General features: G+C 42.6%; 3 protein-coding genes across 8 annotated transcripts in view; 2 read left to right on the forward strand and 1 right to left on the reverse strand.

Annotated features, from left to right (window-relative positions):
• Positions 1 to 16,027, reverse strand: part of sspo (SCO-spondin) — a 95,846-nt gene extending 79,819 nt beyond the window's left edge. Inside the window, exons 1-17 of the mRNA XM_030079977.1 lie at positions 15,975 to 16,027; positions 15,226 to 15,435; positions 13,812 to 13,894; positions 12,799 to 12,969; positions 11,839 to 12,062; positions 11,037 to 11,139; positions 10,690 to 10,848; positions 10,377 to 10,462; positions 9,434 to 9,559; positions 7,533 to 7,689; positions 6,406 to 6,658; positions 4,647 to 4,788; positions 4,312 to 4,459; positions 3,848 to 4,020; positions 3,466 to 3,684; positions 3,079 to 3,244; positions 1,585 to 1,858 (exon numbers count right to left, since the gene is read on the reverse strand). Coding sequence (XP_029935837.1) covers positions 1,585 to 1,858; positions 3,079 to 3,244; positions 3,466 to 3,684; positions 3,848 to 4,020; positions 4,312 to 4,459; positions 4,647 to 4,788; positions 6,406 to 6,658; positions 7,533 to 7,689; positions 9,434 to 9,559; positions 10,377 to 10,462; positions 10,690 to 10,848; positions 11,037 to 11,139; positions 11,839 to 12,062; positions 12,799 to 12,969; positions 13,812 to 13,894; positions 15,226 to 15,435; positions 15,975 to 16,027 — 2,747 coding nt within the window. The remainder of the gene's footprint in view (positions 1 to 1,584; positions 1,859 to 3,078; positions 3,245 to 3,465; positions 3,685 to 3,847; positions 4,021 to 4,311; positions 4,460 to 4,646; positions 4,789 to 6,405; positions 6,659 to 7,532; positions 7,690 to 9,433; positions 9,560 to 10,376; positions 10,463 to 10,689; positions 10,849 to 11,036; positions 11,140 to 11,838; positions 12,063 to 12,798; positions 12,970 to 13,811; positions 13,895 to 15,225; positions 15,436 to 15,974) is intronic.
• A 4,434-nt stretch (positions 16,028 to 20,461) lies between these two features.
• Positions 20,462 to 24,933, forward strand: aoc1 (amine oxidase copper containing 1). Its single transcript, XM_030079979.1, has 4 exons — positions 20,462 to 21,998; positions 22,864 to 23,152; positions 23,633 to 23,765; positions 24,664 to 24,933. Exons 1-4 carry the CDS (start codon positions 20,462 to 20,464, stop codon positions 24,931 to 24,933), a joined length of 2,229 nt encoding a protein of 742 aa, XP_029935839.1.
• Positions 24,934 to 39,110: 14,177 nt separating this feature from the next.
• On the forward strand, positions 39,111 to 109,726 carry slc12a7b (solute carrier family 12 member 7b). 6 transcript variants are annotated; one of them, XM_030079854.1, is made up of 26 exons: positions 39,111 to 39,454; positions 77,574 to 77,668; positions 78,637 to 78,768; positions 80,982 to 81,128; positions 85,139 to 85,193; positions 85,280 to 85,410; positions 86,585 to 86,826; positions 87,231 to 87,442; positions 90,410 to 90,577; positions 91,871 to 91,969; positions 92,474 to 92,531; positions 93,136 to 93,310; positions 93,495 to 93,613; positions 93,777 to 93,875; positions 95,378 to 95,497; positions 96,016 to 96,120; positions 97,166 to 97,334; positions 98,018 to 98,213; positions 98,487 to 98,656; positions 99,272 to 99,403; positions 99,977 to 100,084; positions 100,526 to 100,642; positions 103,828 to 104,003; positions 105,008 to 105,022; positions 106,194 to 106,327; positions 106,451 to 109,726. In XM_030079854.1, the coding sequence occupies exons 1-26, from the start codon at positions 39,244 to 39,246 to the stop codon at positions 106,540 to 106,542; spliced, it is 3,477 nt and encodes a 1,158-aa protein (XP_029935714.1). In that variant the 5' UTR covers positions 39,111 to 39,243; the 3' UTR covers positions 106,543 to 109,726. The 6 variants fall into 6 exon arrangements, with proteins under 6 accessions (XP_029935714.1, XP_029935715.1, XP_029935717.1 ...); XM_030079856.1 differs by lacking the exon at positions 39,111 to 39,454 and adding an exon at positions 53,284 to 53,740; XM_030079860.1 differs by lacking the exon at positions 39,111 to 39,454 and adding an exon at positions 66,415 to 66,702.
• The last annotated feature ends 34,453 nt before the right edge of the window (positions 109,727 to 144,179 follow it).

The raw sequence follows: 144,179 nt of genomic DNA on the forward strand, positions 1-144,179 counted from the left end.
ACACACACACAGACACACACACACACATTAATCAACTACTGCTACTACCACAGTATGACTCAAAGCAGTAATCGACCGACCCGCCTGGAAAGTAATGACTGCTGCTGTAATGCGGTGAAGAGACGCAATGAAATCAACCTATCCTGTAGCACGAGGGAGCAGGAACATAGAGTGATTTCATCAGAGCTCTTTCACCACCAGGGACTCACTGACTGGGGTCATCCAGAATTTGGAGGCTTGATCATGCAAATGAGCATACATGGAAAGATTTTGGAAAACTAGTGCTACAACTGAAGTTCGCATAGAAAAACAGTATAGAAAATGCCCCACCAATACTAAATCAGCAATGCAATCAGCAAACATAAAGTAAAAGATGTCAACTGACACGACACAGGTATTGTGACTGGCATATCTCTTGAAAGAAAAAGAACAGATTTCTTCTTTAATCACAGCATTTGGAAAGCCCTGCTCTCTGTAACCAGGCACAAGCTGTGTTTATGAACCAAACCGACTGATAGTGTATGGCAGACAGGTTGTGATGAACAGGATATAATATGGAGACAGCACTCTTTCTAATTTTGATTTTGGTGTTTTTTGTAAAGATGCATCACCACATTGACCTTGAGTTGAAATAAGAAAACAGAAGTTATTCTTTTTTGGGAGATTATATCTACAACAAAATTGTAGAAGAAGACTTTTTTCCAAAATGGGAACTAAACTGAACAGATTCATTCCCCTCCTGGGACTACAGCTCATTCAAACACACCAAAGCTATACTCATATGTAGGAGAGCACCAGTTTAAGAAACTGCACCAACATTATATTGAAGTTACATCAAAGGCGTGTTCCTCCGACAAAGGAGAAAACTTGCTGACTCAGTCTGATTCGTTATCGTTGCCTCCACATGATAAAGCAGCCATAAAGGAGAAAGAGTTGTTTTATGACATCGTATAAAAATGTCATCACGTTACCAGGTCATGAGTGCTTGTGGTAATCTCTACAATCTCTTTGTCTTCCTGCCTACAGATATTGCATATCTGCTGCCCCAAGTGCCAAAGTACCACCCCTCTACAAATATGTTACATTGTCCATTTGTGAAATATTTCAAGGAGTGCAATAGTTTCATGAAGAGTTAAATGAAGTACTGAACAACACTTCAGAGACTATGTGAAGATGAGCTAGCCTAACCATTAAGAAGTTTTATTTATGCTTGTGTTCATGGCTTCCTCATAGAGACAGGTACTACACAGAGATCGAAGGTCTTCTAAATAAATGAATAAAGTCTGAATTGCATGGTGATAAAGATATGTTAAAACTAAACAACAATGAAATTAATTGCCTAAAACCACATCAAGAGACAGTCCCATTATTGGACTGGGAGAGCTTGACTCCCTTTACCACAAACACATCCATCAACAGACATCTGTGCCTCAGCATGACAATGAACACCTGCCTACTCACTCTGGATAAATGTGTCAACTTAAACTTTCAAAAAATGAAGAGTGTGTTGAAGAACAAAGCTTAACAGTCTTGGCAGGGTGTGCCTACTCTAAACAAAGACATAGAGAAATCCCAGGCACATACCAGGTGTTGCAGTTGTTTTGAATGATAGCAGCAGGCTGATACATCTTGTCTCCTTGCACACATGGGCACATATTGATGGGCACACACTGGCCTTGGTGGTCCTGCACTAGTCCTGGAGGGCACTGGCAACCTGGGACACAATTCCTAATGCTCCCTTCACCACCAACACCATCATCATCATCGTTGCAGCTCCAGCCCTGTCGCAGGTCTGCACACGAGCCTCCACATGCCCGGCCACACTCCTGGTACACCTGACCCCCTGAACATTGGACCGCTGGGGAGAAAGAGGAGGCAAAGAGGAGGACAGGGTTTAAAAATGGCAAAGCAGTAACCTACTTTTCTTAAAAGTCACAAAAAAAAATCTGTACACAGAAACAGATGGCTGCATCAACTCTCAGCCACAACAGCTCTCAGAAATGACCGGGTTCACACTCAAATGTGTGCAGCTTGCTACAACCAGTCTTCTCCAACTTTTAGGCCTCTTTACCTTGTAAGACTACTGTCCCTTTAGATGAAAGACTATAATTCTTATTTTATAACCAGGTAGTCTTGCGTCACTGCATCTGAGAGTGACTACTTTAATCTTCAGGCATCTCAAAGCACTGAAAAACTGCAAAAGGTTGGATTCTTACTTAATTGTGCATTTGCTACTGTACAGTTTGACTTTAATACAGCTTTATTTTGACCTTGGACTGAAATATGAGGATATACTGCTTGGAGCTGAGTATTTATGAACTGGACGACATCCACTGTGTCATCAAAGTTTTTATGGCAATTTTTTTTCACAAAATATGTTTCAGGGATTAATATAAAGTTGTATTTCAAAGCCAAAAGCCACAGTATATTTCAGTCCAAGATCAAAATAAAGCTGTATTAAATCCAAATGGTCCATAAATGTACTACAGAAGGAAATGCACAATTAAGAAATTCATATCCTTGAATTAGTAATTTGTGCCCTTGAGTCACTAATTTGAAGTCAAAAGTTACTAATTTGAGGGCACTAATTATTAAAATATACTCCTTAGGGTCTAGGAGTGCTCTATAGTTATGAAGGGCAATCTCAAAACAAACAAACAAAAAAATCCCCACAGGGATCATCAAATCTGGTCTAGTCTAGTCTACTCTGGCCCAATCAAATCTAATCCATTGCAGTCTAATCTAACTGAACTCTAATTCAATTCAGTTCAATTCGATCCAATTCAGTCTAGTCTCTAGTCTAGTCTAATCTAATCGAATTTATTGTGGACAATAAACAAGGCAGCCATAAATATGTCATCCCCCACAAAACGGCCCATTCACAGCCTCCCCAGATTTTAACTGGCCCAATTAAAATCTGTCTAAAGGTGCCTGAAATCAAAGAAAAAAAATGAACAGACGAACAGAGGGTGATTGATGTGTAGTCCACCCTGAAAACTGCTGCACCTTGATCAACTCCAGGAAGAGTGGCTGCCATCTATCCTAACAACCCACTGAGCCAACAGCCTCCTCACTTACGGCAGAAGGTGTGGTTGTGCCAGGGGACGGTGACGCCCTCCTGGGCACAGTGTCGGGCGTAGGCGGTGAGGACGGTGCAGTGGCAGGTTTTCTGCGGGGCACAGCCACAAACCTCGGACAGACAGAGACGCAGGTAGGGCTCCCTCTCCACCACATCATGACATGCCTAAAAAAAATATATATATATGAAGGAGAGAGGAGAAGGAGACTATGAGTGTTTGTGTGTGTGTGTGAGAAAGAGAAAGGGAGACTTTGATGATGATTAATAATGCTTAATGGGCTCCGATGGTGTCTAAACACAGCAAATAAGCAAATAAACTGATGAATGAATGGACTGTGCAATTGATCATACATGAACACACACTTTTTCCATCACCCATCACACACCTGGAAGACTGGGCTGTGTATGATGGAGCACACGCTGTCTGCGTAGTGTCTGCGTTGGGTGTACGTGGTGCAGGGGTCAGGCGGGGCTCCTCGGGGCAGGACACAGCGCTCTGTAGTGAACTTGGCTGCGAAGGATGACACGCTGTTCTCCACGTCTCCCTCTGGTGTGGTGAAGTCATCATGCTGGGTCCAGGTCAGTGTGCCACACAGACCACGCACCTTGAACGCACAAGCACACAAATATGATGCCGCCAACTGCATAGACCGCTTGGTTTGGTTCAGTTGAGCACTCAAAATGGCATTGTAGCCAAACTTGGTTCAGTATAGCTGCAGACTCAAAACGGTGCCAGTCTAAGGATCATATACAAGGCGGGAGGGTCACCTTGCTCGTGAAGCCAGGTTGCAAGGTGATGAGGGCCAAGGGTCCATCTAGGTGCCACAGCAGCTGGGCCCCAAACGCCTGGATAAGGAGGAAGGAAGACGAGGCCTTACGCACAACCAGATCCCCTGTCACCACGGGCAACACCTCCCTCTGGCCGTTCAGTGTCACAATGCCTGGGAGTAGTAGTATCAGTGGTATCAAATTTAGGCAACCAAAAGTTAGTGAAAAGCATCAAAATGTAGGATTCATACAATGGAATGGACATTTTTCTATCAGTTATGTTTGCAATCAAAGCAAGCTGTGTTTGGTGAAGTTATTGGCTTAAGAGTATGTACAGTAATTGTGATTTGTCCTTGACCTCAGTCACTTTCAGACTATAAAATGGTAACAGGCAAACAGGGAGTGAATGCAGCTGGCTGTGGGAGGCTGGCTGTACCTGTGCAGTCATACTGAAGATGACTTACCAGTGTCAGTGATGGTGACTGTGGTGCGGAGCGCTGTGACTGACATCTCCCTTAGACAGTCCAGTCCTCCTCCTCCTCCTCCTCCTCCTCCCACTGTCATACACTCACCAGAGCGCACTCTAACCACAAGCTTCCTGTCAACAAAGTCCTGAGCACATGCACAACGTGTATCACAGGGGCACATTCAGTATCACACACAAGTAAAAATGCACGGATACAAAAACACATCTTGCAGTGCATAAAATGATTTCTCAGCATAGCCTACTTCACATGTATGGCAATAAAATCTGTATGTGTGTGTGTGTGTGTGTGTGTTGCATGTCTATGCACCTCACCTCTACAGCAGTGAAGGAACAGTCTCCTCCCTGTAGTGAATACCTCTTCTTGTCAAAGGTGGTGATCTGTAGCGCTCCCATTAGGCTGCACTGGGCAGCACACCTCTCCCTTGTACACTGCCACTGACCTGCTCTACACACACTAGGCAGGTGGGGGGTTAAAAAACAGAAGAAGGATGATGAGAGACCAAGGAGGAAATGGAATAGAGGGATGGACAGAAGAACAGAGAGGGAAGGAGACAGAGGCCTGTAGCAGAAACTACGGATATCATAGTTTGCGTACTGTTTCGGTACATTGTATGATTCCACACACACTCTACCAACTGGGAAAATCTTTCTGCAGTCTTCCTGTTACTGTAACAAAATTGCCTCAAGGCTGCAGACATGCATCACGTAACATTTATTCACACGATGGGCAGAAGTGAGCACTCACACTGTATTATGAATACTTTTGTCAAGGGCAGAGCGTCGGCTTCACTCCACAGACTGTCTTGACACTCTGTAAGCTGACTGACCTTCTTGCAAGAATAAAACTTACACAAAGACCTTGGTCTCAACCTTTATTTAATAAATCAATAATTTCCACAGCAAGGCCCAATCCCAGTGTCCCCCCGAAGGCCTAAGCCCTGAACCCTCACAGACTTACCTGATGTCACCTGGTGAGTGTCTGAGTGTGAGAGGCTGCAAGGGCTCCCAATGGTAGAAACAGGAATGGGACAGCACATTATGACATATCACGTTAAACTGATGGGGAAATGATTGATGAATAAACTAGGTGTGTAATATATGTAGGATATGCTTGCCTTTCTCTGATATCATGTATTTTTTATGTAAAAACCTTAAATTCTTGTTAATGTAGTGTTTCTTTGTTAATTTAGGCAGACATGAAAACTTCCATGCTTGTTTAGCACTCTTCTATCTTCCTATCTTCTTTTTCTGCAGGAATGCAGAAAGTGTGCAAGTGTAAGGGCTCAAAATGTGAGTCTGTGGACATTGGGATTGGGCCAGAGAGAGAGAAAGGAGAGCCAGGTAGGAAGGGCAGGATTGCAGAAACATTAGCAGCACACAATACTTTATGCGTACTTACATGTGTGCACAATACACACAACACTAACCTCATACAAACACACAGCAGTATGGAATTATAGTCATACAAACGTTTCTTGATGGCAGAGTTGATCGAGAGGCAGAATTAATCTCATTTCTTGTGTCAAACCTTATAAGGCAGTGATGATGACAAAAATCTGTCAAAGTAACATTAAACTGGACTGAAAACCCAGGGAAAGCCTAGGTTTGCTACTTGGCCTAACTGACCTTTAAAATTCAATTTAGTAGCCTATAGCAATCTGTGTAGGCAAGCTAGTTCACCGTCAAAAATGATGAATGCCATGGTCATGAAAGCAAGAAAAAAGCCATTTATTTTTTTTTTAAATTTATGCTTTGATTTGTATTCGAGTTGTTTCTTTGGCATTTAAGTTACCGCAGATAACCTGCACACCAAAACTGTGATTTGTTTTTTTGCTCCACCCACTGAGATATAACTAAGCCATTAAAATGATTTCTGCGTCTAGAGCAGCTCTTTCTCGGAAAAATGTTTCTATTACTAAAACTTCAGCCATGCTCATGTATTCAGTCTCCCACACACACAAAAATGATTTCTGCCTCCAGAGCAGCTCTTTCTCAGAAAAAAATGTTTGCATGATTAAAACTTCAGCCATGCTCATGTATTCAGTCTCCCACACACACACTGCCCACTCACCATGTGTTGCACCTCTGCTGGATTGTGTCACCTGACTGGTAGGTGCGTCTGCGATGGAAACAAGGACAATCATCCCTTTTTAGACAGAGTCCCTGGTGATGGTAGAGGCCGGGCGGACACTCACATCCCCCAACACACTCCTCCCTGCACTGACCCAAGGCTGCCGCAGGCCCAGGGGGGTGAGGAGACGTGCAGCTGGGGGGACATGAGGACACACAGTCCGAAAATACCTGACCTCTGGGACAGACACGACCTGGGAAGGGTTGAGAAAGGGAAAAGGTGGTGTAAAGAAGTTAGAGGAAGAAGGAAGGAGAGGGTTATGCTGCATTCCCATTGTGGTAGTGTGCAGTGGGCTCAACACCAAATGTTTGTCGCTTCCACTAAGAGATTAATGGTAAACTGCTTCAGTGCTGGTATAAACCACAGCCTTACAAAGATGGAGATAAAAGTTCAATTTTGCCAACTTTCTTTAACTGGATGTTGAGGACAAATAAGATGTGGCAAATTCTAGCAAAATGAAGAAATAAAGAGGTAAACAAGCAAGAGCTTTCTTCTTCTCTTGGTTTGATGGGCTGTTCCTCATTAGCTTCCAATTCATTTACTGAAAATTATATTTAATAATTACTTCACAACATGACACATTTTGCAAAGAAACAAGAAACTGAAAATGAGCAGTCACACAGCATTAATTAATGGACTGATTTATATTGTGTCTGTATTTATATATTGCTGTATCATATTGACACCAGGAAGGCAGTATATAATACATTTTAACATACTGTTTTTTGCAACAGCTCATATGAGATGTTTGTTTTTAAGTGCCACGATATGAACACAGCATGAGGAAGAAAGTAAAGAGGAAAAGTGGAGCAGATCTTTGCATAAGTGCATATTATTATTTTACATCAAGTGTTGCAGGGGCGAGAGCAAGCCATTACTACTTCATAACTTACAGCTTGATAGAACTTTTTGTTGAAGCAGCACGACTAAGTAAAGGATGTAAAGAGAAGCTTTTTTTAAAAAAAAGATAAAGACATGTAACAAAGGTCATGAGCCTGATTCACAATGACATCACAGCCCATCACCCTACTGAGTCACCAGGATGCCGAAAGGTGACATTTCTTTACCACAGAGGGTGGCCGTCCTCCAGATGATTATGACGTGTTGCTGGGCACACTCTCGGGCGTAGCTGGCCAAGGTGTCACACACTGCCCCCTCCCTCTCTCTGGGACCCAAGCTACAGTACAGGTACAGACAGGTGTCTATGTAGGCTGCCGGGTCCACCTGCACAACAGAACATCAACAAACCTGAGTCAAACATCATCAAGTGTGTTATTATGAATGCAGCCATGCTGGGCCTGCTGATGGCGTCAACAAAATTGCAAATTTTCATCCTCTCACCAATGTCAACGTTGCTACAAAATTTCATGACAATGCACAGAAAACTTAACAAGTTGGCCTATTAGTGATGCTCGAGAGATCGCCATAGGTCATAGGATCGCCACAAATAAGTAGGTTTCACCTTCTGCGCAACAAGCATGTTTTTGCCAAATTTCATGGCAACTGATGAAATTGATTTTGAGATATGCCTCTCTAGAACTAACTGCTGACGGACTGACCAACACGGTGATGTATAGGTGTCGTATTTGGTGTAAAGTTCTTGGAGTAGTTGGAAGGGGTTTGCCTCAGAGGACAACATAGAGTCAGTGCCACAAGTGTATATCAGTCTTGCCTCAACACTATCCTGATGCAATACACCCCACTGATATTGTTTATATATACTGCAACCCATAAAAGTTCATCAGTTCTTCCTTGAGTTTTGGTGTATTTTGTGAATTTGCTCAGAAGATATATGGCATTTCATGAAAACCCACAATCATCACACACACCCACATTTGGTCAGTTGATATGAAAAGTTATTCAGTTCTTCTTTACTCCATAACCACCCATTACACAAAGTTTTGTGCAAATCCATGCAAAACAAAGTTATTTGGTGACGTATTGAGATTTAAAATCAGTGAAAGTCACTGTCAGCTGTGTATCAGTTGTGTGTTATATGTAGACAGTTCTGGTACAGAACAGTGGTATTTAGGCTTACTGGTTATGAGAAACAGCAATCAACACATGTTTTGCTGCTGGATTTAATTTAAGGATACACATCTGAATTTAAGGAGACATAAGGATACAGGAGGTTGTCTATGTAGGCCACTATGTAGGTATTACCTTAAAAGGGGAAAAAAAGACATATAATATGATAATAGTCTCAGCAATAATTAACGACTACATCATAGCACCAATAATTGGTTACAAGTTTAGTGATAGACTATAGATACAGTCAGGTACAGTCATATCTCGAATTATTACTTATTAACCAGAATTTTATTACACCATTCATTTATTCCAGGGTGTGATCTTGCCTTAGAGATTTGAAAAGAATACACAGGAAATACTAATGTAGCTTAGATCAACACATAATCACGTAAATAAAAGATTCTCAGTGGAACTCCTTCCACTGAAACTCAGCTGTTGTTTAGTCTTGTCCTTACAGTCATTACAGGTTATTTACTCTTAGAGAAATTCACAGGGGTTTTACAGAGCTGACTCATAACAATGTACTAAAAATGGAGACCTGTTTTTTGTTTTGTTTTGTTTTGTTTTGTTTTGTTTTTTTCTTTTAGCAGCTTTTGATTGCAGTCAGCAGTGAGAATGGCTTTCCAAAAACTGCCTCCTCCACCACTTGGATGCTGGTGGAAACATTATTGTTTCCATGAGCACCCAGTACCCATTGTTATTGTTTTTAAGGGTAAATTCCTGTGATAAATATCAAATATTACATTATACACTGTTTTGATGATAACTATAATATAACCAGTCAGTGATTTGCGGTTAGGGCAATGCCTTGTGGGATACTTCCATTTGCACTATTATAAGTATAAATTCAAACTAAACTGGATGTTCTGGGAAAGAGAGGGATCAAGTGAAAAATATTGATGTCATGTGAATATGATGAGTATGAGAGGTGTCTGACCCGGAGGTGGCAATGTGTGAAGGGGCTCTCCAGCAGTCGGTGACACACAGACTCTGCCTGCCTGCGCAGAGCGACGTCCCCTGACACATCACAGCTGTGACCGAGCTCCGCCGCATCACTGCAGCCCTGAGGGAAACAACACAGAGAAACTCAAGTACCCAAGATGCCTCAGTGCAGTCCGCCATGCATTTGAAATACAACAGAACCTGAACAGTGAAGTCACACCAGCTGGAAATACATGCATCTTATGTGACTAGAGAAACATCAGGGACCACTGTTGTTGCCTTGCATGTTTGTTTGGCTGCAGCTGAGTTTTTGGGTAACATCAGTTTCCTACTACATAGCAGACCGGTGCTATGGTCCAACCAGTGTTTTTCTGAGTACCACATGCTGAAAGACACTGTAAATTTAAATGGATTTCCATGGACTGTCAGCCTATCAGTGTTGTTGAAGACATCACATTATATCAGAAAATTCATTATAATAACACCCTTGAAGAGCAACAGTTGTTTCCAAAATGCACAACAATGGAAGTGTAAGCAAGCAAGTAATTTTATACAATTTAAATGTGTGATTAATCATGATTAGTCTGTGACACTGTGATTCATGTAATTTAAAAAATTAATCACTTGACAGACATAGTTTTTAATTATGAGTCAATACAAACAGTAAGTGTGTGTGTGTATGTGTGTGGTTCTTATGTGCGTCATGTTATTTCTAGCTGTATCACCTAGGCAGATCAGAGTGAGACAAAGCAGATTGCCCCAACAGGTTCCTGTCATACTACTGGCACTGTGGCATTATAGTCAGGTGACATCGACAATCATATGGCTGCCATCAGTGTGAACGCAGAGGGCACCAACATCAAGTGTCTCATGTAGAAAAACAAAAGTGATAATTAAGAAATTAAGAAATTATTAAGAAATCCCATTCAGCGCAGTACCTCATTCTGCTGGTCAGGAACTCTCCATGAATTGCCAAAGCTGGCAGCGTACTGTGACACAGCTCCACTTATTGTAGTGAAATCATCTGTGGATGAACAAATAGGTAGGAATAAATAGGTTAATGCTGTATGGTGACAGTTTGTGTAAACAAACTCAGCACAGCACTTAAACTCAGTTGTGGACTAACATAAGGGTTAGCCAAATTATCCTGTAACTCAGGAGAAGATGCACAATAAATAAGCCCTTGTCCTAATATCAAATAAACCAGAGATACTGCGACTGTGCATGTGTGTGTTTGTGTGTTTTCCTTACCATCTGCATTATTGTTGTAGACTCCACAGAGCCCCCTGGTGACTGCCAGGTGTTCAGCGGTCACTGTCAGGTATACTGTGTTGGCCAGGTCAAACTTCACTCTCACCCCCAGGCTGCTCTCCACAAACACAAAGTCGCCCAGCCAGTGGACACTCACTCCTGAGGAAAGTGAGCAAGGACTCAGTGAGCGCTGGTTGTCTGCACTGTACTTATGCAAAGTAGGTCTAGATAAAAATGTCCCATATAGTTATTTCATCACTTTACCCACTGATGAATTGATTAAGCCATAAGATTGATGATGTGCGGTAAAATGCAACTTTTTGATTGTAAACAAGGGTGCAAATTACCATTTTGGAAGAGTGGCTCTCCATGTGGGACAGGGAGGCTGTTCAGCGTTAAGTTCCTGTGATGAATTGAAACCAGGTCTAGACCCAGCATTATCCTCAGAGCCTGAAATGGCAGGAACATTGCAAGTTAAACATGCATGTACATGTGAACACAAGACAAAAACAACAAATTATTAACAGATATTTCTAGGGCTGCTTTGCTGCCAACTGCCTATTTAATGCATAAAAACAAACTGTACGCAACCCTACTGTCCATATTTGCTTTCATTTGAGGCTGTGTTTTTTCCTCAATATTTCTATTCTAAGAAATTACTACTGTGATCACACTGTGGGCAAAAAAAAAAAAAAAAAAAAAAAAAAAAAAAGTCACGCTGGCTGCTATCACAAGATGTTGGTCAACTGCAGCAGCCAATTACAAAACCCAAAAGCCTGCAGATGTATTTTCAATGCCAGTTCTGAAAGACACTATGTTAATCCACTGGCACAATGAAACTAACCTGTCAGACAACACTGTGTGACTGTTCATTTTCAGTAAGTCATTTCAGATTGTGTAATAGGTCACTATTTTTGGAAACGAATATGATTGTCACTGCAAATGAATAGGAAGGAGAGCAAAAAATCAGAAATGAGTTTTAGAATGTCAGGCTTTTCATTAAATTAATGTTTGGGAGGGCACTGCTACCCGCATGCAGCCAACATGTCTCAGCTCTGGGGGAGCACAGCAATATGGCACAAATTATACCACATGGCCAAAAGCTGTTTGAAAGCTGTAATTTTCAGGTTGTTTAATTTTTTTTTTTACCTTACTGCAGTCTCCTCTTCCATCACACACCGTACTGATATAGACTGCCCAGGTCCCATCAGTGGATGAGGCCAGCAGGTAAGTGCAGCTGCCCTGGAAGTGGAAGTGCTTCCTGTCAAAAGTGCGATAGTGGGTCCCACCCCAGGTCATGCAGGTGGCTGAACCCTGAGGGTCCCTGATGCTGCCCAGCAGGCCACCACGGACCAGCGGGGATGACTGGGAGTCTGGAGACAAGGACAAGAGGAGTTAGTGCAGGTCACTTAGGGCCCTCAGTAGGATGCTCCTATGTGAAATGCATGCAGGTAGCAAATATCCCATCCACTAAAAGGGACAAGTAGGACTTAATAGGGGATCAAAGACAAATAGGCAATGAGATCAAATAAATAAATATACTCTCTAAACTGAATAGTATAAACAGTTCTCAGCATTAAGCTTTCTATGGAAAGTCCCAGAGCAATGTTAATTCCAGCACCAAAAGCCAAACACCAAGTCCAGGCCACCTGCTTTGAACATTTTGGGCTGTGACAAATTCTCTGGAAAGGCAAAGTCCTTATGTGGCCATGAAGGTCTTTTGTTATTGCTTATGTTACTTTCAATATGTGTGAATGCTAGAGGCATAGCTTGTGGTTTGAACCCACTTGTTTAAATGAAGTATGTTATTCTTTGGATGATTGAGATGCCAGTTTGAGAACTTTTCCCCAGTAAAATTAAATTTTGAAATGCAAAGGTATTTCTTTGATTGTATTATATTACATATAAAAAAAAATATGTGAATTTACTTTGGTTTATTTTACTTTTCATAGAGTGTCAAGGTTTCCTGGTGATTGACTCAGAACTGATCTTTCCAAGAAAACAACCAATATCCTACAGTTTCATCAAAATTCACCAAAATTCACAAAATACTGTCTGTACAAAACGCCAAAAAGTGTGATTTGAGTGTATGTGAGTGTGTTCTCGCACCAGGCAGCAGAGTGTAGGTACAAGACAGGCAGGTCTGGTCGGAGGCGTTCCTCCAGCTCAGACCCCAAAGGCTACTGCAACACTGCTCCATAGGCATCAGGGAGGAGTTATGGACTCCAGGGAACTCCTCACAACTCCACGTAGAGTAACAGTGACCACGCACACCAACACCTGGATGGGATGAGCAAAGCATGGAGAGAGTAAATTAGGAGAAGAAATTAGAGAGGTGGACAGAGTGAAAAAGAGAAATATTATTAAATATGAGTATTAAATATGAGAAAAAACAGGTAAAGAAATCAACAATAGCTGATGAGGAAGGAAACTGAAGTAATGTCAGTGTCATGTTACAAACAAGGTTTAATTCAGACCTGAATGGTGACTTTTCAAAAAAAAAATTAATGACAAATCACTGTTTTTATTGGATTGGGGTTCTTTAAAGAGACAGTGGCTTCAGTTAAAGGGATACCTCACCCATAAAGCATAACTTTTGTATCAAGTTCTCACCATGTGCTGCCTTCAGTCTCTGACAAAGAACGTTTTAATTGTAAGCCTTCATGGTAAACTTATATTCCAAAAATCCTAGCCATCTCTGGTCCAAAGGAAAAAATTGAGTCTGGAATGTTACAATATTACAGCAGCAAAATCCTCTGTGTACAGACCAAACAAGGGCGTGCTCCCTTTTGCTCTAGACACACACAGATTTGAGTAAGAACATGTGTGATAGCAAAGACTTGTATTATGCAGATTTTTAAAAGGAAAAGTTTATGCCCGGTCCACACATGAGAGGATTTTTTCCTTTTCCTTTCCATTATTCTTTTGGATTAGAGATGGCTGGTGTTTTTGTAATTTAAGCTTACCATGACGGTTTTTGACAAAAACCTTCTTCATCAGGGATTGAGGGCACCACACGATGATTACTTACAGCTGGACAGATTTCAAGTTTTTTCTCCTCAGTATATAAAACTCTTAAAAGTTTTTTCATCACCTGATAAACCTCGCTGGTATTTCCTTACCCTGTGAGCAGCGAGGTCCTCCCCAGCCCTCACAGCAGCCCCTCACTGTCTTATTCACCTTCTGGCTCTCCATCTCTGGGGGTCTAGGATACACAGACAAATTGAGTGAAAACACATTTTATCCTCATATTCAACATTTCACAGGGTCATTCTTTCACATTCACACAAAAGTTATTTACCGTACAAATCAATTTACAACCATACAATCATGACATGTCAATCAGGTTTAGATAATTATGTAAACAACTATACATCACTATTAAACACTGTTTGTTTGACGATTGTGTCCCACCACCTCTGCCACATGTCATTCACTGAACTATAATAAATGCCATTTGGTGGGGATATTTTTTAGCCCAACCTTGATCTGCAAATCAGAGTGATCTAACTTCTTCTTTTCCCTTTGATTACTCTCTTACTGTAAAAATATGACTACTTTGGACATAAGAGAAGAACACATGCTGCACATCTCCATCATCCTTCCTTGGGAAATGGGATTTCCCAAGGAAGGATGAACAAGCTGGCACACGTAAGCCAAGTCTCTTTTTTCAAGATGTCAGCTGTCACCGCTGTCTTGCAGTCCAGAAGCTAGGCAGTATTGAGGAAAAAGCTCTACCACACACCACTGCAACAATATTCAGCCTTTAGAATTTCAGTACGGCTCTAATACACCCCCGCTTCCTCGCCACTGTGGAGCTTTCTAAGTACCTCAGCGACCTCTGCCAAGGAAATGGGCTCACACCCTCCTGGAATCGTTTAGCCTACTGCCTTTGCCACATGGTTTCAAACTTGTTCAAAGTAAAAAAAAAATTGGTCCTCTCCTCATTTTCATTTCATTCATTTCATCTATCCACAGTATATGTAGGTACAGCCAAGCTCAGACTTCATTTTGAATCTTACATATGGTCATAAGGTTTGGGTGGTGACTGAAAGAATTAGTGGAGAGTGGATACAAGCAGAGGAGCTCACAAAGGATCACAGTGTCAAGTTGCTGTTTCACCACAATGAGAGGAGCTAACTGAGGAGGTTCAGGCATCAGGTATGGATGGCCTCTGGGAAACTTCCTTTTGGAGGTAACAAGCATAGTGAACTGGGAGGGGACACTGGGGCAGACAAGCTTGAGGGAATACAATTCCCACCTTAATGATTCTTAACAGGCTGGGTATGCCTCTTATCAATCAGCCAAGTGGGATGTGTCTAGATCCTGTGGTCTACAAGATGCACCCACACAAAGCGGAATGAGAAAATGGAAAATACATAACATAGCACATTGAGCCAGCCAAGTACTTGAAAAACTCTGTCTTCAAGCCCTCAGATAATTTGTTATTATTTGTATCATTTTACATCATTTTATATCATTTTATATCACTTGAAACAGTTCAACAGATCAACACTTAATGAATTGTTCACTTACTTGTACAAAAAGCAGGATGCCCTGGGACCCTGTTGTTTGTAGTAGAGTGCAATGCCATCATCGCCCCCATGCTTGGCACGCATCCTCTCTACGTCCAGCCTCCAGCCCTGCGTGTTATACTGGTACACCTCAGAACAGCTCACTTCAAGCTGCAGACGGGGGGACAGGACGCGTTCCACTCTCTCCTCCACCGTGTGTTCACACCAGTGTCTGAAGCAAAAAGAAATTTAAGTTCCTCTATTTTGCTTCAAGTTAAAGTTCAAGTTTACTGTCATGCACTGAGGTGCCCCCATCAAGATCCTCAAGATACAATACATACCATGACAACAGCTAACACAATAAAGGAGGTCACAAAATTATCAGTGAACAAATTTTAATCTCATTAAACAAAGTTATCTCACCGCAGTACATTAAAGGAAAAGTAGGTACTAGTTGCATAATTTAAAGCGGGATTCAATTACATGAGAAGTTCCTTTGTTAAAAAAAAAAAAAAAAAAATCAAAGTACAACTGCAAATCAAGAATCAGTGGGCGTAGTTTTGTGATTCTGAAGCTGAGAAGTTTAATAAATGTTTTACTGCTACTTGGACCGGGGACATCCTGTTAAGCTCAGCAGTCTGCAGTTTACATGCGGTCATAACATTTCGTGTCCGCATCCAGATGATAACTTTTGTTGCATCTTATCTCCATCTCCTGTACTGTCTAAAAATGCCATTAAATGATGTTTTGGCCAGTCTATTGTATACACACCCCATTCCCGTCACCATCCGCAGTCCAAGCAGAGACAGCAGTAGTACTTCCATGGTCTTCTCTCGCTATTTAGGATTTAAATTCCTGAAAGACAGTTCAAATCTAACTTTACCTATCATCAGTATCATCAGTTTCTTATCGATTATATCCTATAGATAGATATAAATTGCTACAGTGTGTAAAATGTATAGATTAATTACAATTAATTTACTTTAATTGGCAGCTGATTTGAAAAAATCCTCAGTAGTGATAACAACTGCAACACTACATACTGGCGAGAATCTTACGGTATGTGGATTTACACAACCAATCAGAATACTGATAAATGTGTTGCCACATTAAGTCTTCTGTACAAAAGTAATTACTAAACTGATCGTTATCAAATGCCGTAGTTTCACTCAATTTTGCCCCTGCAATTAAAAAAACAAACAAAAAAAAACACTTACCTTTTAAGTGCTTTCAGGAAGAAAAAAGACTTATTGCTCAATCTGTCAAATATGGCAGAATGTTTTTGTTTAATCTCCTTTTCCTTACTATTTTTGCTTTTTGTTCTGTCCGGTCGGTCATGATATAGTCCTCAGTGAAGTGATATCTTGCCTTATGGGGGGACAGGTGCCCATAATGGAAGGTTTTATACATGGGCGGTGACTGCTGGGAGGTACAGTACCATCTGAGGCCACTGCTATTGGATAGAATTGCCAAGGTAACAGCTGGGAAGACAAGCATTGGGCACCGGACCTGTGACAGACACATCCTCTGACCTTGCCCCATCAAACAGTACAGGACACTGTAGGTGAGGAAACCTCTAGGGGGCTGGAGGACAGTGAGTAAGTGTGTGTCTATGCACGTTTGGGGGATGGGGTGAGGGGTGAGGGGGTCCTTACCCACAGAGCCTGACCCACAGGATAAAGAGATGTTTGTCAGAGCCTAATCCTATAAAGAGAGGCGTTTCGGGAAGGATAGCAGGGGCGTTTATTCAATGAAGTGTGTCAATAGACATGGGGACCAAAGTCTTAAGGACTGATGAATATCCAAAGTCTGACCTCATCGCCCTGAAGCAAGGAGGCTCAAACACAGCTGTCCCTACAGTGCGCCTTGGCCCGAGAAGGACGGAGATGCCACTGTCCTGGGTTGGAAGGGTTTACTTTCACGGTTTGAGCAAAATCCTGTGTCATCATGTGGACTTTGTGACTCACAGTAGCATCTACAGAGCCACTTTGTATCTTAATAGGAATAGCAAAAAGTTGAATCACTCAGGGAGAGAGAGGAGGGAGAGAAACACAGGGGCCAAAGAGTGTAGGAAAAAAAAATGTACTGGTGATGAAGTTTTACCATAAAAAAGGTAAAGAGTTAGCTTTGAACAGGACACAAAGCTGCAGTAAATTTCTCCCCTCAGCTTGTATTTACAGCATGAATATTTTCAATGGGGTATTTGTGGGCATTTGGGAACTTGCTGCACAGTCCAAGTACATCTGCATGAAGGGTTTGTTATAGATTCCCTAAATGAAACACTGGTTGTGGTAAAAAGCTAAAAAACTAAATACAAATGTCTGTATAAAAATGTGTAATGTCAAAGCATAGTTTCAAATGAAACAAAATTTTACCTTGAATTCTGTCTGAACATACATTAGGATGAGAAAAATGACACTAATACTGACAGCTATTGCATTTATTTTCTTATTTTGGAATTAACAAGTTTATAAAGAAAACATACATGATACATAATTTTAAAAAAGCACATTCATCTACATTTTGAACCCAGAAGATAGCTTAAGAAAGCAATAACTATAACTGTACCTATGACTATAACTATCCCTTGTAGCCCACTATATAGAGACAAATAAAAACAAAAAGGCTTATCAGCAAACAGAGGGCAAGACTGTATGTCTACTGATGACTACTTAAATGCACGGCCTCTTTCTTGAATGAAGCTTTGGTTTTACACTTTTTAGTTCACAGTGGGAGTTTGTTCCACAGAATAATATCGGAGAAGTAAAAGTAACTTCAAGCCAGAGTAGGCCTACTATACACTTTGGAGATTTGACAAGACACTGAACTTGCATTGGTACTGTAGGAGTAGTAGTAGTAGTAGTAATAATAATAATAACAATAACAATAATAATAATAATAATAATAATAATGATAATAATATCAGAGTGGAGGTGGTCAGTGGCTGAGCTTCATCTGATCAACTTTGTGCTCACCTGGCAAGTACTCAGCATCCAAAGGCAGAATAAGATACAGTATTTAATAAACAATACTAGTGGCCAAATGATATGGGTTTTTCAATGGGTAGTGGAGCCGATGGCCAATATAAATTATAATGTCAATTTCATGCTTTGTTTTTTTGTTTGGTTGGTTGGTTGGTTGGTTTTTTTTTGGCATCTGATAAGAATTAATAACAAATGAGAACTTAAATGGACATTTATTTTAAGTAATTGTTTGCCTTGTCTTTCTTTGCTTAAGTACATCTGCACTCTGACAGCAATGCACTTATTTTAAATTTTAAAAAATCAGCTATATATTTTTTCCACGGGTAATCAAAAAACTAAACTTTGTAAAACAAACAAACAAACAGAAATCATGTATGAGTAAAAAACAAAAAAATGTACACTTAACAACAGAATTTATCAGCAGATAAGAGAGGGCATGCTCCACAGCAGCCACACTAACAAAGATACCTGCAGTTATGTCTGCAGACTTTTTTGTTAATCAGATATCGGCACAATTATTCAGCTGACTACCAGCTGTCTACCTTTAAACAATACACTATAAAACTTATAATATACATGTAAATTGACAGCATTTCACTTTAAACTTAACACCAGAATTGCCCACAATGTATATTCAGTAACAATGCAGTGGTGGCATGCAGCATGAAGGAATGAAGAGATAAGAAATATGTTACAAAAAATGCACATAAGAAAGTAATGGCATGAAGCAAGAGCTGCAAGCTACTTCATTCAACACCTCAAGTGCTGACACACCTTTAGGTAACATGTAAATTGAACTTGTGTACTGCAGCTTGTGTGATATCAAAATTAAAGGAAATTAAAGGCTGAAGTTCATTCTTGCAACAATACATTTATTGCAAGTTGTGAAACATCAATCAAAATTTGCTGTCCCTAAAACATTATTATAGAAGACAAAAAGTAATCATATTATTACACACACTCAAACCTGGCAGGTGCCCAGCACAGTGTTCTGCTGCTAGTCAGTGAATTGCTCTTCTAAAGTAATTGGAGGTTACGTGCCATGACGAAGAGCATCTTGGTAGTATTTCCTAACTCACTCATTCAATTTCACTGCCCTTAATCTTGAATCCATTACAGTCTGAACCAGCAATCTGGCTTGTGGTTGCAACCCTGCTTTTTAAACCTTTAGAATAACCACACCCCACTTAACATTTGTCCTGTGGTTAATACCTACTCATCCAAATTTTTGAAAATCATATACAGAAGTTTGATTCCAAAATCATTTACACTGCCTGCCAAGGGAGATAATATCAGCTTTCAGCTGCAGTTAAAATCAAAATCAAATTGGAAGAAATTAGATTTCTGCATGAAATAGATATTCATCATCCATATCTTACAAATTCTCTGTATAGCTGATCATTTGTATTGAAAAGGTACCATGTTACAATATGAACTGACAGGCTTTTGCTTCATTCACTGCCAAGAAACGATTCTTGACCTACTCCATGAATTACAGCACTAAACTTTTCAAGAGTTTCCAAATCACTTGCACTACTTACACTGCAACATCCCCTGTGAATTATCTACTATATACAAAGAAATTGCTATTTCATCATATTTATGACCCACTGTTGACCAATCACCGTCCACCTCTGCAAAGTAGGAGGTTAAATAAAGCAGTAGCGCATTGTTTCCTCATTCCATACACTTTTATTCCATCGTTGAGGCAGGAGTAGTGTACAGCCCTGGGTTGGAGCTGTACTGGACAAAGCAACGTTGTTTGACAAAGGGCTCGAAACAGGAGGACACTTAAGTTCTTGAAGTGCATACCACAGGTACAGTAGCTTGGTCTTTTTCTTGGTTGTTGAAAAATCGAAGTATTTCTTAGTGAATTAAGGTACTATCTGAAAGTATGAGGAGAAGTGTGTGTCTGAGAGTCTGTGGAGAAGTAAGACAGCTTCTCATATTAAAAACAAACCGGGTAGAGCTGCAGTTGAGCTGAAACGGATATAGCGCACAATATTTTGATTCCTTGGTTTATGAAAGGAAGGCGAATCTGTGTAACAGACAGAGCTCTTCTTTCTGCAACTCTACTAGTGAGAAGAGTTGAGCAAAGATTTCATGGTTGCTGAATAGAGGATTAGGTTTCTTGTCAATAATGAAAAATCACTCGTGAATTCAAATTCTTGCAAGTACAGTGTGGCCTGTGCATGGAGTTTTTCTTTTTCTTTACACAGCATTAAATTCATGCTGGTTTTATTTTTTTATTGTTGTGTTGTAGCAAACTCAGCCATGAGGCTTCTCTATCCTCTGCTACTTGCCGTCCTGGCAAGTTCTGTTGTGTCTGGAAGACGAGACTGGGCTCATCATGGTGCCCCCATGTTTGCGGACCTCACAGTTCGTGAGATGAAAGCAGTCCGGGCCTACTTTCATGGTCTTCCACAACTAGGACTGACTGATGCTCGCAGCAAGACCCTGAAGAAGAATAGCATCCTACTGATAGAACTCCACCTGCCGAGGAAGCATGAAGCCCTGAGGGCCCTCGACCGTGGACAGGCCAAACCTCAACGCCAAGCCCGTGTGGTGGTCCAGTTTGGGAACCAGACCAAGCCCAACATCACTGAGTACATCGTCAGTCCTCTGCCATCCCCCACATCTCACGAAATCAAGACCTTCAAGGGGAATAGGCCGATCCAATTTGACTCGCGGCCTATCACCGCTACAGAGTATGTTCACATTGTTGCAATCCTTGAGAAGATCTCAACCAAGGCTCAGAAGATCCTGTTTGAGACTACAGGAGGATTTTCCTTCACAAACTGCACCAACCGCTGCCTGACATTCTCAGACATAGCCCCCCGTGGAGTAGGTCCAGGTGAAAGAAGAAGCTGGATAATGCTGCAGAAATTTGTGGAGGGCTATTTCATTCACCCAGTGGGATTTGAGGTACTGATCAACCACCAAGATCTCGATCCAGAAAAGTGGACTGTTGAGAAAGTCTGGTATAACGGCCAGTACTTTGACAGTGTGGAGGAACTGGTGGCAAAATACGAGGCTGGAGATGTGGAGAAGGCCAAGTTACCTGAGCACGACGATGATGACCTCTACTCTACCTACATTCCCCGGGGTCACAGCAACACTCCCTCAGACATCCACGGGCCGAAGCTTGTGGAGCCTCAGGGACCTCGCTATCACATTGATCACAACTTTATTGAATACGCCGGATGGTCGTTTGCCTACCGGGTGCGTTCATCTGCTGGGCTTCAAATCTTTGACCTTCGTTTCAATGGAGAACGGATTGCATATGAAATCAGCCTCCAAGAAGCTATTGCCATCTATTCAGGTGATACACCTGCCGCCATGCAGACCAAATACATCGATGCTGGCTGGGCAATGGGCACCTCAACCTTTGAACTAGCACCTGGGATTGATTGCCCAGAGATCGCCACCTTTGTAGACCTCTACCACTACTACGACACAGACAAACCTGTGCGCTACAAAAATGCACTTTGCATTTTTGAGATGACAACAGGGATGGCTCTTAGAAGGCATTTTAACTCAGACTTTGAGGGAGGATACAACTTTTACGGGGGGCTGGAGAACACTGTGCTCGTGGTGAGGACAACCTCGACAGTTTACAACTATGACTACATCTGGGATTTTCACTTCTACCAGAATGGGGTGATGGAATCAAAGGTCAGCGCCACTGGATACATCCACGCTACTTTCTTTACACCTAATGGCCTACACTATGGAACTAAGGTGTATAACTATGTGCTTGGCAACCTCCACACACACCTCATCCACTATAAAGTGGACCTGGATATTGCTGGTGAGTAGTCCTATGCACCCATCTGGATGCTATTCCAATGGAGTGATCAGTAATCATTCAATTGCTGTACTTCATTAATTCATTCAATTAATGTACTACTTCTATTGACTGATTACATCTGGTACTAAAAAAAGCAATACACATAACATGCTATTATGTTTCAGTGGAAACCAAATCACATATATTATTTTTTAAACTATCAAAGCTAAAAGAGGCTAAAGGTGCAAGCTAAAATGTCTAAACAAAACAACTTGTTTACTTGTTCGAGTTAAAATTACATGTAAAGCCATATTTTGACTGTTTGTTATCAATGAAGGTTTAGATAAGATGGCTCTCTGGACTTTGGCCCATTATAACAGAGACAATGTTGGCCCATCAGAGCGTATTGTTGAAACTATATGCCTGAGGGAATTACACTGCCCTGTGAAAACTACGCCTTATCACGGTCTTGTAAAACTTGTCATGTCTGAGCAATAACCCTAACCTTGGAATGATACGAGAGGTAAAATAATAATAATAATAATAATAATAATAATAATAAAAGAATTAGAGTGCATTGGTAAGGGCTGGATCAAGTCACTTTCAGTTCCTTCAAAATCATCATTTTAAATTGAAAATGAGATCTACCAATGCATTTTATAGACTGGTTGTACAGTAAGGTTTTTTTTTTTTTTTTTTTTTTTTTTTTTTTTCTGGCAAACTGGTTGAATTTTAGGGAAACTGACCTCATCCCTGTTGGAAAAATTAAAGGTTATGGAAATTATATACTTTGCACTCAAGTAAATGTGCATTATCTCTTTATACCAACTGCTTAAAACTTGACATCCAGCTTCTGCTTAATACACTTGTCTTTACTGTGTCTCAGGTCGAGAGAACAGCTTTGAGTCGATGGATCTGAAATTTGTAAACTTCACCAACCCCTGGAGCCCAAAGAATACAATCGTCCAATCAAAGCTCCACAGGACACAACACAAGACAGAGCGCTCTGCTGCCTTCCGCTTTGGCAAAAAGTTCCCCCGCTATGTGCACTTTTACAACGCAAATGAGAAAAATAAGTGGGGCCATGAGAAGGGCTACCGTATCCAGTTCAACTCCCATGCTTACAGCGTGCTGCCAAGAGGCTGGAGAGAGGAAAATGGCATCAGCTGGTCCAGGTAATGAAACACTTTCTCTCATAATTGGACCACAAAACATATTTGACATATGATATACTGTATAAAATAAAGGGTAGGAGTGCATACAATATTAAACCCTCAGAAAGGATATAAAAGCAATGTCTTGCCCAGATAAAACTTATGGATGTCTCAGTTTTATGTATGCATAACACAATACAGAATACATCCGACAAATTAAACAACAGAGATCAGATTACTCCTTTGCTTGTTAATTTGCTCAAGGAAATCTGCAGTCTTTTGACCCCTTTCAAGATCACTACATTAATAATCTAAAATGAAATAAAGTCTGATACAAGAAGAAGTGAAAGCAAAACAACAAAGAACAAAGGCCCACAATCACACTGAGCAACAAAGTGATTCTAATTTACCCATTATCCTTTGTTCTGTGGCAGTGGATGTTTCATAACTCATACAGACTGACTGATTGATTTATTTCTGTAATGGACTGTCTCTTTGCAGGTACCCCCTGGCTGTGACACGGCATAAAGACAGTGAGCAGACCAGCAGTAGCATTTACACTCAGAATGACCCCTGGGAACCCGTGGTGTCCTTCGAGGATTACATTCGCAACAATGAAGATATCGTCAACCAGGTACAGCCTTTTTAATTGTCTAATACACAGACACTTGGGCATGTTGCCATGTGCAGACATCTACACTTAAATTCTGGGTCTCCAACAGTCAACAAAGCAAAACGTCCTCAAGCCAAGAGGGGTATTTTAGTTTACCAGGTTTCAGGCATGGACAAGAATTTTTCTGTACAGTGTACATTTAAACTAACCAAAAATATTATGAAAGTTTAAACTTTCAGTCAAAGACACTGTGTTTTACATACTGGAGAAATAGTCCACTTTTGCATAGAATGCTTGTGGAAGTCAGAAAAGGCTAAAAAGACTAAAAAACCCTCCTCTGGGAAAAAAAACAAGCAAAAAACAAACCTCATTCTAAACTGTTTTCCAACTGTTTCACATCATTAGTCAAATTTAGGATTGATTTTTAGGCCCCTTGACTTTATTGGTACTGGTAATAAATAAATGTATGAGTTTATGATAAATCAGACTTGACTACTAAAAAAGTGTGGAGTAGTGCCATAAACACAGCTCATTGGATGTGACACAATCACAATCACATTGTTTTTGCCAAACAAGATCCACAAACTTCACTGGTACTGGACAAATTCACTCAAAGTAGATTTGTACAATATTTTTGCTTCAGATTCTGACACAACAGACCTTTTGTTTTCCTTCCTTTTGTTATTTCAAATAAATTCCCAGGGAACTGTTTTGTATGCTAGAGAAGAGGGTGATGTGGTTGAGAGTAATTATGTCATTTGATTTAGTGTGCACTTCTCAAAAGACTCTATGCTTCAGTTGTGGTTGCCTGGCTGACACTAGGTAACGCACATATTTGCACCTAGCATGAGTAGATAGCACAACCTGCTAAGTGCCTAATGTAAAAATGCTAATGTAATGTTTGCTTTCCTGTGCGTAGGACCTGGTAGCCTGGGTGACAGTAGGGTTCCTGCATGTGCCTCACTCGGAAGATATCCCAAACACCGCAACACCTGGCAACTCAGTGGGCTTCTTCCTGCGACCGTTCAATTTCTTTAATGAGGACCCTTCACTGGCATCCAAAAGCACCGTTATCGTCCGACCAGGCAAGGATGGCAAGCCCAAGGTTCAGAGATGGACGCCGGAGGTCGTGGGTCACTGTGTGACAGACAAGCCCTTTTTCTTCAATGGCACTTATGCAGGGGTCTAGGGAGGGTTTAATCTTTGCTCCATTTAAGAAAATGGGACAGAGAGGATCTTTGTGATCTTTTCTGGCTTTTCTGGTATATAACAAATAACTACAGCAAATCATTTGCAGTAAAAAGAAGGTAGAATGTGCTCATAAGTTGCAGGACATTATAAATCATCAACAAATTTAAACAGAAGTCCAGTGATGAAGATTGGTGTTAATTTCAAACCATCAGCATGGTAAAAGATTTGCTATAAGTTATGTCTAACAGTTTGGACGTGGCAGCATTTTCATACCAAACATTTTGAGGAGAATCCATCCACAAGAACTGACCTCATTCGTCGTTTCTGGGAAGGAGAAAATATGTTTCTGTGAAGTGACCACACATACGGTATTTCACCTATAAAATACATTTATTGTGCCATTTAGGACCATCTTAAATATTAATGTAAGCTAAAAACCCATCCATGACCTGCACTGCACTGATCTGAACTCCATGCATGCTCTTTGTTGGAGTCTTGTTTGCCCTGACTGCTGTTCCAGTAACTGTTCTGAATGTGAGACGAGGCCAGTTCAGTTGGTTTAGGCATTGTGTCCCACAGCAATGACTGATTGTAAAGAAAAAAATCAGGTATCATTCTTGAATCACGCCTGATGATTTAGCACTTGAATTCAACTGGCCTTTAAAGTGTATCTTACTGTAAACTCAGTTTTATTCTGATGTTTAGACCCTTTATCACATAAAATATAACAGATGATGTAATGATGTGACACTTTTGATTTTTCTCTTTTTACTCAAAATAGATTATTTGGGTTGTCCTTGCCACATGTAACCAGACCAGGGGAGGGGTGGGGACTCACACAACATGTAACAAGTCTGGTGTGGGGTAGGAGAACAACTTACCTAATCCCATGTTGGGTCTCCATGGCTGAGGTTTAGCTGCAACAAGCATCCAGGATGCAGGATGCAGTGTATCCGCCCCACTAGTGATAAACTCCTGGCTCTCAGCATGCTCTGCTTGCCCTCTTGGCGGGAATGTTTTTGCTGGGAAGACAACAGGCCTTACTAAGCAAACAGCCTGATTCCGGATCTTTCCCTGCAAACAATCCAGGATACCACCTAACTGCACCGTTGTCCTTGGCAACCTAACATCACGTAAAAGGCCAACATGACACTGTGTAGAGTGTAATGAATACCAACAGTGCATGTCACTGTATAACATGTACACAATCCTAGCATAACACTGTCACTTCAGTTTTTCACAATATACAGTTTAATTACGGTTTGAAGAAAGTTATGTTTGAGGTGATTTGTTTGTCTTGTATGTTGTTGATGGTTTTGATTGAAACTTTGCTGTATTAAACAATGCTTAATAAACCTAGGTCTTGTGAACCACACTGTGTAAACTGTGCCTCATTGGAGGGAAGAAAGGTGGATTTTGGAGTGACGAAGGTGATTCGTGTGAAGGGCAAATAATCACTGTTTTGAAAGTGGGTAAAAGGAATTTGGCCAACAACTGCCGTCAGGAATTTCACAATCTGAAACCCTTTTAAAAAAAAAAAAATGTGTGCTGACTTTTTAACAGAGTTTATGGTAAAAAGAGGGACAGTATGTGAGCTATGCAGGCATGAGAGAATGGATTGCCTTTACAGGATGGGACAAAAACAATGCGAATCCACTGTGCATGAGTAACTAGCATTCCTATAGCTGTTCCCATGGCAATGGTGGACCCAGCGTCATCAGACACAAACCATAAGAAAGTATTGAGCATAACACAGAGCTTATCTATTTTGAGTTTGAACGCTGTGCAAAACATTTCCAAAGCTAATTACAGTAAGACGTTTTATTTCACTCACTCTTCAATGTCCTAAAACCCCTTACCTTATTTATTGACACTTACAGTCTCTCACTAACTCTCTGAGATGTCTGACGTGGGTAAAAACATACAGTATACTTCCACAAATAGCCAAGACTGGTGAAAAGTATCATGCTGACATTTTTGGTCAAACAATAGAAGAATACAAGCTAACACTAAAATTAATCAAAAATGATTTTACAAGACAGCAAATCATACATACACAATGGATGGAAAAAATGCAGCTGCACAATTGTAATATAGGGCCTATTTGTCACAAGTGCTCACCACTGAGAAGAAACCTGTCAAAAGACACTTGCAAATTAAGAAAATCACAGTGACAAGTGACTGGTTAATGCTTTTACATACAGAATATGTTGAATATGCTGCTGCTGTGTGTAGTTTACAGTAAATTGCCTGAAGTGTATTAGACGGCAGTTAGTTGTTGCCACCATCTAGTGGTTCATTGGTTCAGCCAAAAATATATCTAAATATTCAAGGCACCTCTATGGACAAATGGATAATTATTTTGATGACTAAATGTTAACTGAATAATAAAACCAGCCAACATGTTTCTGTCTACATGCCTTCATCAAGGCAGGGGTCCTTTAATATTAAAATTGCTCAGTTTTTTGTGCTTCCTCATCAACCTTACAACATCAGCCTAGGCAGGAACAGCTGTTTTAGTCTCTGTGGTTAATGACAAAGGTTATCACAAACTAAATATGTGTTGTGTTGTTTCACTCCATTTTTCCCAGTTAGTAAGGTGAATGCAAGTATCTTAACATGCAAATACTTGCCAGGTAATGCATTTATGACCTTGTCTGATTTCATGACTTATTAATGACATCATTAGCATCTGCAAATGGTTAAGTTTCATATATCATGGTAATCATGGGTCATTAGGAAACTCAAGTGGCTCTTGTTTTGAACTTGCAGCATTAAAGGCTCCTCCAGTGACCTCATCAGTTTATCTCAGAAGGTGATATGGGATTATTTCCACCAATCACAATAAATCTCACATGTGCATCAAGGTAATCAGGGCCTGAATTATTTGTGCCTGCTGTCTGGAATTAGTTGTTATTCCCCTTTCATCTGGTAAACCAATGGGATTCCAGTACAATACCGCCCTCTAGTGTCTGATAATGTCTGTGTGGTCACAAACCAAAGCAGCACAACTGAAGTTTCCTAAAAGTGTTCAGTCCCTCTTTTCTGTTTGTGGCAGTGTGCTAGGAGGCGGGCCAGGGTTGAGTAGCCAACTATGTAAGCTTCTCCCAAGTAGATATTTTCATGGTAAATAAATAACCTTCATACCCAAAGGTTTAATGCACAGTTTTATCTATTGAAGCCAGATTATGATTAAAAATGTTATTACATTTTACATTTACATTTCATTCCTAACAAATGAAACTGAGGAGGAGGGAATAGTTTGGGTTAGTTTGTTATCAAACAAATTACACTTTGTTATGAAAGAGCAGAAAAATCTCTCATTATTGCAAATAGTAAAATGCTCCACTTGGAGCAAGAGTCAAGATGTTTAGTGTCATCTGGTTATACAAATATAGTTGTGTCAACTGCCTCAGCTGAGAGGCTTCTTTACAAAGGGGGGGTGGGAGGGTTGTCACTGACAAGGGCCCTGAAAAAGTTATTACAACATCAGTTTTATCAATATTAAATCATTACTTTTCATCATTCATACAATATTTTATTTATAATGCACTAATAAAACTAATGCTTTCTTTTTCTTTCCTTGTTTTTGGCAAAAACTAAAACTTAAGCAAACAGAAATCTGCCTTCCAACAGTGAAAAGAAAGACAGGAGAGAGAGAGAAGAAAGGTGGATGTAGTCTCTGAGTGGTGGAAATTAATTTGTTAGTTTTTTTTTTTTTTTTTTTTTTTTGCTTCCCCAACATTAGTCACTTTACTCAATATCATAACAGAAAGTGTTCACATTTCACTCGTCTTTTAGCCAACATTTGATCAATACAGACAAACGTTTAGCAAGCTATTCTTACTGAATCAGTTGGAATCAGTTGGGCTTGGTGCCAGGCCCAACAGATGCAGCTTTAAGCTCAGCAGCATTGTCTCCTCATCTCCTTACTCCTTAGCTCTCATGTACTTAGCTTTTCACAGCGCCCATAATCCCTGGCAGCACCCGTGCTGTGGGTTGCAGGGAGAACAGGCTGTTGCGTGGGTATGACAGGTCCTTATTGACCGTCAGGGACTCCCTGAAGTGCCAGTGGGTGTACAGCTCCTGCAGGCTGTTCAGCTCACACCTGGTGATGTGCTGGGCCATCACTGGGTGCACCACCCTCCCCAGCACCTTGCGGCCCATGCTGGTGCAGTTGCCATACCAGGTGGTGAAGCAGCCTGCAAGAAGGCTCTTCATGGTGCCCTGGTAGGAGTCCCTGAGGATGTCGGTCCTGCAGCCAAATTTATTTGGGTGCCTGAGGCCGCACAGACCACTGGGCCTTTTTTAACCCCATTGGTGGTGTGGCTAGCCCAGGTCAGGTCCTTGTGAATGTTTACAGTGTTTAATGCTTGCTTACATAAGTGTTTATATAAACTGTTTATACAAAATTTATTGTTCAAATTTGAAAATGTCAGTGTTATATTAGTGCACTGATTAAGCTTGGTGACACAGTAAGTCCTCCTTTTACCAGCTGACTGAACGCTTTCATTGAAATGCCGCGGTTCATAAGGTCTGGTCACACACACACCCTGTGACAGTTGTGACCTGAGCTTTACGGTCTAGAAAGCATTTCACTGATGCAGCCTGAGATGGAAAAGGACAGTTAACAACTTCTCCCGGGAGGAAAAAGATTTTGCCTCGCCATTCCAAAAACTTAACACACAACCAAACTGAACAAGCCTCCTTTTCTTCTTCCCTCTTTGATTTTTCTTTTTCATTCCCTCACTATTTCTGTCCATATGACTTTGCTCTCATAATTCAAAACATTAATAGAAGTTTCCTCTGCATTCATTTAAGCCTTTGTGTGAATCTATCAGTGTGATTCGTGTATGGAAGTGTTACATTCATTTGAATGATCTGATATCTGAATAACACATCCTGCTAAACAATATCAGATAATGAATCAGAAAATGAAGTGTTGCCTCTGCCATCTAATAGACTCATGACAATAAACACATTTGCACTGAGGGAATATATTATTATATTTGATACAGATGCCAGTGCAGATGCAATGGCTGAAATACAATAAATCTCCAAATGATTAACCTTAAAAACACATTTTATGCACTTTAGGGAGCAATTTTAAACATTGCTGACCCATTAAGACTCAGACCGGTGGCCAGGAATTCATGTCATTCACAATCCCCGTCACTTAACTGTACCCACATTTATCAAACAGGAGTGCAGATATGAGATAAGTTTAGCCTATCACAACGCAATTAATAACACTGCCAAGGGGACTCAACCAGAAAGTGTGCGTGCATATGCGTGTGTGTCTATGTGTGTATGCCCATGTGTGTGTCGGTAGCTGGACGGGTGCTCGGTGGTGTGTGTCTCTAATGGTATGCCAACCATCCCATCCCTCTTTGTCCACTTCTCAAAATAACCCCCCACCCCAGCAGCAGCTGAGACAAAGCTTCAGACAGCCAGACCCCACTGAACGGAAAGAGAGAAAGAAGGAGGGATAGAGAGAGAGACAGTGAGAGAGACAGAGATTACATGTGTGCCTGTGTGTGTGTGTGTGTGTGTGTGTTTATGAGAGGGGTGAGTGAGTTAGGAGAGAGAGTTGAATCAAAGAACACATCCCCAGGGAGGATATTAGGTGGTCCCACATCATCTGCTACCAGGATATTCAGTAGGCCGACTCACTTGCATGTTAAACTTGAACGTGCCAAATGAGGCACATAGCCACACTGAGGCCATTTTTCACATTGCAGGGCCACACCAGCCTTTACTTTGCATGTTAGTGGAGAAAGAGGATAAGCAACACTTTCTCCTCCCTTCGTCACTCACTGTATAGAGTGCGTACAACATAATACCAAGGCTAAGCCGCAGCAGCCTGGATTCAAATCTGCATGTCATCCCCTCTCTTCCTGTCTTTCTCCACTGTGGCTGTCAAATAAAGCAAAAACAGCCCAAAAATTACCTAAAAAATACTACATATAGATACTACATATAGATAGATAGATAGATAGATAGATAGAGGTCTACATATAGACATATTTATAGGTCTGTGTGTGTGTGTGTGTGTGTGTGTGTGTGTGTGTGTGTGTGTGTACAGTATGAATGTATGAATGTATGTATGCATTTTCAAGGTACCCTTGAGCAAGGCGTTTAACCCCCAGCTGCTCCAGTGGAGTTGCTCAGTGGCCAACAGAGGCAGACTGTGGTTGTACTGGGCAGCTCCCAGCTGTGACTGTGAGGCACTGTGTGAATGTGAAGCATGGCGGTGCTGGAAAATAGCAAGCATAGACAGCTGACTTTCTCTGGATGAATAAAGGTTACAATTTACCAGTAACATTTCAGTTTGATGACATTTCCTATTTACTGTATGTATATAGTATGAATCTGGCATGAATGTCCATATAAAATACCAATACATAAAACATTTTGAATTTGGCACATTTTCATATGACTAATATATAATACAAGTACATGTGTTCTTCCCACTTTTTTAGTCGTCACCTGCCACTGTCATATATTTATGTTTAGCAGGTATACGTGCACATTTATCATCATAGGAGGACTATATACCATGTTCATGTATACGCATGTATACGCATATAACACCATATCCAGAGGGGTTTCTTGTTGCCTGCTGATGGAACATATATGACATTTTTTCTCTGCTTTACAGTATCTTCACATGTTTTCCATATGGGCAGACGATGTAAAAATGCCCTGTCACTGAAATAGGTATCTGCTGGTGTCATGACTGTAAACAGGCCAGTGGTGAGGCATTAGTCGTCAGGCAGAAGCAGCTGTAGCATGTATCCGGTCATTCCTGGCAGGCGGCTAGTGTTGACGGGGGGTGCAGGGTGGGGGCACAGGGACAAGAGGGCAACTGGAGGGCAGGGGTTGGGGTGAATTTGGAAACATGGAGAAGGTCTGAGCCCTGTTGCGTAATTCCAAACCCTAGCACTCCCATTACAGCTCAGCAAATGGTTGTATAGATCCATTTTCATTTCCAGCTCTCTCTCTCTGCCCCTTTAAGCCTCAGGGTCATTTCTGCACCATTATAGCTTTATCGGAAGATATGTGAGTCATACCTGGGTAACATAATAATCAGTCTGGTAAATTTTTCCATGACCAAAATATCGTTCGTTCATTCATTCATTTAGTTAATTAAAGGACAGTTCACATTACTAAACACTTCTATAAATATGCCAGAATCAGCCAAACTGGGTTAAAATTTCTTAAAACAGATTAAAATACCCTTAGAATAGACATTTTTTTCTTTGCATGGATATAGTATAGGTGTCCTGTTTTGCCTTTTTGCCAATGTAATTGCAGACACTGTAGTTCAGTGGTTATTTCTCCTAGATGAGGTATATGTATATGGAGGACAGTGAGAATGTACAGTAAATAGAGGGTTGAGTAGGAAATCCCATCAAATGTCCACCCAAACCACATATTTTTAAGTCACCGATGAATAAAATCTAATTAACTACTTTAATTTTTGTAAAGCAGGTCTGTCATGATGCAGAAATGTCACCTTTTATACCTTTGGCCCCTTGGCCGTCTCTGACTACAGACTCATCCAGCTGTGAAGTGTGTGCACACATTGTACAGACAGTTGCTCTCTCACACAATGTGGCTTTTGACACAAGTCCAGGTGTAAAGGGTACAGCCTCTCTGTCTCTGTCTCTCTCTCTCTCTCTGCCTGTCTCCATCTCTGTCTCTCTCTCACATACACACACACACACTACTCCCTTATGAATTGTGCAGCCCAGGGGATCTCGTTACAACAGCGTCCCATCTGCACTCCTGGCCTGTACAATAGACACAAACAAGTCCCCTTCACATCCCCTACCTCCTCCATAATAACTACCTCAGTTCTCTCAGCTTCACCGACACAGTCATCTCCCCTGGGTGAGTTTTTCCACACAACATCTTTATATTCATGCTTATTGCTGGCTTACTCATGATGATGCTATACATTACACAATAAAAGTCACAATTCTGCAGTCCCAGACTATTTTTGTTAATACAGTATTTTTTCCTCTACACAGCGGAATGTGGAAGTCACTCATCCCTTTGTCATATAGAAAAAAAGCTAAAAATAAACAGGTTTTCTACATCAAAGGGGATTTCCTCAAAGCATGTGATCCTTATACTGAGGTAATAACATGAAAAATCGACAAAATAAGAGTTGTACGATTTTCACCCAACAGCAGTGATTCCATTCTATCATATTACATTATATTACATTAAAAAATAATACCACTCCAGACAGTTTTTGTTAAGGATGTACAGGGACTTTTGTAGATTATCCAAAGTTTCCATTTTTGCCCTGACTGATAAGAAACCAATGCAGCAAGCACTAAGCTGCAGTGCAACATAATTTCTTAGTGTTAAAGAGACTAATGGATTGTGGGAGTCGAATCAAATGAAGTACAAATGTAAAATGTGTTTATAATATAAAAAGGTAAATATGGTTATAACTACAATTTGCTGCATCATATTGAAATTCTGACATTAGTTTGCTCAGAGTGTTGCAAGATATTTCATTTTTAAAATTCAGAAAAGCACTCGTTTGATGGTAATTTGGCTTTCTAGAGTTAAACTATGGGGGAGGACCCAAAACGGGTCATGGGTCTGTTTGTGTGTATATTTAAAACAAGAGTAGTATATTTAAATGAGTCTGGATCAGGGCTGAAGTCATAGCTGATGAGGTCAGTATACAACTAAGTAGGCGGGCAGATTACTGAGAGGGAAGCTGGTACACTTATTTCAATGGCTATTTGGCAGAGAGGTGGATGTAGTGTAAATTGCTAGGAAAACAGGTGGGTATACCCTCCACTGCACCACTGGTTTGGATCCCAAAAAAGCTTTTCCTATGTGAGATCTGGGTTGAAAAACAGCACACATAATGAATGTGCTCATCAGATCATTTTTGTTGCTAGATTTTTACTCATCATCTTCTCTTAAATCTATATATATACAGTACAGGCCAAAAGTTTGGACACACCTTCTCATTCAATGCGTTTTCTTTATTTTCATGACTATTTACATTGTAGATTCTCACTGAAGGCATCAAAACTATGAATGAACACATGTGGAGTTATGTACTTAACAAAAAAAGGTGGAATAACTGAAAACATGTTTTATATTCTAGTTTCTTCAAAATAGCCACCCTTTGCTCTGATTACTGCTTTGCACACTCTTGGCATTCTCTCGATGAGCTTCAAGAGGTAGTCACCTGAAATGGTTTTCACTTCACAGGTGTGCCTTATCAAGGTTAATTAGTGGAATTTCTTGCTTTATCAATGGGGTTGGGACCATCAGTTGTGTTGTGCAGAAGTCAGGTTACTACACAGCTGACAGCCCTATTGGACAACTGTTAAAATTCATATTATGGCAAGAACCAATCAGCTAACTAAAGAAAAACAAGTGGCCATCATTACTTTAAGAAATGAAGGTCAGTCAGTCTGGAAAATTGCAAAAACTTTAAATGTGTTCCCAAGTGGAGTCGCAAAAACCATCAAGTGCTACAATGAAACTGGCACACATGAGGACCGACCCAGGAAAGGAAGACCAAGAGTCACCTCTGCTTCTGAGGGCAAGTTCATCCGAGTCACCAGCCTCAGAAATCGCAAGTTAACAGCAGCTCAGATCAGAGACCAGATAAATGCCACACAGAGTTCTAGCAGCAGACCCATCTCTAGAACAACTGATAAGAGGAGACTGTGCGAATCAGGCCTTCATGGTCAAATAGCTGCTAGGAAACCACTGCTAAGGAGAGGCAACAAGCAGAAGAGATTTGTTTGGGCCAAGAAACACAAGGAATGGACATTAGACCAGTGGAAATCTGTGCTTTGGTCTGATGAGTCCAAATTTGAGATCTTTGGTTCCAACCACCGTGTCTTTGTGAGACGCAGAAAAGGTGAACGGATGGATTCTACATGCCTGGTTCCCACTGTGAAGCATGGAGGAGGAGGTGTGATGGTGTGGGGGTGTTTTGCTGGTGACACTGTTGGGGATTTATTCAAAATTGAAGGCACACTGAACCAGCATGGCTACCACAGCATCCTGCAGCGACATGCCATCCCATCCGGTTTGCGTTTAGTTGGACCATCATTTATTTTTCAACAGGACAATGACCCCAAACACACCTCCAGGCTGTGTAAGGGCTATTTGACCAAGAAGGAGAGTGATGGAGTGCTGCGGCAGATTACCTGGACTCCACAGTCACCGGACCTGAACCCAATGGTTTGGGGTGAGCTGGACCGCAGAGTGAAGGCAAAGGGGCCAACAAGTGCTGAACACCTCTGGGAACTCCTTCAAGACTGTTGGAAAACCATTTCAGGTGACTACCTCTTGAAGCTCATCGAGAGAATGCCAAGAGTGTGCAAAGCAGTAATCAGAGCAAAGGGTGGCTATTTTGAAGAAACTAGAATATAAAACATGTTTTCAGTTATTTCACCTTTTTTTGTTAAGTACATAACTCCACATGTGTTCATTCATAGTTTTGATTCCTTCAGTTAGAATCTACAATGTAAATAGTCATGAAAATAAAGAAAACGCATTGAATGAGAAGGTGTGTCCAAACTTTTGGCCTGTACTGTATATATATATATATATATATATATATATATATATATATATATGTATATATAAGATATCCTTTAATTACAAAGTGGTGTGTAGCCCTCTTCTAAATAGCTTTAGATGTGGTAATTGCTTTTTTGAGCCTTAGCCCCGCCTTCCCATGATGTCCATGTGCTGTATGCTCCTATATCCGTTATCTGAGGTTTATTCAGATCCAGGATGTGCCGGTGATGTCCCACCACTGACTGCCGTGACTGGATGCACACAATGACACAGCAACAGGGGACCCATTTTAGAATAAAAAACGCCTTTCATGCTGTAACGCTGACCCACATACAGTTCATGCACGCATCACTGGCTCCAGTAATTTCACTAACACGGCTGAAGCAGTCTGTAGAAGGGCATCCCTTTGTACAGTTAATGGCTGTGATTGCCAGCAGGGAGAAAACTCAACTGGGCAGCAGTCAGTATAACTGCTTGCCTGGGTCCAGCTTTAGAAATACTTAAGAAAGCAATAACATGTTTAGTGATACTCATATGTCTTGTTTGTAGTACACATTAGGTTATAAATTGACTTTGTCAAGTTTTTCTGAATTCACTTCAGTTTAAGGTATAGTGAGAATAGATGCACACTGAGGAAATAAAAATTATGCAATTGGAGTGATGCAAAGGCAGAAACTTGGTGTAAATGCACGACTCTGTGATACATTGGGCACTGGATGTTATTTTCACACGACAATGAATACAAGAAGGCATTCACACTCAGCCATTTGACTGTCCCTCTCTCTCCCTCTCTTGCTGGTGAAAACAGAAAGCCAGGTGAAGAGAGCCAAATGCATCACACTCCAGTGCACTGACAACCACTCCCCCTTGATAATTGACCGGTCGGCAGTGTGTTAAGTTCCCTCTCAGAGGAGAATCTCTATGACAACACGAACACAGTAATTAAAGAGTCAGAGGAAAGGATGAGAGCCAGACTGACTGAACTGCTTGTCCTTTCTCCTAATCTAGAGTCTAGACTGATCATGGAGGAAATTAGAGTCAAGTGCTGGCCATCCAACTGTGGCCAAGTGTGAAAATGAAAGTGAATGAAAAATATACAAAGTCAACAATGCATAGCCTGGGTATCCTTTTCCTTTTCTTATCAAGACAGTTTTTGATCAAGGATTTGTTCGCATCACAAAGGAGAGATGCAGCTGCCATCATGAAGTCTTTCCTTACACTTTAACTTAACCAGCAAGCATTTTAATGCAATAATAAGACTCGTTGCTATTTTGGACTAATCTATGAGGGACAGTCAGTGTCTGTTTGCCTTTTTAACACATACACTCCATAAACTAACAATTAAAGCTAACTTGACCTGTCCATCACACTAAGTCAAGTCTCACATTTACTTACTGCAAGAGATCAAATTCACTGCAAAGCTAAAGCAACAATGCTTATAAATAAATATTACAGTGAGACCACAAATACATCTCACATTTTCCACTATGACTGCCACACGGTTTAATGTAAATTCCTCAAATTGGGTGCAAATGAAGATGGTGCAAAGATGAAGGCTGACATTTGCCTCGTTTAACACATGCAGCTGTGGTTGCAATGTAGAGGGCACATCTGTTCACACCCAGCTTAAACTAGTAATCTGCGTCTTATTATGTCCAGCCAAGCAGTCATTCTGAACTGAGGTGATAAGGATAGCCGAGGGTGAGTATAGCAACATATAAGTGCTGGATTATAAGTTACTTTGTCAGCCCTGTTATTTCAGACCCACACCCTGCATGAGCTGCTACTGCACCCACCTTCATACATTCACCGAGTTTGTTTGAAAAGGGCAAGTACACAAAGAGACTCACACACACACACACACACATATACACACACACACACACACACCACATTGTACAGCATAGACCCTCTTTTTTAATTATGGCTTTATAAAGAACCCCCTCCCCTCCTTCCCACTGGTCATCCAACTGGCGTGCCAGCTGTCTATTTTAGACGTCTGAATAACTCTTCAAGCAATTAATGTCTGAGTGGTCTGCTGGAGTCCATCCAGAATATTCTGTCTAAGGAGATCTGGATCCTTGAAAAGTAAATGGCAGACTCAGACTATTTGACATGCACAAGTGGAGATGCTTGAATAGTAAATGACTAGGACCTAAGTCTATGTGACGGGGCTTATACACAAGTGTGAGCAGGGCAGAGTAGCCTGGCTTAGATCTTAATATTAGTCATGGTGCAAAAAAAAAAAGACAGTGAGTGCAGATAGTGAAACTCAAAGGAGAAGAAGGAAACAAAATTTAGTTTTGAAAAACATCAGCTGTGCAGTGGAGGCTATACTCACTGTAAAATGTATATGATGAAAATTCAGAGAACCCTTCATATCATAGTGTGAACTGATTTTAGTTTAGATTGGTGGCCTCAGGATTATCAACCACATCAACACATAGTTTATCATTTCTTTATCTACCACTATATCACAGCCAAATACGTCATATGATTTTTGATCTATTTATTTGTTGGTTTGTTTGTTGGTTTGTTTCAGCCATGGAACTAGGAAAAACAGAAATTTCATTCCAAATGCCACAGTATGTTTGTGAGGTCAAGGAATTATTTTGTTGTGGTAGGAACGATGTAGCAGCAAGTTGTTCCACAGTATGTTGTTCAAAAAGTGTTTGAGGAGGAAAAACACCTAAATTTCTGCCCCTTGGCCACGAGGGTCTGACTATACTGAAAACTGACTGGAAACATGCGAGGCTGTTCCATTCCGAGTTATTAAGGAACCACTTAATCCCAGCAGCAGCCTACCAAAGTTATTATGGTGAGATGCTGTAAAGGCAAATGATTAAACTACCACTTTGAATTAAAATTATTACTCCGGCTCTGTGGCAGGCTATTGATACTGGAGGATGTAAAGAGTGAGTGTTAATTATCGCATCTTTTTATGTTCATTAAACAGGCTGGTAAGAAGTTCAGTGTGAGATGCCACTACATGTGGTCCCAAGCTTTGTCTTTCTTACGCACTCATGCACACACACACACACACACACGCACACACACACACACACAGGGGGAAATAGAGAGAGCACATGCTGTAATTGCATTGTGTTGCCATCCATCAAACATTTCAAAAATAATTTAAAATAGAAAGTATTCTCTTTGGCTCCATCTTAGGCCTACCCTATCCGCACAAACTGGGGAAAAAATGACATGTTGGCATGTGCAGGTTATGTTTACAGAATTTCAAAATTTATTTGGTCAATAATGTCTTTGCATAATTTTTTAAAGATATATATCAATGGATTAATTAAGTGTATTCAGTGTATTTTGTGTATTCTTGGTGTATTTTAGTGTTGTTGTTGTTGTTGTTGTTGTTGTTTACAATAAGAGCAAATGTTCATATACTAGAAAATTTGGGCTATGAATGATAACACTGAATGGATTGGGGCGTCTTACTAAGTTCATGCAAATAAATAAAACCGGCTCAGTTCACAATTAACTACTCCACCCTGATTTGTCTACGGTACGGACTGACAGCGCTCCCCAACTCTCTAATCCAATGAGCGAAGAGCGAGGGCGGGCGCGTGTGCAGTGTAATCAGTCCTCGGATCAACGCGCGAGAGTGTGTACGTTGTCATGTGCGCTCCCCTACACCGACTGTAAACCACAGCGGTGAAAGGTTTTACTTTTTCCTCCAGAAAGAGCACGGCAAGCGGGGAGAAGAGCGAGTGATATGAGCGAAAGGTTTGTGGTTGTCCCGGTTGACCAGGGAGGTGGGGTCGTCGGGGATGAGGAGCACTCGGACGCGGTTGTCGTTGAAGCCGCACCGCACACCGGTGGCAGCGAGGGGGTCGGGCCGGGGAGCGACTTGGTACCCGAGAGCCAGCAGGACCCCAACGCCGTGGTGCCTATCCTGGAGTACAGCAGGGAGCCCAACAGATATGGTAAGGCAGCTGTCCGCTTCTTCAAAACCCGTGGCCCACTTCTTATCATGTATCTTCCAGAGGATTATCCATGGCATTTCACTTGGGCTCTGTTTATGGTCGAGCAGTTAACGTTATGTAATGATGCCGGGGTGTCAATTTGCCAAACACGAAGCTATGGCAAACTTTCTGCACATATCACCAAAACTGAAAAATTATTATTTAGCAGTGCGGCTGACTTACCACTGACAAGATCTTATTGTTTGGTCAGGTTGCTAAATTATCAGACGTTGGTCACCAAACTATCAGTTTAGAGGGAACTTTTGACTCAGTCCCTGTGCAAATTAACGACTGTTACAAACGAAGGGTTAGCTTAATCCCTTTTCAAATTTCCGGTTACAGTTAATGTTGTTTAAGGACAGTAAAGGAAAACAGTTAAGTTAGGTCTTGATTGCTTCCCTGATGTGGGTCTTTACATATGGCTTATAAAGAAGCTTATCAACACTTATGTTTTATCTTTCCTCTAAATAAAAAGAATACAGCAAAGATAAAAAATTTGGCAAAGTCCACACTTTGCCATGCCCAATAGAAGCCCACTGAATGAAGGAGTGGTCCGTAATGAACTCCATGTACTTTTCCTGTGCAGCCTTGAAAGCATCTCACCATTAACTCCTCTATTCCCAAAGGGAATGTAAGTTTTGCTGTGATGTTCTCATATTGAGTAAAGCCATTCTTTGCAGGCAGTGCCATATAAAGTCTCTCAAACTGAAAAACCATGTGGCGGCAGTCTTTTTTCCCTATGCAGTGTTTAACCTCTTGGTTACAAACATAGATTCAATGTGCTACTATAGCAACAGGTTGAGGGGGAGAAGGTGCTAGAATAAATGCAAGGCACATTGGCCAGACAAGCATGTCAATTTACATTGTACTGAATGGCCTTGTGCATGAACCATCTGTTCCAACAATCTGTCCATTGTGTATTGATTGGTGATGGTGAGAACACAGATTTTCTCAAACTGGTTGGCAGCCACAATGGGCCACAGGTGGAAATTTCCTATGGGACCTGTTGTTGCAACTGGATTATAATTTTCCCAAAGATTTCATCAGGACCACAACAGCAGGTAAATGACAGGAAGACAGTCACTAGAAATAAATAGTTGTGTGTCCCCGAGGTGTGGTAAACTGTGAAAATTTGAAAAAAACAAACTGCTGATTGCTTATTGATTATGATACTGGGTGAGTAATGAGCCGGTTGCTGGCCCAGCCAAAGCCCTTGATAGCAATTTTGTATACTGAGGTGCATCAGCTGATGTGGAGTACCTGTCCCATTCATTAGCTATACCTTTGCCTCGCTATAGTCTTAGAACGCCAGTGTGTCATGCTTTGATTTTAGATTTGCTTTGATTTCTGACATTCATGGCTTTTGATAATGCATTTTGGTAGCATGGGAAATTCTCAGATACGAATGCCCTATTTTATTTTTCAAAGTAGACTTTTCCTTTAAAAATTAAAACATCTCAGTTTGGGCATGCTAAACCTCCAGCAGCCATGATTGTCCCAGTTCTTCTCTCCATTGTTTCCTAATGTCAGTCAGTGGGGTGGAAGGTGTGTGTAATTGGTAGTTAACTCAACTTGGAGCTACAGAGCCTTGAAAACACTCTTCCACATGATTTCCTCAGCTGATTTTATAAGTGCAGGTTGGTACTTGTCTGTTCAGTTTTAGTGCTTTGAGTGTTTTTTTTTTTTTTATTTTTTTTTTTTTATTTTAAGTTGAATGAAGTTACCTAGAGGCAGATGAATGTGTGCATGTGGGTGTGCATGCCCATGTGCACGGGGGGCGTGTGCGCAGCCTTGGGGCTTGTCATGGTTTTGCCCATGTATTTGTCTCTGCTTGATACTTGATATATTGTGTGTGAGCTTTCATCGGCAAACATTTTAATCCCCTAAGTATTTGTTACATGACTCCAAAGAATATACAGTTTATCCCTTCCATGGTGAGTCACACTACTGGCCAGGCCATCATGAAAGAGCATGCCGTTTTCAAACGATTACAGTTATGGCTGCTTTACTGTACTGATAGGTAAAATAAGATCAAAGCTAGGTGTTAAAAACATTGTTGTCTGGAATAAAAATAAGAGTAGTTTGCTGCATGTAAATGAAAGTAAAACACAACATATGTGAAATGTTTTTAGGTTCTGATTTTTAATTACGTGCACAATGATCAAGAAAATTAATATTGGGTTCAGAATGTTTGCTTTTGCTGAATGCTGTGAGCAGCATGTCGTTGTTTTGTAGATGTACTTGACTGGCCTTCATGAGCACCTGTTGTTCTCAGAGGAAGTGCCAGGGTTACCGGCACTATCAATATGCGATGTATTGAAAAACTAAATTTGAAACAGAATTTATAATTCATTGTTTCCATTTTACAATACCTGTTGCATACATGCAGAACAACATTTGTGAACGTCCAGCATTATACATTGTGCTTGGAAAAATATGCTACCTTTTCTAGAGGGAACAGTAACAAAATAATAAAACTATAACTGAGATGGAAAAAACAAAGCTAAACGTAAAGTAAAACATAAACCCGACTATAACTGTCACACGCACTTTGAAAACTAAATAAAATGAAACTATAATGATCCTGAGAAGTCTAAGGAGATGACCATCAGCCAGTCATTTATCACCACAGTATCCAGGTTTGGTTGTTGGCTGTGTCTTAAAAAAAAAAAAAAAAAAACACGCACACACACACACACACACACACACACACCACTGTACCCTTGTTATCTACGCTAAACTATTTATCTGAGCTTCCAGTTTCCTCAGTTCCTTCCTCTGCTGCAGTCATGATATTGTAATCACCACATGACTGATAGCAGGATACCAACTTGATTTTTTTGTAATGTATTTACTGATAGGGTAGTGGATGTTGCAGCTGCCATATTAAACTCATGGATGTTTAAGGGCACAGTACCCGTAACAGATAATGAATGAATATTATCTTAATATGAAAGGATGGGCAGCCATTTCCTGGTACATAGGTACAGTCCTTTATCTTATCCTGTAACTAAGAGCAGCTGTGCCTGGCAGAAATTTGGCGAGAAAGGAGAAAGGTAAGTCTCTTTCTCAACTTATAATGGCTGCCTTCTCTACCAGCTCAAGCTATCAAGAGCCCTGTTAGTGTGGCTCAAATTGACAACATGTAGGGGAAACTGAACTGGTTTTACCTTTTATTTTTGCCAGTGTCATGTACCATTATGCCTAGAAGGAGTATTTCCTGACATAAGCCAAATCTCTGACAGGCGTCCCACTGGGTATGTAGAGTTTGGTCTCTTAGAGAAGACTATTGATTAGAGTGTACCATGGATGCTAGTGTATGACTCATTAGACACTTTCCCACTTCACCAGAGTTGCTAAGTGGAAATTATTCTCCCTTTTGGCAGACCCAGTGTTTTGAGCTCAAAAGCACTGAGAGGTTGTATCTCTCTCTGGGCATCAAGGTGCAAAATCAGAGGCAGAAGTGTTGTTTTGGGGAACTTAAGTAATGCAGATAAGGAGGAGCCAATTATTAGCCTTTTGTGGTTGTGTAGAAATGGAAACCAGATTATTAACAAGAGCAAATATTCTTATCTGAAAGATAATGGCCTTTTAGGTTCACTGCTTTGCCCTGCTCTTAAAGCCTTTCCAGTCACCCGTCAATGTACCTTTTCATCGTGCATTCTGTTCCATGCCAGTCTGCATTTCAAGTCAAGAGAGAGCTGTGTGGAAAGTGAGACATTGTGAATCTATGAATATTGTAACAATGAATAATGTATATTTTGTTGGATTGTGTACATTGTGTCTAATATTTTGTCTCTTACAATATACTTTTTTTGAAGACATTTTGAACATGAAGAGTTTGTTTAGATGGGAAATATCTGCTCCCCTCACACACGTAAAGCTGATTTAGTTTACACTGGGATCTGTGACAGCTGACACATGCAGTGAAAAGTAGATGTGGCTCAATGCGACGTGACCATACAAATTCATCGATTGACAATCTGTTTATCCCAGGCAGTTCTTTAGGGCTAGGTTTTGTTGAAAATTTTTCAAAGCCGCTACCAATACCTTTGATAATGGTTCCCAGACAACTGTTTTTGATACCAATTTTATAAAATAGTTCGATAAAATCAATGTCAGGTATTGAAATTTGGTACCGAATGACATTTGGTACCAAATTTCGGTATCACAACGGTCAGTGCCATAAAAGTGTCTAAGTTTGGCACCTTCTTGGTATATTTGGTGTTGCGTAAAAATGTCAATGAATGTCAAAAATGTCAACAAATGAGTGTCACTGCTAAAGCTTCTTGCAGAACAGTATTGGCTTTCTCTTTGCTGCTCACATGCACTTCCCATACACTTAATGTGGCTCAGGCACTTTGTCAATAGCACATGCTTCCTCAGTCTAATGTTCTTATAATGGAATTGTCTATGATTTCCTTGCGTAAAAATTATAAATTGACTTCTAATGGTAGCCATATCACTTAAATGGCTGTGATACATTAGTCTTTCTGGGAATGCACTTGATTGACTTTAAGAACTCGTTTGTCTGTATTGCTGCTGCTCTCTTCTTTGCTTTTGTCTTGGTGGAGAAACAGTTTGGAAACTTTGTTTTAGGGAAGTGGCAAAAATGAAGTCATTATGAGTAAGAATGCATTTGATGATGCTGTTTTAAATAATTTAAACTTAAATCATAGCATCTGAAATAGTGATTTTAGCGTTTCACAAAAATGACTTAACAGCATCAATATGGTCACTATACAAAACTCTGCCACCAAAGGCTATTGTCCCCAATGATGGTTCCCAATGTTTGTGATATATATTTCTGATATCCCATATCAGATTTTTAAAATAAAAAATTCTCTTCTCTTCTCGTTTCTTCTCGTCTCTTCTCTTGCCAAAAAGCCAGGATAGGGCCTCAAATTGTTTAAATTACATCAAGTATTGCTGTGCATAGACCATCTGCTAGAATGACGTCAAGCTCCTTGTGTCTCTTAAAGGTTAATAGGTGTGTGTGGTTGTATGATGCGTGTCTTCACTGCTCTACTGCTCTTTACTGCTTTCCCTCAAGAATAGATGACCTGGGAAATGGTCTTGTGTAGGATGTTTGAGAAAAAAGGAAAATGTTTAAGGTCATGCTTGAGGTAAGAGCTATAGTGGGGTTAGAAATTTATTGAAATTTCATTGGGCTAAGGATTTCAGTAAGGTATGTAATGGTTATTGTTAGCAAAAGAATGAAAAGCAGTAGACTGTCCTCACAAGTGTAAGATTATTTTGGCATGCATGTGTGCATTCATTTTTATATGTGTCTGCACCTTGGATATCATGTGCTGCCCTCTGCTTTATTTGGAGCCCACCAGTCAGCACGAGGACAACAACTGGGCCCTGGCATCCACTCTCTGTGCTGCTGCTCCTGTGTGGCCTCCCAGCCTGCCACCTCCCCTGCCATGCCTGTGTTGGATGTTTGTTCCACATGCTCCCTGTTTATATGCAACACTCCTGAGAAAGGGAGTGTCTCTTGCTAGTGGAACTGAATAGTTTTCAGCCAACTTTCCACCTTTTTTGAAAATACACTCACTTACAGATTTTAGTCCAGTCTTCAAAGTTCTCTTTTCACCAAGTGTTAGTCTGGAATCCATGCTTTATTTTCAAACACCAGCACTGACAGCAGGTCTTATTTGTGTAATGGTGAGATATAACAACAGATATAGAAACAGGCTTGCCATTTGTTCATGGTTGACGCCCTGGAGGCAGGCTAAAGCAGTGTGACACAGAAGAGACCAGTATAATGGACCTGACTTCCTGTCCATACCTCTTGTAGTCATAGGTACATTACAGGGCAGCCTGTGTTAATCGTGGATGCCACAGTGCCTGAGGTCAGACTGATAATGGTAGGGGCAATTTTCCAGCACATGCTGCTGAATAAATGTTTTGGGAAAAAACGACACAGCATGTTTTTCCCCTGTAGGTTGTCTCGATTTTTAAAACCTCTGTGTTGGTAGTCTTGGGGTTTTCCACTGCTTGGTCAGCAGCACGTGTAAGACTAAGTAAGGCATTTACTATGAGTCACTTTGGCAATTTTTTCCTCTGTTATTGCAATTAACACTGTTGTTGGACCGAATGAAGCCAAATGAGCCTTACTAAATCCACTTCATCACTGATAAGGAGTAGGTACATGTGAGGGGGAAAAGACCAGTAGATACAGTAGGGGTTCCTTGGTGGTGCTGTCAGTGGGTATCAGGTGTCAGAAATGTGCAGAGAGATGTATCGTGTGAGTATCATGTTCTGCCTGTCTCTATGAATGAAGAGCCTAAGGATAACCTCCCCAACCCCGCCCCTGTCACAAGCAGCCAAATGGCTGCAGTGCAGTCAAGACATCAGAGCTCAAACAGAGACTCCGGAGGGTCCTACCATTTTCAGATTCTCTTACAGCTTGTGCTGAACTGCCAGCCCAAATAGCAACTGAGATGAGAGAGCTGACTTAACACTTAACACTTAACAGTCATTTTTTTCCCTCAACACTGGTGCCATTAAATGGTAAAATTCAAAGGCCACTTACTAGTCAAGTGCATACAAGAACAGAGCTGCAACAATGGCTGGTTAAAAAAAAACACACACACACACACACACACACACAATTTACCTTACTAGATGTTGGTATTGATTTCCAGCTGTTATCTTCTCTGGCAAATGAAAAACACACACCTGTTTTTTTTTTTTTTTTTTGTGATTGCATATCATGTTTACCTACTTTACTAAGCGATGTGCATCCGATTTCCATATCATGCCTTGCCCCATTTTCTGTCTCAGGTAAATATTCCCACAAGTGTAATCAGGAAAGAATGCATGTGCCATTATTTTCCCAGAAGCATTTTATAACCCACATCATCTCATTTGATTGAGTCCATGTGAAATAAAGCTTTAATGCTTATTTATTTAAGATTGGATTGTTGATCTTGGCATCTAGATTGAAAGGTGAGATTGAAAAGAGACTGAAGGGTTTGGGGAAAGAGGTGCCACAACATAACAGGATGATGTATGTAGGGAAGCAAAAATGTTATACTATTACAATGTTGCCCCATTGCTAAAAATCATTTACAGAGGATCATCATCTTGCTCACTTAGTAAACATCTGTTGGGGTCAGTGTATAAAATACATACTACACTGCACATATACTTTTATTGTAATATAAGCATCAACATAAATAGTTATGTGTATATTTGGTTTTATGTCAAATTATAGGAGCACTGGTCACAAGACAAATGAGAACTCATTTGAAATTGGACCCCAAACCAAAATGCAAAATGAAAACCAAAAAAAAAAAAAAAACATTAAAAAAATCACCTGAAAATATGCAAGGGAAACGCTGTCTCCTACAAAAGAGAAGAAAGTGTCACCTGAGCCTGTTGTGTCAAACACGGTGCTTAATGGATGACTGGCAGGCCAAGTGTGCTGTCATCTGAGAAAGTTGAGGAGTGGCTCTCCATGTGTGAAATAAAGGCGTCAGGCATGCAGAAAGTGGCAGTTCCTTTAAGCTAAGATGTTACCTTGGGTTACCTTGACTTTGCAGAATTAGTGATTGCACTGTCAATTATAGTGTGACTTTCTACATTATGAGCATCACAGCTTGAATTCATATAGATTTGGCACAGCCATTGATCTGATATCAAGTGGTCAGTGGATGCTTTCCCAGAGTCACTGACTGTGCGAGCGGGTGTTGGATTGAAAGATGGATGGTATATCTATATATTACTGAAAATCCTTACTCACAGCCTGTTCTCTGTGTGCTCTACTCACTCCGACTTAGATCCCATTTCAACATGGGGCAATTTTTTAAATGTTTTGTTTAAAGACCAATAAACAAATGTCATGGAAATGTTTTGGCGAGAAAGCACAATTCAGTCACCATTTCATAGTTAGACACCAGGAAAGTCTGACTAGTAAAGGTGATTTAATACAGTGGCTAGAATTGTTTTTCCCTCACTTGCACTGGAGTCAGTGCCTATGAAAAATGACCTTTCCATTTGCCTGTTTAGACTTTTTTCCTCATGCTAATATTACATGGGTTACTATAACAGCTACAAACCCTTTGATTTGGCATTTGATTGATTAATCTTTTTCCTAAACAGCCTAGTTATCAACCTATATACAAACCTACATTTTCCCTACATTTTGTATTTCAACCTGTGGACAGCGTTTTGTAACCTTGTGTTTCCTCATATGATCAGATGGGGGCAGCAGAGAGTCATAATTAATCCTCAGCCCTCTGCTCTGAGGTAAGACCAGACAAACGGAAGGCCAGTGTGTACTAGAACATTTTGTCATCAGCCCATCGTAGGATAAGTTGTTGTAGAAGTGTAAATCTGATCTGTTTTCCTTTCAAACTGCTGACAAACTGCAGTGGAGATTTTACTCAGGGATTATTTACTGCAACAACAATTCTACCTCTGTTTTTCTTTTTTGCATTTCAAAGAATAAAAGAACCTTTTCTTTTCTGGTTCAAACTGGACAGTTAGCAGATACCAAAATAAGTTTTCAGTTAATTTGTTTTCTTAAGATTATCTTAAGGCATTCTTAAAAACATAAATTAAATCATAAGAGACTGCATGATGGAGTAGGTAAGAAGGAAACCCTTCAATTCAGAAGTCTAGGTTCAAGTTTCGATGTTTGCATCTACTTTGCTGAAGTGTCTTTTAGCAAGACATCTTCCTGAACAGCCACAGCCACTGTTTTGTAATTGACCATGACCAACGTCAGAATTCATGGTTATTGCTGTTGAGGGAAAATGAAAAGATGCTCTCTTTCAGGGATAATCTAAAATCAGAAAAAGGGACGTTTGCATTATCACATTGGTCTGGTAAGAGTGATAGGAAAGATTAGACAGAAAGAAATGAAGGATGTGAGAAAAGTCATGATTCACTGATTCACATACAATTATACATGATGCTGTATAGCCTGTTGAGCCACAAGATCTTTTTCTTGTGATTTCATCTTACAGTCATGTCATAACAATAATGTATTATTTTCCAGCCTAGTCAATGAGTACCCCAAGCTAAATTGACAAGTGTTGCCTACACATCTAAGTCAGTGTTAGGTGCCATGCATACATCAAACAAGGATTATCAAGAGAAATCTGCAAATGGACATGAAGGGACTGCAAAGAAAACACTGGGATTTCCATCTTAGTGTTTTGAAAGGATTGAAGCGTACATAAGAGAGAACTGAGCTCCCAGCTGCCAAAAACCATGGTTGCTGCCCTTGGGCTGTTCTTGGTGTACCTGTTACAAATCCCATCTCCTCACATTTTCCCCTGGGGGATCAATCAATACACACTATTCTGGGACTTGAAATCTTAGACTCTTTTGCTGGGAATGGGCAGACAGTACTGCCAACTGTTGGTGAAGACATCTTAAGACAGAGAGACATTTTGTTGAGATGTACTGAGTCATGGCTGGTGGCTGAGTAGGAGGCATCACGCATGATGATGGTAACAAAGCAGTTGGGTTGGTTTTGTACCTCGTGCTGGAGTTGTGGTGCCTCCCTCTGTATCCATGCAGTGGTGTTTACTTGGTTCTTTTTCATTCATGGTTCATTTAGAAATGTAACTTCATTACATTTAAGTGTCCATGGCTCATTTTAGTCCAGCAGGTTGTTGTTCCAGTGCCTTAACTGGAGTCCATTTAGGAGAACCGATTTTACTGCAGATTGAGTTAACAAACATGACCTTAAACTCACAATATCAAAGAAAAGAAGCTCTGTTTGTGTGTGTGTGTGTGTGTGTGTGTGTGTGTGTGTGTGTGTGTGTGTGTGTGTGTGTGTGTGTGTGTGTGTGTGTGTGTGTGTGTGTGTGTGTGTGTGTGTGTGTGTGTGTGTGTGTGTGTGTGCACGCGCATCTGTGGTTGGTTATAACTTGACCCGCCTCTGACCTCCTTCTGTAGAGATAATCTGTAGGAAATCAATGTAGTCAATAAATAGCAAGGCACTGACAACTAAGCATACATGGTGACCTTTTACTCTTAACAGTGACCTAAAAATGTGTGTGGCCATGCTGACTATTTATGTTGTAGTATAGGTAACCAAGGATATTGCTAACACTGTTTGCACATTGTCAAAGTGTAAACAATATTGGTCATTTTTTTAGTCTGATTAACTTAGGTTCCCCAGAAAAACAACATTGTTCACTTATAGATGCTTGTGGACACGTGCATCCATGCACATCAAGATTATGACATGCCTTATTGCAGCCCGTGCCAGTGACGTGTTAATTGTACACAGTCATGTAAAGCATGGAGTTGAGCTAGAGAGATTATTTTACAAAGGCATGCAGTTGCATTTTGACCTGTATTGATTCTGTGGTGTCAGGCAGTCTTGGCCTTTGTCTCTGTTATAAATATTAAAGTTGTGTGGCTATGCGAACTCTAAAATTGTGATTCATGGCAGTGTATCGTTCCTTGACGTTTCGCCATCTTTAGTGTTTCAAAATTTCCCATTTGTAAACTAACAAAGTGTGCCACTTTTATAACTAACCATGTCTGGTGGCACTGTTGTGTTTTGATGACTTGACATTGGGTGGAGTGACCTGGTCTCTCCTGCATAAAATAGTCCCTTGGCAAACATTTGCTTTGTGCATTATCATGTTTTGGTTATATGTTGTGCAATCTTTAGTACTTCTGCTTGATTTGCAAAATGGTTTGTTGCAGTCTCAAATGTGGATCAGTTGTAGTAAATGGGCCAAACATTCAAAATCACTGGTTTTGGTTTTTTGGTAGACGTGATGGATACTAAATCAACTGTTAATTTTTTAGATTCCAGATCCCAGTGCAGACACAGCCAAGGATGTACATACCCTTGCTGTGTTTAATAAAGAATTCGGCTTAGTGAGTTGGATTCCCTCACAGGAGGCCTCTTGAATCCTCAGTAAGACACAGTGAACACGAGCCAGATCAGTCTCCTGGGAAAAATGCGTCTTTGAGCAGAAGAGGCTTTGCGTGGCAGTTGGTGTTGAATCATTTTATATCTTGTATTGCTTTCATTAACTGTGCTCTGAGAGGACTTCTCACATAACTGTGTTGCTAAATGTACTGTATACAAGTTGCTCTGACAGATGAGATAAGATATACTTGATTGTATCCGGGTGCAAATTTGTGTTAAACACCGCACTGCCACATGCTGTAGAGCATGAGGCTGAGTTAATTAAACCTGTTTACTTCCTACATAAAGCCTGCTATTTTTTCCTTTTGACATGTCTCTGTGGTTTGTAGGGTGTATGAGACATACAATCAAATTGGGGGTTGATAGATCTATGTGAATCAATACACTATTGCCTATAAAGTGCACTGTACATAACACTTGGATACAGTTTACACCTGATTTTTGACCTACAGAGCATAGTCTCAGTGGTGAAGTTATAATATGTTTTAAGCAGAAGTAGCAATATTATAATGGAAAAATACTAGTAGCTGCAGCAAAATGTACTCAATGTGAACGTATTCACATTAACTACAGAGTGGTACATTTTTATTTTTTTGATGATGTAGGTCAGCTCTGTGCTCCATATACTGTTGGGTGGTTTATTTGCTAAAATTGTGTCACATTTTATGAGCTTATCGCATGTTTTGCATTTAAGCCATTATTCTGTAATGTAAATTGTAAGTATACAATACAAAATGTAGTGTAAAATGTTGCCTTATATAAAATCTCACAAAAGGAAGATACTCACATTAATTGTTAGTAGTTGAAAATATTTACGTGACTTTTTGTAAACATGCAATACTCTGCAGTATGCCATCTTTTCATAGTCTATACATAGTGGCAAAACAATATAGCAATTATCCTTGTGTTTTTGGCAGAGTCCTAGGGCACTCACTTAGCACTCACGCATCAAGAGCCTTGAGTGATGCTGGGACAACTGAATGTCTGTATTGATTCACACTGCACTGAGGAGCCCGTTGCTGCATATGAGAGTTGTTGATAGAGTGCCAAACCAAGCAACAATGCCATACTTGATAATGCTCTCGATTAAGGCATGATAAAGTAGCAGCATTATCTTTTTACAGGAGCTTTATTTTCTTTCGGATTATTATCCATGGGAGCAGTTGAACTCTTAAAAGTAGTGAACTTCCCTTTTGTTTTGTCTGGTGTTTAATTCACTTCCATAGACCCAACCTTTCCAGCTGTCTAACTGTTTGAGTACCTTCATGTCCGCAGACGTCTGGCTTAGATGTTTAAGGGAGGCCATCAAGGGGGGTATGCTTCATCTGAAATGTTTCCTGGCCAAGGCCTGTGACACCAAACAGTGAATACAAATGCATCCGAGTCAGGAACTCCCTCTTAACTACTGCATAGTGTGCCAGCTTGGATTACTGTTAGGCCGGCTCAGTCTTCTCATGAAACGAGCTCCTGCTACACATGAGTTAGAGTGCTCCAGAGAGGGAGTGTTTCCTGTAAGTTAGTCCAACTCTCTTACCGCCTGTCTCTCGCTTTCCTTTTCATTCTGTCTTACTTTCCCCTCCACCTCCTTCCTTCCCCTTTGCCTGCAGCCCCCACCCCTCTGTCGTATTATTGTATTGATCTTGTATGCAGATGTCGTCATGTCGAGGATCTTAAGGGGAGGGGTGGTGGGTGATTTGTTCTGGGTGGAGCTGAGATGTTCCAGAGGCCGAATGGGGATGTAGGACTGCAGTGTTACGAAAGAATTGGTTATCTGCTTCCACAGCTGCTCATGTGTAGGCTATGGCTTTGTCATCCACCAGCTTTTCCTCTTGCATTTTCCCTCACAGGGGTGTGATGGTCACTTGAATTTGCACTAGTTCTGATGCACCCTGGAAACAACTCTTGCTCAAATAGGTGCATAATGATTGTAGGTTAGCAAAAAGCAGCAGTGAAATTTAACATCCATAGTAATTGCGTGGTAGTTGCTGCTGCTCAATAGTGACTAGATGACTAGTATACATGAAATATGATGTAACACTGCCTTTATTGTCTCTTGTGGTTATTTGATAGACTAGACAGATTAAGTAACATTTGAGTCACTTATGAATGTTGCTAAGTGCTGCAGCCAGTATATAAATTCTCTCACATTTCTCACACTTCCAGTAACAATCTCCTGATCCTCAGGTGCCACATAGAGCATCTTTCCCGGTTTGTGTTGCCAACACTGCCTCTGGTTTCCTAGGTTGCTCTGCAGAGATAAGAGTGTGAATTTGACACTTTTATTGACTAACATTACTGTCCACACTATCTTACCCTCGCTTTCCCCTCCTCCTCTCTTTGAGAAGTTGGTGCTGGAGCATACGTTGATACAGAGATGTACAAGTGCAAGTTGTTTTAGATGTGTGTGTGTGTGTGTGTGTGTGTGTGTGTGTGTGTGTGTGTGGATTAACCCTTTATATGGTGTGTGTTTGGAAGACCAGCACATATGTCTGTAAACCAGCCTTTCCTGCCTCAGAGAGTGCACATGGGTTCAAATAACAGTCGATAGGAAGTGTGTGTGTGTGTGTGTGTGTGTGTGTGTGTGTGTGTGTGTGTGTGTGAGTGAGAAACACTCCTCCTTAGTGGAGCAGCTGTCGACTTCCTCCTCTGTGTGAGCAAAGCCTGACAGTGCTGGCTCTTTGTCGAGGAGTGTGTGTGTGTGAGAGAGAGAGTTCTAGAGAGAAAACTGCCCTCAGACACATAGAGAACATACATGCAGTCTCACACACACACACACACACACTCAGGCTAACCAACATACACATTATGGTTTCTGCAGTTGTATGTGTGTGTATGTGTGCTGCCCCTTTTGGGCGGGGCAGTCCTGCTCTTCCTTATTTGGAAAGTTGGAGGGAGGGGGAGGTTGTCACATGGGTATACAGCGGTCTCTCAGAGATAGGGGCAAAATTTGAGAAGTTAGACACAACGACAGCTCAAGAGCCAAAACTTCAACAGATTATTAAGTCACAGAAAAGGGACAAATAGCGGAGAAAGAAGGTAAGAGGAACAAGCAGCGGAGGGAGAAAGAGGAACAAGGGAGCAAAAGAACAGAGAAGACATTCACAGACAGAGAGAGAGAGAGAGAGCGAGAGAGAGAAAGCGAGTGAGCTGAAAGAGAGATAAGAGTGAGGCACACAGGAGGGATTGAGAGGAAGCACATGGTGTGAAAATGCCCACCAACTTCACGGTGGTCCCAGTGAAGGACAACAGGAGAAAGACAAAAGAGAGCAATGAGGAAGAGGAGGATGTGGATGACAACAATGTGCTGAGAGAGGAGGATGAGGGCGCCCCAGGTAAGAATTAGGAGTATTATTTATTTTTTTTATGCCTTTGGGTGGGTGGAGGTTAAGTGCAAATGAGACTAATCAGACCATTTTAAACTCAACATTGTTGTACTTGTGCAATTTTTACTGTTCCTGTTCCTCAGCAAGTCGGCAAGAAAGACTAGATCATTCTAGAGTCGCACCCAACTTTTACAGTTTTAGACATTTTTCTATCAGAAGAAGAGATGGAGAGTTGGCTGTGGAAAGTTTCAGAGTTTGCCAACAGCATCCAAGACAAGCTGATAATTTGGCTTTATTGCATTGGGTTGCTTTTGCCTATATTTGTAAGAGATTTTTTTTGTCTATTTGTGGGTTGTGTGTGGGAGGATAATGCATGGAGGAGATGGTGGATAGTTGGTTTTCCAGCATAACTTGCGTGAGATGAGGGTTTCCCTCACACGCAGGCAGTTTGTCATGGTTTTGTCTATTTTAGGCTTTTCTTCCTTTGTCTTTTGTCTCTTTCCTATTTCACTTTGTTTTATCTGTGTACACCACACAGCCACCACTTTATTTCTTATTGATGTCATTGTTTCCTTTTGTGCCTGTCCTCCCTCTGACTCAACATTTTATTTTTTTCAGTTTTCACTGTATATTTGTATTCTTTTCTACTCTGTCATTTCTATTCTATTCTAATCTGTTCTGTTCTATTCACTCTCCATGTCCATTGTTTCCATATATTGTAGAGGCTTCCCAAACAAATTGAGTCTTGCAGTAACAAACATAGGAGCAGCACATAGACTCTAATTAGGAAATCCGTATCTTTCCAATCTGTTAACAGCTGTCTGTGTTGATTACCACCGTCATGCTACTTCCATCATGACTCAACCTCAAAAGACTCAGTAAAGAACTGCAGGGGTTAAGGGGTGCACAATACCTGGGCTTGGACATGACACGTTTTTTGCACCTTAACCATTACATAGAAAAGACATAAGCGATGCATAAGCATTAATGGGACATGGGAGGTGGTGTTGACAGATGTGATAGTTGCCATGCTAATGGCTGTTTAACAGGGGTATTGCCCAGGTTAAAGTTAAGTATGTTGATGGTTCTGTGGTCTTGGACAGTCCAATCTCCTCCTGTCAGGCATTGCAAAACCAGTTGATTCTAAGAGACTTGCACTCATTGCACTCATTCAGTTTATATACCTATTTTTGTCACTGGAGGTCTAAAAAAGTTTTTACTGTAAAGCTTCAAGCCGGTGTACAGCCAGAACAGGCCTGCTGTATTTGAGAGGTGAAATGTAGTTAAGAGATTTCCACTTACCATGGAGAGGTGGTGGAGTGCATCTTTAACAAACTTCTTTCTAACACTCCATCTCCTGCCAACCTATTGTTAGTGTAGTTGCCGTTTTTACAGCGCTCCACACAGCTGTGAGCGAATCAGGTCCCAGCATTTAATTTCTGCTGTTGAGCTGCAATTACTGCTGCACGCTGGGTAAAATTTTACAGACTGTGGGAGAGAGAATGGCTTCTTATTATGATGGTTATGCAAGAAATCCTCCTGCGGCGTGCTTTGGTTTCCCCTGTGCATGTTTGTGCGCGTGCAACCATATGTCTCTTTTTTTAATAGCATTGCTGCTTTATTATATGGCATACAGTGGAGAGTGACAGGGAGGACAGAAGGGAGGTCACAAACTGGATTTGAGACCACAAAGTTGTGTGGCATGGGACTTGGCTTGCAGAATCATCAGGACCACACGCATCGGTCTTGTTTTGTTTGCATGGAAGCCAAAGTCTGTTATGCGGATGGTAAGTGTAATGTCTGTGACCTGGTTACCAACAGGCAACCGAGGGCCCCAAAAACCCCAGCAGAGCATATAGATAAATTTGTTGAGTGACTGATTACAGTGTTTTTGGATGAGCTAAAGGTAGAGTTTATAAACCCCGCTGAATTAAAAATCTTTAATAAATGCTGTATTTTGAATAGATGACAATACTTGTTCTACAAATCTGGAACAGTTGCTACTTGACATAAGTCACTCTTGAGAGTTGATTGTCAGTTTGGAATTGATATGAAAAACTGCTGTGATATTAGACACAGTATAACTGGGATTTCACAGCAAATTCAAACATCAGCCAATCATGCCAGAGGACTGGTTACACTAAGAAGTGCACTCAACACTCTTCATATTGCCTTATAGTATGTTTTTGCCTGACCCATCTGACAGGACGGGCTCTTAAAAGAGAAATACACAATGAACTGGTCAAGTGATGACAGCGAGCAGGACAGTGGGGACATTGTGCTTTTGTGTGATACATTGAGGAGGCTGCTGGATAGCATAAGTGCTGTTGGCTGAGTTTGTTGAACAGGGAGGAGGCAGTCAGATAGCAGTCAACATTATTGATCACCTCACTGGCTGGCTTCCCGTTGGCTCTGTGGGGGGAGGGGAGACCCCACCCTCCTTGCAGTCAGTCAGTTAACCAGTTCACAACAATCAGAATCTCCCTGCTCTGCATCAGATCTTCTTTCCCTTTGTTTTTCCTTTGTCCTATTCTCTTTTTCTTTTTCTATTCCCATTCCCCATTCTCATTTTTGTTCTCTTCTAACAAATAAAGCATAGTGTAGGTGTTACAGGTAGATGCTGTGTAAATGTTTCCACCCCAAGTGGCATGCTGTGTTGCCATGGAAGACTGACTCAGTATGTAACCGTTGAAAGCAGAGTAGATGATTTTAAACCACCTCCCTTTGGATGTTTTTTGTGTCTCTCACTCTTATAAAGTTGCTGAAATAGTTTGTTAATGCAAGCAGATTAAGATTAGTCTTTTAGGCTTAGTCTTAGTCTAAGCTACAGACTTGTCAGGAATGCCAAAACCAAAGCTAAACTTAACTAATTTAAACAGATCAGAATGCCTGCCTACAACCCTAAGGGGATTTATTAGCTGGCCTGCAGTTGCCCCTGACTTACAACCTAAATGCAAGCCACTGGAACTTAAAAACAAAAAACGTCAATTGGTTGGGTGTTGACATGTAATAAAACTGTGGTATGCTTGTCCCTTTTTCCACTTTGCAGTCGACTTAATACAAACAGAATTCTACGTTGAATTGAGCAGAGGTATTTTGGGATATTTTGAAAGTTCACTGCACATCAGGTTCTGGTAGGGAAAAGTTGACTTGCCAGCAATGCTGCCATAGTGCCAATCTCTTTTACTGCCTCTTAACATAAATTTACTAATTCTTAACAGTGCACTCTGTCCGTGGAGATGTGTATGTGTTGAACCTGCAAACTACAACACAGGCTCACAGAATACAATAGAGATGTTCAAATTGGTTTAGTGATGATCTAAAAATACATGGTGAGGAATTTACAAGCGTTCTACCTCGTAATGTGTTTTGGACATGTGTGTTGAAATATGTTCTTGTTTTTGTTTTGTGTTTTTTTCCACCACTTTTGCCTATGAGTGTAGTTACACTGTTATTAAAAGAAAAGCGAGAGAGCTGGGATTGTCCTTTGCAAATTAAATTTCCTCCTTTGGGACACTTAGGTGTATAGTGTAAAGTGTATAGTGGACTTCATCTAGTTGAACTATTCTAAACCCTATTCTGTGTTTTTTGTACAGGTCTGATACTGCCAGTGTAGGTGCAGTATGTGCTGTGTTTTGTTATGTAATTGGGCTGAAAGTGGTCACTAAATCTAGATTTTGCCTGCAGTGCAAGTAACGATGACCTGTCCTATAATCCACTATGTCTTAAAAACCTTAAATCTTAGAAATCCCTTCTTCATTTAGTCTTGCTCCTTATTCTCTCAGTCATGATTTAATCACATTTAAATCAAAAAGGATCCTATGTATTTTCAGAACCCCTATCTCTTGCCATTTTGGTGGCTTGCCGAGCCCACTGAACCACACAAGGCCATGCCCTGTTCATAAAGCAGATGGGCATGATTTAGGCCTTATGCATTCAAAAGCACCACGTGATGACATCAGCGATGACCCACTAACAAAGAAATAGCTTGTTTACCAAGCTAACATGCATGATGTTCCTCAATATTTCTCCTCTTGCTATAAGATAAGGCCTTGTTTTAACTTATTTAGGCAAGAAACTTTAAAAACAGGTGATGGTGCTGAGTGCCTGGAGCAGCGTTCTCTCTGTCCTAGGCATGTGTTTCCTGTTTTCTTCCCAGACAGGTCTGGTTCTGTTTAAACCTATACTGCTGTCTGTCTGACTGCCAGTCTCTCTGTGTTTCTGTCTCTCTCTCTTTCTCTCCCTTCCCTGTTTTCCTTTTGTGTTTAACCCTGTGAGCACCAGATAGTACCAGCTGTACCTTAGAGGCAGCAGATGCAGCCCTAAGCAAGTTGTCACACATGAACAGATGTATAAATGCACAGTCTGGTATTATGGCTAGAAAAAAACATCTTATTTTTGTGTCAACCAAGTGATGGTGTGAAATTGTTTGTGTATTATCACTGCATGCGCACTGGGCATTTTTGTTTGAAGTTTGTGTGCCAGATTTTATTTTTGTTGTTGTTGTTGTTACCTTCCTGAGTTCAAAAATTGGATAAGACAACCTAAATCAATTTTTGAATGCATTCTTTACCTTTATGTGTTTCCGTAATAGTCTTGAAATGAGTAGTAGCCACCTCTAGCCTCGCAATTTTGTTGAATAGTAGAGAAAAACTATATTAAATCCCTGTTTCATTGATTTATAAGCCTGAGAGCAAATGTTGTGGGGCACAGGTTTTCCTCAGGGGTTAGCACAGAAGTGCCTGACAAAGGAGGGGTTAGGAAACTCTGGGTTAGGTTATTTAGATTGCAGTGTGTGTCCAGCCTGAACCAGCAGTGTTGCTTAACTCTCAGCAGTGTGTTTGTCTTGGCCACGTTTCTGGTCTCAGCTTGCTCCATCCGCAACACTGTAGGACACTGCCATTCAGCGTCTATACAGGGACCTAAAGGTGGGTCATAGAAATGGAAGCATACTAAATAAATTGTAAATTGAAATAATTCTGTGGAAATTGGTATCCTAATCTCCTGCCTGTACTCGAGATTGCCAGAGTCTTACAGAGTCTCCAAAGCTAAACTGATTAAAATTATAGTTTAGTAGGCATTTGCCCTAAAAATACCTACTAAATGGATTTCATTGAAAGTGCACATACTCATCCACACAAAAACAATACTCACACACGCAGGCACACTCATGCATTATAGGAATTCTAGCATAGGGATCGTCAAAGTGCACTTACTGTCCCTTATCTCAGTGATGTAATGTGTTATTGAGTGTTTTCAACTGAGGGAGGAATGGATGGAGAGAAGGGAAATGAAGGGAGGGAGGGGAGGGAGAGGCACTTTGGGAATGTAGAGAGTGAACAAAGACGGGAGGGGGCTGCTATTGAATATGATTTAATGTCCCAGAGGAAATGGTTTGGCAGAGTAACCTGATACACAGTAATCTACATGTATAGCTCAATTCTGTTATGAGAGCGCAGGGACAGAGAAATTTGGAACAGAGGTATGGTAGAGGGGAAACAGGAAGATGAGGGAAGTCACATATGCATTCCTTACATTTGTCCACTGCAGGAAATGGAACAGAAGACTAGTTGTGGAAACCTCATGAATAGTCTGTCTCTGTTTTTCTCCCCGCCTCTCCCATTAAGCCTCATGGATTTATTAAACCTAAATCTAGCCTACATATATTGAGTCTAGCCAAAGGCTGGAGCACATTTCCATGACAAATTTCAAAAGGTGAACTAAATGGCATGGAGACTTCTCAGTGACATTCTTCATTGGCCTTATTCAGTTGAACAAAACAAGGTACAAAACATTCCTTCAGTGTAGCTTGAGTCTGTGTAAATATACTGCAGAGCTTTCATCCAGACATACAGACACTCTCAGCTCCCCTTAGCTGTGGGAGAGCTACCTTCATAAATGTACCAGCTTTGTCAGAGATGATATTGTAGATTAATGATAGATTAATAGATGGAAAGAGAGAGGAGTGTAGAGTAGAAAAGAGAAGGAGCCAAATAGAAATTGTGACTCTCTGTGATTGGATGATTTAGACAGACCGGCCTGCCTCCTCTGACAACTACTTCCCATTTCCTGTCCAGTGATCCCCATCCCAAGCAACCCCTGTTCCCTGTGTGCAAGTCTCAATATGGTGTGTCTGATAAGCCCTCACCCCCTTAACACACAGACACACACAGACACACACAGACACACACACACACACACACACACACACAGACACACGCAAAACATTCTTCTGGCTTTCTCTAGCTATTTTTTCCATTTCCACTTCAATTTCTTTCTTCCTCTGTCAGCTGTAGTTTCTGTCTGAGTCACTTGGGGGTCACATGTCTTTCCTATAGATTAGGTTCATGGAAAATATACGCACATACACACACGCACACGCACGTGGGTGTACACATTGCATTATGTCTTGTATGAAATTTCCTCATCCTTTGCCTAATCTGACAAGCCTAACAAGTTAAACTTCTCTTAGCAGCAAGGAGCAACATGAATCATGTTTGTATTATGCTGAAAAACAAGTCTTCAGGACTTATTGATAGTAAACAACTTGATAGCAAACTGTTTACCTTCTCTTCATTGTGAGTGGAACAGGGCTGGATAATGCCAACAAATTTGAGTGTATTTTTTGTTGTAGAACCAACTTATGAGAACTAAACCAGTAAACATTAAAGCAGCTCTTTGTTAAAAGTGTGGTTAGGACCAGGCTTTTTTTTTTTTTACCATACCCTTGGCCACAGCTTCTACCATTAGCTATTAACAGTTGTACTCGCCAGGACTAATAGTGTCAGCTCAAAGGCACTGATGATCAGTTTCCATCATCACATACACACACAGACACACACACACACACACACAGTTGAGGTTTTGACATCAAATTGGTGGCACCAAGTAATGCAAGCCAGTAGCTTTTAGTTCAGAATGACTTCTGTCTAATGGAAGTGGATATATTGTCAATGTCTGGATAGGAAACCACTAAATTAAGTTTGTGTCTTTGCTAATTGTTTAACAGCTCCATCACTGGAATAGCCAGTAACTATGTCAGGTAGCTCTCTCTTATGCCTTATACACCAAGATGTATTGTAGATATCCCTGCCAGCATTCAAAACAGAGCCATGAGGCAAAAAATAGGGTGGTGGGACCTAAATGAATCCATGTGGCTGTTGAGTAGTAAAGCGACAGGAAACAGTCATCCAGCCAAAGGATGTAGGTTCATGCTCAATGTGGACAAACACCCACTCTGTAGTCATTAGTATGGTTGTGGGGTATTGCTCCTGTCCACCTCTTCATTTCAAGCACGTAGGCAGCCCAGATTTTAATGAACCTTTTAATAGATCCTGTTTTATTGTAACGTATTTCTCCAGAGGAAGAGAGGAAACCATTTAGCCATTAGGTGCTCTCGGACCAAATAGTTGGGTGGACTCCTGAGAGGAACTACCCACTGGGGAGCTCCCCCGATAACTACATACCTTCAAACGCTTTTTTATGTTTTGCATTCACACCAAAAATAGGAATCCTGAGGCTGTAAGCTGACAGTTAGCCGACAGAAAAGTTCAATCAAAGACATTATTAAAAGGGGTAGATTGGTGGCAACAAGATTGGTGGATGTGCTGGTGTCTCTGGGAGAAAGCGCTTCTCTGTCCGGTGGCTGGTGGCTGTTCATTGACCATGCGTTTGTCCTGTGAGCTGGAAAAATCCTTATGAGTTGTAGGCATCATTAATTGTGGCTTTTTATGCAATTAGGGCTACTGGACCAAATCATAGTGAAGTGTAATGCCAGCTTTATCAGCATTGCATCTTAAATAGTAAAGATGAGATAACAGAGGAGAGCTCCTCTAAAGTATGCAGCTGTTCCATTTGGTGTTCTGTGCACTAGTTCTCCCTTAATATACAGGATTATTAATGACCGTGTCCTAGGAGAGCTTTGGTCTTGTCACACAGAGTTTTGCACTCCTCAGACTCTTTTGACTTTTCTGCGATTAACAGACCTACAGTAAATTTCTGCATATACTTCTAACATTTGGGGTTTGTTTTAATTTGAAGGTGGTGTCAGATTGGTGGCTTTTACCACATATAACAATGCAGATAGTGACACAGAAAAGTATAGGCCTACTAAATTGTCAGTGATGTATTATCCTGGTAACTTTCTATCTCTCACTGCATGGTGTGTGATGAACTTCAGGCACCTTGCATGAACAAGTCAAAAACAAAAGATCAAAAGTAGTATTGAAAACATGACATGATCCAGGTCAGTTTAAAAGCTGATAAAAGGGGATTAGAGTGTGGATAAAAAGGTTCACAAGGTATTTTGTTGCCCTTAGTAATGGATTGACTGAACACTCCCCTCCATCCCTTATATTAAAAATGAACTGCTGTTGCCCTGAAACAACCCAACAATATACAGAAGTTCAGATATGAGCCAACACCTTGTTGGTTCATGTCCTTGTTGATTGCCTTGGCTGTGCAAGTTGGGAAGGGAACCTAGGAGGTTTTTGGAGGTGGACTGCTGGAGGTATTGTGATTCAGGATGCAGTCCTAGAAATTAGCCTGCCTATAGTTTATTTGGGGAAGAGTGTATGTTTATATATGTGGCTGGTATAGTAGATGGTATGTGCTTATAGCTGTTTGGTTCAAACGTGAGATAGTGACACCATCTGGTGGAGTGCAGATGTTCTTTTGTCCTCAGCCTTTTGTCAGGGTGTGTGTCTTTTTTTGTCTTTCTATTTTCTACCCAGATAATGGAAGTAGATTGTTGTTGTTGTTTTTACATTAATGGAAATTAGTTTGGGAAACCAGCACAATTCGGTCACATACAACATAGCCTCTGCCCTCTAAGAGTCAGATGATTTTTTTCTATTGGTTTCACATGACCATGAGTCATATCAAGATTTTGTGTGTGTCATTGGAATATGTGGGAGAAATTACCAAACATAGTGGCACACAAGTTGTTATTTATGGTATTTGGTTCATCTGGTACAGATTACATATCAGGAAAACACATGACTCTAGGATAAAAAACCCATACATTCACACAGGTTTCTGTTCAATCCATGTTCAATCCTTATGATTAATTTTTAGCCTTTAAAATGTTTTTAACAACAGTACAATACTGTGAAAGTACACATCTGTGTGGTAATCCATTCCTTTTGTCTTGTACTGTTCAGCCCTAAATATGTAAGATTATAACAGATGGATTTGCATCTAACCTTCACTTTTAATACATCTTTTATTAACTGGTTATACAAATTTAAGATGAAAATCAGCCATGAAAACATGATTTGCAAATACATGGGAACTGGAGGGTTTTTATAAGCAAAACTGAAAGCATGTACTGGACCTCAGACAGATTGTGAGATGTCTTTTAGTTTTCATGGGACAACTTCCTATAAACATTATTTTCATTTGTTCATCCATTCTTTTAGCACAGCAAAATGTCTGTCAGTGTTGACGCCTAGTTGTGGTGTTTCTGCTTTTTGACAGGTGGATGATGAACATGATGTTTCTTTTTTCTTTTTTTTTAAATGCTTCTGCCATGGTGCTTTGTGTGTGTGTTTGCATATTGTTGTGAGAGTTCAGGTGTAAGAGGTAATAAGTAACATTGATTTGCCTACTGCTGGCTAACCTCTCTCTCTCTCTGATACTCTGTCTTCCTCTCTCTGACACACTCCCACACACTTACAGCGCTCCTCACACTTTCCCACGCTCTCTTTGTACTTACATTTGATCAAAGCTATTTTTAGGCATTCGGATTAAATTTTGTTGGAGTAGTTTAAGGTTAGTTCATCAAATATCTATTCTTTTTTTTTTTTTTTTTTTTTTTTTTTTTTTTGCAGGTAATTTGGTTTTATCTCCAATCAACTCTTCATTACTGCACTTGGTCTTGATCGTCTCCCACTGAACATACTAAAATCTTTCCGACCAGGCAAGTTTGTGGTTTCTCCCAAGTCTCCACCCAATAAAACAGGACCTTTTAACATCGCTCATCCAACACACCCTCAGTCCCACATGCGCACTCCTATACGCCTTCAATATTCTCCTCCCTCTGTCGGTCCTCTCCCACCCAGTGCTCTGTATTGCATAACGGACAGTGTTGTTTACCTGAAGGGTTTAAAGGCTTAGTACATCACTAAGTACTATACACAGACACACACACACATACACACACAGACACACACACACATACACAAAATAGCTACAACCGAACCCATCTGACATCATACCAAGTGGAGCTTGATACCACTAAATCCTTCTTACTATGTGGTTTGATAGCCCCTGTTTAAGCTCTGCTTTGACACATCTGTCAAGTTAATGATGCTAGCAGCAAATGTTCAGTTTGTCCTCACTTTGGCTTGTTTAAACCCGGATGTATACACTGCACAATTTGTTGAATCATATAGAGGTTGTTTCATTGAGTTTTGTAGATTTCTTGTAAGGATTTGTTGTGTTATCATGAAAAACCTGTTTTTTAAGCCCGAAGTGATTAAGTTTTTGCTTCCTGGAACTGGCCCTAAATTTTGTTGTCACGCAATATCAACTAAAACAAAAACCTACCAGAATTTTATTTCTTGCCTTGTATAACTTAGTTTATTAGACATTCTACCAGGGAGCACTGGGGACCGCAGAGAGACTTTTTTCCCACAGTCATAACTCTTTCTACACAGATGGTGCTAGGGCCACGGTTTTGGCATTCCCCCCTGAGTGACCAGTAATAACCATTATTGCTCCCTCTCGTGAAGGCCCCTGTCACCTGAATGATAAGCAGCCAGTGGCCAGAAGACTGCAGCAGAGGTTGAAGCTGCAGTTTGTCTCTAGCTTCAGAGCTGCGCCCTCTTCAACCCTGGAGCCTAGAGGTGGCTTCTGTGTTTTATAAAAAGGTCAGGATTATCAAAATCTGGTTAAGTGATTACAGCCCACTTCACATGCTCTTAGACAGGCAGATTAATGAGCAGCCAAGACGGAGGTAGCACCGGACGGCAGGGTATTAGGTTCACTAAAGCCAGGATCCAAATGCTGGGACAGGGGCTAGGGCTAGGGCTTCATCGCTTTGGCTCCTTCAAGCTCCAATCAGAGCCATACACTAGATGGCTGTCTCCATGTCCAGCTGTGATTAGTGATGCATGATATAGACAGAACATGACAGGATGGTGCTCTCCCTACCCTGCCAAGGTGTGGCTGAGACCTGCATGTAGAATCATCGATTTTTTTTTTTTTAATGTTGTGTTTTTTTAGTTTACTTCTAACACAGTGAGCGAGACACAGCATAACATGACTGTGACATGGACACAAAGGTGAAAGCATGTGAAAGCATTTTGCAGTTCATATGTGAACCATGTGTGATTCAAGAAATATGTCTCGTTTTGAAAGGGTCCATTTGTGATCCCCCACAGCTGTTGAAAGAACAGGGAGGAAGGAGAAAAGGAAAGAAGGAAAATAACTTCATAATAGTAAGAAGAGAAGGCAATCCATTGTCTAAATGAACCATCAATCAAGGAAAGGTCACCAGATACCTATCTCTCAATCATTCTGTCTTCTTTCCCCTTAAGCTTTTACGTATTCTCTCATTTTCTTGTTTATCTCAAGTGCACACACTATTGCAGTAGATGGTCAGAGTTGGGCATCTTACCAGCCCATTTACCTGCTATTGCTTTTACTAAGAAAACATCATCACTGGAGGAGTGCTCCACGACCTTGCATTGCACCTGCAGTAATAGTAAAGCTGGACAGTATGGGCAAAATCACAATATTTTATTTTTGACATTCTCACAGTATTTAAAAGTTTGCTTTGTGAGCAAAAGGTAAACAATAAAATACCACTGACCAGAGTATTGGAAGGATTACTATTTACATTTGCATGGTTCCATTCAGCCATCCCTTTAAAATGCAGCATAGCTCTTAGGTATTTTGTCTCACATATGTATTGTACTTTGCTGATTGATTTGACCACCTTCCCCCTGGAGGTCGGTCAGGAGGTCAAACAATGAATGAAGCTGCTCAATCAGGCAGCACCCGCGGCCTTCCTGAAACTAATAAATGGTTATTGATCCAAAATACTGGATGCTGGATGAAGGGTAGTGTAGGCCTGATTTATTTTCAGTGGAGATGGAACAGAAATAAATAAATAAAAAATAAAAAAAAATTTAAAAAGTTATGGAGGAATATCTGAGCTGTGCTTAATTTAAAGCATTGCATGAAAGCAGTATTGGTGCACATCCCTTTGTAAATTAAATGGACCCGATCAGATGAATATGTTTATAGATTTTTTTTCGTCAGCTTAAAGCAATGGTCGATTTTTGACTGAGGGCAACACACTCACACCTCTTCCTTCTTTCTGCCTGCACTCACCTTTTCTCTACTTTTTTTTTTTTTTTTTTTTTTTTTTTTTTTTACTCTGCTACCTTGCTGCTATCATTTGTCTTGAACTCTTGTTTTTCTGGTCATCGGTATCCATCTTTACCTTTACCTTCCCTCTATTGCCTCCCTTCCCTACAGCTGTCTCACTATTTTATAACCGCTTTCTGCTTCCCTTACTATTTGTGCTCCTCCCCTTTCTGTGTTTGTGTGTGTGTGTGTGTGTGTGTTTACGTGTACGTGCACGTAGGGATCAGAAGCTCAGAGAGGCCGAGGGGAGGGAGTTGTGTTTGTGTGTGTGTGCGTGTGGATCTGTGGGTGGGTGAGGGTGCTTTGTGATGCATGGCTGATGCCGCTGAGACCGTCGTCACTGGCCACTGTCTCGCACATACACACACACTCACACACACACACACACACAGAGTCACAGAAATAGCTGATCCTCACATTACACGTACAGCACGGGCAGCATCCTTGACTTCTGTACCTCAGTAGCAGTGTCTCCACTATTTGGACCCCAATTACTGGAGTTCTTCAAGGGCAGCTGCTAAGATCCCCCTCCCTCCAGCCCTCCTTTTCAGCCCCGCTCCCCAGCATGGAGCAGAGGGCAGGCTCTCGACGGAGGGGTGAGTTGGCTTTCTTTTAACTAAAATACTCGTTTAGGTGCCCTTTTCCAGCACCCGGGTGTTGGTGCAGACTCAGCGGGACTTTGTTTGGCTGTTTGGTTAAGTGTGCATTCTCCGCCACAGTTTTCTTCATGTTGGGCATCTGTTTAGGTGATCTCCATGTGATGGTGGTCCTTTTGACTGATGACTTTCCATAGCTTGGATTAGAGCTAGCTATATTTTTCTCTTACTCTCCTGAGATCATATTGCTCTAACAAATTCAGTTTTGGCCAAAAGATATTGGGGCTTATATCCATTGTATGCTTGTTAGTGTTTGATATGATGGAGAAGCGTTAATCAGCGAAGAACTTTGCTTCAGCTTTTAAAAACCGATACTGTTGGAAGTCAAACACATTGAAAGCTGAACTTACACCTGCGATGAGTGGTTGTCTTGTATAGCTCAGAGGGTAGAGCATGACATTGACTCGACCAGGATTAAATGTTTTATGACAAAAGTCACGCTAAAAATGTATGGACTGCTGTAAAGTACTCAGAATAAAAGTGTTTGTCACTTTTTTTTAGCTTCTACTGCACAATCTTCAAGTAGTTACTTTCATGTTTTTTATTCGAACGTTTAATTAACGTTGAGATTTTCAGGACTGAAGGTGCTGATTTCTGACTCACTTGGTCTGCTCCATGCTTTCCAGCCCTCTACTCTGTCTCTCTCTCTCTCTCTCTCTCTCTCTCTCTCTCTCTCTCTCTCTCTCTCTCTCCCTCTCTCTCTCTCTCTTTGGTATGGTGAGCTAGGGGCCAACTCGGTAAGTGCAAGGCAGCTTACAGCATTGTCACAGTGTGGAGCTTAGTGGTTATAAATAGGATGTGTGGCCATTTATTACCATGGACACTAGGGAAGCTGGGCCCAGCTATTAGCACATCCTCGCAGTACCTGTACCGTATCAGCCAGAAAGTGTAGTGCTGTATAGTGTCATTTAGTCAGGAATGACACCCAGTTGTGTGTCCAAAGCTTGAAAAATCACTTGTTAAACAGGTGAACAATCAGTGTTCAGAGGTTATTTCAGCTACAGACAGAAGACAAGAGTAAAATGTAACCCTCAGTTTTCCTCTTGCACCAATACTATGTGATGCTCTCGGCATTACGTGCACCTCATTTGGTCTTGTTTGGATTTTCGTGTGGCAAAAGGGGGCAGGTGTCGCTCTCTTCATGTGAAGGCCTGACTGATATTTTGGTGTGCCAAAGTCATCAGCCAATGATCTTACATGGCCCAAGATTCTGTTTTAATGTGCACAAAACATTTGAGAAATCTTTGAGTAGTTTAATTACCAGTAAATAATCAGGTCTCCAAGGAGTAATGATGAATCATGTGGAACCACAGTACCTCAAAAACTATTTTTCTTCCCAGTTATCTGTACCCTGTTTTGTGGATGTCTAATACGAGCCCAATACGATCTGACGTTTTGTGCTTTTAACTATATAATTAATTTCTGTTACATCAGTGAAATGTTACAATATTTAGCTAAATGCGTTAAACCAGACTGAATAAATAATCCAAGCAACTCTACTTGTCTGTTTGGAAAAAAAAGTGTATTATTTTGCTCTCTTATGAAGCCCTATTTCCACAACCATTTGGCAGCAACTGAGACAGAAAGAAAGAGGAGAAAGGTGAAACCTCTTGTGTAATTGTTGATGAATGAATGCAGGTGTATTTGATGTGGAGGGCTCTGTGTGTGTTTGTGTGTGCGTGTACTTGTGTGTGTACACATGTACTTGTTCCACTTCTGCAGGTGGCAAGGAGCATCTCCCTACGCTATAGCGCATTAGATGACCCCTAAAAAAGTGACATTGTGAGAAAGTGCATATAAGAGGTTATTAGAGTATGTGCCGATCTAAACAGCATGATAAGCATCAACCTCTTTTTCTATACTTCCAAAGGCTACAAAAGTACAGAATCACCTTGTCTCTGATACAAAAGATGAAAAAGTGGTACTAAACACATTTTGAGTCTGTTCAGCTTCAGTACAATCATTGCAAGTGAATCCAATTCTGATTACTTTTTGGTGGTGTTTTTACAAATTGAACACTTGAACTATTTACAACAATTCAGAACAAAGAATTTGAGAAAATTGACAAAGAAAGGGAAAAAAAAACGAACTCAAAAGGATCATGATGTGGTTCTCTTCGCTCATCATTATGCCTTTCAGATGAGGTCCCATCCCAATCCTCCCGCCACACTTCACAAAGACAACAGCCTGCTACCAAAGGCAGCTTAACCTTTTGGCCAAGACTGACGTAATGTAATGTTGCAAGATTTGCCAAGTTAAAAAATTAAAGTCCGGTGTGCACTGAAGAGTATCATGTTAGCATGTCTATTCTAAGATGCTATCATCCCAAAATATTTCAACATGACATCATCTGGATATGAGAGACTGCCCTCAAGACCCCTCAAGGTGTTCCCGTCTGTTTTCAACAGGGACATATAGCTATGAAATACAGTAACCAGTCTCTGCCTCGCTTCAGTATTGAGTTGGCCTAGACGCAGCACCGGTCAGTTGAACATATTCTAGTCATTTGTGATCCTTTGTTTTTTCTTCTGGCTGGGTTTTGGTTGGAGTTAGGCCCTGTTTATACCGTGATATGAAAAGAAGCATTTTAGGAACCAGATTAGGCAGTCAACTTCTCTTCTGTTGATCCTAGATAATGTCTCCTAAGTGGTGGCCAGTCCCGTGCCACAGTGGAGTATGCAGGTACTCACTGCAGCCAAATACTACTGTGACTGTTTTGTATAGTCAGCACACCTTCAACCAGAGAGGAGGAAACAAATCGGTTAAATCAGCTTCTGTGGTGACTTGGCTGGAATGAAAACTTGCACACTCTTCCATGGCATTGGACCAGACGCCTCTGGCTTCGAGGAAGCATTCATCCCACGCCAAAACCGGTGCTTAGGATTCCAGAGATGGATGTCCCGACACCTTATCAGCATGAGTCAACCATATAGACATGAGGCAGTTTCAGGGGTGGTACGAGGTTAGACTAGTTGCTGGGGCTCAAGGAGGGGACAGGTTGAATTTTACCTTCTACAAAAGAGAGATAGGGATTTGGTTCATTCATTTGATCTAGTTTTTCTTATGTTTTTGTTTATTTCTTTGTTTGTTCAGTCATTTGTTTGTTTTCCTATGTTGGTACCTTAACAACCCCAAAAAAGGACATACCTTGAGCGAAATCTGGCCAAAACCTGCTCATGTTTTTTCAAGCACAATATAAAGTGTATTCAACTCAATTGTTTGAGTCCGGTCTGAGTTGTGTTTGTTTTTTAATGTAATTTAAACTTTCTCGAGGTCACCGAGTAATTTCAGGGTGTACTGGACCTTGGCTGTTCCGTGAGTGTCTGATCAGCTATTTGTTTGTAAGAGAGCAGTTTTCAGTAATACTCAAAGGAACACACCAGCTAGTGGGGAAATTTGTTTTTTGTATATCTCACCTGAGTCAGATGCAGTTTCATCCCTGTGTGTCCAGCACAAAGTCACAGGATACATGAAAACTGAGTTAGCAAAGTGTGTGGTGGCAGGGGCATGCCACTTGTTGAGCTACTGTGATGTGAGGGAAACGCACCATCCTCCATGCCCAGAGCTGATTTATTGAAGTGATACATATTGTGTCTTTATAAATCTAAAAACCTAAAATCATGATTGTTTTTCTTTTAAACTTGGCTATATTTGGAACCGTTTTTGACTAATAATCATTTAGACATATGCTTGGCACAGTCAAGCTTGGCAGCCTGAATTCAAGCACAAGTTGAAGCTTGTCAGGTTTGAACATTGCCATCAACAAAACCGAGCTGACTGAGGCTTTGTTAATTAAACTGTTGGTGAGCTAGCCGCTAACCATGTGTGACTGATTGAGACCCATATATATCTTTCTGAATATACAGAACTGATGCTCAACTGGCAAGGAGGGAGGCTGAATCATCTCAGCATTTTACAACACCAACATGTTCATTCAGACATATGGTACACAAGATCACTGCATCTTGTGGATGAATAAATTGTTTGTAAAAAATAGTTGTTTTAAATGCAGCTACACTCATAACTGAGATCTTGTTTTTTGGTGTTTATTAAGATGTGTTGCAATACATAACTCAATGCTCCAGTAGCACAGAGTTGACTCCGAATTGATTCATTAAAAAAAGAAGGAAAAAACGCACTACCTACTGCACTTTTGTTACCCCCACCCCCCAGTAACATTAGTAAACAAGCTGGACCAGTTCTTCAATGCATCTAATAAAACAGGTGCCACTGTCTGGCTGTCAGTTCATTCACTCACTTTACTTCCTGATTAGTTCAGACCAAGTGAGAAAGTTGGTTTGTGAAATCAAATACTAGTATTGGACAATGCACAAGTGTGACATTTTACGTGAATGATTGTAATGAGGTCTACTAATGGCATTAGCATGGTTCCATATAGGAAGCAACATCTTAGTGCTTATTATCGAGCAGACAGGATTAAACTGAGTCTGTTGGTTTGTTGAACTGTTTACAGTCTGTGGTTTGACTCAGTTGTTCGTCAAGTGAGTGAATCAGCACTTCAGTGCCCAGCTCGATTTCCAGGTTTGAGTCGGGTCCTTTGGTTCACTGACCGAACTGCATCCGTGCTGTGTATTGATTCAGTTCTGTTCAATTGATTATTCAGCACCATGACCAAGAATAAGAGTGCTCTCTGTCTGCACCAAAGCAATTTACTAGACACACAAGTGAAAGGTTTGGTGATTGGATGCATTTCCTAATAAGTTTTCATGTTCCTTTTGAGAATGTGAAGGCTAGATTCATGTCAGACTCATACAGTAGGTTTGAATGAGCGAGCTGGGTTTCTATGTTATGTTGTTGGCACAATATTGTTTACAGGACTGTTTGCATGTTTTGTTACAGTAGGCTCATGTGGTTAAGCTTGTTAGTCGGACAGGAGTGTGTTTACATGTACGTAATATTAAGGACACCAGCTCATATCCTGGTTATGGCCTTATTTAGAATTAGTTGAGTGTATGCATCCATAGAGCAATTATTTTCACCCACACACCTTCAGACCCATTGTCATAGCTTCAGCGAACCTTTAGAGCAACAATACATACTGTGAATAAACCTGGCAAGCTCACCTAGAGCAAAACATTAAAATTACTAAGCACTTTTAACTGGATCTCAGTTACTCTTGCATAAATAAACAGAACATTCTGAACATTGCCACAAACCCACAGGCAAACCAACAGTGTATAGGACTAGTGTAGATATGTTGACATTTCAGCTAATACTGGCATATCCTAGTTAGCGTGTGGAAGGGTGCCAAGCTAGCTCAGGCAGACAACTCATGTGATGCTGTACTCTGGATCAGCTGATGTGTCATTTTATTGCCATCGGCAGCAATGTTGTCTCTTTAAGCTGTGAGAGTCACTTGCTCATTCTCTGCTGCCTATGCATCTCCCATACCACTGTCTCAGCATCCCGACTGTGGGCTGTTTCTTCATGGGTCCCCATGGGGAGTTGCATTGATCTCTCCCAGCTCTTGTTTCTTGCTCGCTTTAAATGGCAGTTTGCACGACGAGTCTTAATGCCAAAATTTAAACTATATTCATATTTATTATTGATTAAAATGCCCTCTTCTGGATGTTAGTTTGATTGGATGATTGATTGGAGCTAACTGCATGTTATCACAGAATACCAAACACATGGGCACCCATTCAAGTATGGTAGCACATATCATGTAGGATATGAGGTTTCATTGTTTCTGTGAAGACTGACAGGGCTGTGCTCCCCCTGAGCTATTCAGGTCCATACAGAACATAGCCCACACTAAGAGTCTTATGTTACGTCAGCTCAGATACTACTCCACTTAACCACTCAGGACTAGGCTCATTGCTTCAGTACGGCCTCAGGCATGACTTTATGTAACCTTAACTACTGTTTGACTGGACATGGATGCTTCCTAAAGACCATCCTCCATTCATAGATGTGGAAGTGTCCACATAGCATGAACAGGCACTGTGTTCAGAAGCATTTATTATAATGCAAACATGAGAAAACCAGACACAAACATTGGGCACAAGTCTGACGTGTTCAAGATCCCTTTGGCCTGAGGCATTTACATGCCCAGCCTGTTTCTGTCACTTCCACTTTTTACCTCCCTCTACAACAGAGCAGGTGCAAATTTGCCAGGATTTGCATCATTTGCTCATTTGCTCTTCATCTGTGCAGTGCGCCTTCAGCATTTCTGAACTGACAAGAGAAAAGCTGATGTTAGGACTTTGCACTTGCATTGCACAACGAGTAATGACGTCAGATGAGCAGGCCGCCATCTTTTCAGTATGTACTTGGTCAGTTATAAGTCAACTGGTGTTCTCCAGGGACAGACAAAAATTGAGTTGTTAAGTAGATTAGAACCATGGGGTAACCTGTGGCTTTTTGTGGTTTTGTGCTGTCAGGGTTCAAACAGGTGCTGTACACAGAGACTACATTACCCCAATATTTGCTTCCCTTTATTGTCATTTATAGAACTGATTTCAGGATTTTACTGATTGCTGACGATTGATGACTGATGTCTAGGTGTGGCCTGTAGTTATGTTTCTTATATTTTGACACCATACGAGTCCAAATGCAGCCTGAGATCATGTTGTCAGGCTGCATTCTGACAGGTGACGGGGCATTAGCCATTACAGTCTCTGTACTGTTGTGACATGATAGAGGAAATTATGGTAGCAAAGTTGGTGTTTTCTTTTAACACTTTTTGAGACTCTTTTATAGACTTGCTTTTTAAGTATTTTTTTTTTTAATCTGTTGCCCATATTTTTTTCTCTGTTTCACTGAGAAAGCACCTTTTAATTATTCAACATTTATTCTGTTTATTTTGTTAAACTTTTGTGATTCTCTTTTTGCTTGCGCCCCTGCACAATGAGTTAGAATGCAGCATCCAGAGCTGGTAGGGGTTCAGTGTGTTCTTCAAGGACACTAAAGCAAGGCAAAAAAAAATCACAGGACCCTGGTCCTCCGGTTTACAGCAGACCTTAATCTTGCTATACATCCCTGCCTCCCTTTAGTAATGGCCCAAAACTGCTAATGATTAATTTAGTGATTAACTAGGCTCTATGCCTTGTCAGTCAAGCAGCCTTGAGAAATGATGAACTAGTGTAAAAGGTATGTGATGTTGAGCATAATGTGCACAAAGGCTAACATCTGTTAAGTAGGTCGGTGTCTTGTCCTTGTTACTGTACATTAATCTGGACCATGTCTCCTGGGACTGTTCACTACAGCAGATCAAAACACACACAGATGCACACACACACACACACACACACACACACACACACACACACATGCGCATGTGTGTGTCACACACACAGTCATGGTTGTGTGTGTAAACAGACTGGAAATTTGCACACACACAGAGTTACAGTTTAGTCCTAAATGGATCATGCAGTCATCAGTTGCCTCTGTATTCCTTTATTCTCTCCTCTGTACATTATTGTGGTCTTTATTCTAATGATCTTGCCATAAACCTACTGCACATTAGTCTGTTATATTAATGTGCAAATGTTTAATGAGTTGGAGCTGACAATACTTATTTATATTCCAGTTCCAGCAGTGTAAGTACTGTCATAATAAAATAAATAATTTAATTAGACCAGCACCTTACAGAATTAGTTTGGCAGGTGTCTTATAGCTGTGCGGTGGGATACGCTGTCACACCTGTGTTTGAGTGCCTCACACGCCACTGATGTCCACCACACCATACACGTGGCCAGGGCTGAGTCAAAAAGCACCAGCCTCACCTGATTTAGAAACAGGGCTGCCAGCTTTAGCCTGCCGCCGTGCCTCAAAGAGGATTTGACTACGTTTGGATTTAGCAAGCACCATTTAAGACAATGATTACCTGTGGTGTATAGCATCCCATGAAGCTACAGAGAGAAAAAGAGAGATTGATTCAGTCCACACACATTACAGTGTGTAACGGTCATTATCTCACACTCTTTCCCTCTTATCCCAGCTTATTGAAACATAGTGCTCACACCTAATGTGTTCTGCCTATAAGCTATCCCACTGAAGCAATGCTTTAAAGAGCTGCTTCGTACAAGGACATAGTGACTTTCCCTGTGATTACCACAGAGCTAAGCCATGCTTCAAGCCTCTTATTCCCCCTGCAGCTGGATCAAGCAGTGAAAGTTACCCATGAAATCCCTCGCATGCAGGTTTTCACCGGGCAGCTCCACTGATGAATGAACAAGGCCAGACAGAGGGCTGTGGATGGCAATGACACAGTAAAGACTACACACAACTTTTGCTTCAGTATGCTCCTGGTATTTTCTTTTTGAATGATTATGCATTATTGTTGTCTCTTGTTTGATCACCTGTTCTGCATTGTGTTTGTATCAGGTCCTTGTGGAAGTTCTGGTATGGATTCATGAATAGCAATTAACATCTGCATGTTTTTATTTGCTGTTCCTTCTGTTTTGTGAAACATGCATGAAACACACTTTAAGATGGTCTATTTGTTTTGACTTCCCATATCCCTTTGCCAGTTTTTTGTTTTATTCCCCTGTTTGATGTCTGGATTTTTTTTTTCTCATTTTTTTGAATTTTTATTGTTTGTCTTCTTGGCTTTTATTTGTAGTGTTTTATTGTCTGTAAAGTACTGAGTAACTCCTTTTTTGTCTGACCCACACAAACAAAGTTTTATTATTACTCCTGTCCTGTGGCAGAGCTGGCATCTGCTCCAACTTTCTGTCCCCTGTTTTTAGCCATAATCATAACTGTGGGACAGCAGTAACCTTTAATATAATAGAGGCAAGTTTATGAGTGGAAAGTTATTAGTTTGAAGAGTGAATGGGGAAAAAAACTGGCAGTGGTAGGTGATTGGGTTACTCCCCTCACCCACCCAGCAGTGCACATGTGGTCTGAACCTAATGAATTTTGGTGCTTTTGCACATCATTTTAACAATGGCTAACAAATGGAAAGCAGAAGGCTGGTCTCAGATCCTAAATAATTACACGATTAAAAGCAAATCAAGCCAACAGATCCTTTCCCATTATACACTGTATACAGTGGGCAAATAGCAAGCACCCCCAAACAATCATTGCTTAGAAATAAGATCTGATGCTTGGTGTTTGCATGTGTATTTGACCTCACCACGTTGGATATCTTAGCCCTCACGCTGTAAGATGTCTAGTTATTCAAAATATTTGCTCAGTGCGTGACTGTGACGAATGCCACAGGCAAAGGCCTGATGTGGTTCACAGTTTGGTGCTAGATTGTTCACTCTGAAGATCGCAAGGCTGCTGTGTGCAACGTGGGTTGGCTGTGTGTGTGTTGTTATGGCCAGTCAAAGGCATAGAAGGCTGTCTAATGTGCTGCTGTGGGTGTCAGAGGGGAGGTAGAGAGTAAGTTTGACAGGTAAACATATTTTCTTCTGTTACGTGACCTGAGGGGAGCTTATTTAGTTGGAACAGACTTTGAGAGGTTGCAAGATTTGTGTTATTTCTTGTCTCTTTGCTCCTGGAGAAGGAGCTCGAAGTGTGTTCTGTCAAAGCTGTTATCTGTGTTTTTTTCCAGCCATATGTCTCTAGACGTTCTTGAAAGATAGGGTGAGATGGTGACGCAGGGTTATCTCTCAGCCACAGTCTGATCTCACCCTAAGTTTGCATACACGTTTTGCCCCACTACAAAGTGAGAAAAATAAGATTGCCTCCAATTACATGTCTTCAGTTCAATCTCATAATCGTGGACAAATCGGATGGAGGTTGTCATGGTGTCAAATACGAGCCATGTGTCTTTTACAGCAGACGTTAGGATTGTAGCACTGTGACACTATAATAATGATGACTGTTTTGTGGCTTATAGAACAAGTTGAAAATTCATGATTCAGATTGTTAATGCTAATACTTCAAAATTCATCCATTTGTGTAGTAGTTGCTACACCAAACTAAAATTGCGTCTCTTAATTGCATTGGTTAGTCATCATGCTGTGTGGTGCAGTGGTGTGGTGTATAGTTTTAGTGTAATTTCAGTTGCATATACTCCTGTGTTTGTTTTATTTCAGTTTACAAATGTGCTGTTTTTGGTCTGAGACATAACTTTACAGTAAACCACACTTGTCTTGGCTGATGGTATTGGTATAGCCCAACTAACACTGACCTTGAAACATGAGAGCAGAGTGGCTCAATGAGAATAATCTTCTCTTGGCACGAGGTGGTGTGACCTTGGCACTGCAGCGGCACCTCATAGCTTTGTCTGTTGTTGATTGGTTTATTGAGATTCTCTGCAGTTTTAAGAGCATGAGCAGCCCAAGTTTGTTTCAGCTGGGAGTACAAAGATGTAGATTAGCTCATCAATAATCCATTGGATTTCCTGATAGGCAGATGAAATTGTTGTGTGTTGTGCTATTCTGTTAACTGGCAAATTAACAACATTACCAATAACAGCAGGGAGTAAAACAAAACCAGATAAAACAAAAAGAATGCCCTCAGTTGTTGTTGATTTATATTTTGTTTAAGCATTTTCATAGAGAGATATACTCCATTGTTTTCTGTAATGTATCCCAGTGTTTACGGAGCACTACTCTGTAGTTCAGCAAAATAGTTTCAGGATCACTTTTCAGTGTCTTTTACATGGTTGATACATCATGTTTTGTCTCACTATGGAGGACACGCTTGTGGCCATCAAACTGGTCATGCAGGTGAACACACTGCTGGATAAATTCTTTGAAAATTCTTTCACAGTTCATTTGTTTGCATATTGTATTTCGATAGTTAAATTATATGTTACACTAATTACCTTTCTGCTATGTTACACTAATTACCTTTCTGCTAACAATAAAATGTCTCTTTTGTTTGCTCAGGTGATGGCAACCCAAAGGAAAGCAGTCCTTTCATCAACAACACAGACAATGACAAGTGCAATAGCTATGATGGCAAGAACATGGCCCTGTTCGAGGTAACAGTTACATCATCATCATCTCACTTCATCTAGACTTTGTCCTATTTATTTAGTGGGATTTTTTTTGCACTGGGAAAAAGCAGAGTGTGATTTATTTAAGATATTATAGACCACAAATCAGAAACTTCAAACCTTTTGGAACAATGCCTGGGGTTGTCAGTGTTGTCACATCAATATCTTGTTTATCTAAACATCAACTATCAGAACTATCTATATATATCATTATGACTTTTTTATACCAAAACCTACTGTTATTGTCTGAAGGTTAGTTGCTGTGCACTTGTTGCGCTATGGCTTTTAAAATGCTGCAAAATTCGCTGACACCACACACAGTATACTAAAGTGTCAGCATTTATTGTCGCAAACTAGATAAATACGGTGCACAGAGGTGATATCCATGCCAATCTTTCCTTCACTCAAGAGTAAGAAGATCAAAGAGCTCATTTGCCTGAAAAGCTGGTGTATTTTTTCAGTCCATGCATCTGAACAGCTTCCAGGTGCCTTGCCATGCCATTTGGCAGACCTTGTCCCTCTGTGGTCCCTGGCCCCGTATAAAATGACTGGAATGAAGTCAGTTCGGCACTGTGACTTCTATTTTAACCGCTCCACATGAAGCTGATCCAGTCGTGCTATTCTAAGATCCTTTGAATCGTGAACAACTACTGAACTAACTTTTGCACCATCCAGTTTGGTTCTAGAGTTATTTTTTTTCCCTGTTTTTGCAAGGCATATTTGCCAGATTTAACCTTTAGCTAAACAATCCCATATCAATTACACATCACACACACAAACATAGTTCTGATTTAAATGAAACTTGAATTAACTTTTGGCCTGGGTAGGACTCAAACGAGGAAAATGAAGCTTTAACTAAATGATAACTTGATAAAAGAACGCTGTTGACATATTGTTATAAATTGATTCAACATTTGTTCAGCTTACTAAAAGGTATTTTTCTATTTTTGCAGGAAGAGATGGACAGCAACCCCATGGTGTCATCTCTCCTCAATAAGTTGGCAAACTACACCAATCTCACCCAGGGGGCCCAGGAGCATGAGGAAGCTGATGATGATGAGGGAGCCAAGAAGAAAGCAGTCAAGGTACAGCAGAGAGAGCCTTGTCTCCAATTATGTCTGTACCAAGGCCTCCAAGTTTTAGTCCTGCTCCTCTTCTCCTTTGGGAGTGGTGTGGTCTACATGCAGTTAAAATTTGCATTTACACTGGTACTTTCAGACTTGCTGAACTTGCTTGCTCTTACGTAACAGTTTGACCGCTGAGGCCTTGTTTGTTTTTATTCTCAAATTTGTTGAGGGTAAGCAAACTTCAGCACCTCATTTTCTCCACACCCCCTTGTCTTTGCTTACTTTATATGTTTGTGGAAATCCTGCACCTCTCTTTATGTTTGGGGGTTAGTACAATCAGTCATGTATTTTGACAGTTTGCAGCTGAAGTGCCCTCAAGGTCCCAGTATGCCCTGTTACAAATTTAGCCAGTCCACAAACTCAGACCATCCGGTTGGCTTATGTTTTTTGCCTCAGGCAGTAAAAACTCAGTTATGTAGGCCCTATAGCTTAAATTCCAGACTCTTTATTTTATTTATATACTAGACTTGAGGCGTGACCAGTCGATCATGGTCTCAACAGTTCAAACCCCTCAAATCAAAGCTCATGGTTCACGGGGTATGTGTTGTTTAAAACCAGCAAGTAAAGTTAATATTGGCAGTCTAGCATCTACAGTACAGTCCATCTCATATTTATGAATCAACACAAGGTTTTATACTTCCACTCCACCACAAACCATTTGTGCATGTCATTCCCCATCACAGGAGCTTATGATTTTGTTTTTTTAAAAGAAGAAAAATTAAAAGTGCCCACAGTGCTGCCAAGTGGCGCATAAATGCTTCTGTAACCACAGCCCCAGTCCCATGCCAATTGCCCCATCCTGTTCCTTGCATGAATATACATGCAAGGCACCTCCCATTGGCTCAGAGAAGCATCATTGTTAAAAACTTGGATAAAAATGTGAATAAAGTGACATTCAAATTGTCACCCTCTCTGTGGCTGGATCACTGGGACCGGTACTGTGCTTTTGCATTGGGAGATGGCGAAAAAGGTAGCTGCTGGTCAGGCTAAAGCAATGTATCTCATGACATTTTTTGTCATTTTTCAGAAATTTCTAGAATACTGCTGTTGCCTGTGTTTTTTAAGTGCTGTTGCGAAACTGCAGTTTCATTGAAGGAATGTAATGTATTTGTTAGGGTGGTGGCGAACTGGCAACGGAGGGATTTCTTCTCAGGTTTTGTTGTTCGGTAGCATAGATTGGTACAGTTTTATAAAATGTGCCAATGTAACTGAAATGATGGTCTAGTCCTGAATTTAAAATATTAGCACAATTATACCAAACATTAATATTTGGATGAGAAGTAAGTTGGGAAGGAGGTTTTTCCCTTTCCGAACAATGGTCGCTTTTACTTCACAAGCTAAGGATCTGCAAGTTTATTTTTGATGCTATCCTATCAGAGAGGTGAGTAGAAAATTTTTTTTAGGAGATTGCAGCCACAACCCATTTCTTTATTATTAAGCTTGGTTAAAAGAGTTACTGTATTATAATGGTCAACCTTCAGGCAGTTTTTTGAATCAACATTTTGTGGTAGTTGTTCTTCAACTGTGCTGTGGTGCAATGCAAAGACGATGCAATACAGATTTTATCAGCCATTGTTGTCAGTACGTTTTATACAGTGACACCCCCCACCCCTCCACCCCACTCATGTTCAAGGACAGCTGAGCGATACCCTCAAAATGCTTTGCTGCATCATTTTCACAGCTATAATGACTGATGATGATTTTTTACATGTATGTGATTCGGACAATGCATGGTCTTGTCTGAACTGACCCATATGGTTTGTTACATATTTCTGACCTCTATACATACTGTATATGCTCCCCTTTTTTAGTCTTCCTCAAATATGCCCCTGTTTTTTCCACCATTCCCTGCTTTTCCTCCTTCTCAGGTTTCATTCTCCAGCCCTCTTCATTTTTCACAATTTGGTCCTCTAATTTTCAATTCATGTTCCCCTGCCATTCCATTTCTCCCTTTCCCACTGCCCCTTTCTCTGTCCCCTCCTCTTTGTCTTTTTCTCCCCTCTATTTCCATTCTTTGTAGTGTGTTTTCCTCTCCTTCTTTTATACAATTTTTCTTTGCTCGTCCTCCTACCCATCAACAACCCACCACCCCACATACACGGTTTCATCTGCCCTTCTTATACAATGTCTCCTGTCTTTCTCTTGTTCACCCACTCCCTTCCGCTGTTTAGAGCCCTCAGATGGGAACCTTCATGGGTGTATACCTCCCCTGCCTCCAGAATATTCTGGGGGTCATCCTCTTCCTGCGCCTTACATGGATCGTCGGTACCGCCGGCATCATGGAGTCCCTGGCCATCGTCGGCATGTGCTGCTCGTGTGTGAGTAACCAGCCCTGAACCTAAGGAGACCTGCGGCTTAAAGCATGGCTCTACTATTTATAATCATTTTTGATTATATTTTTATTCAACTATAAGTAGCTAGGCAACAAACAGACCCAAGCAGAATTTTGGCTTATATTTCTAAGCATTTCTTTATTACCAGGAACGCAATTATGCAGTTTGTGGCTGATATATCTTGACCTACACATCCTGCCTCTTTATTTGCTACACATATTCTTTTTTTTTTTTAGCATTTATAATGGCACACTCAGTTCTACACAGGCTGAAGGAAATTTCAACTCTCTGCAGCTGCCCTAAAATTAGAAGAAGTTGGTGTTTGCTAATGTATGGGGGAAAAAACATAAAATTGAAAGTAAAATTGAAAGTCAAACAAACTGTTAACTTTAACATGGATATTGTTTATCCTCCATCCTTATCCTTTAGAGTTTACATTAAATTATTAAATCAAGAGCTGTGACGTGCATTGAGTACATTATGTAAGAGTGGACCTAATGTACCTATCGAGCACTTTATTGTGTTGAATACATCAACATATGTGAGTGAATATGTGCTTGTGTGCTTGATTGTTTTAGTGAGATTTGGAGCAGATGTGCTGCTCCAAGTGTTGAGACTGGATGCAAATGTTAGATTGACAGCAGGAGAGAGTGAGTGGCAAACTGACTCAGTGGCTACTGATCCCTCCTATATTTAGCCCCCATGGCAGTCTGCTTCCCATACAGACCCAGCTCCTAATGGTACCTGCCAGCTTGATGCCTAATCCTTCCATCTGCAAAGTGTCAGAGGCATAGGGACACACACATACACCCACACAGGGGCTATATTTGCCAGTCCCACAGCAGACAATGGATTACTTCAGCTTAACCAGGAAAAGTACATAAAAAGACTTGCAGTACAAGCTCAATTGAATACTTCCTGTCTTAGTGTTTCAAGGGTCGGACCGATGGACGATATCATCTTCCATTGTCAGTGGCTGACAGGCATTGACCACCATCACCCTCATGTGTCTCTGCTGTACCATACAAAAATGTATTTATTACTTTTTTGCAGGGATTTCAGCTTAATCCCAGGGATCAAGTTGAAGTTCAGAATAATCTTCATTCATATCCTTAGGAGGCATAACATTCAGGACTTGTGACTTAGAGAGTCCTGTTGTCCTGAGCGTGGAAAAAATGTGTTTACGACAGACAAATATCTGCCATCTCCCATCTTTCACACTTTCTGGACAAAAGGGGAATTTGGGGCGTTTCTTATTATATGCCATTATTTATCACGTAGAAACTGACAAATGAATTAGTAATTGCTGCATTATGCTGCTTCTCCAGCAGCATAATGTGATACTATTCACCAACAATGTCCAACAGTGACCACATTCTATTAATAGTCAATATGGGAAGAGTGCAAAGGCACAGAGAACAGCAGGAGTGATGAAAAATCCCATGGGACAGAGTTGTGAGTTCCTTAAGTCTGACAGCATTAAGCTAAAACATAGGAATGACATTTTGAAAACATGAATCAAGGTAGTATTCCCCTTTTTAAATGAAAGAGGCAGTAAAAGTGTGTTGTCATGTGGTAAATAATACAGATGTAGAAAAGCTATGAGTGCCGTTCAGTGATCACCTTAAGGCCAACGACCCCCAATATTGACAAGACAAGTTATATTTTCAGGACATATATTCATGTTATTGTCTTGGAACAACCCAATTATCAGGGAATTTACGTGAGGGTTAGAGTTAGCTATACATAAAAAACAATAGTCTCAACAGAAACCATATTCCTGTGGCGACTTGGTCATAAGAGGTAACCAGCTTCACTGTGGCAGTAATACATCAGTAAGAACTGTGTTTGCTTTGAAAGGTGGGTACACTTTTTCACATATTAAAATAGAGCTAAAGTGAGGTTACAAGGGTTTACCCTCCACTCTATCCCAGCTATTACATAATGACTGAGATAATGTGAGAGGCGAGCTGGGTTTAGTCAAACAGATTAATGTTCATTTTCACCGCTTGGATCTCATCTCACTTTGCACTCATGGCTCCACATCTGACAGTCACCCGTAGGTCAGAGCCACCAGAAATATGCAAAAATGTCCCAAAGCAAATTCAATTACTTTTTGTTCAGTTAATCTCAATTCTTTATAGTTGTGTTTATCTCAATCCAGTCTATTCAAATTTATTTGAGCTCAATGGTCCTACAAATAAAAAATGCTGGCAAGATTTTACAAAATTCAGATAAAGACAACTTTATCTCTACAATTCAAAGAGTTATCAAAAACAGAGTTAACAAAAGATAAGCAATCAGATTGTTTGCTGTTGCATACCGTAACTCCAATTATGTCTCAATGAAGCCTTTGCTTTATGTGAAGGTTAAGAACCCAGCTGTGTTCGTCAGACGTTTGCACAGTCACAGTCAACTTCGTTCTGTTTGGAGTTTCCTCTTATTTTTGTGTGGGTTGTGTCTGGGTGCTCTGTGCACATCAGGTGGGTTTGAGACCCTAAATTGCTCATAGATATGAAGTAGTGGGGAGTGTGAGTGATTATCTGTATTTATCGATGCAGAGCTGGACTTACTTCCAGGTTTATTTGTTAGAGTACATTGGGAAATTTGGCACATGCTGCCTTTTCAAAATGTGTCAACATCAGTACTTTGTTCACAGTGGAGTTTAAGCACAGAGTGGACAACAGAGAGGCAGGGTAGTTGAGGAAACAAGGGTGTTGTAACTGCATTGCTGTGGGTGTCACACTTGTATTGGAAACATTATTACCCACACTCCTACACTACAAGTACTACAATTTGATTCCTAAAATCACATGTAGGGTTTAAGAATTGTGTCATCAAACCTAAAAACAAAATGAGTACATTTTCTTCTATATGGTATCTGTAATGGAGAAAATCTGACAACTTTTGGCTTATGTTTCCAAACTAGTAATTTAATCTTACAGTCAACTAATTTCTCATGATCATCTGCATCAGTATTACAGTGTACTGTTACCGTGGTAACCACTGCAGTTTATTATCAATTTAACAAATATTAGCAATATTTGTAAAAGAGAAATACATTTTTCCCCACCCAAGCTCATTGTGTCCAATCCACATCTTTTGGGTTCAGGCTTAAATGCCAAGCTCTATTATGAAGATTTTTGAGTTTTCACCAAACGAGACTTGTCTCCCAGTGCTTAACGCCATTTTATTCATGCCTGGTCATGATAAGCAATAGCTGCTTAGGGTTTCAGTGGAAGTGGGGGGTTAATTTGCCAGCTAATTGGCTTTAGTCCAGCTTTTCCAACAACTACCTAGAACCGGACAGCAACCAAAGGGCATAAGGTTTATTTTGGTCATTGTTACTCAAGGGCATCTGCCTTTCTCTCTCATTTTGCCGTTCTCTCTACTCCATCTGCTCCCTCTGCTCCTCCTCCTTCCTCTGTCCTCAGTTTTCTAACCATAATCTCACCTCTCCCTCTTATATCCATTACCAATCCCAAAGAGTTAGAGCATAAGCCTCTAAGGAAATCATTTCACTGTCTAAATACAGGATTAACCCTTTCAAGGATCTTATTGGCATGGAAAATGTGGGAAATTATTTCCTTTTTTTTTTTTTTTTTTTTTTTTTTTTTTTACTTTTAATCTGCGCCTGGAAATTGTTATGAACTGTGTTAATGTAATGCAGGTTTATTAATAATCGTTTAAGATAGAAAAGTGTTAATTGTAACACTTGGCCCAGAATCGCCCAAGCCTAGAGGGAATGATAACCATACAGCACATTTCTAAGTTACCATAGTCCCAAATGATAGTTGATGCAAACCAAAGATATTCAGATCAGCTTGTAACCCAAAAAACCAAAAAACTTGCTAGTAAATTTTAGTTATGGGAGCATCATGGAATTTTGTAAACAAAAGTCTAGGAACTGTGATCTTTGTGACTGATAGATGATCTTCATGCAGTGTTACTGTGCACATCTGAAGTCTAATTTCCTCTCTGTCCTCTCTCAACAGACCATGCTGACAGCCATATCGATGAGTGCAATTGCTACTAATGGTGTTGTGCCAGGTAGGATTGCTTTGGTGCTTTGACATGTTTAAATGAGAAATGCTTCTTTCAGCTGAATCTGATTCCCAGTGTGTTTTGCTCACCAGCTGGAGGCTCCTACTACATGATTTCCAGATCTCTCGGCCCGGAGTTTGGTGGAGCTGTAGGTCTCTGTTTCTACCTGGGCACAACCTTCGCTGGCTCTATGTACATCCTTGGTACTATAGAGATTCTGCTGGTGAGTGTGGCCTGTTATTTCTATATAGTGGCTATCATGTACTGTTTCCCTCCAATCATCCATTAAGACAGTCAGCCCCCCTGTTGATGCCCTGTTATTGCAATTATTTTGATTCAGTCACTGTCCCATGAGTCCAGACTTAAGTTATACAACTCCAGATGACACCTAACTCATCACAGTCTGCAACCAGAGTCACTTAGAGGCCACTCACACTGGCAAGTTTGATCCGCGCCCAGGCACGATTGCCCCTAAAATCCGGATTCTTTGACCAGTGTGATCGCTCCGTATCGTGCTTGAATACAGTACACTTCCCCCACTCTGGCACGGTTGGAGGAGGTGTGCTTCAGCGCGGTACAGGCGCGTACACAAGCACATGCACGGTCACGCACGCAGTGCGCGGACCTAAATCATGCAACTTTCCTCCTGCCTCTGCAAAATTGTTTAATGTGCGCAGCTTGATTACCGGCGAATGGCCACGTTGCGCAATCAATAATCAACCATGTTGTCTGTGTCATTGTCCGTTGTACTGCTGCAACCGCGTATAAACAAAAGTCGGTTTATAATGAAAGTACAGCAGTCTGTGTGCGGAGATCCGGCAGACCTGGTGCTGGCCAGCACCGCGTCGGCACCGGCCGGCACTGGCCGCGGCACCGCGCGGTGTGCGGCCACCCGGTCACCCGTCTGCCGGATCTGACAGGTGCCGCTCCAGCTGTCAGTTGGACCTTTCTGAAGAAGGAGGAAGTTACCTCCGAAACTGTCAAGATAAATAAACATCCCATGTCTGATTAAAATGACCAAAGACGTTTTTTAATTAAAAGGAAGACATGATGAATGTATTTGAACTATACTGATTTATAATGACGTCGGGCCATGCCTGTTGTCAAATTTCAACATGATGATGTGCACACCGGGGGCAATCGTGCTTGGGCGCGTTTGGGCTTTAGGTAATGTGAGTGCAGGCCAGCCGGGGACTGGGGAGGGGGGGATTTTGGCTTTAGCACGATACGGGCTCAAACTTGCCAATGTGAGTGGGCCCTTATTCAGATTAACAAGATGTAAATTTACTCTGGGTGATAAAGCGTACTTATTGTTAACAAAACGAAACTTAAAATAACAATAACCAACCATATATTGTTTTTTTCCCCTGTCCTTCCCTTTCCCTGTACTCCTTCAGACCTACATTGTGCCTAAGGCGGCCATCTTTGTGGCGACGAGGAAGGAGGACGAGGTGGACGCCCTGCTCAATAACATGCGTGTCTACGGCACCTGCTGCCTGGCACTGATGTCCCTGGTGGTCTTCGTGGGAGTGAAGTATGTCAACAAGCTGGCGCTGGTCTTCCTGGCCTGTGTCATCCTCTCCATCCTGGCCATCTATGCCGGGGTCATCAAGACTGCCTTTGAGCCGCCTGACTTCCCGTGAGTGCAGTGTCCCATATCATCATAGAGTTTGAATATTGCAGTGGTGTGTTGAGATGCAGCCAGTTATATTTTCTTAGCAGCTTAAATAAGGGTAGCTTATCTCTAAATTGTGTTCAAAAATGAATGTGATTTGTGAATTTAAAAAAAAAAAGATTTGACGTGTTATATGCATGTTTGTATGAAGTACAAAATGTTCTGACAAAATATATCTTGCTGTTTGCCTAAGCTGATTTTACATTTAGCAAAAAACAACAACAAATAGTCAAATTCCAAAATGAAAACAGAATACCTACCCAATGAATGAATATCCAAACACTTGACTATTCGGGTCCGGTCGTAATTAGTAATCATTAGAATGGCATTTAAAGATGTCTAACTCTGTCTTCTCCCTCACTGCATAGTGTTTGCCTTTTGGGGAATCGTACACTGCAGAACCACAACTTTGATAAGTGTCTGAAGACGGAGGTTATAGGCAACGTGACGGTTACCACCGCGCTGTGGAAGCTGTTCTGTGAAGGACCTGAGCTCAACGCTACCTGCAACGACTACTTTAAATACAACAATTTGACTGAGTTGCAGGGGATCCCTGGACTGACAAGTGGAGTCATTTCAGGTTGGACAACTCTTTTCCTCTTGAATGTGTGGGGAATTGGGGAATCCACATTGGGGAATTGTGGGTAATTCCAGTGCTGGATCCATGAATGACCTATTTCCCCTTTAAGTAACATCCCTTACCAATGGTTCTCCCTACTAACAGATAAAGTTATATACACACGCACTGGCACATATGTATTTTCTCTAACAAAAGTTCTGACTTTGTCTTCTGAACTAATGAAACTTGTAAATAAAAACCTGATTAGGGTGATAACAGGGTAGTAATGCAACACCAACTATCATTTTAGCAAGATGTGGAATGTGTTTTGTTAGAGGGATGTGAGAGAGAGAGAGAGAGAGGAGTTGGGACATGGGAACGAGAAAATGAGACAGAGAAATAAAACAAAAATCAGAAAATGAGAAAGAAAGCCTAGAGATTAAGGCTCAACATGAATTCCCACCGCTGGAGTGAGAGTCACAGGTTTGATTGCCAGCTGTGTGGTAATGATCAGGTGGTCAGGTTGTGAAACAGCTGGCTGGGATGAACTTGTTCAACCTCTCTGAAAGGTTTATAAAATCTCCCATCTCAATTCTTCATTCTCATTTTTTTTTTTTTATTTTGTTGTTGTTGTAGTTTTGTGGTGGTGGTGGTGGGGGGTGGGGGGCAAATTTCCTCATTGTTCTTCCCAGAGTCAAGTTATGAAACGTCTGGCTGTTATACACTGGTTTCCAGTTCTTCACATTCCTCCTGTTCTCCTCCCTATGTACTTTTCACTCAGTCAGTCACCTTAAACTGTGCCATCCTACAGGCTTAATCAACTTAAATCGCATGCATTTTATTTCTGACAAATGATATATTTATATATATTTTTTGGCACAAATAAATTATTTTGATAGGATTACATCTCATCATAATTCTTCAGTTCTCATCAAAATTTGGTTTTGCCTCACTCCATTTATTATACAAAGAAATGTCCAGAGGTGCACCTTGAAAACATTTAACAAGTAACATAGCAGGCAAGTGGAGAGGCTTGGACGTACTTAAGTAGGAATTCATAAAATCATGAAATGTAATATTTCATTTAAATGCCAAGTCAGGACATTGCTTAGGTTATAAAACCAGGCTGGCTCTACCCTTTAATGCAATACATTCCTCTCATTCTTCTTGTTATGGAACTGGGTCAAGCGTGTGCAGGTGCTGAGGGATTTCATCTGTATGATGAGATTATTTTACTTTCTCTACATTCTTTCCACTTCTATTCTTTGTAACTCTCCTCCTTTTGTTCTTTTATCTCATTCTATAATCCACCTAAATTTCGTCCTTCTTTTTATTATCATCCACTTCCTCCTTCACATTATTCCCCCCATTTCTCATTCACGTCGGATTTACTTATCATATGTTGGGAAATCTCAGGTGCTCTGGGCTTGGAGATTACCAGCTGTGTTATACCAGCCTCTATGCCCTGCCATTCTTCCTATGAACCAGCAGTGTACACACAACACCAGTTATGTAGCCACCCAGCTCTGACACTTCTGACACAGTGACTGTGATGGTAACTTAAAGCTTGGGACAAACCAAGCCAACTTTTAAAAAAACTATTGTTAACCAAGGGAGAAGAAGCTGTCCTTGAACACACTACAGAGACTACAGCTGACTGCCGATATGCAACACCTGCTGCACGTATGTTACAGGAACTAACTCCATGCCGGGAGGGAGAGTAGTCTAAACTGGAAGCCTCAAGATGACTGACAGAAAGAAGCAAACTAGCAGCAGCCCTTTACTGATCCACACTGCAGTCCAGTTGTTGGCAGTAATGCCCCTTTAGTTGGTTTGCCAACTGCCAATAAAAATCTAGCAATAATAATAATAATAAAAGGTATTGTTTTTATATGAATCTAGGTAAAGTCTGATGAGAAGTTGAACAGGCACTGACATTGTCAGCCTGAGGGTCTTTTGTGTGTGGAGCAAAGTTTGTTTATCACAACTAGTTCTCTGTGGTTAGCTGGCTTGTTTGATTTGTTTAGGCTGAACAGCCAATGAAAGCTCTCTCACTGCTGGCCCCCACTGCCAATTCAACATGTTGAATCAATCAATATATCGACTTGTCGACTGGTAAGCTATTAACAAGGTCTGACAAGGGCTGTGGGACACAAGACAAAATACAGGTTATTGGCCCAGTGAGGGCTGAAGGCTGACTACTGTCTTGATGTATCAGGGGCTAAAAAATAGTCCAAAATAGTAAATCAATGCATTTGCCTAATGTGTTTACCCTGATGCTAATTTAGATTTTGATTAATTTCTGTTTTGGCACAATTATTCAGTTCAAGATTAATTTTTGCCATTGTCCAACTGCCATGTTGATCCTCTTTTCTCTCAGTTGATCTCTGTTTTCATGAGTCACAGGATGGGTGGAATATTTTTCTTCACCAAACTGCATTTAAGGAAAACAGCAGCACAAAAATCTGTTTGGCATCAGCCAGGCTGTGAGTTCAAATCTATAGTCAGATTTCCCTCTGCAAGAAATCGATTGACCACCGTCTCACGTCTCATTTGTCAGGCTTTCTATTTTAACTCGGTATGCTAGAAATGGAATGGACCTTGGAATGGAATACTGTAGTTTTTTTTAAAAAAAAAAAAAAAAAAAAAAACACTGCGGTCATTGGCCACTTGTATACACCGTTAATCTGTGGGCAGTATGAGGGAGGCAACATGGTCTTCCGGGCGTAAAAGTAGACAACACATAACTCCAACTGTGTTCATCTGCCTTTTCATCAGTATGCTTTACTGTGTAACTTTATCTTTAACCATATAACTTCTATCTGTTTATCACTGAAGGCAGCAGATCATATGGGCTGCTTACTATCGCGGTGGAAAACAAGCACAGACCTTGGGAACAACATTAGACACTGGCTGTATCTGCATTGTCCATGTCACATTTAGTTGAATTATTCAGTAATGTGCCCCTCTGTCTCTGTCTCCTTGCAGACAACATGTGGGGGGACTATGGTCCGTTGGGTATGCTGGTGGAAAACACGCGCGTGGCATCTGTTCCAGTAGCTGACAACTCCCAGGATGTCTACATGCCCTACGTAGTCAATGATATCACCACCTTCTTCACCCTGCTGGTTGGCATCTACTTTCCCTCTGTCACTGGTAAGCATGCAAAAATATAAATAAATGAGCAACACACTCTGAATGTATAATTTGTTTGTGTACTTTTTAACTGGCATCACAGTCGGAAGTTGCCAGCTGAGCCACAGCTGTTTGCTGTGTTACACAGGGAGAGTATAAATTGGTATCTGCTCCCTGGAGAAGCCAGTCTGTTCAGATCCTCATAACAGCTTATGATTCTCACCCTGTTCACCAACTTAGATATATCAGTTTTCCCAGTGGGGTTATTTTAGTGTGAGTTTTTGGAAAAAAGAGTGTATTGGATAGACTTTCAGGTCCAACTGCACTCATGAAGTTCACAGCCAGTCTTGATTTTGAAATGCTTGTTAAGAGCATTTCCACCTTAACTCAGTATTCATCCATGTTTCCTTTTATAGGAGTACTCTTTGAAATCTACAATATTGCCCTTTTTCTCAAGAGTGCAGTCATTTACTAAGAGGTACAGCAGTTAAATAAGCCTCTTTTTGAAGCCAGTGTCACTTTGAAAAATCCTGATTACGAATGATTTTCTGGGGTTAAAGCGTTCTTCTGAATGCCTTTCTTCTGTCCATTCTCTCTCTGATAAATGTGCAAAATGTACAAGACACAATTGTTTAGTCAGTTCATGTGCATAGTGTTTCTTTCTGGATATTGCAGTCTTTATAATCCTGTTATTGAACAGTATCGGTGTCTCTGCCATAGTATAAGCACATGCTTTAAATGTGTGTTAGCAGCCTTGCGAGGTAAATAAACAAGTCAGGATAGATTCTCATCACTACCTTAACCACTTTGAGCAAAAAAGATTTTGTTAAATACTTTACAGTACATTATATATTACATTAATGGCTCTAGCCTTGCATTAAGTTATATAATCCTGCTCAACATTAGCACGGAGTTTGCAGTTCTGAAAATCTCCCATTAGTACATACACAACAGACTTAAAGCTGCGTGTGTTGGTGTGGTACTGTGGAGATAAAGCACACCCAGCAGCAGCAGCATGTGTTGGTGTTAAGTTCATGAGTTATTGCAGGCATTTCCTTATTCATAATATTCTCATAAAAGTTTCTATCCTTTAAAAAAATATAACTGGCAGGTACAATTTTTGTTTGATTAGCAGTGCCTGTACTTTGTTTGCAAACACATGATCTTGGCCTGACAACTTGGCAAACAAGTGGTGATGGACCTCTGTGATTGTTACATAATGACTTCTTTTCACACAGTGCATATGAGACATTAAGCGAAATGTGTCAGTGCTCACTGTTGATTTCTCTTTTCTGTTGTGACTCCGCCTTCCAGGTATCATGGCCGGTTCCAACCGGTCAGGTGACCTGCGGGACGCCCAGAAGTCCATCCCCATCGGAACCATCCTCGCCATCGCTACCACCTCCATCATTTGTATCCTGAGACCTTTTACCATGACAGTGATTCCAGAAAGTCTAGTCACAGGGCCACAGCTGTTCATTTAGAGAGTATAGATCGACTTAAATCATCTGTAGTTTCCCCACTAGTTTCTGGTGTAGAGTTTGTAAATCTGAACGAGGTGATACACTCATGTTATGCTGCCATTATGTTTACTTACAGAAAATGAAGGATGAAAAAATGGTTTGAGGCTCCTGACTCTGGCTACATTTATTGACGCAAGAGGATTTATTTGGTTCAGGAACCCCATCATGCTTTGGTATCACTACAGCTCTAACACAGCTGATACCACTAATCAGTGTTTAGGTGCTCTGTTGAAGCAGTTTTTATTCATTCTATCTTCAAAAAGGCAATGGAAATCAGCTCTCAGACAGTTACAAGAAGTGCAATGGCCTGTCAGAGGCTTTACAGCAACATATAAAAACAGGAAGTCTTTGTGTATGAATTCAATGAACTCTTTCCTAAACACTTTTTTCCCAGACGTCACTTGTGTGGTGCTGTTTGGTGCCTGCATTGAGGGTGTGGTGCTCCGAGACAAGTAAGAGCTGCACACAAATGCAGCGCATAGTGTTTAAAAGACAAGTGTGTAGCATAAAATACACTTTAAAGTAATTAGAGGGAGAAATTAGAAGAAAAATAATGCTTGGTGTTTATTTAGTGTTTGGCCTTGCCTTTCCTCTATTTATCCAATACAATCTCTTGAGAGTGAGTGGAGCAAATTATCCAGGATGCCTGCTTTTAAGTGTTCCGCATTAGTTAATCTCTAGGTAGCCACAATTGGCTAAGCGCCAAGTATAAGTAATGTATACTTTTTTACGCTTGAGTGTTAAATAAAGCCCCAGGTGCAACATGTATGTCACTCACATGTCGTCACACCACAGGCTTTGTAATTTTTTTGATTGCTGTATTTTACACTGTCATGACAGCTAAATGTAAGTTTTATCTATATTACAAGGTCATAAAATTATCAACACAAATAATATTTGCAAATATTGATACCACTGGACCATGCATGGTTATGCCTGCAGCTCATTTTCTAATTTGAAGCGAAACTAAAAAATCATATGAATATAAGTAGAGTTTACACGGCAGATTAAGTCCTTAATGCATTAATTTGTGTGTATGTTTGGTGTTGTATCCAGGTTTGGCGACTCAGTTAAAGGGAACCTTGTAATTGGCACACTGTCTTGGCCGTCGCCTTGGGTGATTGTGATTGGCTCATTCTTCTCCTGCTGTGGGGCGGGGCTGCAGAGTTTGACTGGCGCCCCACGGCTGTTGCAGGCCATCGCTCGAGATGGCATTGTACCTTTCTTACAGGTCAAACACACACATAACTCGTCACACACTCACACACAATCTCTTATCTTTGTACTTATCTGTTTGTGTTTCTAAATTTGTCTAAATCTGTTTGTCTGTCTGTATGCATGACATGTACACACATGTATTTGTATGTTTGTGTGTGTGTGTGTGTGTGTGTGTGTGTGTGTGTGTATGCATTTAGGTGTTTGGCCATGGCAAGGCCAATGGGGAACCTACCTGGGCTTTGCTGCTGACCGCTGGAATCTGTGAGATCGGCATTCTCATTGCCTCCCTGGACGCTGTGGCTCCTATCCTCTCCATGTCAGTATCCCGCTCTACACTATTTGATGCCAATGACAAACACTGCTTGTGCATATCTTTCCATGAACCACTTCTAACCGCACCAATACTTCAAACTTCGTGTCGCATAGTTTCCTCGTTCACTTGCTAAGTGCCCTTTGGGCCCTTTGTCTTCCTCTCACAGGTTTTTCCTGATGTGCTACCTGTTTGTCAACCTGGCCTGTGCGGTTCAGACCCTGCTGCGCACACCCAACTGGAGACCCCGCTTCAAATACTACCACTGGTGGGTCAACTGTGTGTGGACAATTAGACAGATTATTAAAATGTGTTTTAGATCTTGTGTAAGAGATAACATTTCCTTCAGTGTCATAAGATCTTTGCAATACAATCAGTACAATTCAGGCTTTAAGGTTTAAGGATTCTCAGACATATGTAAAGATACTCCAATACAAAAAGTATACACCTATTAAGGGCCTTTGGATAAAAGCACAGCCACTGATAACAGGACCATCTACTATTAGGTTCACGTTGCAGCCCCTTCACTGATGGCCTTACCCAGTTTGTGGTCATGTGCATTGTTGTGTCTTTTGCAACACATTTGATGTAATATCAAACAGCCAAACTATGATTCCAAAATAAAAGAGGATGGATAAGAATGCTGTGTAAGTTTAGTCACCATCTGGGGACTCATCACATGTTTACTTAGCCTACAAGAACTTACGGGGATGCACAAGATTCATTGGGAGGCTGACGAATCATCTTCAGCAGTCAGCAGTACAGATCTGCATGATACGGCAGGGAAAATAAATAACTGTGCATCATAACTGATGATGGTGACAACAAGCACACAGTCATGCTCACATTGTTAGGATGTTTCTCTTCTCTCCTGCTCTGGAGTTCATTCTCTTCAAGACCACTTGAAGGTCAAGCATGATGTGGCTCTAAACACCCAAACAGCAACTGACTCCTTTGATTTTACATTCACCTTTATATGTTGTGCTGCTAATATAAAATATTATCCTTCATGCCACTGAAAGTCCTGTGACATGGAATCACAAGTTACTTAACACAGGACTGTGACATTTGTTTGGATTCAAAGGTTATACTTTGTCTATCTTTGGCTCTTGGTCAAAGCAGCCACCAAATGCTGTGTACTGTGTTGTGACATGAACGGCATCTTGGCACGCAGTGGCCTGTAGTGGAAGTCAGTCTGGTGGCAGCCAGGGCTATGGTGTGTCTGTCTGACCTACTGTAACAAGATTTGGCTGGAGACTGACAGTAAGCAGCACCCTGCTGATTTTGACCTGTCTATCTTGTCTAATGGGCAGCAGCTCACACACATACATGCACACAAACAGAAGGAACGTAAACACGCACAGCATGGACACACATCTAAACTCGCACAGCATGAAGCACATGTGCACAAACATACACACACGCGCATGCGCACACACACAGACTGTTCAATGTATGCCAAAAAGTTTCGTGTGAAACAAGTTCTAGCATGATGAGGGTATTTACTGAGATTAGTTCCACAATATCATTAGAGGACAGTTTAGCACGACACTATTGTTAGCAGTGGCTTTCACGGCTTGTACCCAGTGTTCACATATCAAGCCTCCCAGCTCTTCATTTCTGAACTGGTGTCATTATTTCAGCAGGACGTCTTCCTTGACAGTTTGGAAAGCCTGACATGGTAGTTTTCAAATGTACAACCATGCAGGCACTGACAGCATCAGCAGTGTTTTTGACAATGATCAAAAGCATGTGTGTTTTCTGCCACAGGGCCCTGTCCTTTCTGGGAATGAGCTTGTGTCTCTCTCTCATGTTCATCTCCTCCTGGTACTATGCTATCTTGGCCATGGGTATCGCTGGCTGCATCTACAAATACATTGAGTACCGAGGGTAAGAATTGTTTTGTGTGCAGTAATTTCTTAAATGACAAAGTGAAGCTTACAATGGTACATTTTCTTATTGACAGGAATGATGAAAAAATGGAAAATGAAAATGAAGTGTAAAGTGAATGAAGAATGTACAGTAAAGTAATACGTTGTATACACAGAGTAAAAAAGGTGCTGGCACTCAATCAAACAATGACACTCATAGCAGTGGACGGCTGAAAAATAGCAAACATGAATTTTTGGAATCATCCACTGGGTTATGATAAGCAGAACAATCAGGCAGTTTCACACTTTATAGAGGATAATGGAAAGCTTGAAATAAACATAGAAATAAATCTTTCCCCCTTAAAATAATTCTACAGTAAAATATTTTCATTATAGGCTAGTCCTTTCTTAACACACTGCTTGTGGGTAGCTACTTTAACTGATGATGATTTTATCAGTATGATGCTTTTAAATATGGAAAAGAAATTCTCACTCATCCTTTGATTCATCCTCACTGATTCATTTTCTGTTCCCCAGGGCGGAGAAGGAGTGGGGTGATGGCATTCGCGGCCTGTCGCTGAACGCTGCCCGCTATGCTCTCATTCGGCTTGAGGAGGCACCACCACACACCAAGAACTGGAGGTGTGTGTGCGCGTGTGTGTGTGTACATATGTGTGTGTGTGTGAGTGTATGTGTCTGGTTGTAGCTGCATTGCATCAGGTAAATCAATCATGTACACTCATAGAATAAAAAAAAAAACACCCCAGTGCCATCTTGCCTTAAAGGAACTTTGGATACCTACCAACATGGAGACAAACGCCACCTGTCACTGTTTTGGGGGGAAAAGGGGACAGAGAGATAGAATTAGACACAAAGAGAGAGTGAATTTGATTAATCTCTTGGTGCTCCACCTAATCTGGTAGACACGGTTGGTAAGCCCTTGTGTATAGGTCCACAAAGCCCTGCACACCCCCAAACAGCTCACTCCAGTTTAATTTATTATTATTTCTATATTTATTTATTTTTTTTATTTATTCACATGCTCTTGACTTTCTTCTCAGGGATGTTTTGTTTTTCTCATTAATTTTGTTTTGTGTGGAAATATCTATAACTCCCATTCAACTCTATTTAGTGACTGCTGTGTTCCTGCTTCAATTCTGTTCGTTTTTTGTTTTTTTTTCTAACTAGTCGTAGCTTTGTGTTAAAAACGTCTGTGACAGTAAGTCTGTAATTCAGTTCCGCATCACCCTTTCCTGTGCCCCTTAAAGTCAGTTTTCTCCACCATCTGACCAGGATTTTAGGAGAGTTGGACTTGCCAAAGCCTGGATCTCACGGTCTAATAAGCCTCTGGCCGACAAATTCCCAAGCAGCAAAGTACTGTGGTTTGCATGTACATTAGGGGGGAATTGTGGTTTTTGTGATCCTGTTGTGAAGCTAGCAGCGGGTCATTCGGCTCCAGTTTTTTTCAAGTATCCATTTTTTTGACTGCTCCCACACTTTATTTCCTACTTTTTCTTTTCATCCCTCTCTCTTTCTCACATGTCCAGTATGACATGGACATGAGCTAACAGACATGCACCACCAGTCAACTTCCCAATTTTTAATCTGGATAACCTCTGTTGTTCTTCCCCACCTTGTAAAGCACTGAAATCTAACTCTACCTGCTCTGTTTATTTATTTCATCCAGGCCACAGTTGCTGGTGCTGTTGAACGTGGATGCAGATCAAGTGGTCAAACACCCTCGCCTGCTGTCCTTCACCACTCAGCTGAAGGCTGGGAAAGGCCTGACCATCGTAGGGAACGTCCTGGAGGGGACCTATCTCACCAAGGACGCAGAGGCCAAGAGGGCTGAGCAGGTATAGTTGAAATACGCACACACAGACATACACACATGCATGAAAGCTGACGAGTCATGCAAGATGTCATTATTATGCTTTCTTATTGACTTAAGAGGCTCTGTCTTACCAAAAGTGATGTCATGGTCACAGTTAATGAGATCACTGACTAACTGTTTTATGTTGCTTCAGAGTGCTGCCTACACATAATGGCCAAACATTTCTGGAGCCAAATCACAAAACTGATTTAAATGTTTACAGGCAACAGCATATTCATGTGATTAAAACAATAATGCCAACAACATGGGTTCAGAGCTGGAACAACAAACAAACCTTTTTAGAGAGAGTAATATCGGAGATTTTAAGGGTTGTGGCAAGCCATTTATCTGAAATGTAGACAGACTCTGCCACCTACTGGCAGCTTTGAGAAACTCACCACATGGAACAGTTTTAATATTTTCTCTGCAAAGGGATTTGTTTGCGTCCTCAAAATAAATTTCACATTACTTTACATTCACAAGTAAAGAAACTCCAGGAATTCCAGATTACATGGGTTTGGAGCAACTTTCTCAAACTTGCTATGGCACCTGCTCCATACAGTGATGCCCTTCCCATTGGCTAAACAATATATCCATTTCCTTCTTTGCCTCCTTCATCCCCAATTTCATGCTTCCTTCCTCCCTTGTCTTCCTTGCCTTTTCCAGAATATCAAGTCGGCCATGTCAGCAGAGCGCACCAAGGGTTTCTGCCATGTTGTGGTGTCCTCCAACCTCAGAGATGGTTTCTCCCACCTCATCCAGTCTGCAGGGCTGGGAGGCATGAAGCATAACAGTGTCCTCATGGCCTGGCCTGGGACCTGGAAGCAGTCTAATGACCCACAGTCCTGGAAGAACTTCATAGGTATTGAAATATTCCCCCAGAGGAACATCATGAATGCATATGGACGACTAGATCATAACACATCCCATTTCCCTTAGGACTATGACCAGTTAGACAGAGAGAAGCTTGTACTGCCTGCAATAATGCACAACACATTAACACATTAACACATCTGTGAAAACAGTCTTCCTTTTGCCCTTGGAGCCATTTAATGACTCATGCCCACTAATGAACGGCCTACACATTAACCCTGGCTCTCACAGACTCTCTCTGTGTCTTCCTGTCTCCATCCAGAGACAGTGCGGGAAACCACGGCGGCCCATCAGGCCCTGCTGGTGGCTAAGAACGTGGACAGTTTCCCCACCAACCAGGACCGTCTGGGAGAGGGCACCATTGACGTGTGGTGGGTGGTTCACGATGGAGGCATGCTGATGCTGCTGCCCTTCCTGCTGCGACAGCACAAGGTGGGTCAGAATGTGCAGAGTAAGTATTTATGTATGTCTTGGAGATACAGTCAGACAAATGCAAAGCTGATGGCAGATACACATTCATCATCAGGTGAATATCACTGGCTGCCTCTTTAGTTTGCTCTTTTTCACTCCACACTGTGTCTGTTTTACATTTGCAGATGAGTAGTTCATTTATTCAGAGTGACTGTGAATCCAACAATAGAACAGCTTAGATTCAATGAAATGACAAGCAGTAAATTAAAAGAGAATAGCTTAGAAACCTTAATATTCCTACAACCATACCAGAATCATATGAGAGCAAAGTGCTAGGAAAGGACATAGAAACAGCTAGGGAGAGATATCCATCTCTCTTTACCCTCTCCATATAATTCTTCGATTGTCCCATTTCTTTCCCTTGCCATGTTCATGCCCACTATTCCTTCCACATCCACATACTCCATACCCCATCTTGCTACCCATTCTCTTTTGCATCCATCCTTCTTTCTCTAATACTCATGTTCCACTTTTCCTCACCAACCTATCAATCCACCTATCCACCCTTCTGCCTGCTCCTCCCCTCCCCTTTCTCTTGCCAAACTAACCAACACCCCTCTTTTTGCCCTCCTCCAGGTGTGGAGGAAGTGTAAGATGCGCATTTTCACTGTGGCCCAAATGGACGACAACAGCATCCAGATGAAGAAGGACCTGCAGATGTTCCTCTACCACCTACGACTGGACGCTGAGGTGGAGGTGGTGGAGATGGTGAGACTCTGTTCTGTAGAATAACAGCGCCTCAGTGACTTCCTAAAAACAAGTAAAAGAATGCCTCTCTCTGGGATGGGCACCATCTATAGGCAGATACTGGAAGTTAAGTGTTAAGACTTTATATCAGCATTTAAAAAAAGTGGTACGTACTTTAATCCGACATATGCTGCAAAAAAATATGTATGATCATTTTGGCTTGAATTTGACATCATTGTTTATGCTTTTAGCCCTGTCTGTTTTTAAGCACGATATCAAAAAAAAAAAGATGCAAACGGATATGGATGAAAGTTGCTTAACAGATCACCCCTGGACCAAGAATAATTACACTGGATTTTAGTTGTGATCTGGGTCTAGGAATCCCACTACTATATAGTAATAATGTTGTATTCAAGTGCTGGAAAGTCCAGCATATGGGGATTTCCAAGCCAGCTGCTAAAAATCTTTGAATTCCCATCCCTTTTGGCCACAAAATCAACCCAGCAGCTTTGTAAGTTGGAAGGTTATCCACTACTGACAGACGTGTTGTTCAAAATGTTATGGATTCTGATGTTTCTCTGCACTCTTTTGCAGCACGACAGTGACATCTCAGCCTTCACCTATGAGAAGACTCTGGTAATGGAGCAGCGGTCTCAGATGTTGAAGCAGATGCAGCTGTCAAGGACCGAGAGGGAGAGAGAGGTAACACACACACTTTGTCCACTTTAACACTTCCTTGTGCTCCAAGTCCCTTCAGCTTCGTTGTTGCATTCACGTTCTAAATGAATGAAATGTTGGGTTTTTATTCTTACTGTTTCTCTTAGATTAGATCTCAGTAAGATTAGGTCATATACCTTCAAGACAGTTAACGTGTGTCGTTAACTGATTTTTCTTTGTGTGTCCTGTATGCTTGTGCACTGAGCACTGGCATACATATCATCACAGTTCTTTCACATACCTTTGATATCAACTTATATGTAAAATGAAATTAGAAATCTGGGTAGATTCCACAGATTATTCAGCAGAGATCTTAATGACAGCATTATCTGAGTAATCTCTGAGCAAACTGCTGTGCTATGTGACAACTGGCCCCTTTTCCTGTCCGTCTGCCAACACCTGTCTGGGCCACGGCCCCCCACTCAGATTCAGAGTATCACTGATGAATCGCGTAGCTCGATCCGGAGGAAGAACCAGGGCGGTGCCCATGGCGTGAGCCCCAGTCGGCAGTCCTCACAGATGGAGGACACTCAGGAGGACGAGGTAGCCAAGTTGTCAACCCACTGTCCCTCACTGTCAGACACTGGCTCGTCTTCACAAAGCTGGATCTTTGGCTATGGTTACCCATGTCATTTAAATGTGACTTTAATCATCTGTCTCACGTGACAGATCTGAAACCACAAATTCTGATCTTAGTGCTATATGGATATTGCCATGGGAGATTTTCAGTGCAAATGTGGACATATTGTGCAAATGGATTGCTTTAAATTTCATCTCTCTCTTCATAAATGTGCATTGAAATGGTATGTGTAACCAAAGCCGCTGAGTAGGGGTACTAATCAAGGATCAGATTTGTTTCCTGATGTTTTTTTTGTTTGTTTGTTTGTTTGTTTTTTTTATTGTTGTTTATGTTTTTAAGGTTACAGATTTTGAGCAGTCTTAGATTTGAACAGGTTTATTAGAAGATCTCACCTCAACTATGAAGTCATTGTACAAATATTAATAGTGATGATGAAGCATCATAGCTGAGGATTTCTAGATGTTACAACTCATAACTTAAAGTACTTAAGAGGTTCCTCTTAAGTGGATGATAAGTGACAGGCTCTGCCTTTGTATATACAAAACAAAGTCTCACAGTGAGTAGATAATGAAATGTCTTCATTTACTGAAGTCTTACTGCCATTCTGTTGTTATGAATGCAGCAATTACTTCTTTTGCCAATTCAGTATCCCCAAAGAAAGTTTGGGATTTTGATTCTATTTGAGATAAATGTCCCAGATGTAGCCTTACATTTCCTTGGCCTTCCAGGCTCACGTCAATGGAGTCCCATAGAAAAGGGAGGGCAAACGTTTTCTACACTTAACATTTTTAGCCTGGGTTTCTCCTAAGTCTTAAATCAAGAATTAGCTAGGGCTGATGTAGTGTCTTTTCACTCTGTACCAGCTGTTCCAAAGCTGTGTGATTATTAGAAACCCTGCAACATCAGCAATAACACTGCTCCTGAGCCACTCCAGCTGGCCGAAAACCAGTTGTCTTTGTAGGAATTCACCAGTGTGACACCATAGTCAGCCTGGGACTAAGAGCAAGTTATTCTAGGACTGAATAGGTTGTAGAATGCTGTTAGCCCTTACTCTCTGAAATAGGCTCATGGACAGCAAAGAGAGAGGACCTGGTATAGAGTCACTGGTGGAATCCATCTTCTACATCTGAAATGATAATTACAAGAGTGCAGACTGGTCCAAGAGCAGTGCTACTTACTGTACAGTCAGTGGGAGCTGCTTTGTGAATACCCGCCCGTCCCATCCTTGTACTGTAACCCAACCCCTCCATTACCACCTTCACCCCCTAACTGCTGGCAGGAAAGAGTGCACAGTATTGTCAAAAAAAAACTTGAAAATGCTTGGTGAGAATTCAAAATTATCTCTTGATCATTCAGTAAAAGATTCTGTACAGTATAGCATTGTGAAGATGTTGAAGTTGTAGGTCAAATAGTATTCATAAACCATAATTTAATAGTAACTAATGCCATCTGAAATGCCCTGATGTTGCAGACCTCACTAATCTGATGCTCTAACCAGGTTAAATCAATCAATAGGATTTATTTATAGCTACTATTTGACCTATAGTGCCCTGTGCTCCTTCTGGTAAGACAACACTGTCCTCTGCTTTTTTCCCTTCTAACCAAAATCACCACCCTAACCCAAACCCAATGACCCTTCATCAGCAGGTCGCTCACTCACTTACATAACCACAGTCACTGTTGATACTGACACTCACAGCTTGTATTCAGCAAGCACAACAGACAGAATATCTTCTTAAAACCATGCCAATAGAAAAATAGTAAAAACCCATCCTTTCAAAACAGATGTGCAAGTAAGTGATCATAAAGCAACCCCATTTGGAAGCAGGATTGGTGGAGCATGTTTTAGTGGATTATACTTCAAAGCATGTTTTCCAGTAGATGTTTGGTTGTCAGGTACTATTCAGTGGTATACACTGTCACCCTGTAGTGCTTTTTTCTGCCAGCATATTTTTTAAATGTCACATATCTGGTTTGCTGGATGAAAAGCCAGGGAATCCCCTGACTTGTAACTTACTAAGTTCAGTATCTTTATTAGGAAGCCCCAAATATTTTACTTTAATAGATTAACATGAACACAGATTCAGAGGGTGGAAGATACACAACATAGATTATAGGGACTTGTCATCCGCATTGACCGCCATGCATTCTACTCTGTTTCGCAAGTGCTTATCACTGCCCCCGATGGTCAACATACTGTACTGCACTCTTTTTTTCCTGTGTCACAGCAGTAGGCTTTGGTAGCACAATCACAGGGGCAGAGATGGAAGCTAATGGCAAATATGATGAAACCATGTGGCTTTCTGTTCAATTAATAAAACCATTTACTGTTAAATGCATCGGTAATTCCTACTCTGCCCCTGCACCAAAGCACTGTACATAGAACATTGTTTTAGAAATGCACTTGGATTTCCTCAAAGAGCATGTGTTGTCATATATGGTGTCCCTGTATCCACTTTGAATTCTTCTGTTTGGCACCCTGCCTTCACAGTTTGCTTCATTCCCACCACTGTGATTCCTTTTTTTTTTGTTGATCAGCCAGTGCTTTGTGTGTCACCCGTAGCACAAGCCTTTGCAGATAATCAAAGTCTTATGTTGTGCATTGTGTATTGTTCTGTGGTCTGTGTGTAATTCGTCACCCCCAATGTTCCTGGTGCTTGTTGAGTTGTTCAGTGAGGTTTGTATCATTCCTACCATTCCAAAGCATGTTGCCTTGGATTCACGCACACAACATGTCATGGGAAAGTACTTGTTCTCCTTCTTTCCTCCTTCCTTCACCAGTCCTTCCTCACTCGATGGTTGGTACTCTCCAGTGCTTGTGTTCTCCCTCACCAGTCTTCATTTACACCATCAATGGACTCTTTATTTTCATTTCTCATCTCTTTCCACCATCTATCATCATTCTCACTATTTACCTCCATTTCTCCCTTGTGTCTGTCATTATCTGTGACTGTGTCATCCTCTCAGCCCCTTGCACCCTGAACCTCCTCACTGCCATTTTATACACTACATTTACCTTTTCATCTCTCTCATTCTTTCTTCAACTCTATCCTTTCACCACCTCGTTCACCTCTAAAACCTTTCCCGGATCATTTCTCTGTCTCCCACTTTTACTCTCTCTCATGCCTCCTTTCTCCCTCCATTCCAGGCCCAGCTCATCCACGACAGGAACACGGCATCTCACGCCACGATGAACGACAAGGTCGAGACTGGACCCGAACGGGTCCACATGACCTGGACCAAGGAGAAGCTCTTCACCGAGCGTAACCGTAATCGTGAGCCCAATGCCAACGTGGCCGTACGAGATCTGTTTAACATGAAACCGTAAGTTTGGGCCCCTCGACTCCCAACACCACCCAACCAGCTCCCATAATATTTTTACATGTATAGTTTATAGGGCAAGGCCAAAACAGAAGAAACGACATTATTATGATGATAGTGTTTCTTCTCCAAGTTTGCTCTGTAATTGCAAGTCCATCCCCAAAATGGAGGCGTGTCATAGTGATTTTATTGCCTCTAAATGTAACTGAAAACAACAAATACTGTTACAATGTTAAAAAACACAATATTGCATGTGCCTTGTGAGAGACATTTGCGCCATTTTGAATTGTCACAATTTCATCTATTCAGAAATCCATACAAGAGTGAGAATGATTTAAAGAGCAAACCAAATTAGTATTGCTACTTTTACTACTACTTGTGTGTACTTCAAGACGGTGCAAAAGCCTCTTTGCAGGAGGACAGCATGTGTAGATGTAGTATGTAATCGTAGTACTGTGAACACCCAGAGCCTGACAGGGTGAAATGGGACATCTGCCTGCATGGTGTGTGCATTCAGGCTGCATTAGACGTGTGTGTGTGTGTGTGTTCACCTTTGTGTACACTTTGAGCCATTTGAGTCACAGTGCATGGCCGTACCACGCAGAGCACACGCACACTATTTTTGCCTATAACACCTTCTCATCCCATACTGTCCTTACTGTCAGTGTGTGGAGTTCATCATGTGTGTCCCCTAATGACGCAGTCCAAATCTATTGGTTTTTAAAGCTGAAGTTTCTATTCACCATAGACACTCAAAGTAATCTCTGTTGATGTGGTAGTATTCATAACTCTTAGGAAGAAATGGAGGAAATTGTGACATGAATGTTCACCATACACATCAAACGGCTCCGTGCCAAACATCGGTTGCTTTCTGTGGTCACCTGTGTGTGTGATGACGAGCTGTTTGGGACAGTTGGTGGCATGCAGTGCAGTGGAGAGCGCTGGACAGCTGGTGTAGAAGCATCTAAGCCTGTTTCTGTTGTTCTGTCCCGTTTTCCTCCTTCTAGAGAATGGGAGAGTCTGTAAGTCACGTTTCTCTTTGCCCTAGGCTGTATGTTTGTATTCTGTGCCAGTGGTTGTTCCATGTCCTCCATTTTGTGTGCTCCTATCTCTGTGTGCATGCATGCATGCAAGTGTGCATATGTGTGTATTTGCATGTGTGTGCATACGAGCATGTGCTTCCTGTTCTGCCATCATACTTACGATGGAAAAGCCTCCAGTGGTTTGATTTGCATGTAATCATGACATCATTAGTATGTGTGACCAAATTTGTGCTTTCCATTCATTGGCCTTTATCAAATGAAACAAACAAATGCTGCGTTAGCTCTGTTTTAGGAAGCAGACAAAATCTGCTAAATGGATTTGGTGTAAATGTTGGTTGTGCCATGGCCTTAAATCCTCTTCAGTAAAATGGAAAGCAGAAGTTTTGTGGAAGTGCCTCGGTTTGTTTGCCTCATTATAATTTGGCTTCTGGCTGTTGACATGTCATGTGCTGTGTTGCTTTAATGCCGTGTGTTATAACTTTCTGAAGGTGATGATAGAGGCAGCATTTTGAGGGAAAGGAGTTGGAAGATCCTGTCTTCAATTATGCTGATTGGCAAACAAAAATCAGTCTGAGAAATGATAGCATATACACAGTATAAACAGGTTACAACAAGTTATTATTGGAAAAAATACTATTTGATTTATTTGGATAAAGAATTTGTGTGTCCACTTTCTTTAAATGCTGCCTCATTAATATATCATGACCTCAAGAGTTAGTTTGTTCATTTGAAACTCAAAATGCTTTAATCCTGTGGCCTGCAATGCCTCGGTTTTCACATTTGTGTTGGAGGCTGATGATCCATCTGCTGAAAATAATACAGTAATTTGCTCTCTAAGAGAAAAACAACCAATTGATAATCAGTAGATATTTCTGCTGCTGCGCATGTACACAGTGTACTAGTTATACTGCAGTTATGAGTCAGAAAAATCTGAAATATTCTAGGTTCATTTAAAGAGGTGCATTTCAGCAAAGAGTTGCCACAAAAGTTGACATTTTTGAAAGGAACCAGTCAGTGCCATAGTTGCTCTACAGCTCATCTCTGTGGGGTCAACTGTAGAATCAGTGAAATGTGGGGGTTAGTGAGAGGTGGTCACTGATGTTTTTCCCCTATGAGGTCTTCTCTCACTGTGAGCTTCATGTCATACTAGGAACCAGTCTAATGTTCGTCGGATGCACACAGCGGTCAAGCTGAACGAGGTGGTGGTCAACAAGTCCCAGGGAGCTCACCTGGTTCTGCTCAATATGCCTGGACCGCCTAAGAACAGAGGAGGAGATGAAAACTGTATCCTTTACTCACCGCCATTCCAGTTGAAGTTGCACGTTCAGTGTCAAACACTCCATTCCCAGTCTTTTACTGTATTTCGGTGCTTTGTGTGTGTTTATACCTTGACTCCACTTCCCTCAGACATGGAGTTCCTGGAGGTTCTCCTTGAGGGTCTGAACCGAGTGCTTCTGGTCCGAGGTGGTGGCCGTGAGGTCATCACCATCTACTCTTAAAAAACAAACAAAAAAAACCCTTCATGCCCCACCCTGCACACATGAGCAGTTGCCATGAATACTGGTCACCGGGCATTTTCGGGGAAGAAGCCAAATTGGGTTTTTATGGAAGGGGGGGGGCAGGTTGTTGAAAGGCGGGGCTGCTCGTGATTTGACAGACGGTCTCTAGGACCTCAGGAGGAAGGAAACAGTTGGTGTCTAGCCGACTGAGTGGCTCAGTGAACAAGACAGAGCACGCTGTGTGTCCACGCCGGGCCACCATACCCCTGCCGAATGGAAGATCAGCATAGAGACACTTTATATTTTTCATTTACTTTTGAAAATGCTATGTTATATTTTCATATTCTTTCCCTCTCCGTGTTGGTGTTGTCAAAGTTATTGACACTCGTGTAAAGTTATGCAAAGAAGTGAATGTGTGCTGTTGATATGTCCCTAATAGTCTTTAATGTTGTCTGTTCAGCTCTACTCTGGGAGGTGCAAAACGTTTGTTGGACCTGAAAAAAAAAGATAGATGTCAAATTATAGAATGGGTTTAAAGTCTCAATTTCAAATAAAGGTATAAAGTCACCCTTTCTAAAAGTTCAGTTATAGTGCAAGTACTTTGTTTTCAGTGCCAGGATTCAAAGCAAAGCTCTTCTATCGTAGGGAGGGTAGCAGGTCACAGAAAGCTCCTTCACAGCAACCTGTACACAAGTTGTCATACTGAATTTTTTACATCAAGTAGAGTTTTGGTGATCTCCTATATAGTCTGCGTCACCATGAGTACTTAATTTATCCCTAGTGGGTTTTTTAGAAGCTCTTTATGTCAGTCTGAACTCAGTGGGTCGGTGTGTGTGAAGCACAGAAAGGGCAGATGGTCTGTTTAGAAGCCACTAAAACATCTTGGTTCGGTCATAGAGGAATCCACATTGTGACGGAGCTGATCAAATCAGGTGGATGGATTGATGTCTGTTGTGAAAAGGTATGTGTCCAAGCAGCGCATGTAATTGTAAGACTTCTCTGTGGTTGTTTCTTTGCAGGGCGACCCGAGAAGGATGGCTGTGTGTGTTTGTGTGTAGGTTTGTGTGTGTAGTGTGCACACGTGTTTGCACAGGTAGCTAAGCTCGGGGCTAATTTGGTGAAGGATAGGCCAAGAGGATTTTGATTGTGCAATAGAGGCTGTCCCTGTTGTGTGTTGTCAGACATATCGCTCGCCCCTGAGACACAAACATGGTTGATCACCTTGTTATAGGCTGGAAGGGTCCATTTATCTGGATTACAATATTGAGCACTGATATTTAATCTTTGTTCAGTATTGGCCACCGTCAAGAAGCGCTATCATTGCATTAGGGAAAATAGCCATAGTCAATATAAGAGGATATAGCCCTTTGTGAACTTAACAATATGTTATATAATTGCACCAGTGTATTTATGGTTCCTGAAGTAACGCTAATAGCAATTTGTATTAAGCAGGATTGAGAATGACAGTAGCTTTTTTTAAATTCACAGGCTGTTTGACAGCATAGGGTAACAAGAGGCAGACAATTGACAAGTTGTTCACACTTGCTAAATCCATAGATTGCCTTTGAAGTTGGCATTCGGTAGACTGATTTTTGAAAACCATATACACACTTATGGATTAGTGTAAGTCCGACCATTTCCACAACTAAAACGCAATAGGAGTTTGACTCTTACGTGGAGTCATCCCATGTTGGCTTAGTTAGAGCACTGTTGTCTTTGCACTAGCTACATCTCAGCTGATTCATTCTGTTATCTCCTTACTGCAGCGATGCTCATTCTACCTGTCACTATACCACTACATCCTTACACAAGTCAAGTCTGATACTGATCCTGAGGTGGGCTCTACCTACGAGCATGAAGGAGACATTTTGACTGATTTTGAGATTGATGGAACAATGCAGATAGCAAGCAGTTCATTTCTGCTAAATATTCTTGTTGCTATGGGTTTTTATAACATTTTATCACACATTATGATGTTCTCTAGGTTTTGAGACCCAGACAAGAGTGAATTGTTCTGACCATATTTAGGAAAGTGCCAAAAAGACTAAAAAAAGAAACTGTGGAAGTATTATCAGCGCTTCCTTCACTCTACAAGCCCATAGTCATTTCTGTTGTATATTTCATCATTGGAAACCTAAAGGAAGCACAAAATTATAAAGAATTTGTTCATTTTTATTATGCAAATCTGCCACTTCACCACTCCAAAAAAAGGTGACTTTGTCTAACTTTGTGTGATTTTTTTCCCCCATTCAAAATTGCATCAAAAGTGCATATAGTACAACTTTTAGGGTATTTTAAACCTTTTACCTTACATGGGCGAAATGCTGCCTGCAAAAATTACACTTTTGGTTCAGAAAGAAAGCAGATTGCATTCAACCCCTCATACCTCCACAGTTTCTTTTCAGTGTTTTCCTAGCTGTGCAGTATTTTATAAAAACAGCAAGTTGTGTTTTCCTGCATTCTGTTGTGGCGAAAGAGCAACTTTCTGTTTTGGAGTCTGTTATGCGGCATCTCTGTGTTTCTTGTGTTTTATTCTGTTCCTGCCGTACACCTGTGTAACTCTGTAGTCACGGTCTGTGTGGTGTTTGTCTAAACATTAACATGATAACTGATTTTCTGTTACTTGTAGTGTTAATTTTCAGGACTGGGAGTGTTGAGATTTTAAGGAGGGAGGGAGAGGCGATTTGATGGAAGGGGGCAGCGGTAGTCAGCTTGTTTGCAGATCACTTTTGTTTGTTTGGTTTCAACCCATCAGAAACATATCTGCAGGATTTAGGACTGAAAAAAACCCGTGGTTATGCAACAGTAAAATAAACTGACTAAATGACCCAGGGTACACATGAATGGGTTATACTGTATATGTGTGACTCACTGTCATGTATGAAGTTCAAAATAAGAGTGTTTTTTGTTCTGTTTTGTATTTTAGCCACCAAAGATAAAATCTTTGACTATGTTATAAAACATCAAAATGTGTGTAGTTTTACGAAGTTGCAATCTGAACCGTTGAAAAGTCTAAACAGCTGTAAAGATAAATGAATAAATATGTTTTTAAAATCCAAGCTGGGTTACTGATCTGAATAGTAGTAGCAGTGCATAAATACATGATAAAATGCATAACATTTTGAAGGAAAGCTATTAAAAAAAAAAAAAAAGTAAAAGTTCCTGGAGGTCAATAGGATTGTCAGCAGTGTGTGTCTCACAGCTACGTTGTTTGAAGTGACTGGAGAATGTTATCTACCTCAAAATGTCACTGAGGCTTGGCTGAAGAAAAAAAAACTTGTTCAATCGCTTTTTTGTGTTTGTCAGAACCAATGTTTTCTATGGATCGCTGAACGAAAAAGCCTCTGTGCTGTGAGAGGACCAGCAGAGCTCTGTGTGTTTGTGTGCGTGCATGTGCGTGTGTGTGTGTGTGTGTGTGTGTGTGTGTGTGTGTGTGTGTGTGTGTGTGTGTGTGTGTGTGTGTGTGTGCTCCTGTCAATGTACATAACATTTGAGAAGTGAAGAGGTGTGTGTGTGTGTGTGTGTGTGTGTGTGCGTGTGCGTGTGCGTGCGCATGCATGCTTCTGCTGCTGTCCCGTCCTCACAGACTGTAATAGGATGTGACTTGTGGGCGCACATATAGAGGAAGGTAGCCCTGTAAGTTATATTTGTGCCTCTCTGAGTAATTAATAAAAGTGCTGAAATGAACCAAGATTCTCCTGTGTCCTGACTGTTTGTTACTGTTTGTTTGAAGTCTTTAATGTCCTCTCAGTTCACAGTTTTCTGCAGCCCCTTCATGACTAATGAAGTGAGCACCACAGAGCGATAATCATTTAACTCTGTGGCTACTGGGATGATAACAGATGCTTTCCATAGCGTAGGAGCATCCATCTGAGACAAAAATTTATGAAAAAATCTCATTCAAAAATAAACTACTATTTCTAAGCAGACGGCTACAGATTTCATCAGGTCTGGGACTTTTCCTTGGGTCTGTCTCCTGTAGAATTATCCAGACTTCCGTTTCATCAATCTGGATCTTGCTGCCTTCTGAAGCCTCCCTAAATTTAGCAAGTTCCTCATAAAAATGGCAGTCAAATCTCAAGTAAAAGTGGTTTAACTCATCTGCCATGGCAGCATCGGGCTCATCAGGGGGAGACACGCCTTTTTCTTTGTCCTGAAAACCATCCACAGATTTAATTCCCTTCCAGGCACAGCAAGAATTATTCTTAAGTTCATCCTCTACTTTGTCCTTGATCTTCATTTTGGCCAGTTTTCTTTCTTTCTAGCCAACTTCTGTAGCCTACTTACCTTGTTGGTAAATATCTCCCTGGTGGTAAGCTGTTTTTTTCTGGTTGAGAACATGAGATTTACTAACCCAGGGTTTGTTATTTGGATACCAATTAATCATCATCCTGGGGCTGATCCTATCTTTCATATTTAGTATATAACTTGTCACAGCAATTATTTATAAATGTCATAATGGGCCCTAGACACTCATTTAAATTAGTTAAAATTAATTGGTAACACTTTACAATAAGAGTACAACAATTAACGTTAGTTAATGCCGTAATAAACATTAAGTAACCCATCCTTGACGAATATATTTCGTCTAGTCTCGTCTGACGAAATTAACACTGCCATAAGCACCATAATGCTGGACTCCCTGTACTCGTGACAGAATCCTCTGTTGGTGCGGAGCTCCTCCATCTTACCTCTTCTCACCTCCCAGGTACGTAAAACTACTTAGTTGAACGATGCCAGACTTGTGACGTATAACAAACATAGCACATCATGGCGCAACACTTACATGAAAAGGCAAGTTGCAGTCGTAGCACTACCACCCAAGTTGCTACTGCACAGTGCCCCTGAAGCGGAAGTACAAACATTGGAAAAACAGATTAAAACACTAGAATTAGAACGTTTTGAGAATAGCAACATGGACAAACAGTAAAAAATAACTAATGAGAGCTGAATACATTAAATAACCACTGATAAAGTTTTATGGACCAAACAAACACACTACGATCAGGGAGAAACGCCAGGCAAATTACTGGCCTGGCGGGTTAAGAAAATGCAAGCCGAAAGAACAATCAACAGTTTAACGACAATGTCAGGTGATTTAACAACAGACCCAACTGAAATTAATGCTACCCTCAGAGACTTTTATGCATTATTATACAAATCAGAATATGCAGGAGTTACACAACAAGAACATTTCTTGATTAACTACAATTTCAGAGCCTATCCGAAGATGAAAAGGAACCGCCTTTATTAGATATGTTTAATGAATCATATAAAACAGGAACTCTTCCACCATCGTTAAGACTAGCTATGATAACCGTGATATTAAAACCTGACAAATAACTGACCAGTTGTTCATCTTTCAGGCCCATTAGTTTAATAGGATGTGACACAAAAATATTATGCAAAGCTCTCTCTAAAAGATTAGAACAATATCTTCCCCAGCCGGTCAGTAATGATCAAAATGGTTTTGTATTAAAACCACAAGGCTTCCATAACATTAGGAGAGTTTTAAATGTGTTGTTTGAGAAAAATGCGATGACGATGCCAGTATGACATCTTCACCATAGCGTCAGTATGACATCACCATGGTGTCAGTATAACAAAAGCATGACATCAGCATTCCATCAGCATGACATCGGCCTACCATGAAAATGATATCACTATCATGGCGCCAGTGCGGCATCATCACCATGGCGCCAGTGCAGCACATTTTTATTTATTTTAGTTAATACATGAAAGGTTGGGCCTCCGAGTCACCATGGCGCCGCAACTGCGGCATCATCACCATGGCACCGACACCGCGGCATCTTCGCCATGGCATTGTCGCTGCCACTGCCACTGCGGCATCGTCACCATGGCGCCGCCATTCCCATTGTGACATTGTCACCGCCACTGACCGGAGGATTTTTTTTCATGCTGTTCACGTCAGGTATGCTATGTCCTGTTTTAATTTTTTTTGCCATATCACACACCCCTCGTTCAAATGTCCCTGGTCAGCCAAAACTAAGATCATCCTGCAGGCAGCAGAGAGTAAGGGCTTCTTTCTGCAGTTGAATTCAGATCCAGGGCAACCTACAACTTACCGGAGCCAATACCTGTCACCTGGTAGTATGGACCCCTCTTGACCATGTCATCCTGCCAGTGAGACTCTCAAAACGGCATCGTCACCATGGCGCCGCCATTGCCACTGTGGCATCGTCGCCGCCACTGCCACTGTGTCATCGTCACCATGGCGCCGCCGGCACTGCCATTGTGGCATCGTCACCATGACGCTGCCACTGTGGCATCGTCACCATGGCGTCGCCACTGCGGCATCACTTTTATTTATTGAGTTAACTCTCCTACTGCCCAAGTCGGCGCCGACGCGGGGGGCAAGGGGGCGGGGCGCGATAAGCTCCCTTTCCTCCGCCCAAGGCTTTGCCCCCGCCGTCATCCCTGCCCCCACCTTCGGCCCGCAGGTCGCACACCGGGCAGTAGGGCACAACGTCCACACATGTGCAGGGCGCACCTCGTGCACGTCTTCCTGTCCATGGCGGGCGGGCCGACACAGACAGAGGGGAGCGTCTGTGTTCGCTCTGTCCGCAGAGGGAGGGGGAGATGGAGCAACACTTCCTGCTGAGACGCGGTGCGTACGAAGACGTAAGAACGAAGTTCTTCACAAAAATTAAACGCAGACTCCAAAACATTGACATGCTCTTCAGCCAGGAGAAAATACAAACGTTGACTTGGAGAAAAAAATGTCAGCGCTCTAGAAGCGGCGAAATATGCGGACGCCTGTCGCGGCCTGAGAGAAAAGCTACTCAACGTAAGAGGACAATCTCCTCACAACCCACGTTCTGCCTTTTCATTCACTCTCCTTCCTTGTGTTTTTCTTTTCTTTTCTTTTTACACGTGACGACAGTGTTAATGCAGTGTGAAGAGCGGGGAAAAGAGAAAAAAGCAAAGGAGAGCGAAGAAAATGAAAGAAGAAGGAAGAGCAGGGAAAAGTGAAGAAAGCAAAGGAGAGCGAAGAAAACGAAAAAAGAAAGGCGAACGGAGGGTCTGCTGGACACCGGAGATGAAGGAAGAGCGGAGAAAAGCGAAGGAGAGCGAAGAAAATGAAAAAAGAAGGAGGAGCGGAGAAAAGCGGAAAAAAGGAGGAAGAATGGAGAAAAGCGAAGGAGAGTGAAGAAAATGAAAAAAGAAAGAAGAGCGGAGAAAAGCGGAGAAAAGCGGAAAAAGGCGAAGGAGAGCAAAGGAAATGAAAAAAGAAGGAAGAGCAGGGAAAAGCAAAAAAGCGAAGGAGAGCGAAGAAAATGAAAAAAGAAGGAAGAGCGGGGAAAAGTGAAAAAAGCGAAGGAGAGCGAAGAAAATAAAAAAGAAGGAAGAGCGGAGAAAAGCGAAGGGAGAGCGAAGAAAATGAAAAAAGAAAGGCGAACGGAGGGTCTGCTGAACCCCGGAGACAAAGGAAGAGCGGTGTCAGCCTGTGATTGGTCTCCCTCACTATCTGAACCAGCTCTGCTCTCTGCCTGCATCACCTCCTCACCTGAGCTCTCTGTCGATGAGGCTGTTACAGGCTGAGAGCTGATTGGTCAGAAGGCTGTGACATCACCCACTCCAGCAGGCCTCCATTCGCCACCGTTGCAAAGCTTGAATAAACAGAAAAGCACCAGTGTTCCAAACAAAGCCCCCTATGGCATCATAAACCATCATGTCATCATAAATGATGATGTCACAGGGCTCATAGCTGCCAACAAAGACCCCCTATGACATCATAAACCATCATGTCATCATAGATGATGTCACAGGGCTCATAGTTGCTGGCTGGAGATGCTGTTCTTCTTGTAAAGCCTCATCAACGGAGAGCTCAGGCGAGGCCCCCGCCTATATAGGCTCTGCCTGACCTCAGAGATGAGGTCATCACTGAATACTGAGAGCTGATTGGTCAGAAGGCTGTGACATCACCCACTCCAGCAGGCCTCCATTCGCCACCGTTGCAAAGCTTGAATAAACAGAAAAGCACCAGTGTTCCAAACAAAGCCCCCTATGGCATCATAAACCATCATGTCATCATAAATGATGATGTCACAGGGCTCATAGCTGCCAACAAAGACCCCCTATGACATCATAAACCATCATGTCATCATAGATGATGATGTCACAGGGCTCATAGTTGCTGGCTGGAGATGCTGTTCTTCTTGTAAAGCCTCATCAACGGAGAGCTCAGGCGAGGCCCCCGCCTATATAGGCTCTGCCTGACCTCAGAGATGAGGTCATCACTGAATACTGAGAGCTGATTGGTCAGAAGGCTGTGACATCACCCACTCCAGCAGGCCTCCATTCGCCACCGTTGCAAAGCTTGAATAAACAGAAAAGCACCAGTGTTCCAAACAAAGCCCCCTATGGCATCATAAACCATCATGTCATCATAAATGATGATGTCACAGGGCTCATAGCTGCCAACAAAGACCCCCTATGACATCATAAACCATCATGTCATCATAGATGATGATGTCACAGGGCTCATAGTTGCTGGCTGGAGATGCTGTTCTTCTTGTAAAGCCTCATCAACGGAGAGCTCAGGCGAGGCCCCTGCCTATATAGGCTCTGCCTGACCTCAGAGATGAGGTCATCACTGAATACTGAGAGCTGATTGGTCAGAAGGCTGTGACATCACCCACTCCAGCAGGCCTCCATTCGCCACCGTTGCAAAGCTTGAATAAACAGAAAAGCACCAGTGTTCCAAACAAAGCCCCCTATGGCATCATAAACCATCATGTCATCATAAATGATGATGTCACAGGGCTCATAGCTGCCAACAAAGACCCCCTATGACATCATAAACCATCATGTCATCATAGATGATGATGTCACAGGGCTCATAGTTGCTGGCTGGAGATGCTGTTCTTCTTGTAAAGTTGACAAAGTCCCCATCCAGCATTGCCCAGGAAACTGGGCACACCTTGGAGGAGTGCACCAATGGCAGGAGGTGCGACCTCTGTGCAGAGTCAAACCACCTCCTCAGAGGTTGCCCAAAGTCTTTTGCCAACAAACTAAAGACAGCCAAACAAACTAGAGCGGGCAAAAGCGGAAAAAGCGAAGGAGAGCGAAGAAAATGAAAAAAGAAGGAAGAGCGGAGAAAAGCAAAAAAAAGCGAAAGAGAGCGAAGAAAATGAAAAAAGAAGGAAGAGCGGAGAAAAGACGGAAAAAAGCGAAGGAGAGCGAAGAAAATGAAAAAAGAAAGGCGAACGGAGGGTCTGCTGAACCCCGGAGACAAAGGAAGAGCGGTGTCAGCCTGTGATTGGTCTCCCTCACTATCTGAACCAGCTCTGCTCTCTGCCTGCATCACCTCCTCACCTGAGCTCTCTGTCGATGAGGCTGTTGCAGGCTGAGAGCTGATTGGTCAGAAGGCTGTGACATCACCCACTCCAGCAGGCCTCCATTCGCCACCGTTGCAAAGCTTGAATAAACAGAAAAGCACCAGTGTTCCAAACAAAGCCCCCTATGGCATCATAAACCATCATGTCATCATAAATGATGATGTCACAGGGCTCATAGCTGCCAACAAAGACCCCCTATGACATCATAAACCATCATGTCATCATAGATGATGTCACAGGGCTCATAGTTGCTGGCTGGAGATGCTGTTCTTCTTGTAAAGCCTCATCAACGGAGAGCTCAGGCGAGGCCCCCGCCTATATAGGCTCTGCCTGACCTCAGAGATGAGGTCATCACTGAATACTGAGAGCTGATTGGTCAGAAGGCTGTGACATCACCCACTCCAGCAGGCCTCCATTCGCCACCGTTGCAAAGCTTGAATAAACAGAAAAGCACCAGTGTTCCAAACAAAGCCCCCTATGGCATCATAAACCATCATGTCATCATAAATGATGATGTCACAGGGCTCATAGCTGCCAACAAAGACCCCCTATGACATCATAAACCATCATGTCATCATAGATGATGATGTCACAGGGCTCATAGTTGCTGGCTGGAGATGCTGTTCTTCTTGTAAAGCCTCATCAACGGAGAGCTCAGGCGAGGCCCCCGCCTATATAGGCTCTGCCTGACCTCAGAGATGAGGTCATCACTGAATACTGAGAGCTGATTGGTCAGAAGGCTGTGACATCACCCACTCCAGCAGGCCTCCATTTGCCACCGTTGCAAAGCTTGAATAAACAGAAAAGCACCAGTGTTCCAAACAAAGCCCCCTATGGCATCATAAACCATCATGTCATCATAAATGATGATGTCACAGGGCTCATAGCTGCCAACAAAGACCCCCTATGACATCATAAACCATCATGTCATCATAGATGATGATGTCACAGGGCTCATAGTTGCTGGCTGGAGATGCTGTTCTTCTTGTAAAGTTGACAAAGTCCCCATCCAGCATTGCCCAGGAAACTGGGCACACCTTGGAGGAGTGCACCAATGGCAGGAGGTGCGACCTCTGTGCAGAGTCAAACCACCTCCTCAGAGGTTGCCCAAAGTCTTTTTCCAACAAACTAAAGACAGCCAAACAAACTAGAGCGGGCAAAAGCGGAAAAAGCGAAGGAGAGCGAAGAAAATGAAAAAAGAAGGAAGAGCGGAGAAAAGCAAAAAAAAGCGAAAGAGAGCGAAGAAAATGAAAAAAGAAGGAAGAGCGGAGAAAAGACGGAAAAAAGCGAAGGAGAGCGAAGAAAATGAAAAAAGAAAGGCGAACGGAGGGTCTGCTGAACCCCGGAGACAAAGGAAGAGCGGTGTCAGCCTGTGATTGGTCTCCCTCACTATCTGAACCAGCTCTGCTCTCTGCCTGCATCACCTCCTCACCTGAGCTCTCTGTCGATGAGGCTGTTACAGGCTGAGAGCTGATTGGTCAGAAGGCTGTGACATCACCCACTCCAGCAGGCCTCCATTTGCCACCGTTGCAAAGCTTGAATAAACAGAAAAGCACCAGTGTTCCAAACAAAGCCCCCTATGGCATCATAAACCATCATGTCATCATAAATGATGATGTCACAGGGCTCATAGCTGCCAACAAAGACCCCCTATGACATCATAAACCATCATGTCATCATAGATGATGATGTCACAGGGCTCATAGTTGCTGGCTGGAGATGCTGTTCTTCTTGTAAAGCCTCATCAACGGAGAGCTCAGGCGAGGCCCCCGCCTATATAGGCTCTGCCTGACCTCAGAGATGAGGTCATCACTGAATACTGAGAGCTGATTGGTCAGAAGGCTGTGACATCACCCACTCCAGCAGGCCTCCATTCGCCACCGTTGCAAAGCTTGAATAAACAGAAAAGCACCAGTGTTCCAAACAAAGCCCCCTATGGCATCATAAACCATCATGTCATCATAAATGATGATGTCACAGGGCTCATAGCTGCCAACAAAGACCCCCTATGACATCATAAACCATCATGTCATCATAGATGATGATGTCACAGGGCTCATAGTTGCTGGCTGGAGATGCTGTTCTTCTTGTAAAGCCTCATCAACGGAGAGCTCAGGCGAGGCCCCCGCCTATATAGGCTCTGCCTGACCTCAGAGATGAGGTCATCACTGAATACTGAGAGCTGATTGGTCAGAAGGCTGTGACATCACCCACTCCAGCAGGCCTCCATTCGCCACCGTTGCAAAGCTTGAATAAACAGAAAAGCACCAGTGTTCCAAACAAAGCCCCCTATGGCATCATAAACCATCATGTCATCATAAATGATGATGTCACAGGGCTCATAGCTGCCAACAAAGACCCCCTATGACATCATAAACCATCATGTCATCATAGATGATGATGTCACAGGGCTCATAGTTGCTGGCTGGAGATGCTGTTCTTCTTGTAAAGTTGACAAAGTCCCCATCCAGCATTGCCCAGGAAACTGGGCACACCTTGGAGGAGTGCACCAATGGCAGGAGGTGCAACCTCTGTGCAGAGTCAAACCACCTCCTCAGAGGTTGCCCAAAGTCTTTTGCCAACAAACTAAAGACAGCCAAACAAACTAGAGCGGGCAAAAGCGGAAAAAGCGAAGGAGAGCGAAGAAAATGAAAAAAGAAGGAAGAGCGGAGAAAAGCAAAAAAAGCGAAAGAGAGCGAAGAAAATGAAAAAAGAAGGAAGAGCGGAGAAAAGACGGAAAAAAGCGAAGGAGAGCGAAGAAAATGAAAAAAGAAAGGCGAACGGAGGGTCTGCTGAACCCCGGAGACAAAGGAAGAGCGGTGTCAGCCTGTGATTGGTCTCCCTCACTATCTGAACCAGCTCTGCTCTCTGCCTGCATCACCTCCTCACCTGAGCTCTCTGTCGATGAGGCTGTTGCAGGCTGAGAGCTGATTGGTCAGAAGGCTGTGACATCACCCACTCCAGCAGGCCTCCATTCGCCACCGTTGCAAAGCTTGAATAAACAGAAAAGCACCAGTGTTCCAAACAAAGCCCCCTATGGCATCATAAACCATCATGTCATCATAAATGATGATGTCACAGGGCTCATAGCTGCCAACAAAGACCCCCTATGACATCATAAACCATCATGTCATCATAGATGATGTCACAGGGCTCATAGTTGCTGGCTGGAGATGCTGTTCTTCTTGTAAAGCCTCATCAACGGAGAGCTCAGGCGAGGCCCCCGCCTATATAGGCTCTGCCTGACCTCAGAGATGAGGTCATCACTGAATACTGAGAGCTGATTGGTCAGAAGGCTGTGACATCACCCACTCCAGCAGGCCTCCATTCGCCACCGTTGCAAAGCTTGAATAAACAGAAAAGCACCAGTGTTCCAAACAAAGCCCCCTATGGCATCATAAACCATCATGTCATCATAAATGATGATGTCACAGGGCTCATAGCTGCCAACAAAGACCCCCTATGACATCATAAACCATCATGTCATCATAGATGATGATGTCACAGGGCTCATAGTTGCTGGCTGGAGATGCTGTTCTTCTTGTAAAGTTGACAAAGTCCCCATCCAGCATTGCCCAGGAAACTGGGCACACCTTGGAGGAGTGCACCAATGGCAGGAGGTGCGACCTCTGTGCAGAGTCAAACCACCTCCTCAGAGGTTGCCCAAAGTCTTTTGCCAACAAACTAAAGACAGCCAAACAAACTAGAGCGGGCAAAAGCGGAAAAAGCGAAGGAGAGCGAAGAAAATGAAAAAAGAAGGAAGAGCGGAGAAAAGCAAAAAAAGCGAAAGAGAGCGATGAAAATGAAAAAATAAGGAGGAGCGGAGAAAAGATGGAAAAAAGCGAAGGAGAGTGAAGAAAATGAAAAAAGAAAGGCGAACGGAGGGTCTGCTGGACCCCGGAGACAAAGGAAGAGCGGAGAAAAGCAAAAAAAAGAAGGAAGAGCAGAGAATAGCAGAGAAAAGCAGAGAAAAGCGGAGAAAGCGAAGGAGAGCGAAGAAAATGAAAAAAGAAAGAAGAGCGGAGAAAAGCGGAGAAAAGCGGAAAAAAGCGAAGGAGAGCGACGAAAATGAAAAAAGAAAGGCGAACGGAGGGTCTGCTGGACCCCGGAGACGAAGGAAGAGCGGAGAAAAGCAAAAGATAGCAAAGAAAATGAAAAAAGAAAGACGAACGGAGAGTCTGCTGGACCCCGGAGACAAAGGAAGAGCGGAGAAAAGCAAAAAAAGCGAAGGAGAGCAAAGAAAATGAAAAAAGAAAGGTGAACGGAGATCTGCTGGACTCCGGAGACAAAGGAAGAACAGAGAAAAGTGAAAAAAAGCGAAGGAGAGCAAAGAAAATGAAAAAAGAACGGAGGGTCTGCTGGACCCCGGAGACGAAGGAAGAGCGGTGTCAGCCTGTGATTGGTCCCCCTCACTATCTGAACCAGCTCTGCTCTCTGCCTGCATCACCTCCTCACTTGAGCTCTCTGTCGATGAGGCTGTTACAGGCTGAGAGCTGATTGGTCAGAAGGCTGTGACATCACCCACTCCAGCAGGCCTCCATTCGCCACCGTTGCAAAGCTTGAATAAACACAAAAGCGCCAATGTTCCAACAAAGCCCCCTATGGCATCATAAACCATCATGTCATCATAGATGATGATGTCACAGGGCTTATAGCTGCCAACAAAGCCCCCCCTATGACATCATAAACCATCATGTCATCATAGATGATGATGTCACAGAGCTCATAGCTGCTGGCTGGAGATGCTGTTCTTCTTGTAACGTTGACAAAGTCCCCATCCAGCAATGGCCAGGAAATTGGGCACACCTTGGAGGAGTGCACCAATGGCAGGAGGTGCAACCTCTGTGCAGAGTCAAACCACCTCTTCAGAGGTTGCCCAAAGTCTTTTGCCAACAAACTGAAGGCAGCCAAACAAACTAGAGCGGGCAAAAGCGGAAAAAAGCGAAGGAGAGCGAAGAAAATGAAAAAAGAAGGAAGAGTGGAGAAAAGCAAAAAAAGCGAAAGAGCGATGAAAATGAAAAAATAAGGAGGAGCGGAGAAAAGATGGAAAAAAGCGAAGGAGAGTGAAGAAAATGAAAAAAGAAAGGCGAACGGAGGGTCTGCTGGACCCCGGAGACAAAGGAAGAGCGGAGAAAAGCAAAAAAAAGAAGGAAGAGCAGAGAATAGCAGAGAAAAGCAGAGAAAAGCAGAGAAAAGCGGAAAAAGCGAAGGAGAGCGAAGAAAATGAAAAAAGAAAGAAGAGCGGAGAAAAGCAGAAACAAGCGAAGGAGAGCGAAGAAAATGAAAAAAGAAAGGCGAACAGAGGGTCTTCTGGACCCCGGAGACGAAGGAAGAGCGGAGAAAAGCAAAAGATAGCAAAGAAAATGAAAAAAGAAAGACGAACGGAGAGTCTGCTGGACCCCGGAGACAAAGGAAGAGCAGAGAAAAGCGAAAAAAAGCGAAGGAGAGCGAAGAAAATGAAAAAAGAAAGGCGAACGGAGGGTCTGCTGAACCCCGGAGACAAAGGAAGAGCGGTGTCAGCCTGTGATTGGTCTCCCTCACTATCTGAACCAGCTCTGCTCTCTGCCTGCATCACCTCCTCACCTGAGCTCTCTGTCGATGAGGCTGTTACAGGCTGAGAGCTGATTGGTCAGAAGGCTGTGACATCACCCACTCCAGCAGGCCTCCATTCGTCACCGTTGCAAAGCTTGAACAATAGGCCCTTCTCCCTAAGGGAGGGCGAGGGCCTAATAAACAGAAAAGCACCAGTGTTCCAAACAAAGCCCCCTATGGCATCATAAACCATCATGTCATCATAAATGATGATGTCACAGGGCTCATAGCTGCCAACAAAGACCCCCTATGACATCATAAACCATCATGTCATCATAGATGATGATGTCACAGGGCTCATAGTTGCTGGCTGGAGATGCTGTTCTTCTTGTAAAGCCTCATCAACGGAGAGCTCAGGCGAGGCCCCCGCCTATATAGGCTCTGCCTGACCTCAGAGATGAGGTCATCACTGAATACTGAGAGCTGATTGGTCAGAAGGCTGTGACATCACCCACTCCAGCAGGCCTCCATTCGCCACCGTTGCAAAGCTTGAATAAACAGAAAAGCACCAGTGTTCCAAACAAAGCCCCCTATGGCATCATAAACCATCATGTCATCATAAATGATGATGTCACAGGGCTCATAGCTGCCAACAAAGACCCCCTATGACATCATAAACCATCATGTCATCATAGATGATGATGTCACAGGGCTCATAGTTGCTGGCTGGAGATGCTGTTCTTCTTGTAAAGCCTCATCAACGGAGAGCTCAGGCGAGGCCCCCGCCTATATAGGCTCTGCCTGACCTCAGAGATGAGGTCATCACTGAATACTGAGAGCTGATTGGTCAGAAGGCTGTGACATCACCCACTCCAGCAGGCCTCCATTCGCCACCGTTGCAAAGCTTGAATAAACAGAAAAGCACCAGTGTTCCAAACAAAGCCCCCTATGGCATCATAAACCATCATGTCATCATAAATGATGATGTCACAGGGCTCATAGCTGCCAACAAAGACCCCCTATGACATCATAAACCATCATGTCATCATAGATGATGATGTCACAGGGCTCATAGTTGCTGGCTGGAGATGCTGTTCTTCTTGTAAAGCCTCATCAACGGAGAGCTCAGGCGAGGCCCCCGCCTATATAGGCTCTGCCTGACCTCAGAGATGAGGTCATCACTGAATACTGAGAGCTGATTGGTCAGAAGGCTGTGACATCACCCACTCCAGCAGGCCTCCATTCGCCACCGTTGCAAAGCTTGAATAAACAGAAAAGCACCAGTGTTCCAAACAAAGCCCCCTATGGCATCATAAACCATCATGTCATCATAAATGATGATGTCACAGGGCTCATAGCTGCCAACAAAGACCCCCTATGACATCATAAACCATCATGTCATCATAGATGATGATGTCACAGGGCTCATAGTTGCTGGCTGGAGATGCTGTTCTTCTTGTAAAGTTGACAAAGTCCCCATCCAGCAATGGCCAGGAAATTGGGCACACCTTGGAGGAGTGCACCAATGGCAGGAGGTGCAACCTCTGTGCAGAGTCAAACCTCCTCCTCAGAGGTTGCCCAAAGTCTTTTGCCAACAAACTGAAGGCAGCCAAACAAACTAGAGCGGGCAAAAGCGGAAAAAGCGAAGGAGAGCGAAGAAAATGAAAAAAGAAGGAAGAGCGGAGAAAAGCAAAAAAAGCGAAAGAGAGCGATGAAAATGAAAAAATAAGGAGGAGCGGAGAAAAGATGGAAAAAAGCGAAGGAGAGTGAAGAAAATGAAAAAAGAAAGGCGAACGGAGGGTCTGCTGGACCCCGGAGACAAAGGAAGAGCGGAGAAAAGCAAAAAAAAGAAGGAAGAGCAGAGAATAGCAGAGAAAAGCAGAGAAAAGCGGAGAAAGCGAAGGAGAGCGAAGAAAATGAAAAAAGAAAGAAGAGCGGAGAAAAGCGGAGAAAAGCGGAAAAAAGCGAAGGAGAGCGACGAAAATGAAAAAAGAAAGGCGAACGGAGGGTCTGCTGGACCCCGGAGACGAAGGAAGAGCGGAGAAAAGCAAAAGATAGCAAAGAAAATGAAAAAAGAAAGACGAACGGAGAGTCTGCTGGACCCCGGAGACAAAGGAAGAGCGGAGAAAAGCGAAAAAAAGCGAAGGAGAGCAAAGAAAATGAAAAAAGAAAGGTGAACGGAGATCTGCTGGACTCCGGAGACAAAGGAAGAACAGAGAAAAGTGAAAAAAAGCGAAGGAGAGCAAAGAAAATGAAAAAAGAACGGAGGGTCTGCTGGACCCCGGAGACGAAGGAAGAGCGGTGTCAGCCTGTGATTGGTCCCCCTCACTATCTGAACCAGCTCTGCTCTCTGCCTGCATCACCTCCTCACCTGAGCTCTCTGTCGATGAGGCTGTTACAGGCTGAGAGCTGATTGGTCAGAAGGCTGTGACATCACCCACTCCAGCAGGCCTCCATTCGCCACCGTTGCAAAGCTTGAATAAACAGAAAAGCACCAGTGTTCCAAACAAAGCCCCCTATGGCATCATAAACCATCATGTCATCATAAATGATGATGTCACAGGGCTCATAGCTGCCAACAAAGACCCCCTATGACATCATAAACCATCATGTCATCATAGATGATGATGTCACAGGGCTCATAGTTGCTGGCTGGAGATGCTGTTCTTCTTGTAAAGCCTCATCAACGGAGAGCTCAGGCGAGGCCCCCGCCTATATAGGCTCTGCCTGACCTCAGAGATGAGGTCATCACTGAATACTGAGAGCTGATTGGTCAGAAGGCTGTGACATCACCCACTCTAGCAGGCCTCCATTCGCCACCGTTGCAAAGCTTGAATAAACAGAAAAGCACCAGTGTTCCAAACAAAGCCCCCTATGGCATCATAAACCATCATGTCATCATAAATGATGATGTCACAGGGCTCATAGCTGCCAACAAAGACCCCCTATGACATCATAAACCATCATGTCATCATAGATGATGATGTCACAGGGCTCATAGTTGCTGGCTGGAGATGCTGTTCTTCTTGTAAAGCCTCATCAACGGAGAGCTCAGGCGAGGCCCCCGCCTATATAGGCTCTGCCTGACCTCAGAGATGAGGTCATCACTGAATACTGAGAGCTGATTGGTCAGAAGGCTGTGACATCACCCACTCCAGCAGGCCTCCATTCGCCACCGTTGCAAAGCTTGAATAAACAGAAAAGCACCAGTGTTCCAAACAAAGCCCCCTATGGCATCATAAACCATCATGTCATCATAAATGATGATGTCACAGGGCTCATAGCTGCCAACAAAGACCCCCTATGACATCATAAACCATCATGTCATCATAGATGATGATGTCACAGGGCTCATAGTTGCTGGCTGGAGATGCTGTTCTTCTTGTAAAGCCTCATCAACGGAGAGCTCAGGCGAGGCCCCCGCCTATATAGGCTCTGCCTGACCTCAGAGATGAGGTCATCACTGAATACTGAGAGCTGATTGGTCAGAAGGCTGTGACATCACCCACTCCAGCAGGCCTCCATTCGCCACCGTTGCAAAGCTTGAATAAACAGAAAAGCACCAGTGTTCCAAACAAAGCCCCCTATGGCATCATAAACCATCATGTCATCATAAATGATGATGTCACAGGGCTCATAGCTGCCAACAAAGACCCCCTATGACATCATAAACCATCATGTCATCATAGATGATGATGTCACAGGGCTCATAGTTGCTGGCTGGAGATGCTGTTCTTCTTGTAAAGTTGACAAAGTCCCCATCCAGCATTGCCCAGGAAACTGGGCACACCTTGGAGGAGTGCACCAATGGCAGGAGGTGCGACCTCTGTGCAGAGTCAAACCACCTCCTCAGAGGTTGCCCAAAGTCCTTTGCCAACAAACTAAAGACAGCCAAACAAACTAGAGCGGGCAAAAGCGGAAAAAGCGAAGGAGAGCGAAGAAAATGAAAAAAGAAGGAAGAGCGGAGAAAAGCAAAAAAAGCGAAAGAGAGCGAAGAAAATGAAAAAAGAAGGAAGAGCGGAGAAAAGACGGAAAAAAGCGAAGGACAGCGAAGAAAATGAAAAAAGAAAGGCGAACGGAGGGTCTGCTGAACCCCGGAGACAAAGGAAGAGCGGTGTCAGCCTGTGATTGGTCTCCCTCACTATCTGAACCAGCTCTGCTCTCTGCCTGCATCACCTCCTCACCTGAGCTCTCTGTCGATGAGGCTGTTACAGGCTGAGAGCTGATTGGTCAGAAGGCTGTGACATCACCCACTCCAGCAGGCCTCCATTCGCCACCGTTGCAAAGCTTGAATAAACAGAAAAGCACCAGTGTTCCAAACAAAGCCCCCTATGGCATCATAAACCATCATGTCATCATAAATGATGATGTCACAGGGCTCATAGCTGCCAACAAAGACCCCCTATGACATCATAAACCATCATGTCATCATAGATGATGATGTCACAGGGCTCATAGTTGCTGGCTGGAGATGCTGTTCTTCTTGTAAAGCCTCATCAACGGAGAGCTCAGGCGAGGCCCCCGCCTATATAGGCTCTGCCTGACCTCAGAGATGAGGTCATCACTGAATACTGAGAGCTGATTGGTCAGAAGGCTGTGACATCACCCACTCCAGCAGGCCTCCATTCGCCACCGTTGCAAAGCTTGAATAAACAGAAAAGCACCAGTGTTCCAAACAAAGCCCCCTATGGCATCATAAACCATCATGTCATCATAAATGATGATGTCACAGGGCTCATAGCTGCCAACAAAGACCCCCTATGACATCATAAACCATCATGTCATCATAGATGATGATGTCACAGGGCTCATAGTTGCTGGCTGGAGATGCTGTTCTTCTTGTAAAGTTGACAAAGTCCCCATCCAGCAATGGCCAGGAAATTGGGCACACCTTGGAGGAGTGCACCAATGGCAGGAGGTGCAACCTCTGTGCAGAGTCAAACCTCCTCCTCAGAGGTTGCCCAAAGTCTTTTGCCAACAAACTGAAGGCAGCCAAACAAACTAGAGCGGGCAAAAGCGGAAAAAGCGAAGGAGAGCGAAGAAAATGAAAAAAGAAGGAAGAGCGGAGAAAAGCAAAAAAAGCGAAAGAGAGCGATGAAAATGAAAAAATAAGGAGGAGCGGAGAAAAGATGGAAAAAAGCGAAGGAGAGTGAAGAAAATGAAAAAAGAAAGGCGAACGGAGGGTCTGCTGGACCCCGGAGACAAAGGAAGAGCGGAGAAAAGCAAAAAAAAAGAAGGAAGAGCAGAGAATAGCAGAGAAAAGCAGAGAAAAGCGGAGAAAGCGAAGGAGAGCGAAGAAAATGAAAAAAGAAAGAAGAGCGGAGAAAAGCGGAAAAAAGCGAAGGAGAGCGACGAAAATGAAAAAAGAAAGGCGAACGGAGGGTCTGCTGGACCCCGGAGACGAAGGAAGAGCGGAGAAAAGCAAAAGATAGCAAAGAAAATGAAAAAAGAAAGACGAACGGAGAGTCTGCTGGACCCCGGAGACAAAGGAAGAGCGGAGAAAAGCGAAAAAAGCGAAGGAGAGCAAAGAAAATGAAAAAAGAAAGGTGAACGGAGATCTGCTGGACTCCGGAGACAAAGGAAGAACAGAGAAAAGTGAAAAAAAGCGAAGGAGAGCAAAGAAAATGAAAAAAGAACGGAGGGTCTGCTGGACCCCGGAGACGAAGGAAGAGCGGTGTCAGCCTGTGATTGGTCCCCCTCACTATCTGAACCAGCTCTGCTCTCTGCCTGCATCACCTCCTCACCTGAGCTCTCTGTCGATGAGGCTGTTACAGGCTGAGAGCTGATTGGTCAGAAGGCTGTGACATCACCCACTCCAGCAGGCCTCCATTCGCCACCGTTGCAAAGCTTGAATAAACAGAAAAGCACCAGTGTTCCAAACAAAGCCCCCTATGGCATCATAAACCATCATGTCATCATAAATGATGATGTCACAGGGCTCATAGCTGCCAACAAAGACCCCCTATGACATCATAAACCATCATGTCATCATAGATGATGATGTCACAGGGCTCATAGTTGCTGGCTGGAGATGCTGTTCTTCTTGTAAAGCCTCATCAACGGAGAGCTCAGGCGAGGCCCCCGCCTATATAGGCTCTGCCTGACCTCAGAGATGAGGTCATCACTGAATACTGAGAGCTGATTGGTCAGAAGGCTGTGACATCACCCACTCCAGCAGGCCTCCATTCGCCACCGTTGCAAAGCTTGAATAAACAGAAAAGCACCAGTGTTCCAAACAAAGCCCCCTATGGCATCATAAACCATCATGTCATCATAAATGATGATGTCACAGGGCTCATAGCTGCCAACAAAGACCCCCTATGACATCATAAACCATCATGTCATCATAGATGATGATGTCACAGGGCTCATAGTTGCTGGCTGGAGATGCTGTTCTTCTTGTAAAGCCTCATCAACGGAGAGCTCAGGCGAGGCCCCCGCCTATATAGGCTCTGCCTGACCTCAGAGATGAGGTCATCACTGAATACTGAGAGCTGATTGGTCAGAAGGCTGTGACATCACCCACTCCAGCAGGCCTCCATTCGCCACCGTTGCAAAGCTTGAATAAACAGAAAAGCACCAGTGTTCCAAACAAAGCCCCCTATGGCATCATAAACCATCATGTCATCATAAATGATGATGTCACAGGGCTCATAGCTGCCAACAAAGACCCCCTATGACATCATAAACCATCATGTCATCATAGATGATGATGTCACAGGGCTCATAGTTGCTGGCTGGAGATGCTGTTCTTCTTGTAAAGCCTCATCAACGGAGAGCTCAGGCGAGGCCCCCGCCTATATAGGCTCTGCCTGACCTCAGAGATGAGGTCATCACTGAATACTGAGAGCTGATTGGTCAGAAGGCTGTGACATCACCCACTCCAGCAGGCCTCCATTCGCCACCGTTGCAAAGCTTGAATAAACAGAAAAGCACCAGTGTTCCAAACAAAGCCCCCTATGGCATCATAAACCATCATGTCATCATAAATGATGATGTCACAGGGCTCATAGCTGCCAACAAAGACCCCCTATGACATCATAAACCATCATGTCATCATAGATGATGATGTCACAGGGCTCATAGTTGCTGGCTGGAGATGCTGTTCTTCTTGTAAAGTTGACAAAGTCCCCATCCAGCATTGCCCAGGAAACTGGGCACACCTTGGAGGAGTGCACCAATGGCAGGAGGTGCGACCTCTGTGCAGAGTCAAACCACCTCCTCAGAGGTTGCCCAAAGTCTTTTGCCAACAAACTAAAGACAGCCAAACAAACTAGAGCGGGCAAAAGCGGAAAAAGCGAAGGAGAGCGAAGAAAATGAAAAAAGAAGGAAGAGCGGAGAAAAGCAAAAAAAGCGAAAGAGAGCGAAGAAAATGAAAAAAGAAGGAAGAGCGGAGAAAAGACGGAAAAAAGCGAAGGAGAGCGAAGAAAATGAAAAAAGAAAGGCGAACGGAGGGTCTGCTGAACCCCGGAGACAAAGGAAGAGCGGTGTCAGCCTGTGATTGGTCTCCCTCACTATCTGAACCAGCTCTGCTCTCTGCCTGCATCACCTCCTCACCTGAGCTCTCTGTCGATGAGGCTGTTACAGGCTGAGAGCTGATTGGTCAGAAGGCTGTGACATCACCCACTCCAGCAGGCCTCCATTCGCCACCGTTGCAAAGCTTGAATAAACAGAAAAGCACCAGTGTTCCAAACAAAGCCCCCTATGGCATCATAAACCATCATGTCATCATAAATGATGATGTCACAGGGCTCATAGCTGCCAACAAAGACCCCCTATGACATCATAAACCATCATGTCATCATAGATGATGATGTCACAGGGCTCATAGTTGCTGGCTGGAGATGCTGTTCTTCTTGTAAAGCCTCATCAACGGAGAGCTCAGGCGAGGCCCCCGCCTATATAGGCTCTGCCTGACCTCAGAGATGAGGTCATCACTGAATACTGAGAGCTGATTGGTCAGAAGGCTGTGACATCACCCACTCCAGCAGGCCTCCATTCGCCACCGTTGCAAAGCTTGAATAAACAGAAAAGCACCAGTGTTCCAAACAAAGCCCCCTATGGCATCATAAACCATCATGTCATCATAAATGATGATGTCACAGGGCTCATAGCTGCCAACAAAGACCCCCTATGACATCATGAACCATCATGTCATCATAGATGATGATGTCACAGGGCTCATAGTTGCTGGCTGGAGATGCTGTTCTTCTTGTAAAGCCTCATCAACGGAGAGCTCAGGCGAGGCCCCCGCCTATATAGGCTTTGCCTGACCTCAGAGATGAGGTCATCACTGAATACTGAGAGCTGATTGGTCAGAAGGCTGTGACATCACCCACTCCAGCAGGCCTCCATTCGCCACCGTTGCAAAGCTTGAATAAACAGAAAAGCACCAGTGTTCCAAACAAAGCCCCCTATGGCATCATAAACCATCATGTCATCATAAATAATGATGTCACAGGGCTCATAGCTGCCAACAAAGACCCCCTATGACATCATAAACCATCATGTCATCATAGATGATGATGTCACAGGGCTCATAGTTGCTGGCTGGAGATGCTGTTCTTCTTGTAAAGTTGACAAAGTCCCCATCCAGCATTGCCCAGGAAACTGGGCACACCTTGGAGGAGTGCACCAATGGCAGGAGGTGCGACCTCTGTGCAGAGTCAAACCACCTCCTCAGAGGTTGCCCAAAGTCTTTTGCCAACAAACTAAAGACAGCCAAACAAACTAGAGCGGGCAAAAGCGGAAAAAGCGAAGGAGAGCGAAGAAAATGAAAAAAGAAGGAAGAGCGGAGAAAAGCAAAAAAAGCGAAAGAGAGCGAAGAAAATGAAAAAAGAAGGAAGAGCGGAGAAAAGACGGACTCCAGCAGGCCTCCATTCGCCACCGTTGCAAAGCTTGAATAAACAGAAAAGCACCAGTGTTCCAAACAAAGCCCCCTATGACATCATAAACCATCATGTCATCATAAATGATGATGTCACAGGGCTCATAGCTGCCAACAAAGACCCCCTATGACATCATAAACCATCATGTCATCATAAATAATGATGTCACAGGGCTCATAGCTGCCAACAAAGACCCCCTATGACATCATAAACCATCATGTCATCATAGATGATGATGTCACAGGGCTCATAGTTGCTGGCTGGAGATGCTGTTCTTCTTGTAAAGCCTCATCAACGGAGAGCTCAGGCGAGGCCCCCGCCTATATAGGCTTTGCCTGACCTCAGAGATGAGGTCATCACTGAATACTGAGAGCTGATTGGTCAGAAGGCTGTGACATCACCCACTCCAGCAGGCCTCCATTCGCCACCGTTGCAAAGCTTGAATAAACAGAAAAGCACCAGTGTTCCAAACAAAGCCCCCTATGGCATCATAAACCATCATGTCATCATAAATGATGATGTCACAGGGCTCATAGCTGCCAACAAAGACCCCCTATGACATCATAAACCATCATGTCATCATAGATGATGATGTCACAGGGCTCATAGTTGCTGGCTGGAGATGCTGTTCTTCTTGTAAAGTTGACAAAGTCCCCATCCAGCATTGCCCAGGAAACTGGGCACACCTTGGAGGAGTGCACCAATGGCAGGAGGTGCGACCTCTGTGCAGAGTCAAACCACCTCCTCAGAGGTTGCCCAAAGTCTTTTGCCAACAAACTAAAGACAGCCAAACAAACTAGAGCGGGCAAAAGCGGAAAAAGCGAAGGAGAGCGAAGAAAATGAAAAAAGAAGGAAGAGCGGAGAAAAGCAAAAAAAGCGAAAGAGAGCGAAGAAAATGAAAAAAGAAGGAAGAGCGGAGAAAAGACGGAAAAAAGCGAAGGAGAGCGAAGAAAATGAAAAAAGAAAGGCGAACGGAGGGTCTGCTGAACCCCGGAGACAAAGGAAGAGCGGTGTCAGCCTGTGATTGGTCTCCCTCACTATCTGAACCAGCTCTGCTCTCTGCCTGCATCACCTCCTCACCTGAGCTCTCTGTCGATGAGGCTGTTACAGGCTGAGAGCTGATTGGTCAGAAGGCTGTGACATCACCCACTCCAGCAGGCCTCCATTCGCCACCGTTGCAAAGCTTGAATAAACAGAAAAGCACCAGTGTTCCAAACAAAGCCCCCTATGGCATCATAAACCATCATGTCATCATAAATGATGATGTCACAGGGCTCATAGCTGCCAACAAAGACCCCCTATGACATCATAAACCATCATGTCATCATAGATGATGATGTCACAGGGCTCATAGTTGCTGGCTGGAGATGCTGTTCTTCTTGTAAAGCCTCATCAACGGAGAGCTCAGGCGAGGCCCCCGCCTATATAGGCTCTGCCTGACCTCAGAGATGAGGTCATCACTGAATACTGAGAGCTGATTGGTCAGAAGGCTGTGACATCACCCACTCCAGCAGGCCTCCATTCGCCACCGTTGCAAAGCTTGAATAAACAGAAAAGCACCAGTGTTCCAAACAAAGCCCCCTATGGCATCATAAACCATCATGTCATCATAAATGATGATGTCACAGGGCTCATAGCTGCCAACAAAGACCCCCTATGACATCATAAACCATCATGTCATCATAGATGATGATGTCACAGGGCTCATAGTTGCTGGCTGGAGATGCTGTTCTTCTTGTAAAGCCTCATCAACGGAGAGCTCAGGCGAGGCCCCCGCCTATATAGGCTCTGCCTGACCTCAGAGATGAGGTCATCACTGAATACTGAGAGCTGATTGGTCAGAAGGCTGTGACATCACCCACTCCAGCAGGCCTCCATTCGCCACCGTTGCAAAGCTTGAATAAACAGAAAAGCACCAGTGTTCCAAACAAAGCCCCCTATGGCATCATAAACCATCATGTCATCATAAATGATGATGTCACAGGGCTCATAGCTGCCAACAAAGACCCCCTATGACATCATAAACCATCATGTCATCATAGATGATGATGTCACAGGGCTCATAGTTGCTGGCTGGAGATGCTGTTCTTCTTGTAAAGCCTCATCAACGGAGAGCTCAGGCGAGGCCCCCGCCTATATAGGCTCTGCCTGACCTCAGAGATGAGGTCATCACTGAATACTGAGAGCTGATTGGTCAGAAGGCTGTGACATCACCCACTCCAGCAGGCCTCCATTCGCCACCGTTGCAAAGCTTGAATAAACAGAAAAGCACCAGTGTTCCAAACAAAGCCCCCTATGGCATCATAAACCATCATGTCATCATAAATGATGATGTCACAGGGCTCATAGCTGCCAACAAAGACCCCCTATGACATCATAAACCATCATGTCATCATAGATGATGATGTCACAGGGCTCATAGTTGCTGGCTGGAGATGCTGTTCTTCTTGTAAAGTTGACAAAGTCCCCATCCAGCATTGCCCAGGAAACTGGGCACACCTTGGAGGAGTGCACCAATGGCAGGAGGTGCGACCTCTGTGCAGAGTCAAACCACCTCCTCAGAGGTTGCCCAAAGTCCTTTGCCAACAAACTAAAGACAGCCAAACAAACTAGAGCGGGCAAAAGCGGAAAAAGCGAAGGAGAGCGAAGAAAATGAAAAAAGAAGGAAGAGCGGAGAAAAGCAAAAAAAGCGAAAGAGAGCGAAGAAAATGAAAAAAGAAGGAAGAGCGGAGAAAAGACGGAAAAAAGCGAAGGAGAGCGAAGAAAATGAAAAAAGAAAGGCGAACGGAGGGTCTGCTGAACCCCGGAGACAAAGGAAGAGCGGTGTCAGCCTGTGATTGGTCTCCCTCACTATCTGAACCAGCTCTGCTCTCTGCCTGCATCACCTCCTCACCTGAGCTCTCTGTCGATGAGGCTGTTACAGGCTGAGAGCTGATTGGTCAGAAGGCTGTGACATCACCCACTCCAGCAGGCCTCCATTCGCCACCGTTGCAAAGCTTGAATAAACAGAAAAGCACCAGTGTTCCAAACAAAGCCCCCTATGGCATCATAAACCATCATGTCATCATAAATGATGATGTCACAGGGCTCATAGCTGCCAACAAAGACCCCCTATGACATCATAAACCATCATGTCATCATAGATGATGATGTCACAGGGCTCATAGTTGCTGGCTGGAGATGCTGTTCTTCTTGTAAAGCCTCATCAACGGAGAGCTCAGGCGAGGCCCCCGCCTATATAGGCTCTGCCTGACCTCAGAGATGAGGTCATCACTGAATACTGAGAGCTGATTGGTCAGAAGGCTGTGACATCACCCACTCCAGCAGGCCTCCATTCGCCACCGTTGCAAAGCTTGAATAAACAGAAAAGCACCAGTGTTCCAAACAAAGCCCCCTATGGCATCATAAACCATCATGTCATCATAAATGATGATGTCACAGGGCTCATAGCTGCCAACAAAGACCCCCTATGACATCATAAACCATCATGTCATCATAGATGATGATGTCACAGGGCTCATAGTTGCTGGCTGGAGATGCTGTTCTTCTTGTAAAGCCTCATCAACGGAGAGCTCAGGCGAGGCCCCCGCCTATATAGGCTCTGCCTGACCTCAGAGATGAGGTCATCACTGAATACTGAGAGCTGATTGGTCAGAAGGCTGTGACATCACCCACTCCAGCAGGCCTCCATTCGCCACCGTTGCAAAGCTTGAATAAACAGAAAAGCACCAGTGTTCCAAACAAAGCCCCCTATGGCATCATAAACCATCATGTCATCATAAATGATGATGTCACAGGGCTCATAGCTGCCAACAAAGACCCCCTATGACATCATAAACCATCATGTCATCATAGATGATGATGTCACAGGGCTCATAGTTGCTGGCTGGAGATGCTGTTCTTCTTGTAAAGTTGACAAAGTCCCCATCCAGCATTGCCCAGGAAACTGGGCACACCTTGGAGGAGTGCACCAATGGCAGGAGGTGCGACCTCTGTGCAGAGTCAAACCACCTCCTCAGAGGTTGCCCAAAGTCTTTTGCCAACAAACTAAAGACAGCCAAACAAACTAGAGCGGGCAAAAGCGGAAAAAGCGAAGGAGAGCGAAGAAAATGAAAAAAGAAGGAAGAGCGGAGAAAAGCAAAAAAAGCGAAAGAGAGCGATGAAAATGAAAAAATAAGGAGGAGCGGAGAAAAGATGGAAAAAAGCGAAGGAGAGTGAAGAAAATGAAAAAAGAAAGGCGAACGGAGGGTCTGCTGGACCCCGGAGACAAAGGAAGAGCGGAGAAAAGCAAAAAAAAGAAGGAAGAGCAGAGAATAGCAGAGAAAAGCAGAGAAAAGCGGAGAAAGCGAAGGAGAGCGCAGAAAATGAAAAAAGAAAGAAGAGCGGAGAAAAGCGGAAAAAAGCGAAGGAGAGCGACGAAAATGAAAAAAGAAAGGCGAACGGAGGGTCTGCTGTACCCCGGAGACGAAGGAAGAGCGGAGAAAAGCAAAAGATAGCAAAGAAAATGAAAAAAGAAAGACGAACGGAGAGTCTGCTGGACCCCGGAGACAAAGGAAGAGCGGAGAAAAGCGAAAAAAGCGAAGGAGAGCAAAGAAAATGAAAAAAGAAAGGTGAACGGAGATCTGCTGGACTCCGGAGACAAAGGAAGAACAGAGAAAAGTGAAAAAAAGCGAAGGAGAGCAAAGAAAATGAAAAAAGAACGGAGGGTCTGCTGGACCCCGGAGACGAAGGAAGAGCGGTGTCAGCCTGTGATTGGTCCCCCTCACTATCTGAACCAGCTCTGCTCTCTGCCTGCATCACCTCCTCACCTGAGCTCTCTGTCGATGAGGCTGTTACAGGCTGAGAGCTGATTGGTCAGAAGGCTGTGACATCACCCACTCCAGCAGGCCTCCATTCGCCACCGTTGCAAAGCTTGAATAAACACAAAAGCGCCAATGTTCCAACAAAGCCCCCTATGGCATCATAAACCATCATGTCATCATAGATGATGATGTCACAGGGCTTATAGCTGCCAACAAAGACCCCCTATGACATCATAAACCATCATGTCATCATAGATGATGATGTCACAGCGCTCATAGCTGCTGGCTGGAGATGCTGTTCTTCTTGTAACGTTGACAAAGTCCCCATCCAGCAATGGCCAGGAAATTGGGCACACCTTGGAGGAGTGCACCAATGGCAGGAGGTGCAACCTCTGTGCAGAGTCAAACCACCTCTTCAGAGGTTGCCCAAAGTCTTTTGCCAACAAACTGAAGGCAGCCAAACAAACTAGAGCGGGCAAAAGCGGAAAAAAGCGAAGGAGAGCGAAGAAAATGAAAAAAGAAGGAAGAGCGGAGAAAAGCAAAAAAAGCGAAAGAGAGCGATGAAAATGAAAAAATAAGAAGGAGCGGAGAAAAGATGGAAAAAAGCGAAGGAGAGTGAAGAAAATGAAAAAAGAAAGGCGAACGGAGGGTCTGCTGGACCCCGGAGACAAAGGAAGAGCGGAGAAAATCAAAAAAAAGAAGGAAGAGCAGAGAATAGCAGAGAAAAGCAGAGAAAAGCGGAGAAAAGCGGAAAAAGCGAAGGAGAGCGAAGAAAATGAAAAAAGAAAGAAGAGCGGAGAAAAGCAGAAACAAGCGAAGGAGAGCGAAGAAAATGAAAAAAGAAAGGCGAACAGAGGGTCTTCTGGACCCCGGAGACGAAGGAAGAGCGGAGAAAAGCAAAAGATAGCAAAGAAAATGAAAAAAGAAAGACGAACGGAGATTCTGCTGGACCCCGGAGACAAAGGAAGAGCAGAGAAAAGCGAAAAAAGCGAAGGAGAGCGAAGAAAATGAAAAAAGAAAGGCGAACGGAGGGTCTGCTGAACCCCGGAGACAAAGGAAGAGCGGTGTCAGCCTGTGATTGGTCTCCCTCACTATCTGAACCAGCTCTGCTCTCTGCCTGCATCACCTCCTCACCTGAGCTCTCTGTCGATGAGGCTGTTACAGGCTGAGAGCTGATTGGTCAGAAGGCTGTGACATCACCCACTCCAGCAGGCCTCCATTCGTCACCGTTGCAAAGCTTGAACAATAGGCCCTTCTCCCTAAGGGAGGGCGAGGGCCTAATAAACAGAAAAGCACCAGTGTTCCAAACAAAGCCCCCTATGGCATCATAAACCATCATGTCATCATAAATGATGATGTCACAGGGCTCATCGCTGCCAACAAAGACCCCCTATGACATCATAAACCATCATGTCATCATAGATGATGATGTCACAGGGCTCATAGTTGCTGGCTGGAGATGCTGTTCTTCTTGTAAAGTTGACAAAGTCCCCATCCAGCATTGCCCAGGAAACTGGGCACACCTTGGAGGAGTGCACCAATGGCAGGAGGTTCGACCTCTGTGCAGAGTCAAACCACCTCCTCAGAGGTTGCCCAAAGTCTTTTGCCAACAAACTAAAGACAGCCAAACAAACTAGAGCGGGCAAAAGCGGAAAAAGCGAAGGAAAGCGAAGAAAATGAAAAAAGAAAGAAGAGCGGAGAAAAGCAAAAAAAGCGAAAGAGAGCGAAGAAAATGAAAAAAGAAGGAAGAGCGGAGAAAAGACGGAGAAAAGACGGAAAAAAGCGAAGGAGAGCGAAGAAAATGAAAAAAGAAAGGCGAACGGAGGGTCTGCTGAACCCCGGAGACAAAGGAAGAGCGGTGTCAGCCTGTGATTGGTCTCCCTCACTATCTGAACCAGCTCTGCTCTCTGCCTGCATCACCTCCTCACCTGAGCTCTCTGTCGATGAGGCTGTTACAGGCTGAGAGCTGATTGGTCAGAAGGCTGTGACATCACCCACTCCAGCAGGCCTCCATTCGCCACCGTTGCAAAGCTTGAATAAACAGAAAAGCACCAGTGTTCCAAACAAAGCCCCCTATGGCATCATAAACCATCATGTCATCATAAATGATGATGTCACAGGGCTCATAGCTGCCAACAAAGACCCCCTATGACATCATAAACCATCATGTCATCATAGATGATGATGTCACAGGGCTCATAGTTGCTGGCTGGAGATGCTGTTGTTCTTGTAAAGCCTCATCAACGGAGAGCTCAGGCGAGGCCCCCGCCTATATAGGCTCTGCCTGACCTCAGAGATGAGGTCATCACTGAATACTGAGAGCTGATTGGTCAGAAGGCTGTGACATCACCCACTCCAGCAGGCCTCCATTCGCCACCGTTGCAAAGCTTGAATAAACAGAAAAGCACCAGTGTTCCAAACAAAGCCCCCTATGGCATCATAAACCATCATGTCATCATAAATGATGATGTCACAGGGCTCATAGCTGCCAACAAAGACCCCCTATGACATCATAAACCATCATGTCATCATAGATGATGATGTCACAGGGCTCATAGTTGCTGGCTGGAGATGCTGTTCTTCTTGTAAAGTTGACAAAGTCCCCATCCAGCATTGCCCAGGAAACTGGGCACACCTTGGAGGAGTGCACCAATGGCAGGAGGTGCGACCTCTGTGCAGAGTCAAACCACCTCCTCAGAGGTTGCCCAAAGTCTTTTGCCAACAAACTAAAGACAGCCAAACAAACTAGAGCGGGCAAAAGCGGAAAAAGCGAAGGAGAGCGAAGAAAATGAAAAAAGAAGGAAGAGCGGAGAAAAGCAAAAAAAGCGAAAGAGAGCGAAGAAAATGAAAAAAGAAGGAAGAGCGGAGAAAAGACGGAAAAAAGCGAAGGAGAGCGAAGAAAATGAAAAAAGAAAGGCGAACGGAGGGTCTGCTGAACCCTGGAGACAAAGGAAGAGCGGTGTCAGCCTGTGATTGGTCTCCCTCACTATCTGAACCAGCTCTGCTCTCTGCCTGCATCACCTCCTCACCTGAGCTCTCTGTCGATGAGGCTGTTACAGGCTGAGAGCTGATTGGTCAGAAGGCTGTGACATCACCCACTCCAGCAGGCCTCCATTCGCCACCGTTGCAAAGCTTGAATAAACAGAAAAGCACCAGTGTTCCAAACAAAGCCCCCTATGGCATCATAAACCATCATGTCATCATAAATGATGATGTCACAGGGCTCATAGCTGCCAACAAAGACCCCCTATGACATCATAAACCATCATGTCATCATCATAAAGCCTCATCAACGGAGAGCTCAGGCGAGGCCCCCGCCTATATAGGCTCTGCCTGACCTCAGAGATGAGGTCATCACTGAATACTGAGAGCTGATTGGTCAGAAGGCTGTGACATCACCCACTCCAGCAGGCCTCCATTCGCCACCGTTGCAAAGCTTGAATAAACAGAAAAGCACCAGTGTTCCAAACAAAGCCCCCTATGGCATCATAAACCATCATGTCATCATAAATGATGATGTCACAGGGCTCATAGCTGCCAACAAAGACCCCCTATGACATCATAAACCATCATGTCATCATAGATGATGATGTCACAGGGCTCATAGTTGCTGGCTGGAGATGCTGTTCTTCTTGTAAAGTTGACAAAGTCCCCATCCAGCATTGCCCAGGAAACTGGGCACACCTTGGAGGAGTGCACCAATGGCAGGAGGTTCGACCTCTGTGCAGAGTCAAACCACCTCCTCAGAGGTTGCCCAAAGTCTTTTGCCAACAAACTAAAGACAGCCAAACAAACTAGAGCGGGCAAAAGCGGAAAAAGCGAAGGAGAGCGAAGAAAATGAAAAAAGAAAGAAGAGCGGAGAAAAGCAAAAAAAAGCGAAAGAGAGCGAAGAAAATGAAAAAAGAAGGAAGAGCGGAGAAAAGGCGGAAAAAAGCGAAGGAGAGCGAAGAAAATGAAAAAAGAAAGGCGAACGGAGGGTCTGCTGAACCCCGGAGACAAAGGGAGAGCGGTGTCAGCCTGTGATTGGTCTCCCTCACTATCTGAACCAGCTCTGCTCTCTGCCTGCATCACCTCCTCACCTGAGCTCTCTGTCGATGAGGCTGTTACAGGCTGAGAGCTGATTGGTCAGAAGGCTGTGACATCACCCACTCCAGCAGGCCTCCATTCGCCACCGTTGCAAAGCTTGAATAAACAGAAAAGCACCAGTGTTCCAAACAAAGCCCCCTATGGCATCATAAACCATCATGTCATCATAAATGATGATGTCACAGGGCTCATAGCTGCCAACAAAGACCCCCTATGACATCATAAACCATCATGTCATCATAGATGATGATGTCACAGGGCTCATAGTTGCTGGCTGGAGATGCTGTTCTTCTTGTAAAGCCTCATCAACGGAGAGCTCAGGCGAGGCCCCCGCCTATATAGGCTCTGCCTGACCTCAGAGATGAGGTCATCACTGAATACTGAGAGCTGATTGGTCAGAAGGCTGTGACATCACCCACTCCAGCAGGCCTCCATTCGCCACCGTTGCAAAGCTTGAATAAACAGAAAAGCACCAGTGTTCCAAACAAAGCCCCCTATGGCATCATAAACCATCATGTCATCATAAATGATGATGTCACAGGGCTCATAGCTGCCAACAAAGACCCCCTATGACATCATAAACCATCATGTCATCATAGATGATGATGTCACAGGGCTCATAGTTGCTGGCTGGAGATGCTGTTCTTCTTGTAAAGCCTCATCAACGGAGAGCTCAGGCGAGGCCCCCGCCTATATAGGCTCTGCCTGACCTCAGAGATGAGGTCATCACTGAATACTGAGAGCTGATTGGTCAGAAGGCTGTGACATCACCCACTCCAGCAGGCCTCCATTCGCCACCGTTGCAAAGCTTGAATAAACAGAAAAGCACCAGTGTTCCAAACAAAGCCCCCTATGGCATCATAAACCATCATGTCATCATAAATGATGATGTCACAGGGCTCATAGCTGCCAACAAAGACCCCCTATGACATCATAAACCATCATGTCATCATAGATGATGATGTCACAGGGCTCATAGTTGCTGGCTGGAGATGCTGTTCTTCTTGTAAAGCCTCATCAACGGAGAGCTCAGGCGAGGCCCCCGCCTATATAGGCTCTGCCTGACCTCAGAGATGAGGTCATCACTGAATACTGAGAGCTGATTGGTCAGAAGGCTGTGACATCACCCACTCCAGCAGGCCTCCATTCGCCACCGTTGCAAAGCTTGAATAAACAGAAAAGCACCAGTGTTCCAAACAAAGCCCCCTATGGCATCATAAACCATCATGTCATCATAAATGATGATGTCACAGGGCTCATAGCTGCCAACAAAGACCCCCTATGACATCATAAACCATCATGTCATCATAGATGATGATGTCACAGGGCTCATAGTTGCTGGCTGGAGATGCTGTTCTTCTTGTAAAGTTGACAAAGTCCCCATCCAGCATTGCCCAGGAAACTGGGCACACCTTGGAGGAGTGCACCAATGGCAGGAGGTGCGACCTCTGTGCAGAGTCAAACCACCTCCTCAGAGGTTGCCCAAAGTCTTTTGCCAACAAACTAAAGACAGCCAAACAAACTAGAGCGGGCAAAAGCGGAAAAAGCGAAGGAGAGCGAAGAAAATGAAAAAAGAAGGAAGAGCGGAAAAAAGCAAAAAAAGCGAAAGAGAGCGAAGAAAATGAAAAAAGAAGGAAGAGCGGAGAAAAGACGGAAAAAAGCGAAGGAGAGCGAAGAAAATGAAAAAAGAAAGGCGAACGGAGGGTCTGCTGAACCCCGGAGACAAAGGAAGAGCGGTGTCAGCCTGTGATTGGTCTCCCTCACTATCTGAACCAGCTCTGCTCTCTGCCTGCATCACCTCCTCACCTGAGCTCTCTGTCGATGAGGCTGTTACAGGCTGAGAGCTGATTGGTCAGAAGGCTGTGACATCACCCACTCCAGCAGGCCTCCATTCGCCACCGTTGCAAAGCTTGAATAAACAGAAAAGCACCAGTGTTCCAAACAAAGCCCCCTATGGCATCATAAACCATCATGTCATCATAAATGATGATGTCACAGGGCTCATAGCTGCCAACAAAGACCCCCTATGACATCATAAACCATCATGTCATCATAGATAATGTCACAGGGCTCATAGTTGCTGGCTGGAGATGCTGTTCTTCTTGTAAAGCCTCATCAACGGAGAGCACAGGCGAGGCCCCCGCCTATATAGGCTCTGCCTGACCTCAGAGATGAGGTCATCACTGAATACTGAGAGCTGATTGGTCAGAAGGCTGTGACATCACCCACTCCAGCAGGCCTCCATTCGCCACCGTTGCAAAGCTTGAATAAACAGAAAAGCACCAGTGTTCCAAACAAAGCCCCCTATGGCATCATAAACCATCATGTCATCATAAATAATGATGTCACAGGGCTCATAGCTGCCAACAAAGACCCCCTATGACATCATAAACCATCATGTCATCATAGATGATGATGTCACAGGGCTCATAGTTGCTGGCTGGAGATGCTGTTCTTCTTGTAAAGCCTCATCAACGGAGAGCTCAGGCGAGGCCCCCGCCTATATAGGCTCTGCCTGACCTCAGAGATGAGGTCATCACTGAATACTGAGAGCTGATTGGTCAGAAGGCTGTGACATCACCCACTCCAGCAGGCCTCCATTCGCCACCGTTGCAAAGCTTGAATAAACAGAAAAGCACCAGTGTTCCAAACAAAGCCCCCTATGGCATCATAAACCATCATGTCATCATAAATGATGATGTCACAGGGCTCATAGCTGCCAACAAAGACCCCCTATGACATCATAAACCATCATGTCATCATAGATGATGATGTCACAGGGCTCATAGTTGCTGGCTGGAGATGCTGTTCTTCTTGTAAAGTTGACAAAGTCCCCATCCAGCATTGCCCAGGAAACTGGGCACACCTTGGAGGAGTGCACCAATGGCAGGAGGTGCGACCTCTGTGCAGAGTCAAACCACCTCCTCAGAGGTTGCCCAAAGTCTTTTGCCAACAAACTAAAGACAGCCAAACAAACTAGAGCGGGCAAAAGCGGAAAAAGCGAAGGAGAGCGAAGAAAATGAAAAAAGAAGGAAGAGCGGAGAAAAGCAAAAAAAAGCGAAAGAGAGCGAAGAAAATGAAAAAAGAAGGAAGAGCGGAGAAAAGACGGAAAAAAGCGAAGGAGAGCGAAGAAAATGAAAAAAGAAAGGCGAACGGAGGGTCTGCTGAACCCCGGAGACAAAGGAAGAGCGGTGTCAGCCTGTGATTGGTCTCCCTCACTATCTGAACCAGCTCTGCTCTCTGCCTGCATCACCTCCTCACCTGAGCTCTCTGTCGATGAGGCTGTTACAGGCTGAGAGCTGATTGGTCAGAAGGCTGTGACATCACCCACTCCAGCAGGCCTCCATTTGCCACCGTTGCAAAGCTTGAATAAACAGAAAAGCACCAGTGTTCCAAACAAAGCCCCCTATGGCATCATAAACCATCATGTCATCATAAATGATGATGTCACAGGGCTCATAGCTGCCAACAAAGACCCCCTATGACATCATAAACCATCATGTCATCATAGATGATGATGTCACAGGGCTCATAGTTGCTGGCTGGAGATGCTGTTCTTCTTGTAAAGCCTCATCAACGGAGAGCTCAGGCGAGGCCCCCGCCTATATAGGCTCTGCCTGACCTCAGAGATGAGGTCATCACTGAATACTGAGAGCTGATTGGTCAGAAGGCTGTGACATCACCCACTCCAGCAGGCCTCCATTTGCCACCGTTGCAAAGCTTGAATAAACAGAAAAGCACCAGTGTTCCAAACAAAGCCCCCTATGGCATCATAAACCATCATGTCATCATAAATGATGATGTCACAGGGCTCATAGCTGCCAACAAAGACCCCCTATGACATCATAAACCATCATGTCATCATAGATGATGATGTCACAGGGCTCATAGTTGCTGGCTGGAGATGCTGTTCTTCTTGTAAAGCCTCATCAACGGAGAGCTCAGGCGAGGCCCCCGCCTATATAGGCTCTGCCTGACCTCAGAGATGAGGTCATCACTGAATACTGAGAGCTGATTGGTCAGAAGGCTGTGACATCACCCACTCCAGCAGGCCTCCATTCGCCACCGTTGCAAAGCTTGAATAAACAGAAAAGCACCAGTGTTCCAAACAAAGCCCCCTATGGCATCATAAACCATCATGTCATCATAAATGATGATGTCACAGGGCTCATAGCTGCCAACAAAGACCCCCTATGACATCATAAACCATCATGTCATCATAGATGATGATGTCACAGGGCTCATAGTTGCTGGCTGGAGATGCTGTTCTTCTTGTAAAGCCTCATCAACGGAGAGCTCAGGCGAGGCCCCCGCCTATATAGGCTCTGCCTGACCTCAGAGATGAGGTCATCACTGAATACTGAGAGCTGATTGGTCAGAAGGCTGTGACATCACCCACTCCAGCAGGCCTCCATTCGCCACCGTTGCAAAGCTTGAATAAACAGAAAAGCACCAGTGTTCCAAACAAAGCCCCCTATGGCATCATAAACCATCATGTCATCATAAATGATGATGTCACAGGGCTCATAGCTGCCAACAAAGACCCCCTATGACATCATAAACCATCATGTCATCATAGATGATGATGTCACAGGGCTCATAGTTGCTGGCTGGAGATGCTGTTCTTCTTGTAAAGTTGACAAAGTCCCCATCCAGCATTGCCCAGGAAACTGGGCACACCTTGGAGGAGTGCACCAATGGCAGGAGGTGCGACCTCTGTGCAGAGTCAAACCACCTCCTCAGAGGTTGCCCAAAGTCTTTTGCCAACAAACTAAAGACAGCCAAACAAACTAGAGCGGGCAAAAGCGGAAAAAGCGAAGGAGAGCGAAGAAAATGAAAAAAGAAGGAAGAGCGGAGAAAAGCAAAAAAAAGCGAAAGAGAGCGAAGAAAATGAAAAAAGAAGGAAGAGCGGAGAAAAGACGGAAAAAAGCGAAGGAGAGCGAAGAAAATGAAAAAAGAAAGGCGAA

The sequence above is a fragment of the Myripristis murdjan genome, chromosome 20, assembly GCF_902150065.1.
Source record: "Myripristis murdjan chromosome 20, fMyrMur1.1, whole genome shotgun sequence".
NCBI lineage: Eukaryota > Metazoa > Chordata > Actinopteri > Holocentriformes > Holocentridae > Myripristis > Myripristis murdjan.

What these genes read in the sequence shown, in the direction of transcription:
- slc12a7b (XM_030079854.1), top strand. Translation starts at nt 39,244, where the DNA reads ATGAGCGAAAGGTTTGTGGTTGTCCCGGTTGACCAGGGAGGTGGGGTC. An exon ending in CCACACACCAAGAACTGGAG is followed by an intron (nt 96,121 to 97,165) that starts GTGTGTGTGCGC and finishes TATTTCATCCAG; the next exon opens with GCCACAGTTGCTGGTGCTGT. An exon ending in GTCCTGGAAGAACTTCATAG is followed by an intron (nt 98,214 to 98,486) that starts GTATTGAAATAT and finishes GTCTCCATCCAG; the next exon opens with AGACAGTGCGGGAAACCACG.
- aoc1 (XM_030079979.1), top strand. Translation starts at nt 20,462, where the DNA reads ATGAGGCTTCTCTATCCTCTGCTACTTGCCGTCCTGGCAAGTTCTGTT. An exon ending in AATGGCATCAGCTGGTCCAG is followed by an intron (nt 23,153 to 23,632) that starts GTAATGAAACAC and finishes GTCTCTTTGCAG; the next exon opens with GTACCCCCTGGCTGTGACAC. An exon ending in ATGAAGATATCGTCAACCAG is followed by an intron (nt 23,766 to 24,663) that starts GTACAGCCTTTT and finishes TCCTGTGCGTAG; the next exon opens with GACCTGGTAGCCTGGGTGAC.